At 46.5% G+C, this 142,726-nt stretch overlaps 4 protein-coding genes across 9 annotated transcripts in view; 2 read left to right on the top strand and 2 right to left on the bottom strand.

Annotated features, from left to right (window-relative positions):
- Positions 1–12,012: 12,012 nt before the first annotated feature.
- On the bottom strand, positions 12,013–81,530 carry MAP2K3 (mitogen-activated protein kinase kinase 3). 3 transcript variants are annotated; one of them, XM_083474514.1, is made up of 13 exons: positions 81,315–81,530; positions 29,504–29,536; positions 28,088–28,157; positions 27,163–27,211; positions 26,608–26,721; positions 26,108–26,227; positions 25,593–25,709; positions 23,445–23,496; positions 22,587–22,714; positions 20,398–20,475; positions 19,437–19,576; positions 17,248–17,293; positions 12,013–16,374 (listed from the first exon to the last, which is right to left on the bottom strand). In XM_083474514.1, exons 1-13 carry the CDS (start codon positions 81,328–81,330, stop codon positions 16,291–16,293), a joined length of 1,047 nt encoding a protein of 348 aa, XP_083330640.1. In that variant the 5' UTR covers positions 81,331–81,530; the 3' UTR covers positions 12,013–16,290. The 3 variants fall into 3 exon arrangements, with proteins under 3 accessions (XP_083330640.1, XP_083330639.1, XP_083330638.1); XM_083474513.1 differs by lacking the exon at positions 81,315–81,530 and adding an exon at positions 47,462–47,485; XM_083474512.1 differs by lacking the exon at positions 81,315–81,530 and adding an exon at positions 45,487–46,289.
- An 11,172-nt stretch (positions 81,531–92,702) lies between these two features.
- NATD1 (N-acetyltransferase domain containing 1) lies at positions 92,703–116,897 on the top strand. The gene is made up of 3 exons (XM_083474594.1): positions 92,703–93,270; positions 104,383–104,501; positions 113,527–116,897. Exons 1-3 carry the CDS (start codon positions 93,174–93,176, stop codon positions 113,641–113,643), a joined length of 333 nt encoding a protein of 110 aa, XP_083330720.1. The 5' UTR covers positions 92,703–93,173; the 3' UTR covers positions 113,644–116,897.
- Positions 116,898–121,701: 4,804 nt separating this feature from the next.
- TMEM11 (transmembrane protein 11) lies at positions 121,702–133,016 on the top strand. Of its 2 annotated transcripts, XM_083474548.1 has the most exons (3): positions 121,722–121,852; positions 124,329–124,438; positions 132,099–133,016. In XM_083474548.1, exons 1-3 carry the CDS (start codon positions 121,790–121,792, stop codon positions 132,613–132,615), a joined length of 690 nt encoding a protein of 229 aa, XP_083330674.1. In that variant the 5' UTR covers positions 121,722–121,789; the 3' UTR covers positions 132,616–133,016. The 2 variants fall into 2 exon arrangements, with proteins under 2 accessions (XP_083330673.1, XP_083330674.1); XM_083474547.1 differs by lacking the exon at positions 124,329–124,438 and having other exon boundaries at positions 121,702–121,852.
- A 777-nt stretch (positions 133,017–133,793) lies between these two features.
- DHRS7B (dehydrogenase/reductase 7B) overlaps positions 133,794–142,726 on the bottom strand; it is a 20,368-nt gene continuing 11,435 nt past the window's right edge. For all 3 annotated transcript variants that reach the window (XM_083474516.1, XM_083474517.1, XM_083474515.1), the window contains 5 exons: positions 141,627–141,742; positions 139,234–139,444; positions 137,789–137,881; positions 136,368–136,520; positions 133,794–136,048 (listed from right to left, as the gene is read on the bottom strand). In XM_083474516.1, the coding sequence (XP_083330642.1) occupies positions 135,843–136,048; positions 136,368–136,520; positions 137,789–137,881; positions 139,234–139,444; positions 141,627–141,742 (779 nt within the window). In that variant the 3' untranslated portion in view covers positions 133,794–135,842. The remainder of the gene's footprint in view (positions 136,049–136,367; positions 136,521–137,788; positions 137,882–139,233; positions 139,445–141,626; positions 141,743–142,726) is intronic.

A 142,726-nucleotide genomic window follows, 5' to 3' on the forward strand; every position in this document is an offset into this window, starting at 1 on the left:
AGAGGGCCTTCTCAGCAGCAGCAGCAGAAGAAGAGTTTGGATTTGATATCCCGCTTTATCACTACCCGAAGGAGTCTCAAAGCGGCTCACAATCTCCTTTCCCTTCCCCCCCCCCCACAACAAACACTCTGTGAGGTGAGTGGGGCTGAGAGACTTCAGAGAAGTGTGACTAGCCCAAGGTCACCCAGCAGCTGCATGTGGAGGAGCGGAGACGTGAACCCGGTTCCCCGGATTACGAGTCTACTGCTCTTAACCACTACACCACACAGTAATTATTATTATTATTATTATTATTATTATTATTATTATTAATACCCCGTCCATCTGGCTGAGACTCCCCAGCCACTCTAGGTGGCTCCCAATCGAGTGTTAAAAACAATACAGCATTAAATATTAAAAACTTCCCTAAACAGGGCCGTCTTCAGATGTCTTTTAAAGATAGGATAGCTGCTTATTTCCTTCACATCTGAAGGGAGGGTGTTCCACAGGGTGGGCGCCACTACTGAGAAGGCCCTCTGTCTGGTTCCCTCTAACCTCACTTCTCGCAATGAGGGAACCGCCAGAAGGCCCTTGGCACAGGATCTCAGTGTCCAGGCTGAACGATGGGGGTGGAGACGCTCCTTCAGGTATACAGGACCGAGGCCGTTTAGGGCTTTAAAGGTCAGCACCAACACTTTGACATGTTTCACCTTTCACTTTCACCTGCCGTGTGAAACGCCCTCCAAGCAGATGTCAAGGCAATAAGCAACTATTTTACTTTTAAAAGACATCTGAAGGCAGCCCTGTTTAGGGAAGTTTTTGATGTTTAATGCTGTGTTGTGTTTTTAATATTCGGTTGGGAGCCGTCCAGAGTGGCTGGGGAAACCCAGCAAGATGCGCAGGGTATAAATAATAAATTATTATTACTATTACTATTATTATTGGTGGGTTCCCACGAGGCAAGACACAGTGATAACAGCAAGAACTTTTTTTGAAGTACTGGGAAACGGACAAAGCAACTGCTTATATACATTCCTGAAGCCTGGGCCACTCCCACACCCAACGCGATTGGCTGTCTAAACTCCCAAGCTGCGAATCACGACTCAGAGTTCAAGGGCCAACGGCAGAGGCCAAAATCCTGAAATGTTCTGTGATTGGACATCATGTATCAAATCAGAACACAGGAGTTCAGAATCCTTAGTCCCGACTCAAGCTTAGGCAAACACAGGGCACTGAATACATAACACATGGCCACCCAACCTCTGTTTGAAAACCTCAGAGGAAGGAGAGTCTACCACCTTCCAATAAGTCTGTTCCTCTGTCAAATGTTCTCCTATAAATAAAGAAAACATAAACAAATAACAAACACATTGTTGCTGCTGCTTATTTTGTGGACGTTTGTAAAAACGTAAAAGCAATAAAATTACATTTATTTAAAAAAGATTGGGTGGTAGGTAAGGTGTCCAGGTGGGCAAGGCTCTTGCACGTTTAATGGTTGTACAGAAGAGAGAATTTCAACCACCATCTTAAAAAATAATAATAGTGACTTTATTCCATTACGTTTGGCAATAAAATATTTCGCATTATAACTGTTAAAAAATCTGGAAGGACTGCTCTTCCTTGCAGCAGCTGCAGAACAGGCAGAAACTTCACAGATGAGGCTTATTTGAGCAATCAGAAAGCTTCCTGTGCGGAGTTTGCCTGCCAACCACATGCAGCTGTTAAAGGCAGAGGAGTCCTGCCAAGGTGGGCAGGCCAGGAGAGGTTGGCACCCTTTCTGCTCTCAATTCCAGAAGTGCAGTTTTAGAGGGACAAAGTGGAGGGGAAGGAGAGAGACCTATCCAAACATGAAACACTTTGTCAAGGGAAGGAACAAATAGTTCAGCAGAGGCTCGTGAGTGCGAACTCTGGTTATACGGGTATTATTTTTAGAAAGTTTCCAGAGGGGTAGCGGCATCAGTCTCTTGCTGCAAAAACAAAGAATCCTGTGGCACCTTAAAGACTTGGGTCCCCTGCAGATGATCTTTATTACACATTCATGATTGTGCTCGTGATGTTGTCGGGGAGGTCACACGAGATCCCGATTTCATTACTATTTCCGTTTCAAGATGTCCGGGGGCAGTCATACGTTGTTTCCTTTTAAATAATTTTTATTAAGTTTTACAATTTTATATTCAACACAATCATTATCATCACAAAAAGAATATATAAATCCCATTCTCCTCCACCTTCCCTCCCGTGACTTCCCTCAACTTCCTCTTCTGGTTCTTTAAATATTTACTTCTCCTGCATGTTTTATTCTACCCTAATTTTGTAATCATTTACAGTGGTACCTCGGGTTACAGACGCTTCAGGTTACAGACGCTTCAGGTTACAGACTCTGCTAACCCAGAAATAGTACCTCGAGTTAAGAACTTTGCTTCAGGATGAGAACAGAAATCGCACAGTGGCAGTGGGAAGCCCCATTAGCTAAAGTGGTACCTCAGGTTAAGAACAGTTTCAGGTTAAGAACGGACCTCCAGAACGAATTACCGTATTTTCCCGTCTATAAGATGCCTCCATGTATAAGAGGCCCCCTATTTTGGGGGACTCAGATTTAAGAAAATGGGTGGAGATGTATCCGTGTATAAGGAGGAAAAACTAGTCTTATACACAGAAAAATACGGTAAGTTCTTAACCCGAGGTACCACTGTAGTTTGATATTGGTGTGATCTTAGCATGGTTGTGCCATACCTTTTCGTATTACATCTTACCCTTCGTTATTTTCTCATTATTACATCTTAACTTTTGTGCTTGTTTTCTTAATTGTAAGTGTTTACTCAAACCCTGCTAGTGAGTCCACTTCTTTACAACATTCCTGTAAATACAACATATACTTTTTAAAGTCTCGATTGTCCTTGTCTCTTAGTTTCCCAATTAGTTTTGCCATTTCGGCATACTCCACCAGTTTTTCTTTATATTCTTCTTTCATTGGTATCGTGTCGTCTTTCCAGTCATACTTTGCTTCCAATCAGCCTTCTTGCAGCTGAAGCCCTGCGACTTTCCGTACTACAAATGCTTTTTTTGATTGTGCTACATCTCCTCTGGACGGCAATGATGTTCGTTGCACCGTAGAAGCATTGCAGAAGAAACTAAAGCAGGATAAACCCACCATTAATGCAATATTATTGGGCCTTAAGAACATGCTGGAAAAGTCACCTGCAGCGCGGAACAACAGTCCCAAGGGAACCTAACCGATTTATTATGGGCTCTACGGAAGCTTATGCCCTAATATATTTGTTACTCTTTAAGATGCCGCGGGGACTCTCGCCTTATTTTTAGAAAGGTTATTTCAGGTTATTCTGCCTTGAGATGGTCTAATTGCTTCAACATGCCTTCCTGGTGCTTTTCCAGATCCACAAATAGGCCTCCCACATTGCACTAACCTTTCTTTAAATACCCCACAGTCGATTCCAAAGGAGGTTGCCAACTTCTTCCTTTAATACCGGCCCTGCTGCTGTGCTTGTCAACAGTGCATGTGTATAACAAAATGAAGCACCTGGAACTTTTCCTACTATATAGCAGGAAAGGGGAACCTGTGGCTTTTTGGGTGTTGCAGGACCAACTCCTGCCAGACCAAGCCAACAATCAGCGATGGCAGGAACTGTACTCCAGCAACATCTGAAGAGTTGCATGTTCCCCCATCCTTGTCTATAGAAACAAAGTTAAGAGGCAGAGCCATCTTTCCCATACGGCTTAGGGGTTCGTTGCGCCAGGGTGCCAGCCTCTCAGGGGCGCTCCAGCGAGTGAGGGAGCTGCGTGGCTTTCCCGGCGGCCTCTACTTTCCCTGCACGCACGCCAGCTACTCCCCGTCAAACATATGGCTGGCGGACATGCAGCTTGCCTCCCAAGCCTCCACGGGGATTGCTCTCCCGCAGCGGCTGGGGAGAGTTGCACACACACACACACACACACACCCCATGGCTGGCAGTACACAGCTCCTCCCCCCCACTATCTGTGGTAATTTGGGGGCGCTGAGCAGATTATCTGCACCCTGGTGCCACATCTGCTAAAGACAGCCCTGTTAAGAGGGGTGAGCAACTCACAACTTCCAAGCAGAGTTTGAATAACTGTGGAATTTTGAGGCGTATAATGATGGAATTTTGTTTTTGCTACTTAATTATTAGTAGGGATAATGATGATGATGATGATGATGATGATAATTTATTTATACCCCACCCCGCCCATCTGGCTGAGTTTCCCCAGCCACTCTGGGCGGCTTCCAATCGAGTGTTAAAAACAATACAGCATTAAATATTAAAAACTTCCCTGAACAGGGCTGCCTTCAGATGTCTTTTAAAGATAAGATAGCTGCTTATTTCCTTCACATCTGAAGGGAGGGTGTTCCACAGGGCGGGCACCACTATCGAGAAGGCCCTCTGTCTGGTTCCCTGTAACTTCACTTCTCGCAATGAGGGAACTGCCAGGCCGCCCTCGGTGCTGGATCTCAGTGTCTGGGCTGAATGATGGGAGTGGAGATGCTCCTTTAGGTATAGGGATGAGAGGGGAATTCAACTCAGGATGCATTTAAAGGCAAACCACCATTATTTTCACTTTCTGTGGGATAGCCAGCCTCGTATAAGCAACATGCCTAAGTCTACTGAAGCCCTTTCGCCTCAGCATCCCTTGTTTGCTCTTATTCATGGCAAAACTAGTCCAGACCAATCCTCCGAGTGACGCTTGCAGATGCTCTCCTAATCATGGAAGATCTCCCTTTCTCGTTCCCATGGAAAACTATGTATCCTTGGGGCAGACCTACAGTCATGGTTTTTAACCTTAAGGAAGGGTTAAGGAATGGTTTACATAGTGTATTTGGACACACAAAGTCCCACTTTTAACCTTTGTAACACGTTATTAAAATGCGACCCCTGCAGAGCAACCAGCAAGCAACAGCAGGGAGACAACGTTTTGACCACACACACAAAACAAAGGTAAAAAAAAAAAGCCACTCTAATTTACGAGTATGCCCTGTGATGTTTTAGAACGACATATCTAATATAGGTCAGTGTAGATACACCTCTTACTGCTCTCTAGGAAACACCTATGTTTTGTGAGAGCATCCTTAGAATTCTGCACCATTGAGGAATAGAAAGTTCAATTAAATCAGGCTCCTGTTTTTTGGCACAGCAAGTCTGAAATAATATAGTTCAGCCGGGAACAGCAAATGCATCGGGGGACTTTGGGAAACAGCCGAAACCTTATTTCTTTTCATTTCTTTTTTTTTTCTTTTGGTCAGTGTCTAAAAAAAGAAAGGGGGTAAAATAAAACCCTTTTGAGCTAATAAAGTAATTTTAAAATGATGGATTTCTCTCTCTCTCTTCTGTTCCTTTCCTTACTGGGGACTAATGCATTTTTAATGCTTCTTGATGTAGCTATTAAGTTTGTAATTGAAGGAGAGGGGAAGGAAGACCTCTGTAAATTGGACTGTTCCAGCATGGAGACTTCAGCCGAGGAATGGACAGATCTCCCAATTTCTGGATTTTTCGATCTTAAACTCAGTTCTTCCCAGTTCAACGTCATTTTGCTATTTATTTTTTGTTGTTGTTTGAAAACCTGCAATAAAAATTCACACAGAGTTCAAATCAAATCAATGAGCAGCATTTTTATGCCCAATTTTGTATGCCCGTTGCGCCTCAATTGTCAAACGTTTCAGAAGTCAAATGGTCTTCTGGAACAGATTACATTCGACAACTGAGGTACCCCTGTATTTTTATTATTGTTATCAATTTCTATTGAGTTATTGGTTGGTTTGTTCCTTGCAGAGGATATTTTGTGTTTAATGTTTCATTGTGTTTTTATATATGTTGTAAGCTGCCCAGAGTGGAAGGGGAAACCCAGCCAGATGGATGGGATGTTAAAAAAATAATAATTAAGTGACCTCCCCAGGGTGCAAGCCTGGGTAGTGGGTACAGGGGTCCTGGGCTGCCCAGGCTTGCAGCAGGAGGGAGAGACACCTGTGACTCTTCATTCTTGAAAGACCTACATTGGCTCCCACTATGTTTCCAAGCACAATTCAAAGTGTTGGTGCTGACCTTTAAAGCCCTAAACGGCCTCAGCCCAGGAGACCTGAAGGAGCGTCTCCACCCCCATCGTTCTGCCCGGACACTGAGATCCAGTGCCGAGGGCCTTCTGGCGGTTCCCTCACTGCAAGAAGCAAAGCTACAGGGAACCAAGCAGAAGGCCTTCTCGGTAGTGGCACCCGCCCTGTGGAACGCCCTCCCACCAGGTGTCAAAGAGAAAAACAACTACCAGACTTTTAGAAGACATCCGAAGGCAGCCCTGTTTAGGGAAGCTTTTAATGTTTGATGCATTATTGTATTTTAATATTTTGTTAGAAGCTGCCCAGAGTGGCTGGGGAAGCCCAGCCAGATGGGTGGGGTATAAATAATAAATTATTATTATTATTATTATTAGCTAGACTCATCTCTGACTCTTGGCCCTCCTCCTCTCCTACTTCAACTTCTCCCTCTGCTTCCGGACTCTCCCTGCTCACTAAGTCCTGTTACCTCTTCAGCTTCCAACACCTCTTCCCAATCTTCTCCCTCTTCTGCCTCTGACCACTCATGGTTGTCCCACCACCACTCCCCAGGACCTGAGCCTTCTTCCCTGGATGGTTCCCCAGCTTGTTCCTCCCAGAACGCCTCTGCGTCCAACCGGTCCAGGGCAGCACCCTGTTCCCTGCTAGCGTTGTCTCTCAAGAGCTCTCCCTCCTGCTTTGCAGCTTCTGGAGAACAAGAAAGAGTTGCTCTTCAGTCGCACCATCTGGTGGCTTCTGTTTCTGTGGGTGGAGGCCCCCCCCCTGCTAAGACTTCCATGGCCTCCGGTGACCAATGGCCCCATTGTAAAGGGAGAACAATAGCAATGGTCTCCACCCCTGGTCCCACCCAATCGCGTCTCGTCCCCGCTGCAACAATGACAACAAATGACTTGTGTTAGAGCAACAATGCATATTGTTGTATCCTACACTTCCTTTACGACAGCAAAGGGGGGGATAGAAAGCTGGAATCCGGGCAGTACAGAAGCCTTTGTCCACATCCACTTGATAGGCCAGGGCTGAAAGCGGAGGAGTTGGAGATGGGTCAGGAGCACCAATCACAGGCCTCGTTGTAAACTGGGTGGGTGGTGGCATCCAGTCACAGGTCTTGACACTAATCAGGTGGGTGGTGGCATGTGGCTATTTGCTATAGTTAAAACCTTTGTGGAGCAGTGGTAAAATTCAAATTACAGGGCACTTCCAAGGAGAGTCCCTCGAGAGCCAGTGTGGTGTAGTGGTTAAGAGCAGTTGACTTGTAATCTGGTGAACCGGGTTCGCTTCCCCGCTCCTCCACCTTGGGCCAGTCACACTTCTCTGAAGTCTCTCAGCCCCACTCACCTCACAGAGTGTTTGTTGTGGGGGAGGAAGGGAAAGGAGATTGTGGGCCGCTTTGAAACTCCTTAGGGTAGTGATAAAGCAGGATATCAAATCCAAATTCTTCTTCGTCTTCTTCTGATCCTTTGGTAGGGAACACCTCATTCTCCTTCTGGGGTAGTTTGTCACCTTTGGTCCCCATCCTGCACTCAGTTCTCACCTGTGGTTCCTAGAAGCTGTCAGCATGCAACAGCAGCCACAATCCCAGGAAACAGCTTTGACTGGCTGGCTAAGCCAGGTGAGGGGAACCAATGGGTCTCAAACCCTTGTGAGTTAGGGACTTCCCCTGTGAAATATACTCGGAGTCGAGAGTGGATTTCATGCTCCTTATTCAGCTCATAGTGGTGAGGAGGAATGGAAGTTCCCCCAGAATGTCTGCTTTATAGACATTATTTACACAATGGGCCCCACATGATTGGCTAATTCCAGCATTCACCTGTAGGCCAATCAGGTTGCGGATTCACTTCCACCTGGAGCTGGATTGGGTGGCTTCTGTGGACCAATCAGACTGCTGCATTCTGGATCCTATTGTTCTAGGACCAATCAGACTGCTGCCTTTTGGATCCTATTCAACTCAGTACATAACACCCTGCATGCAAAGACAGGCTGTGGTCAACTGAGCAGACAAGACCAATAGTGGGTCCAGTGGTCCCGAAGGTGGTTTCTGCACGTGCTGTAGAGGGAAATGAGGGGCAGATGGGGCTTGTCCACCTGGGAAGGAGGCCCATCTAGAAGGAAAACGTCAATGGCCTTGAGGCTAAACTCATTTGTGAGAAAGGCTTTGGGAGTAAACCCGAGGAAAAATCTGTACCCTCTGCCTTGTGGGACATCTTCGGGAGAAGAAAAGGCTGAGTAAATGCTACACAAATCCAGAGTGGGGTTCCTAAGACAGTTGGATGGTGCCTTGTACGCCTCCTTGCGGCAACTCCTGCAGCCAAGCTGGGGCCAAACGTCTTGCTCTGCTTTCCTTTGGTCCATATCAGGAATGCCAGGGGGGGTGACTTCTGGGCAGCCCAGGACCCCCAGACACACTGCCTAGGCTTGCACCCCGGGGAGGTCTCTGTGGTGCTGCTAACACAGTGCTTTGACTTCACCCCTGGAGGCTCACTCCATTGTCTCTCGAGACAGACAAATGCCTAAAATTCTATTTTTACCGCCAGGGAAGTGCAGGAGGTAGGTTTTCTTTTTAAAATATTTATTAAAAATTGCATGTTAATATTATCCTCTCTCATATTTTGCATGTAGTTTTGATTAATATACACATTTTTTGCTGTCTGGCATACCTCTCAGGGTTACCGTGAGAATAAAAACGGGATGGTGGCAGGTACAGTGCCATCAGCATCTTGGTGGAAAAGTGGGATCTACTGTTGTGATAGCTAGTTAGCAAATGAAGCCTACAATCCCCAGCTCCACTCACCTGGAAGCCCCGTCAAATTCAATAGGACTTATTTCTGAGCAGACATGGTTAATACTCTTTCACAGTGCAATCTTCTATGGTACAATGTAGAGGAGCAAACATATGTCAACAGCACCCTCTAGTGGTGAATGATGGGAAAGTTTGGATATCACTGTGTATCTGAAGAAGTGTGCATGCACACGAAAGCTCATACCAAGAACTAACTTAGTTGGTCTTTAAGGTGCTACTGGAAGGAATTTTTTTATTTTGACTATGGCAGACCAACACGGCTACCTATCTACTACGGGAAAGTTTGGATATCACTTTCTTATAATGATCAGAAAATTTCCCAGACAATGGCCAACAAGTAAGGGAAACTGTGTTGCAGTGCCTGATGGGATGAATAGCACCTGTGAGTGGAGACACAATGTGCATTTTTGTGTCTACTCAGGTGCAAGAAGTAGTGGCAAATTCAGAAGTACAGGGTCCCTTCACCCTCTGTGGGATAACCAGTCTTGTATAACCAATATGCTTAAATCTAATTAATGCATGAAGGGGTTAAAACCATAAAGTAAGCTGTCCTGCCAGGCCTAGTTATGTTACTTCCCCTCATCTTGGGAGGAAATAGGTAATCAGATCTGTCTACCTGAGAAGCTCAGGATGTGAAGAGCTTTGGGCTGGTTGCTGCAGCTCTGCTGTACGGCTCTCACCAGCCACTTTTGAGTTCATATACCAATAATCTAGGAACCTTTACCACTTTGTAACTAAACTAAGTTCTCCTGCCTCTGCAATTTTTCTGAAGCACATGAACATGGCCTTCGAAGGCTTTGTAAGCAAACCAATTTTTAACTTAACATATATGCCGCATTTTTCCTATGATGAGTGAGGAGGGAAACTCTGGAAAGCAACTGTTTAAGGGGACATTTTGGAACTCACTTGGAGGGTCACATTTTAAAGGACTAACAGCCTATATTTTCACAATTACTTTGCTGCATACTTTGTGACTTTAAATCTCTGCTCGGGTTCTCTCACCAATGACTACTTGCCACAAACTTGGATCTTGGCATCCAGGAATTTATTTATTTTGCACCAATACTCTCACAGCCACATCTGCTCACAGCCACTTCTCCTTCTACAATTATACAACAATCTTATAACTATGCAATAATTATTATAATTGCAATGTATCCCTAATTATAATTATGCAATAGTTATAATTAGGGATACATTGCAATGATCAGTGGAGATCTCTATGTGTTGCTTTTCAGCTTGATGTATTCTTTTCGGTGTACATACATGGGCAAATAATTTGGAGTGCTCCAATATCTTTTTTTTGGGGGGGGGGGGCTTAAGCTGTGTTTCCCTTGAAGATTTAAAACAATGCAAGTAATTCCAGCCTGAACATCTGTGGCACAGAGGTATTGAGGTTACCGGGGGTGGGGAGGGGTTTAAAAATGGATCATTTCACAAAAGCATCAAATGGAATTTCTTGCACTTGCCCCGGTATGCATTTATTACATTCACCAGGAAGACAACTTTGGCATCGTTAAGCCACTTTGAGTAGACAAAAATGCTTAAAAATAAGCACAAAGCCCCTTACTTCTCTTTTGAAGCTGTGCTGCTATGAATAAAAGATTAATAGGGATATGGTACCTAATTCTGAAGGCATTCGTCAAAATGATGTGATAGCACTCTTGAAGTACCTTCTTCAACCCCTCTTCCAACTCTGTGAAAAAGGCAAATGGCACTTAATTCCTTGCTTTAAGGTATAAATTCAGCATGGGTAAGAACTAGCAACCAGGTGAGAATAAACTAGGCCCCACCTGCACTCTGCATTTAATCTGCTGGTTAGCCTGCACTTTCTACTGCAATCCTTCCATCGTTTTTTTAAACTGCACCAAAAAATGTGGGGAAATGATAAAACGATGGCAATAGTGTATGACATTTTAAGTTCCACCAGGAATTTGGGAATAAGTCAGGAGACAGTGGGCCGCTCCTGCTTACCCATTCATGGTGGTTTTCTACTCCTGCTGGTACTGAGGTGGTTATACGTGATTATTCCAATACCTTTTGAACCTGCAAATGTTTTGTGGCACACATACTTGTTTTGTTCCCTATCCTGTGTCTTCCTGCTGAAATCCTGTAGCATTTTATACAAGTGATGCTTCGGTTTAATGTGTTTATTGCCCTTATTTTGTCATGCAGTGGGACCCCTCCAGATAGCAGTAATGTAATTGACACGGGGGAAGTATTGCAGAACTTACAACGCAGAATGATTTGTCAACAGTCCAGTGTAAACCCACCGCTATTGCACTATTATTGCATCCATGTCATGTTGCAAAAATGAACAGCAGCGTAAAAGGCCTTTGTACACTTGCCTTGGTGGAATATACATTTTAAAAACATTTGGATTTAACAGTTTTCTGTAAGTTGGTCTGTAAACATGTAAGGCAGTCTGGAGATACAGTGGTGCCTCGCAAGACGAAAAGAATCCGTTCTGTGATTCTCTTCGTCTAGCGGTTTTTTCGTCTTGCGAAGCAAGCCCATTGACGGATTAGCGCTATTAGTGGCTTTTAGCGGCTTATCTGCTGATCGGATCAGCTGATAAGCGGCTTAGCAGTTTAGAAAAAGGGGGGGAGGAAAAAAACCCCGCAGGAACTCGCAAGACATTTTCGTCTTGCGAAGCAAGCCCATAGGAGATTCGTTTTGCGAAGCACCTCCAAACCGGAAAACTCTTCCGTCTAGCGAGTTTTCCGTCTTGCGAGGCATTCATCTTGCGGGGCACCACTGTACAGCAAATCAGGATCAGCTCTGATCTAGGTGTGCAACTCATCACAGAATAATGACAACACATTATAGCAATAGACAGAACGATTTGGGTCAAACCAAGGATGCATTAAGCAAGCAGTTCTCTTCCCCCAGCTAGGAATTAATGCAAGATTTAAGAGTTGTGATGGCGAGCAGCTTTAGAACATAGTTTCTCCAGCTGTTTTTGGACTACAACTCCCATCATCCCTAGCTAGCAGGAACAGTGGTCGGGAATGATGGAAGTTGTAGTCCAAAAACAGCTGGAGAGGGACCCAAGTTTGAGAAACACTGATTTGCAGTAAGAACACATCATCAAGGAAAGCTTGGCTGTCACTTTTATTTAAAGTGTTTGTAAGGGAAAAAAATCACAGAAGAAACTGGGTTGGGTGGGCTTATTTTATTGAAAACCAATGACCAAGTTCGTTGTTATATACAGTCTTCCAATTCATAAAAGCATCCAGTCCTTTCCTAGATACAAAACCATTTTCCATCCCCACCGGCGAGCCTTTTTTTGGAAAGGACCCAGGCGGGGTAGGGGAAGCGGAGGAGAAAAAGCAAGCAAGCTGCAGTGTAGTTTAGAGAGAGGCATGTGGCTCTCTCTAAACTAAGATCAACCCAGAAGGTTCTCTCTGGCTCCACGTAGTTCCAGCTCATGTAACAAGGGCAGGAAAGCATTTTGAGGCTGAGGGCCACATTCCGTAGTGCGCAACCTTTGGTGGGCCACATTCCGGGAGCGGGCAGGGCCAGAGGCAAATGCTGAATGTGAATTTTACCGACATAAAATAGGCTAACTTCTACACACACACACACACCACTCACCATCCAGGCAAGCAAGAGGCATTATTAGGACACATTCCAGTCAGGCAAAAACCACTCAACAAGTGTGTGAGGTAAGGTCAGTTATGGGCATGGCCAGGACAGAGGGGGCACATGGGCTGCATTTTAGCCCCTTGGCCTGGATTCTCGCTAGTGGGGAAGCGGCCATTTTGTTTATTGGGTGTTCAAAATGGAGTCACTCTCGCTTTCTCAAACCAGGTTTTTATTGGAAAAGTGGGGTGGGGGGGATATAAAAGTGGAGAAAACAAGGCTGAAAATCCAAAACCATGCAGTTAAAAAAAAATTCACCAAAGCTTTGAAGGAAGAGGAGGATGGGGGGATATTTTCCAGAAAAGTACAACCGCAACATTAAAAATAAAGACGAGTGATAAAAATTATACAACACCTGCAATTCAAAAAACCTGCCACACGACACTTGCAGGGCTAACCCATGACAAAAGTGCAGCAGTTTGCCTTAGGAAGAGATGAAGGGAGGGGGAATTCAGGAGAAAAATGGAAAGTGATTCATCATCTTTTTAAAAAAATAAAATAAAACATTAAAAATGCTGAAGGCATGGGTTTTTCAGGACAGACAAAAGAACAACTTGATCAAACGACACCTATTTAATTTAAGGAGGTTGCTAAAGCAATAGCCGCTGGGCTTTGGTGGCTACAAGAAGGGAGGGTTAGGCAAAGTAATAGGAGCCATGATGGCAATATACCACCTCCACTTTCAGTGGTGGCATGGCTACTGAAGCCCAGGTGTGGAAAGACAACCCAGCCAGTGATGGCATTGTGTTGCCCACGTGAAAGCAGGAGGTGGCACCTCTCCTCACCCATTCCATATACCAGGCGTGGGGAACCTTTGCTGAAATGCAACTTCCATCAGCCCCAGCGAGGCCACTGATCCCAGGAGTTGTGGGTCAGCAACAACTGGAAGGCCAAAAGTAACTCCACGCCCATCACATGCAGAAGCTACCATTTTCAGGAGCTGTTTAGCAGCCAATCCCTCTTCCCCAAGGGACTCTGCGAGTTGAATGGGGTTCTCCCAACAGCTCTCAGCGGTTTCTGGCATTGTTTAAAGTAGGAGGCGGCTACTTCAAATGTACAGAGCAAATGGGGTCAAACTTCAGCACTGGTGATGGAACTGCTTCCTCAACTGCCCTCAAAATCAGCTTGCTAGCTTAGGAGGCATGCAGGTACCACTCTGTAGCTGCTCCCAGCCCCTCGGCAGATGTAGTCTGAGGCAGACACTTCACTCTGCCAAATGGCAGGACAGGCCCTAACAGGAGTCGAGGGCCCTTAGCTCCCCACTTGCAGGTTTCCCAGAGGGATGTGGTTGGTCTATGATGGAGCTTTGGCCTGATCCTGCTTGCATTCCTACGGTTCCAGAACCCTGGACCTTATTCCACAGAATTACAAATGTAGTTAAGGCAGAGAACTTTTAGGAACATTATTGGGGTTGGGGGTAGGAGGGGAGAGCAAAGGAGGGAAACCTAACTTCTCCAAAGGAGGTGGCCACTTTTGAAGACCCAAGGCATGCTTTTAAGAATCCAGGGATGCTTCTTAAAAAGGACCCATTAAAAATTAGGTGGCTTGTTTTTCCCCCTTTGAACCACAACGCTTCGCCAACACTCCCTAAGGCTGGTTGGTCTAAGTGAAAATGCTGGTTGTTTTACCAAACCTATTCCCACCTGGGCATAATGCTGAGTTTTCAAAATATAATTTATATGTACAAATATATTAGAAAGAAGGAAGATAATAATGGATATGACTTGCACGTGTGTTTAGGAGAGAGGAGAGAGACGTAATCCACAGAAACCAAGTGGGGCTATATAATATCACAGGTAAATGCTTCCCTTTTGTCGGTCGTGGGCAGGGCATTAGAGTACAACTTAGCAACAGTGTCAACTGTGCTGGTAAGCACCTTTTCCGAGAGGATGAGACAGATGAACAAAAGGAGGCGGTCCCTAGCTCAGCGGTAGAGCACCTGGCTTTCGCATGCAGAAGGTCCCAGGTTCAAATCCCAGCATTTCCAGGTAGGAATGGAAATGGGCACTGCCTGAGAAATCCCAGATAGGGACTGCCATTTAGCACACCCAACACTGGACAACTGACTCACAACTTCCCCATGTGCAGGCATTAGCTGGCATGACAGAAAAAGCAAGTCCGCTTGTCCCCGTGGTGGGGAAACCGACATGGATGCTTCTACCCTGCAATGTGTCGCAGATGAAAAAGTGTCTGTGGGTTTTTAAAAAAGTCTTATTAAGACTACAACTCCCATCGTCACCGACTGGCTGGGTGGTACTGAAGCTGGTTTGTGTATGTGAACTTTGGGGGGGAGAGAGACAGCAGAGGAACTGTCAATATGCCCCACCCCAATACATATAGACACCCCACATTCAACTGCTCTTTTCATTAAAAAGGAAGAAAGATAGATCTGGGGATTTGTTAGATAAATATGGACGTTAGATTCTTCCCTCCACTACGTTAAATATGGCTATGAACTGCCTGTCTGTCCTTGGGACTCTTTCTATAGCAGGGGTGGGAAACACGTGGTGTTCAAAGCGTTGCTTGACTAGCAATCCCATCAACCCCAGCAGACAGCATGGCCAATGGGTAAGGGATGATGGGTATGGCAAGTCCAACAACAGGATGCACCTGTGGTCTTAGGTCAGCAGAGAGGTGGCTGCTCAACTCAATCACAGCTTCCGGAGCAATTTTGGAGAGGGGGACTCTGTGCTTGTGCTTAAAGAGGGGTTTGTGTATATGTGTGTGTACTGATTTTGCCACACAACTGTGACTGGACAGAGCATTTAAAAGAAACTGATAATATATTACAGTTAGCTGTGGAAAACTGAAGGAGACGTCTGTCTAGATCTAAGAAAAACGGCTGTTAGAATTAAATGAGTAAATGTTTGGGGGCGATAACAAAACTAAGAGTCGTGTTAAAAACAGAATTATAGGTGAGAGTCCTTCCCAGACTTCCACAGTGGAGAACATTTAAATAACTCTTCCATTCTGCTCTAAGAGCTAGTTTTCGACATATAGGGAGTAACTGGGGTGTGGGTTCAGTTCATAGATATCAGATCATAGAGTTGGAAGGGACCATCAGGGTCATCTAGTCCAACCCCCCAGCAATGCAGGGATCTTTTGCCCAACATGAGGCTCAAACCCACGACCCTGAGATTAAGAGCCTCGTGATCTACTGAGCTTTTTTATTTTATTTTAATGCGATCTGCCGCTTGCAAGATGAAGTGACACCACCCAAAAGACAACCAGCCCCGCAGGTCTGCTGGTTCACCTGCGACAGGTGACACTTCTGTGGCTGCTGTGATTTTGTATGCAGTTTTAGATGGGCTCAGATCTCTCCAAGCAAAAGTACACATGCTCATAGACACACAAACATACACACACATGTACACACACACACACAGCTGCATTTCAAAAAGGCGCCTGGTTTTAAAAGTAACACAACGTGCTTTTCTCAAAACCCACCCGAGGGAGAGTTGTCTTAAGCGCCCTTCAACCCTTAAGCGGACTGTGCGTGGCTACAGCTGGGATCGAAGACGTCTACGTGTCAAAAACGTGTCATTCATAGAGGCCTCTTGTTAAATAATAATAATAAAATCGCTCTCTAAGTCCAGCATGATGCTGAGAAAAGGGGTGGGAGGAAAAAGAAAAATTATTTTGGGGGGGGGGAGGGGAGGAAGCAGCAAAGACATTCATTCTCTTTTGTGCAAACCACAGTTGGTGCTCTAAAAATCCTTATTCCGTTTTCTCTCCCCGCCAGGAGAAGGCAGGGCTGGTTCTTTTGTTCCGATGGCGAGGTTCCGTGGGACTTTTAGGAGTCCTCTCGCAGGATTTCTGTGACGAAGGAGACCATATCAGTCTCGCTGGTGTCGTGCATAGTGAAGAACGGGTGGGCCTGTTGGGAAAGGAGAACGGCTTCAGTTTGGGACAGGGAGAAGAGGTCTCATCTTGCACAAGGAGCAAAGGAAGAGGCGGTCATAGAATCGTGGACTTGGAAGGCAGCCCCCCAAAGCCCCCTGCAATGCTGGAATCACAACTAAAGAGTCCCTGATAAGATGGCCGTCCAAACTCTGTGTAAAATCCTCCAATGAAGGGCGGTCATTTCCTGGATAGCTCAGTAGGTAGAGCATGAGACTCAGGATCACAGATTTGAAGCCCACATTGGGCAAAAGATTCCTGCATTGCAGGGGGTCGGACCTACGGGATCGCCTCTCCTGGTCTGCCCCGCGGAGGACCTTAAGGCCCACAAATGACAACATTTTGGAGGTCCCAGGTCACAAGGTGGTTAGATTGGTCTCAACTAGGGCCCAGGGCCTTTTCAGTACTGGCCCCAACTTGGTGGAACGAGACCAGGGCCCTGCGGGACTTGACATCTTTCCGCAGGGCCTGCAAAACAGAGCTGTTCCGCCTGGCCTTTGGTTTGGACTCATGTCTGACCCTTATGTTTCCCTCCCCTTATGGTTTTTGCTCTATGGGCTACTTTTAAAATGAGGCGGCATTTTAAATTGCATTTTAACCTGTATTTTAAATTGGTTCCCCTCCCCCCATTATGTTTTTACTGTAATTTTACTGTTGTTGGCTGCTCTGCACCTGGCTCTGGCCAGGGATGGTGGGGTATAAATAAAAGTATTATTATTATTATTATTATTATTATTATTATTATTATTATTGACTCTTGTGGTCCCTTCCAACTCTACAATTCTATTAATTCCTTGCTGGCACCACATAACCCTTAACCAAATTTGGAGAAGGAAGAAGAGACACTCACCATGAGTTCCACATAACTCAATCGTTCGGCAGGATTCTTCCTCAAACTAAGAGAATGAAAAACAAGGAAAGAAAATTCGTGAGAGTTAAGAGGTCGGTTGTACAAAACATTAAGAACTTTAGAGGAAAGCTGGATAGGTATTATGTTGCTATGAAGGAAGTAAACATAAAATGTAACTTTTTCATAGTAATGAAGCCATTGGTTTGGCATTTTAATATAGTCCTGAATACTCATCAGGTTGTTTTATGTAAACAGAGTTTTGTGATATATAGTTATGTGAAACATATGTTTTGGTGATTATGTAGCCTTATTGGAGTTCACCGATTGGGTCTGCGTTGCTCCGTGACAGGAGGAAGGAAGTCAAAATGACACCGAGTTGGTTCAAAGAAAGAGTTTATTCTGCTCTCCGGATAGCAGAAGGCACTTGCGTGGTGAGTCCACAGCAAGTCCAAAGAAATGACAAGTTTCATGCAGTATATATATCCTCCAGGCACCCTCTCCCTCCTTCCAACCACATCAGCTTGTATATGTAGGTTGACATCACATATGTTCCTGCTCTGGTACTCTCAACCATAAAAGGGATTTCCTTCCTGCACTCCTGACCATAAAAGGATATTCCTATTCCTACTCCTATCTTGGAGCAAGAGGTCACTACTTCTGAGAACATGCTCTGGCGTTAGTCCCAGACTTGGGTCTCTGCGTCATTTGTGGTCAGGACATAAGATATGTCTGTGTCTGTTCTACTGGTAAAGTCAAGGCCAGTCTTGCCGTCAAACTGATAAGGGAGAGAGCTGCGTTCTTCTTTTGCATTTGCTCAACAGCTAAAGTTTATGCATTTTAGCTAAGGAGAAATGGGGATTTTGGTACAGTTTAAAAACTGCCTGCACAGTCAGTTTTGGGTTTTGGAAACCCATTCCTTCAATTAAATGCATCCTACCAAGACCCAGAAGAAACTTGAGTGCTGTGTGAAGCTTTCATTCCTCCCAATCTATATTATCTCTGCATAACATTAACAAAGGTTTATGTTTGAAAAAGGAAAAAAACAATAGTTTGCATCATATTTTACTCATACATGGGGAGTTTTTTTGGGGGGGGGATGGGGGTGGGGGCAGGTCCCAGTATTCTGCTCTTGTTGTAGGCAGCTTTTATGTTGCCTTTTAATTACACATTATAATTTCAATTTGCATACATTTCAGCTGCCCAAATTCATCAAGGACAGTCCCTATTTCCTCTCACCTGTTCCTACAAAATTGCTTTCGCTGCTTTTGCCTTCTGCAGAGCTGCAAGAGTGCAAATTTCTGGATTTGCCATACTTAAGGGTATCAGCTTGCTACCGTGTGACTCAGTAATATCAAAAGCAACACGATGGCCTGAAACAATTACAATATAGAAAACTTTACGGAATAACGCAGAACATTAAAATTATCAAACTGAAGTCTCTAGAGGTCCTTGAATAAGTCACGGTGCCAGATTTTACCCGGCAGAGATCAAGCTTGCAAAGCTTTGTATGATCAGCAAATGTCCAAATCTGAACTCTGCTGAACAGTGTTTCCAGATAGCAACTACTGTTTCATTCAGTTCTCCATCAGTTTGATAATTTTGATGTTTTGCATTATTCCATAGTTTTTCACATTGTTATTGTTTCTGGCCATCGTGTTGGTTTTGATATTGCTGAGTCACATTGTGCAACACAGGGGTTGTTTGTTTACTTATTGCTACCATGTGACTACAGGGGTAAATCTGGGCTGGGAGTGGGGGTGGTGAGAGTTGGCAGACGCTCCTCGCTTCCAAGGCACAGGTGTGCCCATGCACCATCCACATGAACCCAGAGATGTTTATCCCAGGAATTTCACATGCTGGTGAAGTTCACTGCAAGCTGCTAATAACAGACGGTGGAAAAATGAGGTTCCTCTACCTACAAATCACTCCAACAGCAAAGCTCAGGTGGTGAAGAAGCTGTATTGCACACGTCCCTAAAACCACCAACAGCCAACGGGGTCCTAAACCAGATTAAAGTGCCCGAGGGTAAAACCTACTTTGATAAAAACCAGCTTGGGAGATGCTGCCAGGGACATTCTGGATGCAAAGCTGGGGGTGTTTTGAAGCACTGTGCTCCAGGGAAATGGATCACCTCCAGTGCAGTGCATTCTGGGAGACAAGATGGCGGCCTGGATGGGAAGGGCACCTACCACTGGGCTGTGAAGTCCACAAAGTTCTGTGAGAAATGCTCCGCAGGCAGCTGAGGCGAGGGCTCTTCCACCACTTGCTTCAGCTGCTGGAAAGGGGTGCCCCAGGATTCGTACGGGAATCGGAGAATGGCCATTTCAATCTGAGAGGGAGAGAGCAGAACAGAACATAAACGGAGAGCCCTTCCTGGTCAAACGGAACTTCTACCTGGGTCCAGTGTTTCTGCCTGCTGCAGTAGCCAACCAGAAAGCCTGAAGGCAAGTTTCATCGTTCTACGTCCCTGACATTTCTTATTTGGAGGTATCCTGTCTTGGAACAAGGAGGCTCCATTAGCCCAGTAGCCACTGATGAAACTCTCCCTGTGATTTTTCTTTTAATCCTCTTTTAAAACTAAGTACACCAATACACAGGGACGCGGGTGGCGCTGTGGGTTAAACCACAGACGCTAGGACTTGCCACTCAGAAGGTCGGCAGTTCAAATCCCCACAACGGGGCGAGCTCGCGTTGCTCGATCCCTGCTCCTGCCAACCTAGCAGTTCAAAAGCACGTCAAAGTGCAAGTAGATAAATAGGTACCGCTCTGGCGGGAAGATAAACGGCGTTTCCATGCGCTGCTCTGGTTTGCCAGAAGTGGCTTCGTCATGCTGGCCACATGACCTGGAAGCTGTACGCCGGCTCCCTCAGCCAATAAAGCGAGATGAGCACCGCAACCCCAGACCTAATGGACCTAATGGTCAGGTGTCCCTTTACCTTTACACTAATATACACCCCTGCATCTGGTAGCAGGGAGTTCCATATGTCTATTCTAGATTGGGGCAAGCCCCACAACAAGGTGACAATATCTCATGCAATATATTTCATAGATCCTCAACAGTGTTCACGTGTTTCCTGACTGTTGAATTATTAAACCCACTCAATTACTGATCCCTTTACACACAGACACACTTCTGCGTAGATTTCTTACCAAGGTGATGCCCAGGCTCCAGACGTCCGATTTCACATTGTACCCCTGCTGGTTCAGCTCAGGGTTTATTCTCTCTGGCTGCAAAGGAAATGTATCGAAAAGGGTTGGCACGGTCTGGTGGTTGAGCTACGGAAAGCTGGATTCAAGTCCCTGCCTAACCACGAAAGCTCACCTTGAGCCAGGCCACCCCTCCTCTCAGCCGCAAACTACCCTGCACGGCTGTTTTAAGGATAGAAAGGGGAGGTGAAGAGCCATTCCCCCAAGTTCCTTGCAGGTAGGGTAAGATATAAATATACTGTTTGCACCTGCAGAAATCTTCAGGGCAGACAGACTGCACATTAAGTACAGTGCTACCTCGGGTTACGAACAGTCCTGCTTACAACTGCTTCGGGTTACGAACTCCACAAACCCGGAAGTAGGTGTCCTGGGTTGTGAACTTTGCCCCGGGATACGAACACAATCCGCTTCTGGGGCCACAGGAGGACTATGTAGGGAACGTCCGCCTTAGGTTAAGAACGGACTTCCAGAACAAATTAAGTTCATAACCTGAGGTACCACTGTAGCTTCCTGCTGAAATCCTGTGGGGTTTTTTTTTAATACAGTCATACCTCCTTCATGTTACGTTTGCTAAATGATACGTTTTTTCAGGTTGGGTCCCGCGGCGACCCGGAAGTACCGGAAAGGGTTACTTCCGGGTTTCACCGCTCACACATGTGCAGAAGCGCTAAATCGCGCTTCACGCATGCGCACCAAATTGCACCGCGCACCTGCGAAGATACGGCGCTTCAGGTTGCGGGCTTTTCATGTTGCGAACGGGCCTCTGGAGCGGATACCGTTCGCAACCAGAGGTACCACTGCACTGAAAAGATCCAGATACGTTTTGCTTTTCCGCACAAGAGTTACCCTCCAGACGGCAATTATGCCCATTCACATCGGGGGAAGCATCACAGAACAACTAACGAAGTGGGATGACGTGTGGACAATCCGTATCACTAAAACACTATTATGGGACCAATAGCAGAATATACCCTCCCACCCATTCACCCCAAAGAGAGCCTGGAAAGGGTCCTCAGCCAAGTGACACTCATTCTGTTGAAATGACCAATGGGGAGGAATTGGGTTCTTTGTGTGCTCTTTGAACATCATGGGGCATTTATTCTGGCACCGTTAAATGCACTTTGGAGGGGAAGTTCAAAGAAGTCCCCTATTGTCAATGTAAACGTTTCTGTGAATCCAGAGAGGCAGACTAATAATAATTATTACTACAGTTATAATTATAATAATTTTTATGCCACCCATCAGACTGGGTTGCCCCAGCTACTCTGGGTGGCTCCCAACAAATTATAAACCACAGTAGAACTTGACAACTCATGCACTTAAGCACCACTTCTCTCGCTGGGATATACGTAAGATCTGTACTTGAACTCACTTTACAGAAATTCCCAGGATGGTCAAATGCATTTTATGCTATTTGGGGGGTCCTTTCAGATAAGAACACATCCATCTCTTCCTTCCAGAGCAGCTAAAAATTGTGCATGTGAAACTCGCCAGAGTTCATTTGAGCAAACTTATAATTTTGTTTTCCATGCCTGCCTGAGACTGTTATTCATAATTTTATCAGTCTGGTTTCCCATTATTGATACAATTTATATGACCACCCTTTATCCAAAGATCCCAGGGCCTGGTATTATTGTATAAACAGCTCAGGATCACAATACCTCAAGGACCGCCTCTCCCTATATGAACCCACCTGGACCCTGCAGTCATCACCTGCAGCCCTTCGTGTGCCTCCTCTGCAAGAGGTTCAGAGGGCGGCAGCATGAGAGCGGGGCCTTTTCTGTGGTGGCTCCCCACTTCCTCTTCCTAGGGAAGCTTGTCTGGTGCCTTCATTTAAACGCCAGTCAAAAGCATTCCTCTTCTCCCAGGCCTTTGGGCTAACTAAACAATCTATAGCCTCTTATACTGGGGAGTGGTTATTGTTTACATTTGTTACCAGGTCACGTATTTTTGTGTTTTTATATTGTACACCACCCTGTGATCCTCGGATATAGGAAACAAACAAACCAACCAATAAATAATTGTGCATGTTTCTTCCTGAAGGCTGATCACTGATCACAAAAAACTGATTGATTGAAGGGGGGTGCGCAAGAGAAGGGCGGTGTGCCCCAAACAACTGATCAAAAACTCACCGCCATATAAGGTTTGCAACCAGCATCCAGGGTCTTCGCCACAGAATCTACTAAGTATCCACTGATCCCGAAGTCACACATTTTGACATGTCCCTGTTTATTGATAAGGACATTGGACGGCTTCACGTCTGTTAAGAGGAAGATGCACAAAGAGAGCAGTTAACGCTTCTTTCTCTGGACCGGCTAGGGGGACTTTCCTCCGTTAAATTTTTTTTTTAATGAAAAACTGAGGTCCAGCTCCGAGGGCCTTCTGGCAGTTCCCTCACTGCGAGAAGTGAAGCTACAGGGAACCAGGCAGAGGGCCTTCTCGGTAGTGGCGCTCACCCTGCGGAATGCTTAAGATGTCAAGGAAATAAACAACTATTTGACTTTTAGAAGACATCTGAAGGCTGTTTAGGTAAGTTTTTAATGTCTGGCGTTTTATCATTTTTTATTGTTGTTATTATCATTAATTCTGTTGGGAGCCACCCAGAGTGGCTGGGGAAACCCAGCCAGACGGGTGGGGTATAAATAATAAACTATTATTATATGCAAGATACAGATGCAAACATGACAAGGTGTGTCCAGTCAGGCAGAATGGAAACTAACTTTAGCAGCTCTGGAATGATTAATGGTGAAGCCACCTTCTATCAGCACAGACTGTTCTCTGCCTCTATCTAGCTCAGTACTGGATATTGACTGGCAACAGCTTGGCAGGGTTCTGGGCAGGCAATCTTTCTATATTGTCTGCAACCAGGATCGTTCCAACAGGAGATGCTGTAGGCTGGCCTTAGGAACTTCCACATCCCAAGAGGTGCTCTGCCTATGAGCTCTACGCCCCCTGCTCAGCCCTCGTAATGCACAAACTCCAATGCCTACCTCTGTGAATCACAGACAGCTTGCTATGCAAATGCTCCAGGGCTCGGACAATCTGGAGAAAGACAAAGAGAGAGAGGGAGGTGTAATTCTAGCTGCAGACCAGCTTTGGCCAACCAGGTGAGCTGCCGTGCTTGGAGCGACCCAGCAGTAAAGCCTCTCCTCCTAACAGAGGGGAGGAGTTGTGAGCAGGTGTGTTACGATATTGAAGCAATGCAGCCGCGAGCTATTGCTAGCTTGAAAGCAAAACATAATGGGAATGTTGGGACTGTTCCGTGGGAAACAGAGGGACAGTCAATTCACAGTGCAGAGGGCACCGGAATTAGCTCACAGTGTAATATGAGCTGTACAGGAAGTACAGGAGGAGTTTGTCTCTCGGCTGTTGGAGTTTGAAGAGAGCAGTCGTGTTTTCTGTAACGCTGCAAAGACAGAAATAAAGGCATGTAAATACGTTTCTGTCTATCTCTTTCCCCTGCCTGGGGGGGCAGGAAAGAGTGGTGTGTTCTTCTCATGCTGAGAAGGATTGCCTATCGCGACTTCTGCCTGGATCTTGCCGGGAAAGCAGACAGGGAGGTCAACAGGAGACCAAGCCGGGTGCCTGGGAGAGTTGCCAGTTTCTCCTGATAAAGGCTTGATTTCCAACAGGTTCCCCTGTCGGCAGGGGGGCGTATTCAGCCCCCTGCGTCAGCTTACCTGGCTGCCGCGCTACGCCTGTAGGCCAGCCAATAGGACTGGCTTGTGGGCAGGGTTTAGCCGCATTCAAGCAGCCGCAGCAGCTCCATCTTCACATTCTGTGCCCCTTTGTCATCAGATCACCCGGCCACCCGCCCTTTAGATCATATTTATGTGTCTGACCTTGCTATGGACTCAGGTGGGTTGCCCTGGTTGCCCAGGGGGCCTGGCAGGAATGTTTATCCATCTGGCAAATTGGAAGCAGCCTCTTGATTTTTCACTTACCTCGTAGCAAACCGTCACAACTTTTTGGGTATTGGCAGTTAGGCATTGGATTATGTGTCGTGTGTTGGAGGGCAGGTGTGGCCATCACCTCCCCTCCCCTTGTGTGGGTATTCCTTTAAAGGAATCCGGCGGTTGTGGATCCTGCCCGATGCCTTGCTGGTGGCTAGGGCCATGGCATGACCCCCAGTGACATCAGGGGAAGCTTCAGTTGTACAGTGGTACCTCGGGTTAAGTACTTAATTCGTTTTGGAGGTCCGTTCTTAACCTGAAACTGTTCTTAACCTGAAGCACCACTTTAGCTAATGGGGCCTCCTGCTGCTGCCGTGCCGCCGCTGCACAATTTCTGTTCTCATCCTGAAGCAAAGTTCTTAACCCAAGGTATTATTTCTGGGTTAGCGGAGTCTGTAACTTCAAGCATATGTAACCTGAAGCGTATGTAACCCGAGGTACCACTGTATTTGCATCAACAAGCTCCTCCCACTGGTTGTTAACCTTCAGATGACTCCCTGCTGAGCGGGGTGGAGTCATGTATAGACTGTTTGATCCAATGCCTAAAGCCAATAGCACTCACATGCTGTAACCGATAAAGTTGTGGCCTTCTTTAGCCCATTAACCTTAAATTCATGTGTCCCTGTGTCTTATTTATCTCTAAGCGGGTGGCGGGCCCTCGACTCACAAATCACGCTATGCAAGCTAGAGTTAACTCTATTAGCAAAAAACACAATCTGCAAAGGAGTATCAGGCCTAATGAGCACAGCAACTCTTCTCCAATAAGTCTTGCCCCCATGAGACTGAAGGTCCCCCATCTCCCCACAGCTGCCTAAGTCCCCTCTTCTCCAAATAATCAGAGACTGCGCCTGCAGGTATCTCCCCTCCGCCCATTTCATGGCTCTTCTGGTTCTGGGAGGCAAGTAGGGAAGGGAGTTTGTTGCAGCAGGAGGGGGAGATTCACACACCTCTTCACCAGCCTGAAATAAGCAGCTTGGGGAGACAGTCCTCGATATGGAAGTTCAATTAATAAAAAGGGTTTTGCACAACCCCACCCTGATTTCAAAGAGAAGCTGGGGTCTCTCCATCTGTGTTGGCTGCTGCATTCTGCGCTTAGCAATCATGCAGACTGCTCTCCCTGGCTCACTTGCTATGGGTGGGTGGGTCCCACAGCAACCTTCCCCAGAGAAAGAAGGTGCCACTCACAGACACGGTTATTTTCCCAAGTATGTCTTCGGGGATCGTCTTCTTCTTTTCCAGGACCCTCTTATAAAATTTATCCAGAGACGTGTCCATTAGCTCCATGCAGATCCACACATCACCCTGAAAAGAAGGGAGGGAGAGAAGGAGGAGAGAGATGAATTGGTTGGCCTTCATCAGAGGACTGAACCTTTGGCAGGTCCTGCCCTGTGGAACTCCTTGCCAATGGAAGGGCGTGGCAGGAGTCATCCCTGCTTTATTTCGAGACCTGCCTTTGGAACTTGATTTTTCAAAAATGCGCTTTATTGAGAACGCTATTTGTTTAACCAATGTTATTACTTAAGTGTTACATTTTTTGTGCTGTATACCTGACATAAATAAATAAATAAATAAGACATCTGGGGGGGGGGGCACCAGGTTGGCTTCCCCCTGCTTTTCAGCAAACGCTTCAGAGGTTGTGCTCGCTGTCTGAGGTGGCCGGCAACAATGAAGAGGCTCTGGCCTCCCTGCTGCTCACCTACCTCTCTGAAAAGGGCTCCATAGAACGTGACAGTGTAAAAGCAGTCCACGGTCCTCATGGAAATGTCCAAGTCCATCACTAGCCTCTTCTGTTCCTGAGAGTTCACAGTGGCTCGGATTCTCTGCAGAGAGTGGGAAAGGAAAAAGGAAATAACCATACAGTCAAGGCTTCAGGAAAACTATTCCTCCCCTGGTTGCTTTAAAATCTGGAACGGATTAATCCATTTTGCATTTCTTTCTACAGGAAAGTGCACCTTGGTTTTGGAATGCTTTGGTTTTGGAACGGACTTCCAGAACGGATTAAGTTTGAGAGCCAAGTTACCACTGTATTATAAAAGATGCAGGAGGAAATGACTAACAACAGGACCCACAAAGGGGAGGAGGGGGGTCCAGGAGATTCATTGGAAATCTTGTTTTTATGATGTATGTTGGCTATGTAATTGTAAAACTTTAATCTGAAAAACCAAACAAATAAATATTTATATAGTACTGCAGCTCTTACCTTCACAGCCATGGTGGTGTCGCTCTGCGCATGATACACTTTCTCCACTACGCCGTAAGCTCCTCTTCCCAACTCTGAAATGCTCACCAAGTCGTCGGCCTCTACTTCGAAATTCTGTTGACCAGGCGAGAGAGAGAGAAAGACGCACAAAAAAATTGACAAAATAATACATTTAGCTTAGGATCAAGCCAATATTCGTATTGCTAACATCAGCCGGCAACCTTCTTTATCTCTCTCACAAACAAAATTTGTTGTTAAAGAAGTTAAAACCTTGATGTGATTTGCCTCTGAGAAACACACATAGTGAGGAATTGTATAAGAATATTGAAAAACAAAAGGACTTTGGGAAAGGACTTTGTAACCTCAGGTGTAACAAAAAAGGAAGGAGCTGTAATCTATATAAAACCGGACCCCAAACAATTATTTAAAGATGAACAAGGAAGAATTCTTGATAATCCAGATAACATCACAGGGAGAAAAAATGTTGTTAATCGGTGTGCATGCGCCAAACAAGTAAAAAAAAACAAAAACAGAACAACATCAGCATCAACATACCTTCTCACCAACAGTAATGAAAGTCCTGGAATCCAAGTTTCTTGGAGGTCTGCAAGGAAATACAAAGGCTCTATTTAAAAGTCCACCACCTGGTGTCGATTTTCTGAAATTTTGCAATTTGGCTGCTGGTGAGTGTCAAACGGGTACACTCAGTAAAGTCACTTGGGCTCCAGCAAAACCGAGGGGCACATAAATGGGGAGGAGAATCTAAAGTGGAAGTGGGCAACTGTGCCCCTAACAAAGGTGATGTTGGACACCAACTCCCATCAGCCCCAAGCCAGCATGCACAATGGTCAGGGCTTTATGAGAGAGATATAGTCCAGCAGAGCCACAGACTCCTCTCTCCTTATGTAGACAAACTATGAGCTGGAGAGCTCCAGCTTTATTTGTTTTTATTTATTTATTCAATTTATAAACCACCCTTTATCAAAAACATCCCAGGGCGGCGTACAACACTAAAAACACATTAAAGGTAAAGGGACCCCTGACCATTAGGGCCAGTCATGGACGACTCTGGGGTTGCGGCGCTCATCTCGCTTTACTGGCCGAGGGAACCGGCGTACAGCTTCCGGGTCATATGGCCAGCATGACTAAGCCACTTTTGGCGAACCAGAGCAGCGCACGGAAACGCCGTTTACCTTCCCGCCGGAGCGGTACCTATTTATCTACTTGCACTTTGACGTGCTTTCGAACTGCTAGGCTGGCAGAAGCAGGGACCGAGCAACGGGAGCTCACCCCGTCGCGGGGATTCGAACCGCCGACCATCTGTTCGGCAAGTCCTAGGCTCTGTGGTTTAACCCACAGCGCCACCCATGTCCCTCTGAAAACACATTACAGAGCACCAATAATTAAAAAAATAAAATAAAAAGCATAACAGCAGACAGCATATTAGGAATTTGCAAGAGAGCAAAGCAGCGGTTCTTACGTTGGTGGGACGGATGACTGCCTGTTTGCTGATGGCATGCTCAAGAGAGGCGGCCGTTTCTTCTTCGGCCCTGGAAAGAAAGAGGACACACACTCTCTTATCATCTTTTTTTGTAGAACTGGAAGGGACCCTAAGGGTCATCTAGTCCAACCCCCTGAAATGCAGGAATCTTTTGCCCAACATGGGCCTCGAACGCAAGACCCTGAGATTAAGAGTCGTATGCTCTACCAACTGAGCTACCCCGGGTATTTTTAATAAAGCAAGAACCAGCAGAGGCATAGCAGTGCTGAAATGAGGTTGGGAAGACTCGGGTTCAAATTCACACTCCAACACAATGTTCCCTGGACTGGGTGACCATGGAAAAGTCACTATCTCACCTGCCTCACAAGGTTGCTTCAAGGGAGTAACTTGAGCTCTTTGGAGGGGAGAGGGAATAAAAAAAAAAATGTACACCCAAAATGTAATCAATTAAATCTTGATGTCCCATGTTCAGAATAGGACCAGGTCCTAAACATCAATTCCAAGGTGATGACCTCTCAAGCAAATATGCAAGACAGGGTCTTTTTAAGAGTGGCACCAAAACAATGGAACACATCTCCATGGAGAACCACCAGGGTGTTTCTCCTTAAGGAATCAGTTGAAAACTTCCCCTATGTCACTATACTTTAGCCTGCAACTTTGTATTAAAGGTAAAGGGACCCCTGATCATTAGGTCCAGTCGTGGCTGACTCTGGGGTTGTGGCGCTCATCTCTCTTTATTGGCTGAGGGAGCCGGCGTACATCTTCTGGGTCATGTGGCCAGCATGACTAAGCCGCTTCTGGCAAACCAGAGCAGCACACGGAAATGCCGTTTACCTTCCCGCCGGAGCGGTACCTATTTATCTACTTGCACTTTGACATGCTTTTGAAACTGCTAGGTTGGCAGGAGCAGGGACCGAGCAACGGGAGCTCACCCCGTCGCGGGGATTCGAACCGCGACCTTTTGATCGGCAAGTCCTAGGCTCTGTGGTTTAACCCACAGCGCTACCCACGTCTCAACTTTGTATTAAAAACCCTTTAATTAGAATCCTTTAATTTAGCCTTTTTCAGCTGTCTGCTTTGATGGCCTCCCTCCTCTCCTGGCTTCAGCTTCTGCCTCTGAATCTGGCCTTCTCTCTGCCACAGACTCTCCCATCTCACTAAGCCCTGTTACCTTTCCAGCTTTCAACACCACCTCTTCCCAGTCTTCTCCCTCTACTTATCATTGTCCCACCACCAATCCCTGGGCTCTGAGCTCTATTCTCTTAAGAATTCCGAAGCTGGTTCCTCCCACCATTCCTCCGCTTCCAACCAGTCCATGACAGTCCATGGGTGGGGAGAAGAAAAAAGCACTGTGGAGACGAAGAAATGTTTCCAAAAGTTCAGGTGATCCCTTACCTCCTTTCCGCTTTTCCGAGGATCCTTTAGGATCTATGAGAAAGAGAAAACAAACTAAGAGCCCAATTCTAGCCAAGCCGCTGTCCAGGTACTAAAGAATTCTAAACCCCCTGCAAGGCAGGAATCTTTTGCCCAACGTGGACCTCGAACCCACAACTCTGAAACTAGGAGTCTCATGCAAGAAGTGAGGTTACAGGGAACCAGGCAGAGGGCCTTCTCGGTAGTGGCCCCTGCCCTGTGGAATACCCTCCCATCAGATGTCTGGGGCAACCCAATTAGGTGGGCAGCATATAGATCAGGCGAACTCGGCCCTCCAGAAGTTTTGGGACTACAACTCCCATGATCCCTACCTAACAGGACCAGTGGTCAGGGATGATGGGAGTTGTAGTCTCAAAAACATCTGGAGGGCCAAGTTTGCCTACGCCTGATACAAATATTGAGTTGTTTTTGTTTTTATTATTTATTTTGTATTTTTTTTCTACTGTGATTTTATGTTGTAACCGCCCTGAGACTTGCAGGTATGGGGCAGTATACAAATTTAATAAAGAATAAATTTATTATTATTATTGGGCTCTACCAACTGAGCTATCCCTCTCTGCTAGATGGACCAATGATCAATCCATCAATCTTTTTATTTGTACAGTGGTGCCCCGCAAGACGAATGCCTCGCAAGACGGAAAACTCGCTAGACGAAAGGGTTTTCCATTTTTTTGAGCTGCTTCGCAAGACGAATTTCCCTATGGGCTTGCTTCGCAAGATGAAAAACGAAAACGTCTTGCAAGTTTGTTTCCTTTTTCTTAACACCGTTAATACAGTTGCGACTTGACTTCGAGGAGCAACTCATAGAACGCGGTGTGGTAGCCTTTTTTGAGGTTTTTGGTGATTTTTGAAGCTTTTCCAAAACTTCTTTTAAACTTTTAAAACTTTTGGGGGGGGGGTGGATTTTGGGTTGGGGTGTTTTGAATTCAAGGACTTGGTGTTGGGGGGGGGGGTTGCAAGAATATGGAAGATTGTGTGGTTTTTTCTGCATTTTTATGATTTTCTGTGACCATTGAGCCACTCTGCTGTTTTTTAAAAAAAATTCTGGATTTGAATTTCTGTGTGGTGGGTGGCTGGGGGAACAGTTGAGGAGGGTTTTGCAAGAATCTGGGAGCTTGTGTGGTTTTGTTTTTTGAATTTTTATGATTTTCTGTGACCATTGGGCCATGTTGTTGTTTTTTTTTAAAAAAAAGCTTTTCTGTCATGTTTAGAAACTTAATTTATTGTTCCTTCAATTTTTGAAATGCTCTTTACAGTATGTGTGACTTTAAAGAGCACTTAATAAACTCTTGTTGTACCAAATTTGGCTTTGTTTGGACTTTTTTTGACCATAGGAACTCATTAATTGAATTTCAATGCATTCCTATGGGATTTCGTGCTTCGCAAGACGAAAAATTCGCTAGACGAAAAAACTCGCGGAACGAATTAATTTCGTCTTGCGAGGCACCACTGTATGCCACCTTTCCAAAGTTAAAACCACGTTCAAGGCACCTTGCAACACATGTACTAAGCATGAACATAAGCAAAAGCAGTCAGAAGCAAAACATCAGAACGTACACAACCAAATTGAACGATTTCCACATAAACCAACGATCTGATTTGGTACAAGGCAAACAATCTGATTTGGTACAAGGCCTGGATTTTGCCATTTAACTCCTAACCAGCACGAACCAGCTCTGGGCTGTGGGATGCACAGCACAGTGCCGAATTTCAATTCCCCAGGGTTCCTATCCTTGGGGAGCCAAGGGCAAAGAAGCCTTTCTTGACCGCTAGAGGTCACTACATCTCCAAGCATCTGGAGGGGGGGAAATGAAGCAACCAGTTTGGGACAACGCCGCCTTTTTCGAGAATCCGTTCAAGCTCTTCATTCAGAATGCGGTGGCGGCAGCAACCGCTCACAGGGGGTTATGATCGTTCAGGTCACCAAGTTTCCGAGGCTGGATCCAGCTGGCCAGGACTGGCGTTAGCAGCAATCGTTGCTATCCTCAGGATAACTCGAGAGACGGTGCAAAATGCCCATCTTTTCCATGGGAAACTTTGATCTTTAACGGCTTGGGCACGAAGTGTGGGGTTCTTAAGGAGAGCTCTTCTGAATTTCCACGTAACAGCACCAGTGTTGCTGCGTGTTGAGTTATTCCTTGTTCGTTTCTTGCAAAGAGGTCAAGATAGCATGCTTGTTTCTTCCTCCCTCCTCAATTAATCGCCACAACAACCCTCTGAAGTAGGCTAGGCTGAGATGCAGTGACTTCCCCTTGTACAATGGTACCTCGGGTTAAGTACTTAATTCGTTCAGGAGGCCCGTACTTAACCTGAAACTGTTCTTAACCTGAAGCACCACTTTAGCTAATGGGGCCTCCTGCTGCCACCGCGCCGCCAGATTTCTGTTCTTATCCTGAAGCAAAGTTTTTAACCTGAAGCACTATTTCTGGGTTAGCAGAGTGTGTAACCTGAAGTGTATGCAATACTTCCACTGTATAGGGAAGTTTTTAATGTTTGGTGTCTTATTGTATTTTTAAAAAATATTTTGCTGGAAGCTGCCCAGAGTGGCGAGCTAGTCAGATGGGTGGCATATAAACAACAACAAAAACATTAAAAACAAAAACTATGACAGCTCCCCCAAAGTCACCCTGTGAGCTTCATGGCCAATATCAGTGGCCGACTCTGGTACTATGGCGCCCTGTGCAAGGTCAAAATTTGGCACACAGACATGCCCAGTCCTTGCTGGGCCTTGGCAAGATCTGTTGATGGCCCTTGACGCTCTGTCTGATTAACGCCTGGGCTCCCCCTGCTAGAAAGCTTTCACCTGACACATTCCAAAATGCACACCCAACGTCAGTTCTGCAGGAGGAGGCTGCATAAAGAATGGAGGGAGGATTTGTAATAATTCTGGTAAAGAGAGGGGGGCTTGAAGCTGCAGGATTGCAACAGCAGCTTCAACACAGATGGTATGAGCTAAAGGGAAAATCTGTAGTCAAGCCGCAGAACATCTGCCTTGCATGTAGAACATGGGTAGGCAAACTAAGGCCTGGGGGCCGGATCCGGCCCAATCACCTTCTAAATCCGACCCACAGATGGTCCAGGAATCAGCATGTTTTTACACGAGTAGAATGTGTCCTTTTATTTAAAATGCATCTCTGGGTTATTTGTGGGGCATAGGAATTCATTCATTATTATGTTTTCAAAATATAGTCCGGCCCCCCACAAGGTCTGAGAGACAGTGGACTGCCCCCTGCTGAAAAAGTTTGCTGACCCCTGATGTAGAAGGTCCCAATTCCATAGCACTTCCCAGCACAGTTAGAAAAGATTCCCCATCTGAAAGCATGGAAAGCCATCCCCAATCAGTAAAAGAGTTAGAAGGATCAGTCATCTCACTTAGTAGAAAACAACTTCCTGCACTGCCAACCACAGTCTAAGCTCCAAACCACAAATTGTGCCCCCAATATTCAGGCAGACCATAGCATCTATTGTTTCCATTCCCCTGTGCCTCAAAAGTCCCCGAATCCTACCCCCAAACCAAAGCCTCTCGAGGCCGAAGCAACATCACAGTTTGTCAGTTCACGTGCAACACCAAACCATGATCCGCCTGAACCATGGTTTGAAAAAAAAAACAGCTTCAACAGCCACTCACAAACCATAGCTCTATCAGGTGGGAGCCGGTGCAGATGCCACAATAAATCAAGCATGCAAAAAAAAATCACAGTTTCAGAGTCGAGTCTGAACCCTCTCAGTCTCAGCCGAGCACCCTGAGCAAATTTGTGGTTCTCCTGGAGACGTGAAGATGTAGAATGGAGCTTGCAAAACTCAAAGAGATCGTGGGAAGGGTTAACTGAGGAGAGAGAAATTGTCCAACACCATCGCAAAAGAGTGCCAGTGATGTCAGACTGGAACAGCAGGCAGCAGGACAATGGCCATTCATTACGGCCTTCATGAAGGAGGCGGCAGCAATGGCGTATCCTCCTATTTTCTGCTAGTGTGAAAGGCCTGAGAGGAGCCATTAACTGCAACGGGCCTCTACTGCTCGGGACAGGTTTACATGGAAAAAATGTTCCGAAACACAAAATGGCCTCCGTGCACTTTTCAAGACAGAGCTTTTTGGGTAGGGGGGAGGAGTGGACGGCCAATATTCAAGTTCTGCTTCTGGCCTCATCTGCACTAAACATCTGAAGCAGTTTCATGCCACTTTAAACCTCCAAGGCTTACCCCAAGAATTATGGGAGCTGTAGTTTCTTAAGGGTACTGAGGGTTCTTAGGAGAACCTCGTTCTCCTCACTGAACAAATTCCCAGAGTTCCCTGGGAAGAGGGATCGACAGTTAAGCCACTCCGGGAACTAGCTCTGGGAGGAGACTAAAGGGGGGGGTCCCTCTCCTAACACCTCACTTAACAAACGGGGGAAGCCATGACTGTTTAAAGTGCTTTTACAGTCATACCTCGGAAGTCGAATGGAATCCGTTCCGGAAGTCCGTTCGACTTCCAAAACGTTCAGAAACCAAAGCGCAGCTTCCAATTGGCTGCAGGAAACTCTTGCAGCCCAGCAGAAGCTCCATCGGACATTTGGGTTCCAAACAACATTCGCAAACCGAAACAGTCACTTCTGGGTTTGCGGCATTCGGGAGCCAAACCAACCGAGTACCAAGGCGTTCAGGATCCAAGGAACGACTGTATAGTGCTTTAAATGTTCAGCAAAGATGGGGCCAAAAAGAGTTGGGAGATAGAGAGAGGTAGGTAGGTAGGTAGGTAGGTAGATAGATAGATAGATAGATAGATAGACAGACAGACAGACAGACAGACAGGTACCTCAGTTTACAAACTTAATCCGTTCCGGAAGTCCATTCTTAAACTGAAACCGTTCTTAAACCGAGGCGCCCTTTCCCTAATGAGGCCTCCCGCCACCGGTGCGCTTCCACTGTTTGGATTCCGTTCTTAGACCGAAGTAAAGTTCTCAAACTGTTTCTGGTTTTGCGGAGTTTGTAAACCAAATTGTTCTTAAATAGGACTGTTCTTAAACTGAGGTACCACTGTACCCTGTTTCCCGTTGCAAACGGACAGCCAGAGCATGCATGGGGAGGCCTGTTCTAGCTGACACCCTTTTCAAAGCTGGGGCTCACTTGCTCCCCAAACCTGGAAAACCTGGAACCAGCTACTTGGTGTGATGAGTCCATTTTGACAACCTGCGGCTCCTGACCTTTCTCCAGCCCCAAGGTTCAGAGGAAGCCTGGGATCTCGCATCTCGAGAGAAGAGGCAGTTAGCTCACAAGACCTGAAAAGCAGAGCTGAAGCATGCAAAGGCCCCGTCTGTCTTTCCCGTTTACCTACCCCATCCCTGAGATCTACCTGCAACCTGGCAAGGAGGGGCAGAGGCTCCATATTCCCCTCCCCACGGTCTTGTGCAAACTTCTCCCCAAGAGATGTGGCTTCATGCAAAAAATAATGGAACACAGAAAATTTTCCTTTGCCCTAAACCGAGTGTGTAACTTGGACCTCGAAAGGCAAACAGAAATGAATTATAATATTTGATGGGTGGTGAGGGAAAACCCTTTAAGCACATTTAATGTTACATTTAAAAAATAAATAAATGCAAAACTTTACCTGGAAATTAATTTTCTCCGAATACCTGGTAGTATAGTATTTGATGCATAATAGCATTGTGTTCTTAAGACATATGAAAACTCAAGTGAATATTATTTACGAATAAATAAATAAATAAGAATACCCGGAAGTATTTCAAGGAATGGCCTGTAATTTCCTTAAATTGTTTAAGGTAAGAAAACTATATAGGACATGCCTTGAAATACTTCCGGGTCTTCTTCTGTTTTTATCTCTAACCTTTCTTGAGTTTTCAGATGTTTTAAGGAGGGAACAAAGGCACGGGGGGGGGGGGGAACATTAGCATTTGTAAATTTTAACACATCCCCAAAGCGGTGCACCCATACACACACACACATTTGAATTAATTGCAACTCTAAAACCGCCTGATGTTTGACTGGTGTTGCAGCTATTAATGTTTTTTAGAAAATGAAAAGCTTTCCAATACTCTGATTTCTCTTCCTCCCCACCATGAAAAGTTCCCCAGCCATGTTACTACCCACCTCCCAAATTCAGGAAGATTTTAAAATGTAGGTTAGTGAGGGGTTGGCTAAGGTGTGGGGGGGGGGAGAGAAAAATGTCAAGGGCTCAGCCGTAGACTGAATTACTGTGTGAACCGTCCCTTCGTCACCCATAAAATGAGTGGCTGCAACAAGGCTTGTCTGCTTAGTGTCAGGCACTGTAAATCTTTTCATAGATGATAGTATGTTCCCCGCTGCTGCATTCCAGCGAGCAGGTAAAAACCCTTAATCTTGCCCTCCGACTAGACGCCAATTTATTATTTTTTTTAAATGCCCATCTTTTAACAGTTTATTAGTGAACTCTGTTCGTAGGGACTTCTGCAGAATTTAGAATGCTGCAGGAGGCAAAGGGGTAGAAATATGGGACAGGCAACAAGAAAGGTCCCGAGAGAGAATTGTTCAACATTTACCAAGCACATTTTGTACCTGGCAATTATCCGCCACTTCCAACCAAGTGAAGATGCCCAGGTGCCATAATGTCACCTGACGTTTGGATCTTGCCTGTTTTCACAAGCAAATCCTGTAGAATTCGACCCATGATATTTTATCTGCACCATCGGAACAAAATTCAGGAACCAAAGAGTAGTGTTATGGGGGAAAATAGAACTTTTGAGCCCTCTGGCCCCCAAACGGCATCTAAGACATTCGGTTTTGGTGACTGTTATGCCGGGTTAAAGGAGCCATTTGGTGCCTAGTTTATATATCCGAGTTTCTAACACTGAGAGACCCCATGCTAATGAGAGAAGGGGGGAAGCGTATTTCTAGGTCAGGCAATCCAAAACCCTGCATGAAGGAAACCCAAAATTCTACAATCAGCATAAAATTAGGCCAATTGGCTTATTTTCCTCGAGGAACTTCTGCAGCAGTCTGCTATTTTTGCTCCTCTGCTTTCCCAAACTGTTAAACGAGAAGCAGCGCCAGCTTCTGAAGTCCTGCCACCCAGAAGTTCTTACTCGGATGCCTCCCTGGGATTCTGGGATTCCCGCAGCCATCGCCCCCATTCACTTTCAAGCCCATCCTCGGATCCTTGAGGCCTAGAGACTTGCTCCCCCCACCCCAAAGTGAAGTCTGGGGTGGATCAGGAAGCTGGAACGCCGTGTCCACAAACTGCAGCCCACAACTTCTACGGAGAGAGTGTGACACACAAGGGAGGGAGTTCTGTTCATCGGTAGACGGGCACAGCTATCAGTGGAGAGGTCTCCCATAGGTGGCCAGATTCTTAGGTCCAAACTTTGCCCCCTTTCCTCCACAATCAGGGGTGCTAGTACGATGTCGCTAGCAAATCCTACTTCTTCAAGGATACAGAGTCTAGTTCCAGATTATTATTATTATTATTATTATTAATTTATTTTGTTAGTTGCATCTTATCTAAGGGACCACTGTAAACAGATGAAAACACTAGAAGGATTGCAGTAACACTTGTAATGTAGCAAATATTACGGACAAAATGGGAGACATATAACATGGAATACGCAATAAAAAGGATGACAATAGGACCCCACGGCTATGTATTTTGTATTGTACTGTTATAATTCTATATTTGTAAAACTAAAGAAAAACTATTTTTTTAAAAAATAAAATTATTAGTTGCATCTTTTGCCACAGCAACTCAAAGCGACTTACAATATTTTAATTTTTAAGCAAAAAACAAGCACATACATACATTAAAACCAGTATTTAAAAAATCTAAAAGACGCATGGGGTTTTTTTGGGGGGTGGGAAGCTATATTTAAATACTATATAAATTTAAATGAGAAATAAAATGATAAAAGATGAAACCAGGGCAGTTATACGCAATTCCTCTTTCAATACTGTTTGTGCCTGCAGTGTTTTGGGATTGAACCTACTGCTTTGTTCCCAACTAATTCATTCCCTGTATCTTCCTACCAAAATACGGCATCCATACGGTTTTTGGAGGGTTGTCCCTCCAGATGGCAATAATGCATTAACACTGGGGAAGCATCACAGAAAAAATAAAGCAGAATGATACTGCATGGACGGTCCAATATATCAGTCCAATATATATCCACCACCAAAGCACTATCATTACATCTCTGAAAAGTTGCAGAAAATGCTTGCAAAAAGATCCCACGCATCTGGAGGGGGCCTACATTAGAATAATCACCGCGTAGGGCAGGGGTCAGCAAACTTTTTCAGCAGGGGGCCAGTCCACTGTCCCTCAGACCTTGGGGGGGGGGCTGGGCTATATTGTGGGGGGGGAGAAAATGAACGAATTCCTATGCCCCACAAGTAACTCAGAGATGCATTTTAAATAAAAGGACACATTCTACTCTTGTAAAAATACACTGGTTCCTGGACCGTCCATGGGCCAAATTTAGAAGGCGATTGGGCCGGATCCGGCCCCCGGGCTTTAGTTTGCCTACCCATGCTGTAGGGTGCAGGTTGGACAACAACCCCACCCCTCCACAGATCTTCAGGCTGCAGTTTACAGCAACGAGAAAAGCATCTTCAAACCCACCCCTCAATGCCTGTGCCCTTGTTAACATTTTTATTTCCTTAGCGACACCATTGCAACACCTCCAAGATTAAAGGATGGGTTGCAACCTCACGTTGCATTGCAATCTCCACCCTTCTGACACACCAGCTTCCTGGAACACCTCAAGCCAGGAGCATGCATGAAAATATGCACATTTGGTGACCTGTTCCTAACCCAACAAGCTCTGCTGGAAATTCCGCCTTTCTGTTTTGGAGGCCTTGTCAACGTTTGCTGCGGCTACAGTTTCAGGGTTGCCTCTTTTGCTAAGGCTGCAGCGCAGTTCCCTCCGCCTCTTGTATACCTCTTCATCACCGCACAAACACACACAGGGCAAAGAAAAGCTATAAATAGCACAAGGAGATTTACACTCAGCTGACACTTCTCCGAATACTTGTCTGAGCAAGCAGGATGACAAACCAAAACGGAGAGACAAGGAAAGAGAATTCCAGCTGGTCTAAAAATCTCCCCCAAAACCAGGAATTGCACATTAACTAAATGCCAGTTTGCAGGGAAGGGTTCTGTGAAGTACGAGGATAACAGGACCGCTCACTCATCTAACCAAGGAGAATGCATACAGCTTAGGAGCCATCTTTCTGCCTAATGTGCTTTCAGGTGCTACAGGCAAGAAGCGGCAAGACTCTGTATACCAGCTGCAAGGGAAGAGACAGCTGTTGCACCCAAGAGTCCTGCTTGCGAGCTTCCCAGAAACATCTGCTTAGCCACTGCGAGAGCTGGATTAGGCGTGGAACACCGGGATAAAATTCACGGCATGTAATGCCTTAAAGGAAAATATTATGAAAATGATCTATAGGTGGTACATGACCCCAGTCAAGCTAGCAAAGATTTACCGTTTGCCTGACAACAAGTGTTGGAAATGTAAAGAATCTGAAGGTACCTTTTACTACCTCTGGTGGACGTGCCCAAAGATTAAGGCCTTCTGGGAAATGATATATAATGAAATGAAAAAGGTACTTAAATGTACTTTCCCTAAGAAACCAGAGGCCTTTCTCTTGGGCATTGTCGACCAATTGGTGTTAAAGAGAGATAGAAACTTTTTTATGTACGCCACTACTGCAGCAAGAATACTCATCGCAAAGTATTGGAAGACACAAGATCTACCCACTCTGGAAGAATGGCAGATGAAAGTGATGGACTACATGACACTGGCTGAGATGACTGGCAGAATCCGCGACCAGGGGAAAGAGACGGCGGAAGAAGAATGGAAGAAATTTAAAATCTATCTTAAGAACTATTATAAAGTTGATGAATGCTAAAATGCCGAGGTTTTGAGAAAGAAAGGGAGATTACAGCGATATAAGATTAGATTGAAGGAAAGACTAGGAAGACATATGTTTGATAGAATTATTTAGAAGTTGCTGAAAAATTTTGGACATTGGGATGCAGAAAGGGGAGGTATGGGGGAGTCTGAGAAACGAGGTTTATGAAAAAAGGTTATGAAACTATACATGTTTGTATGTCTTTTTATATGTTTGTATTGTTTAAAAAATTTTGTAAAACCAGTAAAAAATTTATATAAAAAAAAGAGAGCTGGATTAGGCGAGGCTTCTGCCTGATATGGCAGCCTCTTCTTATACTCTGCTGCTCTTATACGGTATTAGACAAATGGACCAAAGCTAAGGCTCTACATTTTGGAGGGAGTCTGCCTCCGAACTGCAGCTGCTGGAAATCGCCAAGTCCCAGAAGAGCGAAGCTGCAACTCAGATCCCCATTCGTGGATTTTTCATTGGGATATCTTTTTGGCCACTGTGAAAACAGGGCACTGGACCAGAGAGAGCTGTCCTTAAATCCTCAAGGCCCCTATGTGTTTGGTGCTGCTCCACGCATCTTGCAAAGTTCACTCGCACGGGCTTGCATGTTAGTTTGCAAACAGATTCCTAACTTGCAGGCTGCTTTTAACAATGCAGCATGGAAACTAGTTTAAGCACTTCATTACTGGCAATGTGCAGCCCAGACAGAGAGATGCGCAAATTCTGGTGTAGCTTTGTTTATGGGGGGGGTGAGGGTTCTCTAATTTTTTTTGGCTGGCATGGGTAGCCAAAACACATTCCTCCTAATACACGCAGCTAACAGCCAGTAAGAGAACCTGCGCTGTGCTAAACAATGTGGCGCCACACCGGTTGCGGGGAAAGAGAACAAGCAGTCCTCACTCATACTCTTGTCGACCAACTAACCCCGTAAATAAAATCGAAAAGATAAAACTGCTGTTCTGCACAGTGTCATTCTTACCTTTAGGAATTACAGAGAAGCCGATTGTTGACATTTGACCTATTAGTGGACAAGTAAGCAGCACACTCACCTATCCTCAATATCTTGCCAAAACAATCCAGGCAACAATTGTTTTCCAAGGGGCGTGCTTTTAAATTATTTCACTTCCATTGCATTACCTTTTCTTTCACCCTGAGGCCTTCCTCCAATTCCCCTGGTGGAAACCCTTCATAAACACATCCAAAATCACTTGGAGGATTCGGGTTGCTGGGGTTTTTTTAATGGTATGTTTGGGGCATCAACCACCAGCCCTCTCCTAAATCCTTGATTTGTTTGGTACCAAGTGTGGATTTTTGCTAGCCTTCCAGACGATCACTCCAACAATATCAAAGCTCCAGGAAGGAGACTCTTGTTATATTCTGGGTTAGCAATTCTACAGCGGACAACACGTAGCGTTTCACTTGGAATTCTCCCTGCCTTGCAGACCATGCGTCAAGAGAGAATTGCGCATGTGCATTCAGCGCATGAGCAGAGTGAAGCACAAAATGATCAACCAAAGTCATGCACATCCAGGAGAGCTGGGTAGAGATCCCTACTCAGGTACCAAGGTTTCACGGAGGATCTTGGCCCGTTCACACTATACCAGTCTAACCACAATCACAGGATGGGTTTAAGGGATAAAAACCCAGAAGGCTACTCTGAGCTCCTGGAAGACAAGAATAAATACTGTAAAAGTAATGCTGCAAACAGAGACCAATGTGCTGCAGTTTGAAGAACTCCTGTTCCTGGTTTAGAGGTCCGCCCCCCCCCCCTCCAACAATCAAGAGGTATATACATTTTATGGAATAAATAAATACAAAGGCAGCCTGCGTCTCTTCCAGAACACACATTCTAGCCACCCCCCCATCCAAGAGAGCTCAACATTCTATGGTCACTGAGCATCTTCAAGCTTCACTGGACAATACTGTATTGTATGTGTGTGTGGGTTTTTTTTGGGGGGGGGGGTTGCAGAAATACTCCAAACTCTTAAACTACTCCACCCCCATCGTTCTACCCGGACACTGAAATCCAGCGCCAAGGGCCTTCTGGTGGTTCCCTCACTGCGAGAAGCCAAGTTACAGGGAACCAGGCAGAGGGCCTTCTTGGTAGTGGCACTCACCCTGTGGAACGCCCTTCCAGCAGATGTCAAAGAGAGGAACAATTACCAGACTTTTAGAAGATATCTGAAGGAAGCCCTGTTTAGGGAAGCTTTTAATGTTTGATGGATTACTGTATTTTAGTATTTTGTTGGAAGCCGCCCAGAGTGGCTGGGGAAGCCCAGCCAGATGGCTGGGGTATAATTAATTAATTAATTAATATTATTTTTATTATGGGTAACATGTAAGAGTTTGGGGGTACTTCTGCAAAGCTCGAATTTCCTCTGAGCACACAGGTGACCTGTTCCAACTTGGCTACAGTTATGTTGGCACGCACCAGCCGTGTTCACTATTAGATGGAGATACACCTGGCGTCAAATACCGCGCTAAGTGCCAAGCTGACAATGAAGGAATGGGTTTCCAAAACCCAAAACTGACTGTGCAGGCAGTTTTTAAACTGCACCAAAATCCCCATTTCTCCTTAGCTAAAATGCATAAACTTTAGCCGTTGAGCAAATGCAAAACAAGAACACAGCTCTCTCCCTTATCAGTTTGACGGCAAGACTGGCCTTGACTTTACCAGTAGAACAGACAGACATATCTTATGTCCTGACCACAAATGACGCAGAGACCCAAGTCTGGGACTAACGCCAGAGCATGTTCTCGGAAGTAGTGACCTCTTGCTCCAAGATAGGAGTAGGAACAGGAATATCCTTTTATGGTCAGGAGTGCAGGAAGGAAATCCCTTTTATGGTTGAGAGTACCAGAGCAGGAACATATGTGATGTCAACCTACGTATACAAGCTGACGTGGTTGGAAGGAGGGAGAGGGTGCCTGGAGGATATATATACTGCATGAAACTTGTCATTTCTTTGGACTTGCTGTGGACTCACCACGCAAGTGCCTTCTGCTATCCGGAGAGCAGAATAAACTCTTTCTTTGAACCAACTCGGTGTCATTTTGACTTCCTTCCTCCTGTCCCGGAGCAACGCAGACCCAATCGGTGAACTCCAATAAGGCTACAACAAAACTTTTATTTGCCCAGACATTTCGGTATACAATGTCTTCAGCTGTTTGGATGGCTTTATTCCTCCGAGTCACCATCTGCACTATACTTTTAAAGCAGTATCATAGCACTTTCAAGTGTCATGGCTTGCCACCCGAAGAATACTGGGAGCTGTCGTTTGCTAAGTTATCTGGGTGTTGTTAGGAGATTCCCAGTGCCCCTTTGCAAAACTAAAATTCCTGGAGTTCCCTGGGGGGTAAAGGGCCTGAAAAATGATTGGCAAGTAAGTGCAGCTGGGCCAGGATCAGTGCAATATGCTCAAACCATCCTGTCCACTGTGTGAGATAACCACTGGCGTAGTAAGTACACAAGGGATGACCTGGAAAGCCTTAAATCCCACCCTCTGCACAAACTGAATGGGTGGCCTTTGGCAAATCAACAAGCCCTTCCCACGTGTTGACAACAGGGTATATAAAAACCACTGAGGTTGGTGGCTTTGAAAAAAGGAGTGAACCAAGCATGGAGGACAAAGTTAGCAATGGCTACACAAGCCAGAGGGTTATGCACAGCGGGGAATTTTTTTCAGGGGGTGCTTAAGGGCACACAGTACAGCCACCTCTTTTTTATTGTTGTTAAAAAGTGTGGCACTTACTATAACAACTTCATTGCGAGTAACAGCACCTATTTTTCTAGGGGGGGGGGGATCACTGGCTACACCATGGGTAGGCAAACTAAGGCCCGGGGGCCGGATCTGGCCCAATCGCCTTCTAAATCTGGCCAGCGGACGTTCCGGGAATCAGCGTATTATTACAAGAGCAGAATGTGTCCTTTTACAGTGGTGCCTCGCAAGACGAAAAGAATCCGTTCTGTGATTCTCTTCGTCTAGCGGTTTTTTCGTCTTGTGAAGCAAGCCCATTGACGGATTAGCGGATTAGCGCTATTAGCGACTTATCGGATCAGCTGATAAGCGGCTTAGAAAAAGGGGGGAAGGGGGAAAAACCCGCAGGAACTCGCAAGACATTTTCGTCTTGTGAAGCAAGCCCATAGGAGATTCGTTTTGCGAAACACCTCCAAAACGGAAAACTCTTTCGTCTAGCGAGTTTTCCGTATTGCGAGGCATTTGTCTTGCGGGGCACCACTGTATTTAAAATGCATCTCTGGGTTATTTGTGGGGCCTGCCTGGTGTTTTTACATGAGTAGAATATGTCCTTTTATTTAAAATGCATCTCTGGGTTATTTGTGGGGCATAGGAATTCGTTCATTTCCCCCCCACAAAAATAGTCTGCCCCCCCCACAAGGTCTGGGGGACAGTGGACGGGCCCCCTGCTGAAAAGGTTTGCTGACCCCTGGGCTACACACTGTCTCTGGAAGCAGCAGTGGGTCTCGGAAGCAGCAATACTTCTGAATATCAGTTGCCGGAAACTCCGCGAGGGAAGAGCGCTCTGGGGCTCAAATCCTGCCTGTGTTTTTCTGGCCGGCCACTGTGAGAACAGGATGCTGGACTTAGAGGAGCCACTGAAACTGATCCAAGCAAGCTGGTTGCATATTCTTACGTCTGCTTGCAAGGATTCCTGCCTGGTGCGCACTGCACAGATGTTGCCTCAAGAGGAAGGATAATAGGCTGCGAAGCAGGGTGCCTTTCCGCGTCCAGCCGCCTCTTAAGCCCTGCCCCTCCCCGTGCAAGAGATGCGGCAGAAATTCTGTGCATGTCTGCAAACTTTTCCTTTCTACAGCCAAACTTTTCTTTCAGCCAGCCCCGAGAACTGGAAACTTGCTCAACGCGAAGCCACCGCAGACATCAAGAGATGTTCCGAAGGCATGCCTTAATCCGGCAGAGATTGCAAGAAAGTACACGGAGTCCTGAGCGAGCGGGGCAAAAGTTCGAGTTTCTTTCCCACCCCTCTCCAAAGAGGCCTTTCTGCACAATCAGGTCCCCGGGAGCACACAGAGATATATACATGTTCCGAACGCATGCATGGCAAGGCAAAAAAAACAAACCCCTGCTTTTGTGCACGTGCAGAGTGCATCGCCTTATGCCCCAGAATTATAACCCCCCCCATGGTCCACAAACAAGTGGAGACTGCAGAACAAATAAATGGACCGAGCACATCTTGGTCTAGGAACAGAGAGCTTTTAGGTGCGTGCGCGCGCACGTTCTCTGTCATTCACACACACACACACACAAAACAACTATGGACATTGCAAGCTTTGCAAGCGCTTGGGGGGGGGTGAGTCTCTAGCTGCCGCCCATCACCCCGTCGCCGACCCCCGGAGAGCTTTCTCCTGCAAGGGGCAAGTGACCTTTTTGTTTGCAGAAGTTGCAACTGGGCGTGGGGGAGGGGAGGCGGACGAGAGAGGAAAAAGCAGCTCACTAAGAAAAGTCCCCTTTCCAAGTCGCAGAGGCCTGTGCAAAGGAAGGGAAAAGGGGGGGAGAGGTAAAAACTCAGCAGCAGCAGCAGCTGCAGAGGCAACCCCAGAGAGTGTTACCTGTCAACTGCCAAAGCTAAAATCAGAACTTGGAAAAGGGAGCGGGGGGGGGGGAGCTTGCAAGGCAGCATGCAACGTTAAAACACTCTGCAGAACAATAACCCGGCGCTGGGGGGGGGGTAAAGTTGTGCAACCGGGAAGCATTTCCGCGCAGACCCCCCCACACAAAATGCACCACCCAACTCTACCCCCTGCAAAACTTTTTTTTTTGCACGCTCATGATTGAACCAGGCTGACATTACAGCCACCCCAGCCCCCACATTGCAAATCCCTTCCTCCGGCTGTTCCCGGCACCTCCCCGCAAAACCATGCACGTTTCCTGCGACTCTCCGCCGAGCACAGACCATCCTTTGCAAAATAAAAAAATTAAAATTAGCAATTGCACGCAGGGCATTTAAAGGACCCTTGGGAGCAGCACGAGCTGCATTGCAATCGACCTCTCTTAAGCCTTCCGCCACCCTTTTTCCGACAGTTGCAACACATCTACCTTGTTTTCTGTCCATGTTGGTTTCCCAGAAGTGAAAGAACAGCGATCGGCACGCCTCGGAGGGACGACTTTGCGCCCTGCAGAAAAGCAACCCCGGGTCGGCTGCAAGAAGCGGCGGCTAGTCGGAAAAGCACGGGTGCATGCTCCCAAGTTCTTGCGGACTAGAACTTTATCCGCCAATTGCTTGTTTTCGCCTCCTGCTCCCTTAAAAAAAATAAAACACTCTTCCTTCGTGCTCTCGGCGTGCAGAAAACCCGCAGCAAGGAGGCGAGTGGAGGGAGGAAAGGTTTGCACAGAGTCAAAGCAATCCGGATTTTTTTTATTTATTTTTTTCCTTTTCCTCCCGCAGGCTAAAAAAAGAGACCCCGCAAGAGAGGCAGCAGGGAGGAGGGAGAACCAACTCCCAGCGGTAGTAAAGCGCAGCGCGATCTCTCTAGGCGGCAGCTGAGGTTGCCCCGTTCCGGGGGCTTCTCGGATTACAAGCGGAACGCAGCGCAAGTTGCAAAAAAGAGCAGCAGCGGCAGGAGAGAGGAGAGAAAGAGAGAGGCCCGTGACGTCAAACAGGAAACTGGAAGGCCGCCAACTCGGGGAGGCAGCGGCCAGGCTGCCCACGGGGGGCGGGCGAGGAAAAGCCCCGGCTCCCGGGAATCGGGGCGGAAGGGAGACGGCAGCTCTGGGACGGGACACGGAGGCTGCTCATTGCAGCCTCCTCCTGCTGCTGCTGCTACTGCCGCTCGCCCAAAAAGGAGATTGATCCAGCAGCCCAAGCGAGACTTTTTGCATTGGAAAGGCCGGCTCAGGATTCGAACCGGGACCCTTCCTCTGCAAGCGCGGAAAGGGGGGCGAGCGGCACCCATGGGCAGCTGCCGCCCCTCCCTCCCTCCCAATCAAGCAAATAAATAAAAATACTTAATCACAAGTACTGTATACACTGTAGCGGTGCTTTTTTTCTTTCACCTAAACATTTTGTGAATCTAAAGTTTGGCTTCATTGAGGGGCAGTATTTCAATAGGCAGTGGCGTAGCGTGGGGGTGCAGGGGGGGCGGCCGCACCGGGCGCAACATCTGGGGGTTAGGGTTAGGGGGCGCAAATCCACGGGTTAGGGGGCACAAATTACTTGCCTTGCCCCGGGTGCTGACAACCCACGCTACGCCACTGTCAATAGGAATAGGAAAATGAGAGTATGCACCCCTAAACATTTTTTTACGGCAGGCGGAAAGCTCTGCACTGTAGAAAGATGGACAGATTTTTCGAAGCACTTGGGGGTCAAAAGAAAAGTAAAAGAACTGTTGTGGAGACATTCCCTTCCAAATCTGCTGAGTATGATGACAGGTGGGTGTCCTGCCCCTCCCACCCCCAATCCTGGCTACCTGCCCCCCACAAGATAAATCCTGGCTACGCCCATGCCAGCACCCCAATATTTCACTCCCTGTTTGGTGGCTCACGGAAAGCCATGCCCCATTCATGTACAAAATTGTAACTGAATCAAACCAAGTTGCAACCCAAAGTAGGATTAGGAAATCATAAGATCATAGAGTTGGATGGGACCCCGGCGGTCATCTAGCCCAACCCGCTGCAAGGCAGGAATCTTTTTGCCCAAAGTGGGGCTCGAACCCACAACCCTAAAATTAAGAGTCTCGTGCTCTACGGACTGAGCTATCCCATTTACTATTAAAAAAAATTGTTAGTCGCTTTTTCTTGCCCCAAGGCAACTCGGGTTGCACAAAAAGTCCCCAAGCAGTTAATGACATAATAAAAACGCATTGTTGCTAATTATAACATTTTATTATTTAGCTATAATATTGAGTACTGTTTCTAAAAACCTTGCCGTTGTTGAATTCTAGTATTCTAAAAACTGCTTTGAGGCTTCCTTGGTTTTTTTTAACAATCAGGTGGCATATAATTCTTATGAAATAAATGAGTTATGAAGCAGCAGAAGCATCTACTAAGAACTGTAGGCAGACAGAAGAGTTACCTGAAAGTCGACTTCAGGGGAGATAGTTACTTCAGAGGAATAATACTTTAGGGAGATCAGGTTCAGGGTGGGGGCGTTTGTGAGTAATGTGCTGTTGTTTCTCGGCCGGAAAACTGCCCACTTTCCTAGAAATGTTCCTCTCTGTGCACAAAGGCAGAATCTGATTTTTATTTTTAGGTCAGGAGTGACCTCAATGACCCTTGTTTTTAGCTTAAGCCATCAGATAAACGCCAAATTGCTTGTAATATGAATGGAAGGAAAAAAAGTAATAAAAATGTGGATAGCAGATACCTTTATGATAAATAGATTTGAAAGAGTCATTCCTTCCTGAATAAGAGAAAAGGGGATTTCCCCTTCAAAGATGGTGGTCAGCTGCAACACAGGCATACACAAGCCGACAATCACACTTTGTCTCTCTAAAACAGTCCTCCCAAATATTTTGAGTAACAGTAAGGTAAAGGGGAAAGGGACCCCTGACCATTAGGTCCAGTCGTGGACGACTCTGGGGTTGCGGTGCTGATATTGCTTTATTGGCCAAGGGAGCTTCTGGGTCATGTGGCCAGCATGACTAAGCCGCTTCTGGCGAACCAGAGCAGCACACGGAAACGCCATTTACCTTCCCGCCGGAGCGGTACCTATTTATCTACTTGCACTTTTGACGTGCTTTTGAACTGCTAGATGGGCAGGAGCAGGGACCGAGCAACGGGAGCTCACCCTGTCGCGGGGATTCGAACCACCAACCTTCTGATCGGCAAGTCCTAGGCTCTGTGGTTTAACCCACAGCGCCATCCGCGTCCCCAGTAACAGTAGGCGGAGCCTATTGGACATTGGGTAGAGCCAAGAGCGAGAAACTGGTCAACGGAAGGTAGCTAGACACGAATTCTGGCACCTTCCACTCAGATATTCCTTCCTGCCCCGAAACTTCAGATCAAACACAGAGGGTTGCATCTAAGTTTTATTTAGACTGGGCCCACTGAAATCGATAGATCACGTGCATTAATTTCAACGGGTCTTCTTTGGGTAAGACTAACACTGGAGACAACTCCGAGACTTGGCAACCCTTGTGTGATTTCACACATTACACGGACAAACCTGGGTTTCAGAACTCCAGTGGGTACACACCCAAAGCAGGTCTGGCCTACAAGTTTATGTCCATAGGGTGCCATCATCCTTTCAGGGCCTGTGGGTACATTTGCAAACCAGAGGAGTTGCTGCGGGCCGAAACTCCCCTATCTCCCCATCTGTGGCATCACTGAAATTGCCCCTGCACCGTGGTTGGGCTTTTAAAATGAGTCTTTTATTGGCTAAAGGCGGCCTCTTTCAAGCACAATTTCAGCAGGGATGGGGGGGGCGGAGAGAGTGGAACCCTGTGGGCACGAAGGCAAACGTTTGTGTGCCCACAAGTGCCACACTGGCAAGCTACATTTCAGCCCCTTGCAAGGCTCTGTGTGTACGCCCTTGGCAAACGTAGAATCATAGAATTGCAGAATTGGAGGGCTCCCCAAAGATCATCTAGTCCAACGCCGCTGCGATGCAGGAATCTCAACTTACACAGGCCTGCAAACTCCCTACATTTGGCTTAAGAAGAACCATGCATCTCTCCAAGATATCGAAGGGGAAGCCGACGACGGAAACAAAGGCTACCTCGTGTGTGTTTTTAAAATAAACGAAATAATAACAGTAATATAATAATAGCAGCGGTGAAAAGGTTTTGTTTGTGTTCCACTGTAGCTGGGTAGCTATGGAACTTCTTTGGGAGAGGGTGCCTCCTGGTGACAGCTCTCACCTATCCCGGTTGACGCCAAACTGCCAAGCCCGGCCTCCTTCACAGCAACCTGCGTCAGGAGCGAAACAAGAGATCCTCTTTTGGAACATGAGCAAGCCAGCTGTCAGGAGGAGAGTGGAATCGGTAACCCTATGCCAGTGCGCTTGCGGGGGTTTTGATTTTTTTCCGGGGAGGGGGAAGGAGGGCGGCCGGGAGGGAGGCAGAAAGAGAAGAGATTGGATGGACTTGTTTGAAGTTAGGCAGGCGGGCACGTGTGTGAAACACGACTCAGTGCAGGATCTGCTAGGAGGAGAATTTGTGCACTGTTATCAAACTGATGCACCATCCGCCACAAATATACGATTATTTCATCAATGAAATACTGCAAATAAAAAACACTCTGGAGGAGCTCATAATGATTTAATAATGTACCTCTCTGCTCAGTGCGGGGTAGGGTGAGAGAGAGATTTTAATTTAGCGCTACAGCATGGTTGCAAAAGTTTGATCCTTTCCTCTGCACCAAAGTCCCAATCAAAACTGGGACCTCTCTGCAGCTGAGTTTTAGGAAGGGTGAAGGGAGACGTTGTTTGCTCCCAAGACGGATAATCCTCCCTCTTCTGCCGAGCTATTAAAGGTGGCAGAGGTCCAGTCCTGATTATTAACTAAGCTGCTAGACACCATATACTTAGTACGATTCCCAAATGCATCTACTCCTTTAAGGACAGATTCGAACACTCAATCCCTGACATGGTACTAAATAGATTCCCAGCTCGCTTTTGGGGGGTAACTAGCCCCTCGTAAAGCAGATTACAGCATACTTGTAAAAGCAGAATGAATAAACAAACCATAAATAAATAGCTAAGGTGGCGGCAGCAGAGAAAACCTCTGTTGAAAAGCACGGGGCATTGAAACTAACCACATGCAAAAAGGGAGGCCAGACGTTCTTCCAAAGAAAATGTGGAGCCGCCGTAAAAGAGGCTCTGTCCTTGGTACTCACTAATCTCACAGCTTTCACCAGTAGATTACAGAGCCTCAAATGCTGATTAGAAAGCTTGAGCAAGCGCATATGAACTGACGCAGATCCTGCAATCATCACCTGAGGTCCTTCTTCATTTGCCCCATTCATGAGCAGTCCAGATAGCAGCAATACAAGAACAGGGCTTTTCTACTGTGCCTCCCCATTTGTGGAATGTTCTCCCCAGGGAGGCTCTCGCTTGGCCCCTTTCATTACATATCTTTAGGCACCAGGCGAAAACATTCCTCTTTTCCCAGGCCTTTGCTTACTGTATTTTTTGCTCCATAAGACGCACCTGACCATCAGACGCACCTAGTTTTTAAGAGGGGGAATGCAAGAAAAAAAATATTCTTTAAAGGGAGCGCTGAGCAGAGCCTGTTATGCATCCCAGGCTCTGTTCAGCGCTCCCTTTCACAAGCCACGTGGAGCATGTGTGCGGCGCTTGCAGGCTTTTCCCCAGGAGGGAGAAGGGCAGCCCCATCACTGACGGGCTGCCCTTCTCCCTCCTCAGGGGAAAAGCCCCCAAGAGCCACACACGGCTCTTTAAAAGGAGCACGGCTCTTGGGGGGTTTTCCGGGAGGTGGGGGAAGGGACAGAACCACATGCAGTGATCCCTCTTGCTGTTCTGGCTTCTGGGATACCTGCACAGCTTGCATTCGCTCCATAAGACGCACACACATTCCCCCTTATTTTTAAGGAGGGAAAAAGTGTGTCTTATAGAGCGAAAAATGTAGTAATTAAACAATCTATGGCAGGCTTCCTCAACCTCGGCCCTCCAGGTGTTTTTGGCCTACAACTCCCATGATCCCTAGCTAGCAGGAACAGTGGTCAGGGATGCTGGGAATTGTAGTCTCAAAACATCGGGGGGGGCGAGGTTGAAGAAGCCTGATCTATGGCCTTTTAGATTACGGAGGGAGCAGTGTTAGAAACTCAGGTATATAAGCTCATTGCCAAATGGCAGTGAACCCTGCACTCCTTGGAGGAAAAGGTGGGGTATAAATACAATAAGCTCTTCTTGTTTAACTGTGTAAGAAAGCTGGAAACAGCCAGCCAGGCGGAGATGTTGGTCGCCAACGTGGCATCCCCATGAGATCTCCATGTGCTTACAATTGGACCAGCACCAGTCAAAAAACGCACCTGGCGCCTGGCTAATTTCGAACATCGGGAAGGGGTGTTGTTTTGCTTGTTGCTATGTTATGTATTTTTGCATATTTATATTGTACACCACCCTGTGATGTAGAAATTTAATAAATACATACAATATATAAATCCTGCTGACCAAGCTGAGCATTTCTGTTAGCTGCTGGGAACAGAATGCAGTAAACGCAGAATTATTTTTAATTTTTTAATAAATTTTATTGGAAATTTTATTTACAACATAACATAAACCCCCACCCCCAATACATTTCTGTATTGGGGTGGGGGGTACAGTCAACGCAGAATTAAACCGCGTCCTCCCACCCATAGGCTGATGTCACCATGGTTGGGGAATGGCCTGGCAGGCCGAATTGGACCCCATTTTTGACTCACCAGCTGCAAGCTCCATCCACTATATTAAGGGAAATTGCATGCATGCATGCATGTATATTATATATATGACAAGCTTGCATATGTAAATGTATATATCTGGATAAATTTGAGACAAACACTGGTGAATTTTCATTAGGCCTTTTTAAAAAAAAAATCACTTAATGTGGAGAACTGAACTTAGGGAAAACGAGAAACCAAATTTGACAGATTCACCAACCTCACAGGGTTGTTGTGGTGATGAAATTGGCAGAATCAGGCGTGCCACCTTGAGTTCTCTATGGGAAAGACGGAACACAAATGCAATAGTAACAACATAATGGAATAGAAACGCACACTGTCTTATTGCTTCCCAAGGGCTGGTAGGAAAACTGGTCATCGTTACCTGATCAAAGAGAAATCGAAGTTTCAGTGCTGCTGGAGAAACTTGTTCATCTCTCTCTCTCTATCCCCTCCTAACTATCATTCCGAAGTGAGTCAGTCTAGGAAACAATAGGGCACCCAGCTGCTTTACCTTCAAACGAGCAGAGAGTTTCGTCATCACCAAAAAATGCCCCAATTACATTACGTTAAGTTAAACCATATACGTTGAGTGAGACTTGTGGGGAAAGGGGGTGGGCAGGAGGACCGTGGCTGAGTTAACCGCAAAATTCTTGCATTATGAGGCTGTGCCTCTTCAGCCCCTCTATAATGGGACCCAGATGGGCTGCAGCGGCACAGATCTCCATATACAGAGAGGCGCACTGAGGTTTGCTCTGCAGAAAGCCTAAGAAGTGGATGGCTCCCTCGAACCATTTCTGCTGATTGGGTTTTAGAACCGTGATCTCATAAGCCCCTAGAGAAAAGGGGCGGGGGAGACTTTTTTTTTCATCCAACTCAGCAAAAAAAATTCCAGCTCATGCAAGACTCAGGCACATGAGCTGACCTGGCACTAAACCCACGATCCAGCGGGCTTGCAAGGCCGTGGGCACAGCAGATTCACCAGCTAGAGGAAGAGAAACCAGGAAGGGGGTGGGTGGGAAGCAGCAATTGAGCCTTGGAGGTATGGAGAACCAGTAAAGAGGAGGGTTTTTGAGACAGACAGTAGTTGTGTGGAAAGGAATTGCACACTCATGGCATGCTCTCTCAGATACAAGAAAAAGACGCATCACAGGCAGAAGCAGGGGTGTGGCCAAGAGGCAGGCCCAAGACACAAATTTACATATGCTAATGTATACGAATAGATGCTAATTTAAAATCCAATCGCAGCAAATTAAGATGTACAAGCTTTCTGCTTTGCAGCACAGCCACAAACCCCATAAGCAAATAATTATATCTCTTTTGGTTATGTTTTTAAAAGTTGCAGAGGGGAGAGAAGGGGATGGAGATATGGGGCCCAGACTGAAAAAAACCAGGGCTTAAGTCATTCTTGAACACCTGGGAAGGAGGATTCAGATTAGCCTCCTGATCACCAACATGCAGTATTTTTCAGCCTGCAGGGAGAAGGAATGTGAGGAGGCAAGGCTTTCCATCCTCTGCATTTGTCACAATCAGCACTGTTTCCCTTCGGCTGCAGTTCGGCTTCCTCCAAAAGCAACATAATTAACATTGGGTATATGCAGCTTTGCATGCCTTCACTCAGTAGAGGGCAGGGTTGAGCGTAACAGGGTTGAGTGCGCACTCGCTCTCCCCCTCTCCCTCCTGCATGAGACAACCATGAAAAACTAGCTGCACTGTTCCAGTTACAGATAGGTAGCCGTGTTGGTCTGCCATAGTCAAAATAAAAAAGTTCCTTCCAGTAGCACCTTAAAGACCAAGTAAGTTAGTTCTTGGTATGAGCTTTCGTGTGCATGTGTATCTGAAGAAGTGTGCATGCACACGAAAGCTCATACCAAGAACTAACTTAGTTGGTCTTTAAGGTGCTACTGGAAGGAACTTTTTTATTTTAGCTGCACTGTGTAGGTTAGAATCTGATGCCATCCTTGTAAATACAAAGAAACTCAGTATGTTCTTTTTTTTGTTTAATAATTTTTACAGATTTTCTTTTCACATGTCAAATATCCAACATCCTTACTAAACATTCATTTTCCAATTTCCCCCCTCCCTGTTGACGTCCCTCAGCTTCCATTTCTAGTTTGTTACATCAAATGATACATTCTGCTGTTTGTATATAATACTATGTTATACTTCTTGCTCTCTGTAAATCAAATTGTAAATGTTTATTTAAATCCTGCCAACGAGTCCATATTTTTTTGCTGTTTCTGCAAATATACTGTAAAGGGTTCCCATTCTTTTTCAAAAACACCATTGTCCTTTTCACGCATTTTGTCCGTTAAAGTTGCTCACTTGTAAAGAACCTGTTCTTTACCAGTGGGGCCTTGGTGCAATCCATTTACTCTTCTTAAGGAATGGTAGTGAGGCGCGAATGAGACAAAATGGGCAGACCCAGCTTCCAAACTATTAAAACTCTCCTATAAACTAACTGATTTTATTTATTTCTTTAGAAACCCAAGGATTCATTATGCTGTTACATAACTAACTTCAGTCCGTTTTAATGGAAGGGAAACATCAAAAACGAGGCAGAAAGGTCATCAGCAATTTCGAGTGGGAAAATACTAGGAAAGGTAAAGATTAAGCAGCTCCTCTCCCCGTTGCATGACTGCTTTCCAGGACAACCAGTGATGATTGAGAAGGACCAGAGCTCAGAGGTGGAGCATCAGCCTTGCATGCAGAACAATGTCCTAATGTTTGATCCCAGAAGCCTCCAGGCAGGGCAAGGTGAGGCCTCTGTCTGAAACCCTGGAGAGATGCCGTCAGCCAGAGCAGACGCTCTCAAGCCATATGGGCCAATGGCCTGCTACCAGGCAGCTTCCTAAGTTCCTACGAGCAAAATAAATTTGCATCTGCATATCACAAAAGAAATTTGCATCTGCATATCACACAGCAAGATCCCAGCGTACTGTCTTTCCACATGCAAGCAGTGTTCTAAATTAAAGGTAAAGGTAAAGGGACCCCTGACCATTAGGTCCAGTCGTGACTGACTCTGGGGTTGTGGCGCTCGTCTCGCTTTATTGGCCGAGGGAGCCGGCATACAGCTTCCGGGTCATGTGGCCAGCATGACTAAGCCGCTTCTGGCGAACCAGAGCAGCGCACGGAAACGTCGTTTACCTTCCCGCCGCAGCGGTACCTATTTATCTACTTGCACTTTGACGTGCTTTCGAACTGCTAGGTTGGCAGGAGCTGGGACTGAGCAATGGGAGCTGACCCCATTGTGGGGATTCGAACCGCCGACCTTCTGATCAGCAAGTCCTAGGCTCTATGGTTTAACCCACAGCGCCACCTGCGTCCCCTTAACCTAGCTCAAGGTAGTCATCTAGCCAGAGGTTTAACTGAGAATCAATCACAATCAGTCCATCATTTGAAAAATAAAGACTTTGCAGCCGCCTTGCAACTAGACATTCCGTTTTGGCGACTGCAACCTTGGTTTAAGGAGCCTTTTGGCGCCTAGCTTATGTATCTGAGTTTCTAAGACTGCATGGGGGGAGTTTGACAGGGGTGGGAACATTCAGATGTGCAGCTCTCCCCCTTGCAATCTGAAGAGGTTCAGTTCCAGCAACACGGTAGCTCTTGCTTCCCATTGGCTTTTTACATTATTATTTTTTGGAACCGACTGTCCACATTCTTGTGCTCTTGCAGGTCAGCTCTGAAATATGCGGTGCCCCGAGACCCCGTCCGCCAGTAGCAGCGTGGCTGGCCTTGCAGAACGAAAGCGGGCTGCACACTCAACTCTTCCTGCAAGGGAAGCGATTCTCAGAACGAGGAGCGACTGGAAGAGAGGCCAGCATGACTCAGCGCCTTGCCGACAAGCCTGGAGCTCAGCCAGAGCTCACTTCTATCTAGGGCAGGGGGCCTTTGCAAGCTCTGAAGGTAGCACAAGGAGGAAGGCTGGAGGCAGAAAATGAAAATGCACCCCTTCCACACCATCGAACCTCTTGCACAGCTCAGTGCACAACAGACCAGGGGCTCAACCATGGCAGGTGGCCATGCAACCTCTGATTAAAAGCCTCCAGTGAAGGCAAGCCCCTTTGTTTTTGCATGTTCTCCACTAACACTTGCATTCTTGTGCATATATTTTTATGCAAATTTTACACTAATAAGTGCATTCTTGTGCACAGCACGTGGCTGGAACGCTGCATGCATAATTCAGAGACGTGCAAATCTCAAAGAACTACTGTGTTTCAGTTTGTTTCAGGAAGGGCAAATAAGGTAAAGATCACCTTTAAATGCAAACCGATTCCAAATTCTTTCTGCTTCCCAACTGATCACCAACCCCATCTCAAAGATTTCTGCCTAAGACAATCTAGTTTTTAAAAATGGGATAGAAGGAAAGGAGGATTTTTTTAAAAGCATCATTGTAACTGAGATGGTAGTTTCCAAGATTACATGGAAATCTAGCTTTGCAGGTTTTCCCCTTCCACTATCCACAGTTATGACGAAGGAAATAAAAAGTCATTCAGTTCTATGGAAATTGAATTTCCCCACAGCAGGCTAGTCCCAGGCACAAAAGCACCCCATCCCTTGCCAGCTCAAGATCTCAAAGGCTGTGAATCAACCCTCCTGGAACCAGCAGGGCAGGACTTTCAAGGCAGAGGTCTGGGGCCCCACCCAGAAGAATGGAGAGGAAAGCCCCCAAACAGACCAGGGCTGCCTTGCCCCACTTTGAAGTGAGTGAAGGAATATACTATCAGAAGCAGGGGTGTGTGACACATTGCACCCATTCAATGCAGCCTAAAAGTACCTAATAATTGCTGCTTCTTCTTTTGTGATCACTCATAGCCGTGTAAGATTGCCTTCCATGAACACAGTTTTAACAGTGAGTCCATAAGTCACTGGAGGCCAATTCTGGATCCACACATCCTTCCACAGTGGGGACATAGGTTTCCGGGTGGGAGTTGATCATGGTGAGGGTTTGCCAAGCATGCCTTCCTCTTAGCACGTTTCTCCCTTGCGTCCCAAGTACGAGTGTCTTCAAAGCCCATAACAACAACAATAATTTATTATTTATACCCCACCCATCTAGCTAGGTTTCCCCAGCTATTTTGGGCAGCTTCCAACAAAATATTAAAATATAGTGGTACCTCAGGTTTAGAACTTAATTCGTTCCGGAGGTCTGTTCTTTACCTGAATCTGTTCTTAACCCGAGGTACCACTTTAGCTAATGGGGCCTCCTGCTGTCGCCGCACAATTTCTGTTCTCATCCTGAAGCAAAGTTCTTACCCGAGGTACTATTTCTGGGTTAGCAGAGTCTGTAACCTGAAGCATCTGTAACCCGAGGTACCACTGTACAATAGTCTGTTAAACATTAAAAGCTTCCCTAAACAGAGCTGCCTTCAGATGTCTTCTAAAAGTCAGGTAGTTGTATTTCTCTTTGACATCTGGTGGGAGGGTGTTCCACAGGGCGGGTGCCACTACCGAGAAGGCCCTCTGCCTAGTTCCCTGTAACTTGGCTTCTCATAGCGAGGGAACCGACAGAAAGCCCTCGGTGCTGGACCTCAGTGTCCGGGCAGAACGATGAGGGTGGAGACGCTTCTTCAGGTGTCCTTCAGCCCATGACACCTTTGGTAAAGGCTGCTCGACAATTGGAGAACTTTCAGGCCAGTGTGTCCCAGTTGTAATTTTTTTAGATTTGCCTTGAGAGTGTCTTTAAACCTTTTGTTGACCACCAGCATTACGCTTTCAATTTTAAAGTTCGGAATAGAGTAGTTGCTTTGGAAGACGATAATCAGGAATCTGCACAACATGACCAGTCCAACAAAGTTGATGTTGAAGAATCAACCTACAATTTGCACCCAAGTCGTCACTGCCACACTTTTGCCTTCCAGTAACATTCAGAAGAACAGCGTGTCACCTACCTACATGTCTGCCTTTCCTCTAGCTACAGTTGCTGTGATGTCCAAATGTACACTTTTTATTTTTTTTAAATACATTTTCCTCTGTTTTGTTCTATGTTTGTAAAAAAATCAGAGCAGCGTACAAAACAAAGTTCTGTTTATTACATTTATAAACCATCTTTATCTTCCATGGAGCTCAAGGTGGTTGTTTTCTTCCCCATTTTATCCTTACTACTGTATTTTTTGCTCTATAAGACTCACTTTTTCCCTCCTAAAAAGTAAGGGGAAATGTGTGTGCGTCTTATGGAGCGAATGCAGGCTGTGCAGCTACCCCAGAAGCCAGAACAACAAGAGGGATCGCTGCTTTCACTGCGCAGCGATCCCTCTTGCTGTCCTGGCTTCTGGGATTCAGAATATTTTTCTTGTTTTCCTCCTCCAAAAACTAGGTGCATCTTGTGGTCTGGTGCGTCTTATAGTGCGAAAAATATGGTGCCTTGTGAGGTAGGTTAGGCCGAGAGATTGTGACTGGCCCAAGGCCACCCAGTGAATTCCATGGCCAAGTAGGGATTTGAACCCGGCTCTCCCAGGCCCTAGTCCAACAGTTTAACCACTACACCACACTGGCTCTCCCCATACACTCAGATCAACTTTAATATATAAAGCTCTTAACCGCTTAGGACCAGTTTATTGTGGAATTGCCTTTTCCCCTATACGCCCACTTGACAGCTTCAGTAAACAGAAGTCACCCTGTTACACATACAGTCCACATTTGTGAGAAACTGATAGCAGCTACACTTTGGAACTCTCTGCCGATTGAAATCAGGCACCTTTGCTGTGTTCTTTTCAGCACCTGCTTAAAACTATTTTGTTTAGGCAAGCCTAATGCAGACATACAGATGTTGACGTGTTCTTTTTAGATTACAATTACTTAAAGTAATTAAAATCAGCAGCAAACATTTAAACTGTTATTGATAATCTGAATATTTCTTGTAAACTGCCAGGAAGTTTTACTGCAACCATAAATAATGAAATATTGGAGGTCCTGTCCCCCTCTCCTGCCAGATTAAGTATAGCAGGTAGGCAGCGAAGAAGGATGGTGCTGATGCTCTAAATTCTGCAGTCTGTCTTGCCTGTCATCATAAGACATTTTCCCCAGCTAATTAAAACCTGACTTTCCAGATGCCTTTGGGGAGGTTGGTATTGATCTGCTGCAGTGATTTTGCTGCATCATCAAGAATATGGGTAGGCAAACTAAGGCCTGGGGGCCGGATCCAGCCCAATCGCCTTCTAAATCCTGCAGACGGTCTGGGAATTGGCGTGTTTTTACATGAGTAGAATGTGTCCTTTTATTTAAAATGCATATCTGGGTTATTTGTGGGGCCTGCCTGGTGTTTTTATATGAGTAGAATGTGTCCTTTTATTTAAAATGCATCTCTGGGTTATTTGTGGGGCCTGCCTGGTGTTTTTACATAAGTAAAATGTGTCCTTTTATTTAAAATGCATCTCTGGGTTATTTGTGGGGCCTGCCTGGTGTTTTTACATAAGTAGAATGTGTCCTTTTATTTAAAATGCATCTCTGGGGGTATAGGAATTCGTTCATCCCCCCCCCCCAAATATATATAATCTTGCCCCCCCATAAGGTCTGAAGGACAGTGCTGAAAAAGTTTGCTGACCCCTGATCAAGAACATAGGATATTGCTTTCTATACCACAGGGGTGTGGAATCTGTGGCCCCCCAGATATTGCTGACGCACAGGTCCCACCATCCCTGACCACTGGTCTTGCTGGTCAAAGCTAATGTGGAGCTGGAGGGCCACAAGGTCCCTGACCTCACTTATGCCAAGTCAGACTGCTGGTTTATCTTCCTCAGTAGCACTCAAGATTTCTCCAGGGGTCTCAGGCAACTGCCTTTCCCAACCCTGGTCTAGGGACATGTTTTGGATGCGAAGATTGTGCTCTCAACTGACTACCATTAAGCAGCATGCTCAATGTGCAGGCCTGCTAGACCTACAGCTTACACCCACCAGGACTGAAAACTTAACTGCTTCCACATGTGCTACGTCAGGAGCAGGGTGAATAAAAATAAATGATTTTTTAAAAATCGGACCCCCACCCTTTAAATTGGATTTTTTCCCCCTTTAAATTGGATTTTTAAAATAAAATGCTTTAGTAGGAAAAATCTTTCTAAAGATAGTTTTCTATTTAAGTTACATTATAGTCCAAAGGCTATTCATCAGGAAATAAGGATTTGTTTAAAGTTTTTCATGTGTGCTAAAACTCAGTCTAAGGTGTTTTCGTTAAACGAAATTGTTTAACCACATCAGTTAACAAACAGGGATACATATGATATAATGTTATTGTTTTAGTTAAATAAATTGTTTAAATTGTTAAGGAAATGATTATTTTTCTCCTTCCAACAAAGTACAGCAGAAAAGTTGTCCAAATATAAACAGTTAACAATAATTAACCTCACAATAATTTCATAATTATCTGTCTGTTTAATTCTAACAGCATAACCAAATCCGTCATTTTTTATATAACTGTAAAAACTACTCTGAAAAATTTATTATTCCAAAAATGAAACCTTCCTCTGGTTGTAAATATTAAGATTATACCAGCAAGAATGAGTCTTTCTGTTTTAAAAAAATGATTCTAAGCAAGTCTTACTGACTAGTGATTTAAATCGTGATTTAAATCAATTTGATTAAAATCAAATCCACCCCGGCCAGGAGGATTTTGGGCATCACATGGCAGGACAGAGTCTCAAACAAAGATGTGCTCTCGCAAGCCCACGTTCCCAGCATGTTTGCAGTCCCGTCTCCGCAACGTCTGCGTTGGCTTTGTCATACCCACAGAATGGAAGATGGCAGGATTGCCAAGGATGCGCTCTACGGGGAGCTGGTTTCAGACACCGGGGCCCATTGCCAGACCCACTCTATGTGTTACAAAGATGTCTGCAAACATGACACGAAGGCCAGCAAAACCAACCTGGCCATGTGGGAATCCCTCGCGGACGACTGCAGTGCCTGGAGCAGGGGTCTGAAACCTTTAAGACAAAAAGAGCCACTTGGACCCGTTTCCAAAGAAAAAAACTGGGAGCCGCAAAACTCGTCATTATAAAAATAACTTTTTTGTCACTTTTTTATTATTTCTTTGTTTGACCCCTCAGAATTACTCCTCCTCATAGAAATAAACGTTAAATTAACAAGTTACCTTTTTGTGTGTGTGTGTTCTTCACTCCCCTTCAAAACAGTGACCAGCGTACATGCCCCCTTTCAATGCAGTGACTAGCGTACATGCCCCTTACAATGTAGCGGGCAGGCGGGAAGGTGACGTCGGGACGGTGCGTGACTAACACACGCACCCCCCCCCATGCGACGTCACAGCCAGTACAGCGCCTGCCACAGTGGGGAGTGTCGGGGCGCACAATGCGCCTCCTCCCCTCGCTAGTATCCACCCCAGAGCCGCGGCGAAGTTGTAAAAGAGCCACATGCGGCTCCGGAGCCGGGGGTTGCAGACCCCTGGCCTGGAGAGACAAGCAGTCAAGTCGTGTATCCATAGCAGTGACCAGAGGTAACAAAACTGGGCGCCTTCATCTCCCCCAGTTGCAACAAAACATGTCTCTCCTGTATCAGTCTCTACGGCCACAGCAGGCGCTGCGACTCTCCAACAGTTTGACTTTACTCCCAAAAGGCGCAAACCTCCATTGTCTCCCGAGACAGACAGATGCCAGGCAAACCTTGTGCTCTATGCCTAAGCCACCTGTTCGTTTCCCTAAGATTTTTATTTATGGCTGCTGGGTTTAAACATGCTTTGCAGTTAAGTGATTTGGGCTCTTGAATGGAAGAAAAGTAGAATTATTATTTTTTAATTACATTAAGAAATAAAAAAATACAAATGACCCCCCCAAAAACACCTTTAAAAACCCCCACTTTGTCATGAAGCTTCATTTATTTCTGTTCTTGTTTAGTACATTTCTACGCCACCTTTCATCCGAGGATCACAGGGCTGTTTACAACATAAAAACACAAAGATAATGCACGTAGCATAGTAACAAACACTAACAAGGATCATCGGGTGACCTTGAGCTGTCACTTTCAGCCTGAATGACCTTGCAGGGTCCTTGTGAAGATTATGGTGGAGGAAAGGACAGATCACACTGTCCTGAGCAGGTGGCATTTTTAAAAAATGGAATAATTGGAATGACTATTACAGTAGTACCTCAGGTTAAGTACTTAATTCGTTCCGGAGGTCCGTTCTTAACCTGAAACTGTTCTTAACCTGAAGCAACACTTTAGCTAACGGGGCCTCCTGCTGCTGCCGTGCCACTGGAGCACGATTTCTGTTCTCATCCTGAAGCAAAGTTCTTAACCTGAGGTAAGATTTCTGGTTTAGCAGAGTCTGTAACCTGAAGCGCATGTAACCTGAGGTACCACTGTACAGAATACAACAGCAGAAACAGCAGCCAACAAGTCAACTCAAAGGCTATTTGGAAAAGGTCTTGATCGATCTTTGAAAGAACTAAAGGGGATTATTCATACCAACATCCTTAAGGACTAGTACCTTGTTTCCTTGGCTTAACAGCATGCTTCCATAAACCATTATTTTAAACCCACAGGTGTTTTGTGTGGTTTTAAAGCATATTTTGAGCCTGAACCACAATAGAGGATTCAATTCAGGAAATCTTGAACTGCACCAACATTCCTCTGCTTGTGTAAGAGAGACGCAGAATAAATAAAGCGGGGGGGGGTGTCATACAATTCTCCAGGGAGGAACTCAAGAACAGCGCAAACAAGAAGGGTGGCAGTAGTTAGCATCTGAAGATGAAAGAGAGAGAGAAACATTCCTCAGCTTCTTCCCGTGCAATTGTTACCAGCACAATTCAAGGAAAGGACGTTAACAACGAAAACCCAACTTCTAACTAAAGCCTTGTCCATCCCAACCTAAAAGGGCTCCGCGAAATGTTGATTTTCTTGCAGATAAGGTGTTTAGCAGGCCTAGGTTCAAACACACCTGGAAAGTCTGTGGTTCCAGACATTACGGAATGGTTTGGAGACAGGGAGGAGAGGAAGCACATGTCCCCTCGTGCTTCCTGTTCCCTTCATTTCTCAGTACAGTATATCCGACACGGACATTATGCATCTCTCCATGTGTTAGGAACAGGTTTGCACACAAGGAATGGGGAAGCTGCAGCCCTCCAGATGTTGCTACACTGCGGTTCCCATTAGCCCCGTTCAGCGTCACTAATGATCCAGGATGATGGGAGATGTAGTCCACAGGCACCCAACGGAAGCACATGAGACAGGCTCTTGCTGTGTGTTGACCCCACACATTACATCATGTCCGAAACCACTTGTACATTTTAATTTTTAAATCAGGGTCTGTATGGTGCAATATTGGGACGCGGGTGGCGCTGTGGGTTAAACCACAGAGCCTAGGACTTGACGATCAGAAGGTCGGCGGTTTGAATCCCCACGACGGGGTGAGCTCCCATTGCTCGGTCCCTGCTCCTGCCAACCTAGCAGTTCGAAAGCACGTCAAAGTGCAAGTAGATAAATAGGTACCACTCTGGTGGGAAGGTAAACGGCGTTTCCGTGCGCCGCTCTGGTTCGCCAGAAGCGGCTTAGTCATGCTGGCCACATGACCCAGAAGTTGTATGCCGGCTCCCTCGGCCAATAAAGCGAGATGAGCGCCGCAACCCCAGAGTCGTCCACAACTGGACCTAATGGTCAGGGGTCCCTTTACCTTTTTAGGGTGCAGTGGTTAGAGTGTTGCAGGACCTGAGAGACCAGGGTCCAAACCCACACCCAGCTTTGAAAGCTCACTGGGTGACCTTGGGCCCATCACAGTCCCTTAGTCTACCTCGCAGGGCTGTTAAGAGGATGAAAAGAATGGGTGAGAACCATGCACAACCCGGTGAGTCCTTGGAGAAATGGCGGGATATAAATGTAAATAAATGAATACTGTACTCTTGAATTTTCAATGCCTGTGACTGCTTGTATTGAGGATTGTGGTATGTCACACTGACCAACCTTAGCCCTGCCCACAAAAATTTCCAAAGAGTCTAGTTTTCGGGCCTGACCCTTCATAAGGAGAGAGGTTAGGCTGGCCTCGACCAGAGCCAGGGCTTTTTCGGCTGTGGCTCCGATCTGGTGGAACGCTCTGTCACAAGAGACTAGGGCCCTGTGGGACTTGACATCTTTCTGCAGGGCCTGCAAGACAGAGCTGTTCCACCAGGCCTTTGGTCAGGGCGCAGCCTGACCCCCTTGTTTGGCAATCCTCACAGAACTTCTAGCCCAATGGTTGCCATTAACTTGATTGGAATTAATTTCATAATGAAATGATTTTAGAATGTTTTAGCCACTCTGAGCCCGGCATCGGCTGGGGAGGGCGGGATATAAATAAAATTTATTATTATTATTATTATTATTATTATTATTATTATAACAAAAGCACGAATAATCGGAAGCAGTGAAAGAAAATTCAAGAGAATCACACCCGTGAGAAAGTTGCAAGTGCAGTAACTTCCAGCCGAATGCTTGAGGATTTTACAGACTGCAACACAGTTTCAGCCTCGAAAAAGGAAATGAAACAAAAATAACAGTTCCCTGCCCCCCCCCCCTTGTCAATGCTGCCAGGAAGATAAGAGAGCGAGCCGCAGTTATGATCCCATTCACAACTGAGCCACCCACACAAAAAGCTCCTTCCACAGCAGCCGGCCTGACATCCTCTCTTTATATACTGTTGCTTTATTTGGCTTCTGCGAAACACCAGCCAATAAGGGAGGGCGTCAACAGGAAGTGTTGCTAGCTGACAGAGTTTGAATTAAACGGGCAACGACGGGTGGAACGCGAAAAAAATTCACCTAAAGAAAAGGAGAAGGGATACTTGTTTTAAAAAAGAAAAGCAGCGACTCGAGTCAATGCTTTCAACACTGTTTTAAAAATAAACCCAAAGCCACTATGTGGAGCTCTTGTACAAACGCGCTCCAGAAATGCAAGGCTGTAACTAGTCAGCAAGGCAGCCTGGTCTACACAAGAGAGAACTCTACTTGTGCGTCATGTCCAGAAGCTTTCCAGGAATCACAGAGCATTGGGGACATTCATGGGGGATTGAGACAATCAGTGGCTGCTTGGCTAGTCAGCTTGGCTGCTTTGTACGCCCGGGATGAGAGGCAAAAATGCCACCAGATTCTGGGGGGTGACAGCAGGAGACAGTCATTGCACTAGTGACCTGTTTGTGAGTTTCCCACTAGGGTAAACAAAGATGATGGAGTGGGCCAGAGGCGGAGAATCCGTAGCCCTCCAAATGATGGTCGAGTAATACTAACGTATTATATTTGTTTCTCTGCAAGCCAGAACAAAGGGGGAAAGGCATTCAGAGCCGAGTCACGAAGTTGGCCAATGCAAACAGAGAACAAGGCAAGACAACGTTAATTTCTCTTGCGCAGCAGCAAAAAGAAAGCAAACTCCACTGGACGGAGCAAACTTTGCTGAGCGCAACTTCCATCCTCCCAGAGTCCTCTCTTGACCCATGATTAGCTCAAGAGATCTAGGTCTACATCTAAGAACCTCATGATCTAAGACAGTGGTTCTCAAGGGTGTGGCAGGAGACAAGGGCAAGTGTGTTGGTGTTTAAGTGATCAATGTAACATTTAAACATTCCATTGTCGTATATCATGCTGTGGTTGGACTTGACCCACAGAGGCGTACTCCATTGTCTCTTGAGACAGACGGATGCCAACAAAGCACAGTACAGTATAATATAAAAATGATTATTATAATTATTTTACTATTATGCTGTCTATTATGCTTTTATTATTATTTATATGAAGTACACTACACTAGGATCTTTTGATTGGTGAAGATCAGTACTGTATATAAATCAATTTATTATTAAATGTTATTTGCAGACTATGTAACTGCTTTGTTTTATGCTTTCTGGATCACCCAGCTGCAATAGCTACTAGCCACAATGGCTGGATCCTGTCACAGAATTTTGTAGGGACTCTGAGGATCAGTCCAGCTCCCTGCAATGCAGGAATATGCAGTTGTCCCAAACGGGGATCAAACCTGCAGACTTGGCATTATCAGCACCACACTCTAACCCAGTGTTTCCCAACCGGTGTTCCGCGGCACACTAGTGTGCCGCAAGACGTTGCCTGGTGTGCCGTGGGAGGGAGGCGGGCGAGTCGGGCAGCGAGAGGCGGGGCGGCGGCGGTGAGGAGAGGCCGCCCAGCACGGGGCTCTCGCCGTCTGCCTGCCTGGCTGCCTGCGTGGCGCTGACGTCACGGGGCTGTAATGTGCCCCACATAGGCACACGCGGGGCGGCGAGCGAGCTCCCTCCCACATCCCATCGCCGCTCGCTTCGGCCGGCCTACTGGGCTGTCGCAGGCGGAAGGCCTGCGCATGCGCGAGGTTTTCACGCCTTCGGGATTCCCTTCACGCCTTCCTCCTCCCGGGTCCTTGAGAGCGCGGGAAGCGGCAGCGCGAGACCGGCGTTGAGCCTGGTAGGTATTGCGCTTGCCAAGGCAGTCATTTGGGAAATGAAAACTTGCAAAGCAAGCAACCAGTTCAATCTGAAGTACGTGTATGCTTAATATCCTGTATCTGAAACCTGTTCTGCCCCCTCCCCCACACTTGGTGCCATTTTCATCTACACATGCAGCAGAGTAAGTTGACCCAGAATAGTACCAATTAAGATGGCAGATGGGAGAATGACAGTGCTGAATGCTTTCCCATGTAGAACAGTCCCTGCAAATAAAAACCTAGCATATTTGGGATGCTAGCCTAACCATTACCTTCTATGCTATTACTATTTTTTTATTTTTTTTTACATAAGTAAAAAGTGACCTTTCCCCATCTGGCATGGTGGTGTGCCTCGAGATTTTTTTCATGAAACAAGTGTGCCTTTGCCCAAAAAAGGTTGGGAAACACTGCTCTAACCAACTGAGCTATCAGGCAGTCTGCCTTTGGATACCAGCTGCTGGGAATTACAAGTGGGAAAATGCTGTTCCACTCAGGTCTTGCTGGCAAGCATCTGGCTGCACAATGTGATCAAAGATGTTGGACTTGATGGGCCTTTGACCTTTGTCTCCAAGGAGCTCAGGGTGAAATGCACAACCCTCATTTCAACCTCACAACAACCCTGTGAGGTAGGTTAGGCTGAGAGGTCAACCCAGTGAGCTTCATGGCCGAGTGGGGATTGGAACCCTGGTCTCTCGGGTCCAACACTAACCACTACACCACACTGCCTCTCGTGCACAGACCTGGCAGCACAAGATCCAGATCAGCACCTCCCAGAAGCAGCATGATTAGCCTTCAGGGTTCAGAATAACTTCCATTTTCATTGCGCAGAAAGGGGAAGGAAGAGCTGGTGGGTTTCAAGAGCTGTAGGCGTACTTAAGAGGCTCAGGCACCTGATGGCTCTTTCGGCCCGTCCTTCCTGTCTTACTGGATAACCCCAACCCACATTTCCTTCCACTATCTGCAGCCACCACCAGTCAAAAGGAACTTGCCCCATTCCCAGCACAGCCCCTTCAGCTTGCTGCACTATTAATTTCCTGCCTCGCCAAGTTCCAAGGCGGCACTGTTTGTTTCCCCAGAGATAACGTCTCCCACCACACAAACCTTCCCTCTCTTATGCATCACATTCTATTAAAAGAATCACAACATGCTCCTAAGTGCAAGTATAATAAATAAAATTATTATTATTATTATTATTTATACCCCGCCCAGTCTGCGGGCAGGTAGGGTCTCAGCCTGCGTACCAGATGGAGCTGATAAACAGCTGCCCTGGACACAGAATTGACCTGTGCCTCCATGGACAGCTGTGAGTCCAGAATGACTCCCAGACTGCGCACCTGGTCCTTCAGGGGCACAGTTACCCCATTCAGGACCAGGGAGTCCTCCACACCCGCCCGTCTCCTGTCCCCAAAAAACATTACTTCTGTCTTGTCAGGATTCAACCTCAATCTGTTAGCCGCCATCCATTTATAAATGTAAAACGCGACACATTATGTGTATGTGGAATATGTAACCGGAAAACTAATAAATATTATTTGGGGTGGGGAGGAAAGAATCACAACATGACCCACTTTTTTACCTGGAAATGTACCAAATTTGTGGGGTCGCCTAGACCAGATTAAAAACGGCTGCTGTGCTAGGTGCTTGTTTCCACGTTGCACACTCGTTTCGATGTCAGGAATCTCAGCTCTTGTGTTGTAAGTAAACCAGCCCTGATTTTGTACAAGTTCAGGCATGTGAATGCATGCAACCTCCATGCAATGGACACTTGGACACTCTCCCCCTTTATGCTTCAGCAATACACCAGACCAATTTGGGTTAGGCTACCAGGACACAGTGGGACACTTCCACCACGATGGAACTACCGGATTTGGCAGCGTCAACCAATTAATATCACAACATGATAGATGCAACGGAGCCGAGTTTCTCCAAGCTGGGACAATCTCTTGGCCAACTAGCGTTATGCAGTTGATGCCCGTTTCAAGCTGTCTGTTTGTGCATTAAAATATAATAACATTGAAGGAGCATCTCCAACCCCACAGTTCAGCCCGGACACAGAGGTCCAGCCTAGAGGGCCTTCTGGCAGTTCCCTCATGGCAAGAAGTGAAGTTACAAGGAACCTCTCAGCAGACACAAGAGGGCAATTAAAGGCATAATGAAGAGAGACAACTTCAAAGACACAAGGGCCCCCTTCCTTTAACTATGTTAATGACCAAAATCAAGACCTTGTTATACTAACAGATCAATATTCTCAGTGGAGAAGTTCCATTAACTAATCACACCCTCCCTGTGGAACACCTTCTCATCAGATGTCAAAGAAATAAACGCCTGATTTTTAGAAGACATCTGAAGGCAGTCCCTGTAAAGGGTAGTTTTTATTGTGGTTTTATTGAGGTTTTATTGCAGGGGTAGGCAACCTAAGGTCCATGGGCCACAAGCGGCCCTTGGGGGGGTCATTTAACTGGCCCACGAGCTACCCCCAAACTGAGTCGCCCGCTCAACGAGTCCCCGTGCGCTGCACTAAACTGGCACAGCACAGCATGGGGACTCACTTCCACGTTGCCGGAAATCACGTCTGCACAGACGCAGGAGCCGGAAATTGCGGGTAAGCCTTGCCAAGCCCTGTTTTATTGTGTTTTTAATATTTTGTTGCAAGCCACCCAGAGTGGCCAGGGCAACCCAGTCAGATGGGCAGTGTACAAATGAAAATTATTATTAATTATTATTATTATTCTGGCATCAATCAGGTCTTGTTAGTTCCCAATATCTCCTACTGCACCATATTATTCTACTCTCCAGATAGCTCAGCTGTGCAATGCCACATTAAAAAGCTCAAGCTGTTCAGTATTGTTGCTGCTGCTGCTTTTAAACAAAGGAAGAAATCTAATCCCCTCTAGCCAGTTCTACGATTTTCTACACAAGGAATGCATTTTGCCTGTTGGGTTTATAAATGTTGACCCATTCCAGGGAGGGGGGGTAGGAGAGACAGGCCCCTCAAACAACTTGCAGGCACCAGGCTTAGAAATTTGAATTTATTATTAATTGCACTTAGTCCTCTCCTTTTTTTCTCCAAAACGTGAACCGGGGGGGGGGGGGGGGCGGAATGTGAGTATTACCAACGTTCGCCCCTGAACCCAGACCTCCAACACATAAGGGAAACGGAAACTGAACCAGTCGGGATCTATCCTTATTCAGTGGTACCTCAGGTTACATACGCTTCAGGTTACATACACTTCAGGTTACAGACTAACCCAGAAATATTACCTCGGGTTAAGAACTTTGCTTCAGGATGAGAACAGCAATCGGGCTCCGGCGGCACAGCGGCAGTGGGAGGCCCCATTAGCCAAAGTGGTACCTCAGGTTAAGAACAGTTTCAGGTTAAGAACGGACCTCCAGAACGAATTAAGTACTGTATTTTTTGCTCTATAAGACTCACTTTTTCCCTCCTAAAAAGTAAGGGGAAATGTGTGTGCGTCTTATGGAGCGAATGCAGGCTGCGCAGCTATCCCGGAAGCCAGAACAACAAGAGGGATTGCTGCTTTCACTGCGCAGCGATCCCTCTTGCTGTTCTGGCTTCTGAGATTCAGGATATTTTCTTCTTGTTTTCCTCCTCCAAAAACTAGGTGCGTCTTGTGGTCTGGTGCGTCTTATAGAGCGAAAAATACAGTACTTAACCCAAGGTACCCACTGTACTTGTACTGCAAACCCTGTCACAACTCAAGGCCACACCATTTCCCCTTTAAAAGGCAGAGCCGCTTGCTTCAAGGACTAGGAAGCCGGGCCCAGCCTACACACTTCTGCCGGTGAATCAGCTTCTTCATTCAGAAACATGACGGTGCTGACTCATAAGAGGTTTACACGCCAATAGACAGGAAATGCAAATCCAGATTCTCTCTGGTTAAACACACACACACACACACACACACACACACACACACACACACACTCAGCTCAGCTCAACCCACAGGGACGTGTTGTGGCGTCCCTCACTGAAACCCAGCAAGAATCCTGCACACCATCTCACCGGAAGCAAGATCCCCCTCAGTTGTTGAAACCTCGGTGGGATACCTAATGCGGAAAAGACAACTGAGGAGCCCACCTTCGTCCCACCCTCGTCTACACACTATTTGTTTAAAGCGGTATTGTAACACTTTAAACGAGGCATTTCCAAAGTCCGTTTCGGGGGCCTAATCCAGCCCACCAGTCAGTTTAATCCAGCCCCTATGGCAGTCTATCTCCTGCTGTGGTAAAATCCTAAAAAAAGCTCAACAATGTCAATTTTTAAAAATGCTCAACAAGTTCAATCCTTTAAAAAGCTCAGCAATTTTGGTCAGCCCTCACGCATGTTCACTTCATCAAATCTGGCCCTGTTTGAAAAAAGTTTGGGCACCCCAAAAACTGTCATGGCTTCCTGCAAAGAATCCTGGGAGCAGTAGTTTGTTACGTTTAAACCATCCATTCCTCTTCCCAGGGAATTCTGGGAACCTTGTGAGAAGAATAGGGGGCCAGCTAACAATCTTGGCTCTGCCTACTGTGGGCCCCCCGGCCTTCCGCCGTAAAAGCACCTACGGGCGCCAGCCACCACCCAGGGTAGCCCAGTCAGTTTGCTGCAACGAAAACGGCAAAGAATAAAAAAAATTCAGAACAGCAAGCCTTTGGCGACCCCAATCCACCTCTTCAGAATCCATGCAGTGTTGACAAGTGTTACTGGGGAGGAGGGAAATGTGGGAGAGAAAGTTTGGAGGCGGGAAATGGTATGCAAAACCTGCTGACCACAATCCTTCACACATTTCCTTGGGACAAATCCCACTGCAATCCATGGGGCTTCCTTCCAAGCAAAGAAAGATAAGATGTTCAAGGCAAAAAAGGATGGGACAGGTCTGTCAAAGAAACTCCTGCCCTCGTACCAGCCAAGGATTATTATGAACTGTAGACCTGCGAACTTTCCCCACATGCCCAGATTTTAATCTTCCTCACCCTCTTCCCTGACGGTTTATTTAAACATCCAGCCTGAAGAATTCTGCGGGATAAAAAGCAAGATGAACAATGAAATACACAGACACACCTCTGCAACATTTTGGTTGGTCCAAACAAAGGAATTGCCCTAATGTAGTTATTGCACCATTTCCCCCCCTTCAGAACAGAATATCCAGTTCTGGTGTTAACTACACTTTTATCCTGCCGTATCTCCAAGGAGTTCAAGGTAGCACAGACAATTATTTCTCCACAGCCAACCCATTTACACACACACACACACACACACACACACGCACACACACCCCTACCTCACACCCACTTTGTGAAGTAGGTTACGCTACAGAGCCAGGAAACCTATAGCATCTCCAAGCATTGTTGGACTGGACAATTCCCATCACTCCTAAGCCCAAGCCAGACCAGTGCTCTAGCCACTACACCATGCTGCCTCTCACATCCTGTCTTTCTATAATAATAATAATAATAATAATAATAATAATAACCACCAAAGAATTGATGCTTTTGAATTATGGTGCTGGAGGAGACTCTTGAGAGTCCCATGGACTGCAAGAAGACCAAACCTATCCATTCTGAAGGAAAGCAGCCCTGAGTGCTCACTGGAAGGACAGATCCTGAAGCTGAGGCTCCAAGACTTTGGCCACCTCATGAGAAGAGAAGACTCCCTGGAAAAGACCCTGATGTTGGGAAAGATAGAGGGCACAAGGAGAAGGGGACGACAGAGGATGAGATGGTTGGACAGTGTTCTCGAAGCTACCAGCATGAGTTTGACCAAACTGCGGGAGGCATTGGAAGGCAGGAGTGCCTGGCGTGCTCTGGTCTATGGGGTCATGAAGAGTCGGACACGACTAAACGACTCAACAACAACCACCACCAAAGTACACAACGGAAACTTCCATTCTGACTCAAGCTCACTTCCTTTCCTTGAGGGCTTAATAAAGATGCCATGGCCAAATTTATGCATCAGCCTAACCGGATTCAGAAGGAAGCGATTTTTATTCATTTATGGCAGTGATGCCCAATGTGGAGGCCCCTCCATTGGCTATGCTAGTAGTGGGTGATGGGAATTGGAGTCCAACAACTGGAGGGTGTGCAATATTTGCTACGCCTGCTTTAAGACAGCTGTATATTATTATTCTTGCAAATATATACCACAGCAGTTCACATTATAGTCCTAGGTTTTGGTCTGAAGATGCAAGAGGGCCTGCAGAAGCAAAGTAGGTCCGCTTCTGGTCAGTATCTGGGTGGCTGACCATCTCAGAACAGGAGGTATGCCGATTTGAGTTCCAGGATGGAAGAAAGGTGAGACAGAAATTGCTGTTGACATCCTTTTGTCCAGGGCGCAAATCTCAGCAGCGTATGTGGAAATTAGCCCTGTACATATCTGGGAGTTTTAAATGTTTGACGCTTTATTATGTTTTTATATTTTGCTGCAAGCCTCCCAGAGTGGCTGGGGAAAGCCAGTCAGATGGGCAGGGTATAAATAATAAAATTATTGTTATTATTATTAAATTATTATGGAGGTCCTGGGCTGCTCAAACAACAAGACACCCCACTTGGTCTTGCTGATGTGGTCCCAAAGAAAGCAGTGCATTTAAAGGGATATTATAATATGATGAATACGCGAGCAGGATTTGAGTTATGAGCAACGGAAAGATTTAGAAATCATTGTACTGTGATTAGGATACAAAAGAGGGAAGATGGGGTGCAGCAAAGAGGTAGGGGGGATTGGAAAACAGGATAAGAAGTTGATAAAACGAAAGAATGGTAGACGTACCTCGGTGTGACGCTAACATATGAGAGTGCTGGAGGTGAAATAGTTAAACAGGTTACCCAATCAGAACCGAGGGGGGTGGAGTCAGAGGGACTATAAAACCAGCTCTGGGAGGGGGAAACAGGGAGTTCGTTGGGAGTTGGGTGGTTGGTTGGAGTAGGAGTGAATTGGAATAGAGTCTGTGGGTAGGTTAAGTTAGTGTAGCGAAATAAGCTGAGTCAGGAACAGTTAGGGAGCTAGGAAGACAAGTAAATATCTGAGAGGTGGTTTAGTGAGTGAGAGCAGGTAGCGGAAGTTATAGGTCTGGATAGGCAGCCCATGATTGTAATTGACTGAGACCATTTATGAAACCACACACTTGTTAAACTGCAATAAATAAACAGAAGTTTATGTTCCAATTTAACCCTGACTGGGCCTGGGTGGTGGCAGCGAGAAATAAAGTGGTGAAACGTCCAGGGGCCCCGTGTGATCACCACACTCGGTTCCCCAATGCCTTGGGAGTCAAACGTTCCGGCTGCTGAAGGACCAAAAACCGGAAGCGAATGTTCCAGTTTTCAAACGTTCTTTCGGAAGCTGAACATCTGATGGGCCTTCCACGGCTTCCGATTGGCTGCAGGAGCTTCCTACAGCCAATCGGAAGCCGTGCTTTGAAAGTTGAACATTCCAGAAGTCGAACAAACTTCCAGAATGAATTCTGTTCAACTTCTGAGGTACAAATGCATTACATATTGGAATTATATGTGAAATCTGTGAGAAATGAATAAAATTCCACATATTTAAATGAAAAGGAAAGCAGAGCAATACGTTTGGCATCAGCTTGGCTGCAGGAGTTGCCAAAAGGAGGTGAACAAAAATTAAAAATAGTATTTTGTAATATAATGCCGCTACGTATTTAAAATACAGTCATACCTCGGGTTATATTTGCTTCAAGTTGAGCACGTTCGAGTTGCGCTCTGCAACCCAGAAGTAACGGAGCGTGTTACTTCCGGGTTTCGTCGCTTGCGCATGCGCAGACGCTCAAAATGACGTCACGTGCATGCGCAGAAGCGGCGAAAAGCAACGTGCGCGTGCGCAGACGTGCCGTCACTAGATACGTTTACCTCTAGATGCGAATGGGGCTCTGGAATGGATCCCGTTTGTATCTAGAGGTACCACTGTACTCCCCAAAAACACAATTAACTCAAAACCACTTTCCAAATTCACCTCAAAACTTCCAGCAACTGTGTTGAAAATATAATTTCCCTCCATAGGGCTCTGTGCAGGCAGAAGGGGCCCAGGTTCAATCTCTGACATCCCCACATAGGGCTGGGAGAGACTCCTGCCTGAAACACTTGAGGACTCCTGCCAGTCAGTGTAGACAATACTGACCTACATGGACCAACGGTCTGACTCAGGTATAAGGCAGCTTCCTATGTTTTGAAAAGATTATTCAAGTTCCTTGTCATCACACTCAGCTGTAAAGGCACCTGACAAGCCAGTGATGCCTTCCAGGCTCACTCACCTGCACAGGTGATAATTCCCCAGCATCCTTTCCACATGAGGTTAAGCAAACACAAACATGCAAGCAACAGCACAAGATACAGCATTATTTGCAAAGCTAATAGATAATAGCTATTGAAAGGACCATACTTTGATCACATCCAGTTATAATAATATTACTAATAATATTTATTTATACTTTATTTTAAACTTTTATTTTATTTATGTTGCTTCTCCAAGAAAATATTCTGCTGCTTTAAGTTGAAGAAGATTGGATACTTATAATAAAAAGAAGTTTGCTGTATTAATTAATGTATAAATGTATTAAAGGTTTTTATTCATAATAGCCCAAAGTAGTGTTTTCTTATGGGTGAGCATCCAATAAAGTCCACTTTCAGTGCAATCCTATAAAAACTTCCATTAATTCCATTAAACTATTATTCCATTAACCTATTTTTTATTTATAATAATTATACTTATTATATTTATTATCATCATCATTCCATTATTATTCCATTAACCCAATAATAACCCAATCCCATTAATGGGGCTTACTTCTGAGTAGACACATATAGGAATGCTCAGGTAATTGACAACAATTCCCGTCAGCCCCTTGGGCAATGGTCAGAAATATATTGATCCAGCAACAGTGGGAAAGCCACAGGTTCCTCACCCCTGAACTAGGACTGACCATGGATTAGCTCACAGAAAGAGCATACTGGCAGCCATCTTTTCTTTGACAACCTGTTGCATCTTTAGGTGAGAAACAGCCCAGGTCGTTGCATGTCTTTATATGCTCAGTTAACACAAGGTCATGCAGGTGGCATTTGTATGTGATGTTAATACAGTTGTACCTTGGTTTGTGAATGCCTTGCGAGTCAAACGCTTTGGCTCCCAAACACCGCAGACCTGGAAGTGAGTGTTCCTATTTGCAAACGTTCTTTGGAACCCGAATTGGAAGCTGCGCTTTGGTTTCCGAACGTTTTCCCCACTTACATGCATTTTGACTCGCATGCGACCGCATCTATGTGCAGCACTAGGAAATATTTAAACAAATAGAGTTAAATAGCAAAAATGGCGCAAAAAGAGCAGAAACACAGCTTGCAATCCCATGAGCCTTTGCACCAACATTTGAGGAGAGCTAGAGTTTGGAGGGAATTGTTGTGGTGGAGTTTGGTGAGGGGTTTTGTGGATTTTGGACCGAGTTCGGCTTTTTAGATGGTGTTCCCCACTATACACAATTTCACGTATACGTGTGGTACCGGGGAATGTAACCCCCATCAGTTGGGAGACACTTGCATCAGGATTTCTGTCGTTTAATTCTACTTGGGGCTCATCATGCTCTTCCACAACTGCTGATTTATGTATCTTCAATGGGACTGCCAGATCAGGAGCATCCCAGATCCTGAGATTTCAGGGCCCAAGCCTGAGACTTGGTGATGTCACAGGGTCAAGCCCTGGAGATGGAGGTTAATTGGGAGAGGGGAGCAGAGGAGGACAGGTCTCCCAGAGGTTCTATGCTATAATTTGCAGCCAAGTCATGCTGGGCTAACGCTCGCAAACAACATGCATAATCTTCTTAATATTCTTTTACTCTATTAAAGGCATTCTCACCCACCTGAAGATTCAAGCCGTCTACCTGTCAGGGGAAGGCAAACCTGGAGACTGGTCAGAACTGGAGGTCTGGTAACCTGAATGTATAGTTTTTAATATATTGACCAAATATTCTACTGCTCCAAATCACTTTCTGTTCATTTTGCAGTTTGGCAAGTAAGATAAGCAGTTACACACACCTTTTAAAAATAAATGGCACAATGACCCTACAGCTTTCCATTTCCGACTTATTTTAAAACCCACATACAAAGTGGTTTTGGAGTCGTTTAGAGGGTTTGTTTTTTAAAAAATGGTCCAAATAAATTAGCCCACTTCATTAAGTGACTTCCTGTGTCACCTTTGGGTATTATCACCCGCCAAAGAGATTTCTGCAAATTTGCCAAAAGGGAAGTGGGCGATGACAGGCCTCCAAGTATGTGCCGAAAGGATATTAAGGACTGATTTTTACAACACAGCCACTGCTTGCTTTTATCACACCAGCTTTTGAGGCATTTCCAAAAGCTTCTGGCTGTCTCCAGCAAAACTCTATTCCACAAGACTGTAGCTCAGTGGTAGAACATTAGGTCCATTAATACAGGAACTTACGACCCTCCAGATCAGAGCTTTCCAAACTTTTTGTGTTGGTGACACACTTTTTAGACGTGCATCATTTTGCAACACAATAATTCAGTTTTACTAGCAAACTGGAGGTTGAACTAGCCCCTTTCCAGCCCCAGGAGGAGTGCAGGGAGTGTGACACACCTAGAACACACTGACGTCATGACATACAGTTTGGAAAGCTCTGCTCCAGATGTTCCTGGACTCCAATTCCCATCAGCCCCAGGAAAGATGGCCCAATGGTCAGGGATTGTGGGAGCTGTAGTCCATCAACATCTGGCTCCTCACCCTTGGACCAAAGTTACTTAGCCCAACCAGAAAAACATTGCCTGCCTGCCCATACATATTTGTTGACTCATCTGCCTGCCTGCACATACCTATGTTAGTCATTGATGGACAACTGTCCTCCAGTTTTCAAAATTCTCCCAGTTCATTTGCAGGCAAGAGATTCTTACCCACCGCAGGCAAATCGGGCAAGCTGCTATTTACGAGCCTGCCATAAAGCCAGCCTGGCAAATGAGAACACCGAAACACAAAGAACATTTCGGTATCTAGCCGTCTCTCTCTCTCTCTCTTCTTGCCAGTTACGCAAGTAGTAATTACTCTATTATGCCTAACTATGCAAACAACGTGCGGGCCATACCCCAGTAGTCATTAACAGAGTACTTAAAAGGGTTCCCTGGCCTTTGATGTGGGGAATTAACAAATAACGAAGCATTCTTGTTCCAACTGTAATCCCAGAAAGGGACATTCCCTTGTATTTAATTTTTTATTTTTATTTTTATCTTAAGCAGAACACACACAGGCACACACAGCTCAGGTGTGCTGCCCGGCCAAAAGTGTCAAACACAATTCCATTTTCATACGCTTACAATTCCCACTGTGCTCAATGGGGTTTATTCAATGGGCACGGGGTTGCAGGCCAGTATATGTTTTTTGTACAATTAAGTGCAGTGTCGGCACAAACCAAGCTGTTTTCCAAATTTTGAAGCCTTTTCCTCCCCAACTAGGATTAAACCACTTCAGCAGCCTTGGAAATTCTAGGTGCAGGACAAAGATGCTGAACCTCAGTCCCAGGAAATAAATGACGCCCCCCCCCAACCTGTCCCCCAGGCCCTTGGGACCCACCCTCAGGCCATGCTCCAACCTGGACGAAAGGAATGAATAATCTAAATAATCTTATAGCATCTTGAAATGTCTGCCCATTTTATGTCTTCAGGACCAAAGCCCACACTTCCATTAGGACCGCCCACCACCCATCACATAAATGGCTGCTGGATGACAAAAGGCACCTGGCGAATTTTGGGCGCTGGGGCCATCTGAATAAGTCAGTCTCAGCCTGCCAAGGAGGAAGCTAGTCTAACCTCTCCTGGGAGGGATTTCCACCAAGCTGGGGCCACGGGAAAAGGCTCCCTTTCGTGCCACCGCCGACCATGCGCTTCTGATGCTCATGGGACCGACAGAAGGTGGTCGACTGAGGATCCTGGCACCCAGGCAGGTTCATATACAGTGGTATCTCAGGTTACATACGCTTCAGGTTACAGACTCTGCTAACCCAGAAATAGTGCTTCAGGTTAAGAACTTTGCTTCAGGACGAGAACAGAAATTGTGCGGAGACAGCAGGAGGCCCCATTAGCTAAAGTGGTGCTTCAGGTTAAGAACAGACCTCCGGAACGAATTAAGTACTTAACCCAAGGTACCACTGTATAGGGAGGCACATTCTCTCAGAGAGCCTGGGCCCAAGTCATATAGGGCTTCAGAGGTCATAACCAACACTTTGAATTGTGCAGTTGTTTTGATGACCTGGGGTAGCCTAGCTGGTACAGCACGAGACTCTTAATCTCAGGGTTGTGGGTTCAAGCCCCACAGTGGGCAAAAGATTCCAGCATTGCAGGGGGTTGGGCAAGGTTATCTACGTGCGCTCCCTTCCAGCTCTACAATTCTATGCTCTCTGGAACAGGCGCCAGTCAGCAGCCGGGCTGGAGCATTTGGGGGCAGCTGAAGCTTCCAAATAAGAGGGGTTTGATATTTTGTCCAGGACAGGAGGACAAGGGCCTCAGACTCCTCCTCTGCAGAGCCACAGGGGTACTTGCGTTCATGCTGGGGGCTTTTAAAGCATCTCCCCATATCCCTCGTTGCCAATGGCAAGAATTCTTGCCCTCTATCTCTGTACTGCTGCATCCTCCAGCCACTTACTCCTAGCAGGAAAGGAAGCTGCCTAATACCAGATCAGACCATTGGTTTTTATCCAGCTACATCTATCACGTCCTACTCTATAGAGACTGCAATCTACTCCCAGTATAATGTCACTGCCCACAATTGCTGAGCTTTCCTTAGGGGAAGAGACCAGAGTTGAGTTTTTTTGGGGAAAGGTGTCAGACTATCAATCACAACAGTCCGCAGCCCTCACTCCTTCTCCCACCAACTAAGGGAGTTAAAGCTTTCACAGCAGCGCCAGCAGGGGCAGGATGCGTCGCCATTGCTCAGGAACAACCAGCGATCTCTTTTTACTCCTGCAATCGACCTGGATAACCCTGGCAATCTACCTGTCGATCGTGGCCGCCCGGTTGGTCTACAATTACCAGAAGCACCTCTCCAGGGATTCAGGCAAGCAACATTCCCAACCCTACCTGGCGATGCCAGAAATTGAACCCGGGACCTTCTGCATGCAAGGCAGAATCTCTACTGGTGAGCTAGGACCTTTCCCCAGCAGGACTCTTATTCTGCCCTGCATCCTCCGACATGCGGCAAGGACCACAGCAGCTGTGCAATATCTTGCCCCTTGGACAGAGTTCAGGCAGTCGAGAACAAGCAGCCAGATCCCACGCAAAGAGGACTGAGATTTGGAAACAGAAACGTGAGCAAGTGTTCCAAAACAAAAGCATGACACTATCTGCCCATCCCACCAAGGCTGAGTTACAGCTCAGAGCTGCTGCATGACACAGAGCAAAGCTCACGCAGCCTGCGATGATAAGAGCAGAAATATGAAACATCTGTAGAAAGAACTGGCGCAGCACAGGGGAAGAACTGCCTGTGAAGCTCATAAGGGCAAGCAAGGCCTTCTGATTTCTCCATGCGTTTGTACCTTATACAATCATTACGCCACCCAGCCTCTTAAGGAACTCAACTCACCCACTTTATCTTCACAACAACCTTGCAAGGCCAGGCACAAAGAACCTTGCAGTGGGCCAATGCTCTAACCGCTGCACCACACTGCCCCTCATGTTTAAATGCACAGATAAAGACAACAATTTTCTAAGATACACATTACTTATAACACAAAACAGCGTACACCACCTTGAGCTCCTTGAAGGAACTGGGGGAGATAAATGTAATAATTTACATGTTATAGAGAGGATTGTTTGGCTCCCTCTGTAAAGTTTCAGACAAGCTGTTTTTAATTTCACCAGTAATTTAGCAACGTCTGTATTTTTATACTTAACTGGTTTTTCAAACCCTGCTCATAGGTTTAAGCCATGAACTTGTTTCTTAGCCATCCGAGCTGTTTCATTAATTTTATGCCTTTTCCCCTTCTTTTGTAAGCTACATCAAGTCTATTTCTCAAAGAAAGGCAGGACGCAAACTTCCAAATAAATAAATAAATATCGCCCATACAAAATTTTACACAGAAGCACCTTTTCAAATTCCATTCCTTCGCTACGTTGAATGACCCTCGCACACTAGTGTGACCCCAAAATATATAACTCGGGGTAAGTTTGGGGTAGGGAGAAGGAAGGCTATGTGCCACCAATATTCCATGACAAGTCTTTAGCTGAATCAATGCCCTGTTTATTTTCTTTATCCAAAAAGATGTCTAGCATCACTCTGCTTCTGAGTAACTTACCAGAAAAGCGGTATTCCTTGTCCAATGCAACACATTGGACAGAGTGGGGATTATTTCTGCCTCCTACTTTCACACTAGTGCAGTTTACAACACACATGCAAAGCAAAAAATAATCATACACCCATCATAAAATACAATACACACACCTGTTTGCACCCACAGTGGATTACAGAGACCTCGATACAATTTTGGACTGAAAAATACACTCAGATCTGGCACCTAGAAGAGGTGATTCCGATTCCGCACCAATCACGCTCCTGGCAAGCCACCTTCCAGATATTACTGTACCACAAAACCATTAATAATCACCTAATTAATAGTATTGGCAAATTGCCTTTCAACACTGTTCTCAAGACATTGCACTGGCATAATAAGGACGGAAAATAAAACGCATTCAAGAAAGTTCAGGGACAACCGATCTCATTCTCACCAATGAATTCAAAACTCGTTTTAAAAACGGTTAAACAAAACAGTAAGAGATAATAAAAAAAGACAGTGTGACCACCTTTCGGTTTTAAAGAGAAGAGGGCAAAATCAGGAAGATCCCGTTCTCGGAGTGCCAGAGCTATCGTTAGGCCAGATTTATAGTCACACGATTATTCCATTTGACTTGTGCGCTCAAACATTTCGCATTTGGGAGAGATCAGCAAGAGATCTTGCATTGCTTATCGTTGCAAAAAAAAAAAAATACTTTTTTTGGCGGTTTCGAGCGTTGTGCGTTTCCTGCCATCCGTTTCTGAACACCGAAGTTTGCATTGGGGTGGAGCGCAGGGGTGCGAGCAGTTGGCCTTTGCCTGAGTCGCAAAAGAGCCTCTGGCCACTCGCGCAACCCACGCGAGATCCCTCTCTTACCTTTCGGAAGGGACATGGCTCTCTCTCTGGCTGAGTGGATCGGCGGAGGAGAGAGAGCGCTGCTTCCTGGCGGGTTCCGCCCGATGAAGATCCGGCTAGGCGCCCAGGTGAGGCAGCGGGAGACGTCGGGGAAGGGCGCGCGCCGGCAGCACCCAGGACATGTCCAAACAGCCTCGCAGCCTTCGCGGGGATCAAGCGCAACAGCCTCTGCAGGAGGGGCGGCGAGGAGCTGGCATAAAAGGAGTCCCGGCCCCGCCCAGGACCATCCGTTCTGCCCCCCGCATTGGCTGCCTTCTCTGAAGGGGGCGGGGCTGTGCTAGGCCACGCCCCTCCCTGCTCTACCTTTTATACTCAGGTAGCCTTGCAGGGAATCCCAGTCACCGGCTGCGCGGTGGAGAAGTGTTGATCTATGCACAAGGCGGAAGGCGTTCTGGGTGCCCCAGGAATCCTCGTCACCTTCTTCCCCTGCAAGTTTTTTTTTATTATTTTTAATTTCTGTACCGCTTCATATTTTTAAGAAAAATCTCAAACCGGTTTAGGTAAAGGTAAAGGGACCCCTGACCATTAGGTCCAGCCGTGGCCGACTCTGGGGTTGCGGCGCTCATCTCGCTTTATTGGCCAAGGGAGCCGGCGTACAGCTTCTGGGTCATGTGGCCAGCATGACTAAGCCACTTCTGGCGAACCAGAGCAGCGCACGGAAACGCCGTTTACCTTCCCGACGGAGCAGTACCTATTTATCTACTTGCACTTTGATGTGCTTTCGAACTGCTAGGTGGGCAGGAGCAGGGACCGAGCAACAGGAGCTCACCCCGTCGCAGGGATTCGAACCGCCAACCTTCTGATCGGCAAGTCCTAGGCTCTGTGGTTTACAGCAAAGCAGTTTGCAGCATATTAAATCAATAAAACATAAATGAAACAATCTGAAGAAAGTCAAATATAGAGCATACAGTCAAAGCAACATAACAGAAAACTAAAATGTTATCTTAAAATATTTGAAAATAAAAGTTGGTTTCCCTGCATTGGGTTACCACTGGCATGCTGTGTTTCAGCATCCGAGGTCTTGCTTCTTCTGCGCCGTTGCCCTCTGAGGTTTGGCAAGAGGCTGCCAGGAAAACAGGAAGCTAGCTGCTGCTACTAGCCTTCGTTGGCATAAATTAAAACAGTAAAATCATCCAAAATCATCCAAATGCATTGATAATCCAAACACATACAATATATAAAAGACTACATAGCCACCATCGAATAAATCAGGAAATGTTAGATTTAGCTTTAAAGATCTTGGCTAAGTACCCCGAAACAATCTTTGTAGTATCATCCCTCGACAAATATTGGATGACAGACTCTTTGTAAATCAATATTTTGAGCTGCAAGGCAGTCCCTAGGAGATCTCTGCGATGAGTGTCGAGAAGAGGGCAATCCCAAATTATGTGATGGTGTTTTCCTATTACAGGAGCAGAATCTGTTCTGGGAGGGTTTTTTATATATTTTTAAACCTCAGGAAGCTAGTTGTCTTGTTGCACCGAGTCAGAAAAATCCATAATTTTCATGTGGTCCGTGGAGGGGGTGTGGGTGGGGAAGTTTGGGAATTTAAGGAAATTTGTATTTAGGGAAAATGTGTTATCTCCAGATGTATCACCATGGGGCACCATAAAAGCTAACTGCTGCAGAACTCAGTCACATTACAATCATGTGTATCCCATCCCATCCGTCTACAGCAGAAAAATCCCACAGTGCATTAAAACAGCCCATTAAGAGTTTCACCCAAATGTTCGTACGGTGCATCGTGCATCGTGCAGGATAGAAGTGCTACATTGCTGTCGTCAGGAAGCTGCCCCATGTGGTGAACCAGGGAACTACAAGTGGCAGCATTATCTGCGGAGAACCACCCAAGCTTGGAATCTGGAACTTCCAGAGCAGGATGAGTTATCAAAAGGGATTCTTGTTCCAGCTTAACATTGTGTGGCGGGCAAGAGTCACATCCATGCCACATGTTCCTTAGCACTTTTATGCCACATTAGCAGTCACAGGGAATCCTGGGAACTGTAGTTTGTTCAGGGTGCTGGGAATTGTAGGTCTGTGTTTTATTATTTATGAAAACGGTGTCCATAGATCTAAGGGCAGTTCGCAGAGAGGGCACAACCAGGAGCAGGTCACGCAGGTGCCTGCTTCCATGGGGATCCCCGCCCCATTCTGGAAAAGGCAGCAGAGCAAGTCAGGTTCATGATGAACAGGTGTGGACCCCAGAATGTGGCGGGCGAGGGGACCCAGCATAGCTCAGCCCAATGCTCCTCTCTGAGGATGTTGGAGGGATTCCCTGCCAAAGGTTGCACTGGCTGGTTGGGCTCTGCCCTGTGCAGGCTCCAGTGGCGGTGAGCTCAGGTGGCGGTTGCAACTTGCCCACCCTGGGTCCCGGCAACCCACGCTATGCTGTTGCATCACCAGAGGCCACCCCTAGCTCTCAGTGTGGTGTAGTGGTTAAGAGCGGTGGACTTGTAATCTGGTGAACCGGGTTCGCTTCCTCGCTCCCCCACATGCAGCTGCTGGGTGACCTTGGGCCAGTCACACTTCTTTGAAGTCTCTCAGCCCCACTCACCTCACAGAGGGTTTGTTGTGGGGGAGGAAGGGAAAGGAGAATGTTAGCCACTTTGAGACTCCTTAAAGGGAGTGAAAGGCGGGATACAGTGGCGTAGCGTGGGGGGTGCAGGGGGGGCCGGCCGCACCGGGCGCAACATCTGGGGGTTAGGGTTAGGGGGCGCAAATCCACAGGTTAGGGGGCGCAAATCCACGGGTTAGGGGGCGCAAATTACTTGCCTTGCCCCGGGTGCTGACAACCCACGCTATGCCACTGGCGGGATATCAAATCCAAACTCCTCTTCTTCTTCTTCTTCTTCTTCTTCTTCTTCCTCCTCCTCCTCCTCCTCCTCCTCCTCCTCCTCCTCCTCCTGAGCTGGCAACACCCTATACCAGGCATGGCCAAACTTGGCCCTCTAGCTGTTTTTCGGACTACAACTCCCATCATCCCTAGCTGACAGGGCCAGTGGTCAGGGATGATGGGAACTGTAGTCCCAAAACAGCTGGAGGGCCAAGTTTGGCCATGCCTGGCCTACACACACTGGGGTGAAAAATAGGGATCCAAATGCAATCTGGCCTCTCTGTGTGTCTTAACTCCCTCTTATCTCGAAGGGTAGAATTGGGTAAGAGGGTGGACAGGAAAAGAGAAGCCTTATGAGAAGAATGAAAGGGCGGGGAGACGTTAGGACAGCATGCGTGGGCGGAGAAGTTATTCATTTCAGTAGGAAAGGAAGCTGTGGAAAGGAAGCTGTTAGGCTGCTAATCTGTGCCATGGATTAAAGGAGTACCCACCACCTGGGAGGAAACAATGAGAGATAGCAGGCCGCTCCCACCAATGTTAAATGTGTCTTTTGCACCTAACAGACAAATACACTAATAAATAATTATAATAAGCCTCTGCTGCAGGGAAGGTTTGACAGGTATCTGGACTGCAGCAAGTAAGCAGGTAGCAGGGGAGTTTAACCCTTTTGCACCCTGCTGTGGTCCTGAGGTAGGTCCCTTCTCTGAAACTAAAGTATCTGTGCTGGGAGGAATCCCCCACTTTGGTTTACTCCTGAGAGTCCCACCAGAACTTCCTGCAGCGAAAGGCTAAGCATATAATCCAGGGTATAGATAACATGGTAAAAGAGATGCCTCTTTTATTTGCTTTATTGTTCATTTGTTGCATTTCCATCCCACCCTTTTCCTCAAGAACCACTGTACATTTAAAGCAGGCTTCCTCAAACTCGGCCCTCCAGATGTTTTTTGGGTAAAGGTAAAGGGACCCCTGACCATTAGGTCCAGTCGTGACCGACTCTGGGGTTGTGGTGCTCATCTCGCTTTACTGGCCGAGGGAGCCAGCGTACAGCTTCCAGGTCATGTGGCCAGCATGACTAAGCCAATTCTGGCGAACCAGAGCACCGCACAGAAACGCCGTTTACCTTCCCGCCGGAACGGTACCTATTTATCTACTTGCACTTTGGCGTGCTTTCAAACTGCTAGGTTGGCAGGAGCAGGGACAGAGCAACGGGAGCTCACCCCGTCACGGGGATTTGAACCGCCAACCTTCGGATCGGCAAGTCCTAGGCTCTGTGGTTTAACCCACAGCACCACCCGCGTCCCTCCATGGCAACCCTAGGAGACCCCTATTCCCCTCCCAGAGCTACAAGTCCCTGAGTTCCCTGGCAAGAGGGATTGATCATTAAACCATTCTGGGAAGGGGAGTTAGGGGGTCTCCTAATGGCTCTCAGCACCCCTTAACAAAACAGGGGCGGCCCACCAATTAGGCAAGGTGAGGTGACTGCCTTGGGCGGCAGGATCCACAGGGGCGGCAGAGCCAGCCTCCAAGGAACACATTGCCAGCTGCCGCCACCACTGCTGTGGTAGCAGCGTGGCAACTGCCCTTCACTCTTTGGGGGCTCCTCAGCAGCACCCGCCATTCCGCCTCTACAGCAGCCTCTTGGCAAATAGGTGCTGCTGTTCTCCTCCTGCCATGGGGAGTACCGTATTTTTCGCTCTATAAGATGCACCAGACCATAAGACGCACCTAGTTTTTGGAAGAGGAAAACAAGAAAAAAAATACTCTGAATCCCAGACGCCAGGTCAGCAAGTGGGATAGCTGCACAGCGATCCCACTTGCTGTCCTGGCTTATGGGATAGTCGTGCACAGCCTCTCCCAGGCAAGGGGAGCCTTCATCCCCCTGCCCGGGAGAGGCTGCGTGCGGCTAAGGCTCCCCCAAGAGCCGCGCTCCCTTTAAAGAGCGCGCGGAGTGTGTGTGCAGCTCTTGGGGGCTTTTCCCCGAGGAGGGAGAAGGGCAGCGCTGAGCAGAGCCTCCCACCTGCATTCGCTCCATAAGACGCACACACATTTCCCCTTACTTTTTAGGAGGGGAAAGGTGCGTCTTATAGAGCGGAAAATACAGTAAATGGCAGGGGCTGCCCTCTGGGGGCTGCTGGCATGATTATGAGCAGGCCCCTTCCTCACCACCCACAACGCTTTTGATTCCCACTTCAGCCATTGGGTAAGGCTGATTTTATTCTCACCCTTGTTCCCCGTGTAGATCTTCGTTCACCCCTTGTTCCCTGGTGGGTGCTATGCAGACAACTCTGTTTTGGGGCCGAAAAACAGTGCACATGTTGGCAATTGTGTACATGTCAAATGTGCACAAAGGGGGAGTTGCCTGTACTGTGGTTCATTTCAGGCGCCAAAGTACCCTGGGCCAGCCCTGTTAACAAACTACATCTCCCAGGATTCTTTGAGGGAAGTCATGACTGTTTAAAGTGGAATGTCACTGTTTTGAAAGTATAGTTTGATGGAGGTCTTCATTATGTTTTGGGCATGAGCCTGAGGGCAAGAATGTTCACCACCTATGATGGATCCTAAGCTTATCTCACCACGGCATAGAAGTCTTGGGTGTTGCACAGAGAGTGCCGTTTGATGGTTTAATCACAAGGTGGCATGGGACTTGTTTGAGCTGTGAGTTTCAAGACAGCCAAGGTGCTTCCAGGTGAGGCATTAGGTCAGCCTTCCTCAAACTTGGGTTCCCAGGTGTTTGCTGGACTACAACAGCCATCATTCCTAGCCAGCATGGCCAGCGGTCAAGAATGATGGGAGTTGTGGTTTCAAGAACATCTGCAAACCCAGACTCAGAGGCAGAAGAGGAGGGCTGGAGAGGGGGCAAGAGGCAGTGATGGGGCAGGATTCTCCCTGAATAATTCAGGGCGTTCCAAGCAGGGAGACTGCTTGGGAAAGACCCTGGAGGGGAGGAGTCTTGCAGAGTGGGGGAAAGGCAGGGACCTTCAGTCCTTGCAACTGCTTCACTGGAGCAAGACCTACTGGGAAGAGTTGCTAGGATCACTAGGCTTGCTCTGTGAAGAGTGAAGAGCACTGACACCATGTTTTTTATTGCTGTTCATGTGACATCCGGTCAGCTGCTCAAGGAGGGCAGGTGCTGGCACCAGCCCAGGTTGCATTTGGACTTCTACTTAGCAAGCTGCCTTATACCAGGTCAACCAACTGGTTCCTCTAAGCTCAGTATTTTCTGCAATGGCTCTCCAGGGTTTCAAACTGGGAGTATTTCCCAGTCCTACCTGGAGATGCCAGGGACGAAACCATGGACCTTCTGCATGCAAAGCAGCTGTTCCAACATCATACTATGACCATCCCCAGAAAGGCTTTGATATGAGGCTCAGGTTACAAATAAGCTCTACGTTCCTACAATGCCAGCCTTTGAGTGTTTATGTGTGATGACTTGGGAGAAGACAAAATTGCTCCTCCGTCTCCCCCTCCACCCTGAGCTTGAAAAACATGCCCACACGTCATTCATGCTTCCTTGAGATTCAGCCAACAGAACCTTCCCTTGTTTGTGATTTAACAGGAGCAGGGAGAAGGTCAGGTGGCCTTGCAGGAAAAGGACTCGTAAATGAGCTGCATGAGTAAATAGCACGGCACATACTGGGTGGTTTTCATATTCCCCACCCACTTCCATTCCAGAAATTCTTTGCTGTCAAGGGCCCTCTCCAAAGAATGCACACAACAGACACACAATGAGAGGCAAGAGGCTGGCCGAGTGCCTCTTTAGGAAAGCGAGGCAGCAAGTGACTTGGCATGTGTACACATTAGCAGCTTAAAACACAGTGAGGTCGTCTGTCTGCTGTCCCCACCCCTGCATTTCAAGTTACATTTGCACTTGCTGTACCTAGGGCTGCCAGCCCTCCAGGACTGAGCTGAACTTCCTGACAGTAAGAGCTGTTTGACAGTGGAATTTGCTGCCAAGGAGTGTGGTGGAGTCTCCTTCTTTGGAGGTCTTTAAGCAGAGGCTTGACAACCATATGTCAGGAGTGCTCTGATGGTGTTTCCTGCTTGGCAGGGGGGTGGACTCGATGGCCCTTGTGGTCTCTTCCAACTCTATGATTCTATGATTCTATGAAGTCTTCAGGTCCGCCTGGCCCCCTCCAGGTGGCAGGTGAAGGGCTTGAATATCCAAGATTGACTTTATTAGGAAAGCGGTACATGCAGCTTGCAAGCTTCAGCCCAGAAGATGGCTACAAATTATAGCATGTACACGCTGGGGGATATGCCTTCCTCTGCTCCCCTCTCCCAATTAACCTCCGTCTCCAGGGCCCATCCCTATGACATCACCAGGAGCTGCCTTTAGGACTGAGGTTTGGACCCTGACCTGGGTGCATTACCTGATTTGTTTCCTTGTACCTGCAACTCCTCTGAAATCCTATTCTAGGAAGCTGTTGTCTGCACATGTGCAATGGGAGTCCAAACTGTACACACTTCAGCTTATCTGTGGCTTGCATTTTCAACTTGCGTTTAAGCTGGTTTGTGGGAAATTTCAACAAACCTGATCACTTCTCAGGAAATACAGGGTGCATATGGATTGTGTGGCTCACTTCATGTGCACTCAGCTACAAACACCAGTTGTGGGAGCATGCTGGAGTCAGAGTAAACAACAACAACAACAACAATTTATTATTTATACCCCGCCCATCTGGCTGGGTTTCCCTGCCACTCTGGGTGGCTTCCAACAAAATATTAAAATACAATGGTCTGTTAAACATTAAAAGCTTCCCTAAACAGGGCTGCCTTCAGATGTCTTCTAAAAATCTGGTAGTTGTTTTTCTCTTTGACATCTGGTGGGAGGGCGTTCCACAGGGCGGGTGCCACTACCGAGAAGGCCCTCTGCCTGGTTCCCTGTAACTTGGCTTCTTGCAACGAGGGAACCACTTGCAACGAGGGACATGGATATGAGTGGACATCCTACCTTTCTGTCGAAAACAAACCAAAGCTGATTAAAAGAGCCAGTGTGGTGTAGTGGTTAAGAGCGGTAGTCTCGTAATCTGGTGAACTGGGTTCGCGTCTCCGCTCCTCCACATGCAGCTGCTGGGTGACCTTGGGCCAGTCACACTTCTTTGAAGTCTCTCAGCCCCACTCACCTCACAGAGTGTTTGTTGTGGGGGAGGAAGGGAAAGGAGAATGTTAGCCGCTTTGAGACTCCTTCGGGTAGTGATAAAGCGGGATATCAAACCCAAAACTCTAAAAGAGGAGAGAACCAAAATGGAAAAGATTAGATCTTATGGACATTTTCACTGTAAAGTCAGCAACAGCTAAAGCTTCATGAAAGATCATACAAAGATAAAAATTCACTAGCAACACATTTAAATAATATGAAATAGCTGTTCATAAACTATAAGTCAGCTGGATGTTGGTTGTTGTTTTTTTAAAGAAGTCCCCTACAGTGGTACCTCGGGTTACATACGCTTCAGGCTGCATATGCTTCAGGTTACAGACTCTGCTAACCCAGAAATAGTGCTTCAGGTTAAGAACTTTGCTTCAGGATGAGAACAGAAATTGTGCTCCGGCGGCGTGGCAGCAGCAGGAGGCCCCATTAGCTAAAGTGGTGCTTCAGGTTAAGAACAGTTTCAGGTTAAGTACGAACCTCCGTAACAAATTAAGTACTTAACCCGAGGTACCACTGTACTATCTAAAAACAAAGAGAGGGGGAGACAAACTAGGATGGCCGCTCATGCATCATCCAAGAAGAAGACAAGAGACAACACCAATTTGCATTAAAAATACCTTTGTTAATTTGTGTACCACTTAATGGGAATCACAAGCGGGGAAAGCATTGTCACACTCAGATCCTGTTTGTGGGCTTCCTATCTGCATTCCCATCTTGTAGGCAGCTGAGAACTAGGTTGGCCTGGGGTGGGGAATATTTTTTTGGCTCTACAAGCTGAACCTGGCCTACCTGCTCTCTCCAGTTAACCTAAGAGGCTGTTTTCTGAAAACACACCTGGCTGTCCCATATGCAACATCAGATGCAAGACAGGCCGTCCTGCAGCTGCGGAAAACTGGAATGATTTTGAAGCAGATGCACGGGGAATTCCTGTGTTGTGTACACACTATGTATTTAAAGCACATTCAAGGCATGTTTCTTTCCCTTAAAGGATTCTGGGAACCTTGGTTTGTTAAGTTAGGTTGCTGGGAGTTGTAGCTCTATGATGGGTAAACTACAGATCCCAGAATTCTTTGAGGGAAAGAATGTGCTTTGCATGTGATTTAAAGGTATAGTGTACACAGCCAAGTTTGGGCGCACCAGCCAGTTCCCAGACTTTAAACTCAAATATAACTGTGAGAAGGATTTTAGCCCACTCTCTTAAAAAAAGAAAAATACATTTATATTTAACTTCAAAGGGGGACATTGCAAATAAGAGGCTTAATTAAAAAGTGAGAAGTGAATAAATTCAGTCAGGATAGTTTCCTTCATTTCCCAGTTAGTTATTATGACTCATGCCATTCAGTTTAAACCTAGGCGGAATCCACACAATGGGGCAAATTCAGAGGAAGTTTCGTGCCAGTTCCATAAATGCCCTAAGCACTGAAATTTAATCTCTCTAACGGCAGCCTTCCCTAAATTGGTGCCAGCCATGTTTCCTGAGGGTTTGATGGGAGTTGTAGTCCAAAAGATACAGCAGGCACCAAGTTTGACAAGATTGCGCTGTGGTCCGGTTCCTATTGTTATCTGAACCCAACAAAAATGGAATGTTGCCCCCACCCAACCCAAAAGAAAGAAACACAATCCAACTGAGATCTGAATAACAAAATTCCACAAGGTATATTCCACAGTATAAGCTGGTTATAGAAGGCAACTTTATAGTATGAATAAAAGGTAAAGGTACCCCTGCCCGTACGGGCCAGTCTTGTTTGACTCTAGGGTTGTGCGCTCATCTCACTCAAGAGGCCGGGAGCCAGCGCTGTCCGAAGACACTTCCGGGTCACGTGGCCAGCGTGACGAAGCTGCTCTGGCAAGCCAGCACCAGCGCAGCACATGGAAACGCCGTTTACCTTCCCGCTATAAAGCGGTACCTATTTATCTACTTGCACTTAAGGGTGCTTTCAAACTGCTAGGTGGGCAGGAGCTGGGACCGAAAGACGGGAGCTCACCCCGTCACGGGGATTCGAACCACCGACCATATGATTGGCAAGTCCTAGGCACTGGGGTTTTACCCACAGCGCCACCCGCGTCCCTTATAGTATGAATATGAACAGCTTAAAACTTGACATGACTTTTAAATGCTTGCTTAGAGAGAGAAAACCCAGATCAACCTAAACATAATTAAACCAAATGCTTTCTTCTGTGATCTACAAACATATAAAATAGGATTAGGCAAATTCCTGGAGAACAGGGCTATCAGTGGAACGGGCTCCACCGAATGCAGTGGGTTCTCCTTCCTTAGAAGTTTTCAAACAGAGGCTGGGCCACCTCCCTGCCAGGGGTTCTTTAGCAACGGTTCCTGCCTTGCAGGAAGGTAGGCCTTGGGGGAATTCCTTCCAGCTGCATAATTATTTAACTTAAATGACCAACACAAGCCCTATGGAAGCACATAGAAGACATTAGGCAGCCCAAGTTGGAAAGGGTGAGTTAGGGATTCTTCTCCCTCTTTTAAGGTAACCTATACAGTGGTACCTTGTTTCTCAAACTCCTTGGTACTCAAACAACTTGGAACCCAAACACTGCAAACCCAGAAGTAAGTGTTCTGGTTTGCGAACTTTTAGAAGCCGAACGTGCTCTGTTTTGTGTGTGACGCTTCCGATTCGAGTGTTACACTAAGGTCTGTCTATTTTTTGCTATTTACAGTGGTACCTTGGGTTACAGACTCCGCTAGCCCAGAAATAGTACCTCAGGTTAAGAGCTTTGCTTCAGGATGAGAACAGAAATCGCATGGTGGCAGCTGGAGGCCCCATTAGCTGAAGTGGTAACTCAGGTTAAGAACAGACCTCCAGAACATATTAAGTTCTTAACCCGAGGTACCACTGTATTTTGCGTTTCTGTTTACGCGGCTCTTTTTGTTTTGTTTTTGTGACTGTGTGGAACCCAGTTCGGCTACCAATTGATTGTGTGACTGCAGCACATTTATTGCTTTCATTTTATGGATCAGTGGTCTCATTAGATAGCAAAATTCATCTTCAAATGTTGTTTCAGGGGTTGATTTTAAAAGTCTGGAACGGATTAATCCATTTTGCATTATTTTCTATGGGAAAGCACGCCTTAGTTTGGGAACACTTTGGTTTTGGAACGGACTTCCGGAACAGAGAACCAAGGTACCACTGTAGTTGCAGACAGGAAGAACTCATCCCCTTTAAACATAAACACACACAAACACGAGACAACCACGGAGAAGATCTGGAGGGGGGGGCGCGCGCGCCGCTGAACAAGGGTCCGCGGTCCCTTTAAGAGTCGAATGGAATGTATCAAAACAAAAAAGGCCGAGCACCCATTGGACGGTCAGCTGGCACGTGAGTCCACAGCTGATTTCCTGGCTTTTTTTGTGTGGTTTTTATTTTTTTTGTTGCTGCTGCTGCTGCTGTGTGTCAGTTTCAGAAGGAGATTATGATGTCTCTCCCTGGTCACTGCCCTGCACTCTTTCTCCGCTGAAGTTGGCTGGGGGGGGGGGGGAGAGGCGGTGAAGGGGGAGGAAGACGCAGAACAAGAGGTGGAGGGGGCGGCGGCAGCAGCAGCAGATCCTGCCTAACTATTAATTGCTCCCCGCCGAACATTTCCCCTTTTCCTTTCTTTCTTTCTTTTGGACACATCTGGCTGGTTTGGCAGGAGCGCGCGGGGAGGGAGGGGGGCAAGGGAGAAGCAGCAGCAGGGGCGGCCCTTCTTCGCAAGGCGCCCCCCGCGCGCTCACAAAAGAACCGAGCCCACGAAGAGCACGCCGAAGCGGGGCGCCGGAGGGAGGAGGCAGCCAAGCAGCCAGCCCGCGCCCGGGTCGGCCTGCTGTGCCCGCGCCACCATGGCCCAGGCAGGGCAGCTCAACATCCTGGAGCCCGGCTGCCCGATCCAGGTGGAACACGACCGCAAGAGGAGGCAGTTCACCGTCAGGCTGAACGGTAAAGGCGAGACCAGGTGGAGGTGGCGGAAGAAGAAGGGGGCAGACAAGGAGAGGGTGAGGGGTGGAGGTTGGCTCGTGCATGGCTCCCCTCCCTCCTTTTATTTGGCCCTATCGGATTTGCTGTGTGTGTCCCCCCACCCCCAAAAAAATATACCCCCCAAAAAATATACCCCCCGCGCAATCTTTTGTTTGGAATGTAGGGAGGCGATGGATGCGCTTGCAAAAAAACAAAAACAGCCTTCCCCGCAACGCTGGTGCTGTTTCCTTGGAGAATTCAAAGCAAATCTCTGTGGTTTTTGTTCTTGCGAGGCTTAATTTTTTTTATATTAGGCTCATCTAAGCCCTTATCTTTTTATTTAAAAAAAAAACTATTGCTGCAGTGGGAGGCTGGTTATGCAACAGATTAGTTATGGTGTCAACCTCTTAGCAACTGGATACAGGGAGATTGTGGGAAGGAGGAGGAGGTGGGGGAGAAGGGGCGACCCAGAAATTTTATTCCTGCTTTCTCTTCTCTTTCTCTCCCCCCCCCCCCCGCCTGCCTTCTTCCCCTGTGTGAGCTGCGCTCTTTTGCTCCGCGTAAGCTGCTGATACTGCTGTCTTGGTTACTCTCTGGTTGGTAGGGGAACACCTGTCCTCGCAGGATCTATTTTTAAATAAGCTGTGGAGGTTGATACCAGAAGCCCCCACGCCCTCCCCCTTCCACCCCGCTCTGTGGTACAAACTTGCTTAATTTTTAGTTTGATTGCTGCCGCCTTCTCCCCCCTCCCTTTTCTCTCAATCTGCTAATTTTGAGTAAATCATGTGATGGGCAAGATTACTTTTATAAATCCGGTTCCCTACTTATTTTTGCTGCAGGAACAGTACTTAGATTTTAAGCTGCATCTTACCAGCATGTGGGGCCTGATCCTATGCGTAACTTATACCCTGCAGACTTTCCAAAGGGAGTTGCTTTCGAGTAATTTGCTGTGGTTGTCAGAGATTGGCTACGGCTGCAGTCCTGTTTTCTGCGGCGTGGCTTGAGAGTCCTAAAACACATGTAGTAAAAAAAAGCACCACCCATGACCATATGCAGAGGGCCTCGCCTTGTTTCCTAGCATCACGGCTGAGGCCCAGGGCTAGTTCAAGGCATGTTGCCGTCTGAAGCAAAGCGGCAAATGGTAACACCAACACTAACCCTTCCCGAGTCTGGGGCTGCTCACACAGCATTCGCGTATAGCACATGACTTCCCTCAATGAGTCCCGGAAACTGTAGTTTGTTAGTGGTGCCAGCCCGTAATGGTGCCCACCTGAGAGGTGCTGGAACTGTGCTCCAGCTGAAAAAAAGCACTGCCTATTACTAAGGGTAAACTGTATGAAAAGAATGAAGCTTTGTGTGTGTGTGTGTGTGTGTGTGTGTGTGAGTGTGTGTGTGAGAGAGAGAGAGAGAGAGAGACCCCCTTTTAACATTACTTTTTGCAAGGTCCATGTTGGGATCCTCAAATGGCTTAAGCGCGCTTCATAGCTTTCCTGTTTGACCACTGAAGGGATAGTTTACGCAGGGTTCCCCAAACCTAGGTCCCCAGCTGGTTTTGGACTACAACTCCCATCATCCCTAGCTAGCAGGACCAGCAGTGAGGGATAATGGGAATTGTAGTCCAAAACCATCTGGAGACCCTGGATTAAGGGGTAGGCAACGGGCAAGGCAAGGGTACCAGACTTGGGCTGGGAGACCCCCCTGCCATAAACCTTGGAAAGAAGCTTCCAATCAGAACAGAAAACACCGAGCTTAGATGAGCCAATATTCTGACTCTGCAGAAAGCAGTTTCCCATGTTTTCATGAGAATTGCTGTTGCATTCAGGCTTGTTATGGGTGTCTGTATGAACATGACACCAGATTAGAAATGCCTTTGGCCTGATCCTGCAGGGCTGTTAGGTAGGCTCCTGTCTACCCATTTAATGGATCAGCAACATAAAGGAATGCATATTTGCTCCCAAAGCCGGTCGCACTGACTTGCATCTTCAGCAATATGCTGGTGTTAGACATTATCAATGCTATTTTGAAAAGTTGCGTGGAAAGGTACAACACCATTGCCCATTCAGCAGACGGGTTGTGTGAGCAATGCAAAAAAATAAGTTCATTAAATATTAAGGGGTGGGGAGTCGAAAATGATGAAGTAACTCCTCAGAGTACCATTTGGTTTCAAGATGGTTCTGTGTCAGATTATAAGAGTGGATAAAAGTGCATTGCTGATGAATACATAAAACTTAACACCCTGCCCAGTCAGAGATGTGCCTCTATTAGTCGTTTATGACCCACAAATGACCTGAAAGGAACACGGAAAATCTCTGCTCCTGTTTGTATAGGAGAATCTCCTGCAACAGATTCCTGCTCCCTGCAGGCGACCAGGCAGGTGGCTATTTCTGTTAACCTCAGCTGGGATATATACTGTATTGCATAGATAACTTTCTCTCAATGAAAATGCTTGTCTTTTCTAAATATATCAAGATATGTTCCATTTTTCCTCTTCTGCTTTTATTTTTAAGCTAAGAACCACCATTTTTGGGTTAAGGAAAAAAGAATCTAAGCGCTTGCTCCTAGTCAAATTGCAGGTTATATTAAAACGGGTAAACAATTTCAAAAATGATATACCCAATAGGAGACATTGTTCATAAGCTACTAAGAATAGTAACACAGAGATTTTGTTTTTCGCTAAGTACCACCACATGCTGTTTTTTCAGGCCTAACAATGGGTGAAAGCAAACCATCAAATGAATATTGCTGGGACAACTGAAGGGCTGCAAAGAAAACAGTGAAGCCAAACAGTCTCTTTAAATAGCACATGGTTAAAATAGTTTCATACTGATGGATTCCCGTAGGAAATCTGCCGAGCCGTAAATCAGTTCAGTTGCTCTTGTTGTTTTTAAAAAGTTGTGTGAGTGAAAAGGTATTGTTGCAGTAGGCTTTAATTTTCTTTAGCTCCGAAAAGAGATCTCGAAAGGGTGTGCGGAACATGATAGGGAAATATTTATACAAGGGTGGAGAGTTTGGGGGGGGGGGAAATGAGCAAGGAACAGATGTTAGTGTTCACTCTTTATAATGAAGGCAGGGTGTATAGGGAACACTGTTGAAAAAGCTTGCAGCTGGTTTCAATAACATTTTCCACCAAGCACCTGAATGAAATGTGGAACTCTCTGCCACATGATGGCCAAAGGAACAGCTGCATCCCCAGAAGGGCTATACAGGAGATCATGGTGCATTTTAAATATTCAGGGTTTCATTGAACAAGTGGTTCCTTTTAGGGAATAGTATGTTCTATTGTTGGATTCTTTCACCTTTTAAAAGAATTATATTTCCTTTCTTCCCAAGAGCTCAAAGTAGTGGTACAGCCCTGTGAAGTAGGCTAGTCTGGAAGAGGGACTGGAAGAGGGTACAAAGGGTGCTACCTAGCTATAAAACCAGTTTACTGGCCTTGCAGTGAGGGCAGACATCTGCACCCTAGACTTGCTCTAATGATCAGATGTAACGCTAAACCTTGGCTTGCCAACATCTCCTCTGGCACAGCTACAAGGAAATGATCAGAAACTTTTCATTTCCGCTTTAGATGAACTGCAGTTTAGTATGTCATTGATCCCTAAACTTGATTAATTCTGACTGTAGTTAGTTGAAACAAGCCACTTTCACAAACTATGGCTTAAATCGTCTTCTTTCAACAATCTGCCATTCAGGGTTTGTACGACACACTAAACCACACTTAATCTGAAATGGAAGTGGAAGCTTAAGGTTACATCAGAAAAGGAGAGGGAAGAAAGACAAACCCAGAGCTCACTGCAGATTGTCCACGGTTTAGTACTGCATCCAAACAAAGCCACTATTTATCCCCATTGTAACCTGGGAACTGTAGGGATCAGCAGGACTGCAATAACACATGCATAAGAGTAAAGTCCACTGAAGTCAGTGGCGACTGCAGAGGTTCAGCTTGTAAGCACGCTAAGCTTTACCAAATGATCTTCACCAGCCAAAATGCAACCTGTAGTGTTTACTTGGAAATGCAGATGATCTTGGAAAGAAGTTCTAGGCTTTAAACCCTGGTATGAAGTGGGACTTTCATTCTCTGACTTTCTCCATTGCCAGCCTTCCCCAGCTTGGTGCCTTCCAAGTGGCCCCCAGCCAATAATAGGCTGCTCTGTGCTAACCCATCACAAACTTGAAAGCCTCATTACCACCGCCTTCCCTTGCCACAGCGCTACAAATGGTCATAATTGCTCCTGCCCTGAAAAAAAGTATTGGAGCTGCACTCACAGTCCACGGCACAGCTGAACAGTAGTTTGCGAGGAGAAGGTAGGAATCTCTCTAGCTTAGCCTTTTTCCTGATATGTAAGCTTTGTAGTTTTAGGAGACATTTTTCTGGGGATATATGCCATTGTGAGAGTTTCCTCCTTCCATCCAGATTCAGATCTACCACCTTATCTATGTGAGACTTTGCCTGCACCAGTAGCAGAATCAGCTGGTGGGAGTTCTGAGAAGATAGAATGGGCTGGACTATGTCAAGTGAGCTTGTGTGTGTGTTAATTACACTTTTGATGCTCACCTACGTTTTTAAAAAAACACCTCTCCCTGCAACTGGGTAACAAACAAAACAGAACCTTTCCCTGTGATGAGCTCTTTCTTTTTTAGTTGCGGAGCTTCTGCTTCTTTTTATTTATGGGCGGGGAGAGTGCTCACATCACCCCAACCTGCAAGTTGGTCCACTCCACCACTTGATCATCTGAGGCCCTTTTTTGTGTGCCTCCTCCACAAGAGGCCCGGAAGCCAACAACACAAGAACAGGCCTTTTCTGTGGTGGCTCCCTGTATGTGGAATGCTCTCCTCAGAGAGGCCCGCCCTGTGCCTTCATTACATATCTTCAGCCACAAGGCGAAAACATTTATATATAACCAGGCCTTTTGTTGATTAGCATTCTATGGCCTTTTAAAGGTGTTTGTTTTTATTTGATTATGTTTATTTTGTGTTCTCATTTTGTATTTTTATATGTGAACCGCCCTGTGATCTTCAGATGGAAGGCGGTACAGTCATACCTTGGGTTGAAGTAGCTCTAGGTTGAGCATTTTCGGGTTGTGCTCCGCGCCGACCCAGAAGTAACGGAGTGCATTACTTCCAGGTTTCGCCGCTCGCGCATTCACAGATGCTCAAAATGACGTCACGGGCATGCGCAGAAGCGGCAAATTGCGACTGGTACATGCGCAGACGCAGGTTGCGTTCGCTTCAGGATGTGAACGGGGCTCTGGAACGGATCCTGTTCGCATCCAGAGGTACCACTGTACGTTAGAAGCTTCCCAGAGTGGCTGGGGCAACCCAGTCACATGGGTGCAGGGTATAAATAAATTATTATTATTATTATTATTATTATTATTATTATTATTATTATTATTTATTTATTTATTTTATTGAATAGGATGTCCCTATTTTCATCAGAAATGGGTATGAATAACATGCTGCTTGTATTTCAGAGGGGCTGTAGAGGACGTGCTCCATTTACCTTTTTTGCTGGTCTCCTTCGTGAGTGTATTTTAGAAGGCTATTGGGTGTGTGTGAAATAATATGTCTAAAATTAAGGAAAGTGATAGATAGAGCTTGCAGATTTTAATAGGAATCCTGCAACGTTCCCCCCCCCCCCATGATTCTTTGTGTTTGCTTTGTCATTGTGGCCTCTTCCAAACTTCCCCAGAAGATCTGAACACATTTAATACTTGGCACCAAAAACAAAAGCCTTCCCAGTAACTTTTCTTACTTACGTGCAATAATTGTTGCTGCTGTTTTAAATTGCCCTGCCCAGTTTGCCTTCTCTGATTTGAATTGAAGGTGAATCCCAAAGAGGAAGAAGCTTTGCATTGTCAAACATGAGCTGGCCTGTTTGCCAAGCGAGTTCTCTGGCACTCCTGTGGCTTAAGCCCTCTCTCTGTGGTCTGTTTGACTCTCTCTTTCTCTCTAGTAACATGCCAGTTGCTCGAGTTTGAGGGAAAACAACCCCCTTCTAAACAAGAGTTTTGTCCTGAATCACAAGAAAGCAGTGGCGCTCTCGGAACAAACTGTTCCTTTTAATTCTGCAACCTGCCTGGCCTCTCTGTCTCTCTCTCTTTTCTTTCTCTTTCTCTTTCTGTGGGCGCTTGTTCAAACAGCATTCATAGCCGTTTCCTGTTGCCTAGTCCGAAGGCCAAGAAGGAGTCTCCTTATCTGCATTACCTCGTTTGCCTGTTTAAAAAGTGTGAGAGACAGGAAGGGGTGGTATGAACACACCAGAGTGTTAGTGCGCGGGTGGGTTGCACAGATCCAACTTTCCCCATGTGCGTTTAATTTTTGCGTGTTCCTTTGCGCACAATCACATGCAATTGAACTCTTACCTCCATGTTTCCCGTCCACACTAGTTATTTCGGACCGCGACTAGGGGGTGAGGGGACTGGCTGGGCCAGGCCAGCGGAGAGGCTCCTACATTTTGCTTATCATGTGCAGGCATTTGCACAAGGGCCCTTCCAAGCTGCCCTAGCCATCTGCCTGATTCTAAGAACGAAGGAGTGGGGGGGGGCATTTATTTGCCCTGCACCAGAACTAGGGGCAACCCTCTCCCCCAGCCAGCTTGCTGTAGTTTTTAGCACCTCCACGGGCAGCGAATGCTGCTGTTGCCAAACCAGCAACTGTTCAGGGCTGCCCCGGGTCACCCAGCAACTTTCTGTAACAACTTCATGGTGAGTTCTCTGAAACTTACAGTGGTACCTCTGGATGCGAACGGGATCCGTTCCGGAGCCCCGTTCGCATCCTGAGTAGAACGCAACCCGTGACTGCGCGGGTCGCAGTTCGCTGCTTCCACGCATGCACGTGGTGTCATTTTGAGCGTCTGCGCATGCGCGAGCGGCGAAAGCCAGAAGTAACGCACTCCGTTACTTCTGGGTCACCGCGGAGCGTAACTTGAAAACACTCAACCTGAAGCACATTTAACCCGAGGTATGACTGCATTTTTCTTGGGGAAAAGCACTGGTCAGACCATTGGGCCGCACTGCCTGGCAGTGGCTCTGCGGGATTGCAAACAGGGAGACTTCCCCAGCCCTACCGAGAGATGCTGGGGATTGAACCTGTGACCTTGTGCGTGCAAAACAGACGCTCTGGCCCTGAGCTCCATCTCTTTCCTCTTCCATATTGATTTGCCGCGAGCGCAGATTCCTAAAGCACAGCAGAGCTTAGCTAACTCACATAAGTGATATTTGGAAATGCCGTGTGCCCAAAGAAATTTCGCTGTGTGGCAGCTCCTTCGCCATTGCAGTGGTTTCAGCCTGGCGACACTGAGCTGAATTGTGTGTCTGACACACTTGGCCTGTTGAGGCTGGAAAAGGCCTAGCTGACGTCCGTCATCCCTTGTTTGGGGTTGTACCAGCCTCTTCCACCTCCTAAGGACCCCCCCTCCTGCCCAGCATCTTCCCAAGACTCAAAGCTGTGCCTGGGTGCTATTCAGCGCATGTATGAATTGGGGGCTTTTTATTCTGCCTGGGATGATTGACAACTCTATGCGGGAGCGCATGCAGTCTGCGCACAGAGCCCTGCAACCCCTCCCCTCTGGCCTGACATGCTCCCATGCCTACAAGATTATGAGTCAATGCAAACCTTTCTTTCCTTTTTAATTGGAGTTTAGTCAGTCTTTACCCTGCCTCATGCGTCCTGTGCGTGAAATTTAAACCGCACAATCTCTGTGGTCTTTGCTCCAGCTGAAAGAAAACTCAGAAAAATCTGAAACTGTGTCCTACCACTTTGAACAGTCATAGCTTCCACCCAAAGCATCCTGGGAGCTGCGGCTTGCGAGGGGTGCTGAGAGTTGAAAGGAAACTCCTATTCCTCTCACAGAGCTACGGTTCCCAGAGGGGGTTGCAATCAATTCCACCAGTGTGGTGTAGTGGTTAAGAGCAGTGGACTCATAATCTGGGGAACTGGGTTCGCATCTCCGCTCCTCCACATGCAGCTGCTGGGTGACCTTGGGCCAGTCACACTTCTTTGAAGTCTCTCAGCCCCACTCACCTCACAGAGTGTTTGTTGTGGGGGAGGAAGGGAAAGGAGATTGTTAGCCGCTTTGAGACTCCTTCAGGTAGTGATAAAGCGGGATATCAAATCCAAACTACTCTTCTTCTACTTCTTCTTCTTCTTCTTCTTCTTCTTCTTCTTCTTCTTCTTCTTCTTCTTCTTCTTCTTCTCTTCCCAAGAAGCTGTGAGAATTGTAGCTCTTACAGAGCCACAGCTGCTCAATTTAGACCAGGTGAGTGGAACCTTTTGGCCCTCCAGATGTTGCCTCGCCGAGCATGGCCAGGGATGATGGGACTTGTAGTTTAGCAAAACCCAGAGGGCCAGATGTTCCCTGCACCTGGTCTGGACATGACTGAGCTGGATAAGTGAATGGCCTGACTCAGTGGCTTCCTCTCTGCAGATAGCAGGCTTAGGATGTAGAATCATAGTAGAGTTGGAAGGGTCATATAGCCCAACTCCTTGCAATGCAGGAATCTCAGAAATCTGTTGTCTTTTTCTGCAGTAGTGTTAGAAGAGCACTCCGTTTTCGCAGTGGCCAACCAGTTGCCTATGTGAGGTGTGCGGTAAGACCCGAGTGCGAAAGCACCCTACCCACTTGAGACAGCAGACCTACTTGTGGGAGCCTGCCCCAGTTAAGACAGAAAGCATCTTTGTTCAAACATGCTTATAAGTTGCCTTGATGTTGGCCTTCTTATTTTTTAAAAATATATTTTTAAAGGAATTTTACCTTGCCTTTGCGGCTCAAGAGCTTAAGCTACACACGGTGGCTAATGCAGGAAGTGAAAAATGCCTTCGTTACACGTGTACTTAACAACTAAGCAGGTGGATTGCAGAGAAAGTTTTTAGCAGAAGAAGAGAGACAGCAAAATAAATCCAACGAGGCTGGGGGGGGGGTCTCCTTGTCTGGGCAGCCCAGGACTTTACCATGTACACTGCCCAGTCTTGCGCCCCAGAGAAGTGCTGCTAACCTCAGTGGTGTAGCGGCGTTTGCTGGCGCCCAGGGTGTGCGCAGCTCCGGAGGGTGAATGGATCCCGTTGCGCTAGCCCAGCCCTTGTCCCTGGAGCCAAGCAGGCCTGTGCTATGCCGTCTGTCCATCCACATACGGGGGAGCCTGGCTGGCCAACATGGCCCTTGGTGGGTGAATCTTCCCATGGAGAGGAATGCCAGACCGGGCTATGCTGGGGTCACCCCTTGCCTGCCTCCGTCTGTGCCCACTCACTGTCTGAGTGAGGAGTGAGTGAGCGCTAGCTGGGCAGCCATTTAGCGAGGGGGCCAGGGATGCTGCAAATGGGGCCAGGCCAGGCTCCGGGCCCAGAGACCCCTGGCAGCAGGCAGGGCAAGACAGGGATCCCTGTGTGGGGAAGCCTGGTTTGCGCCCCTCCAAATTGTGTGCCTGGGGTCCTGGCCCTGCACTCCATTGTCCCTCAAAACAGAGGCTAACAACAACAGTCCAACACTCGGACCAGAACACTGCACTCCTTCTCCCTCTCTCCAGATGTTCAGCATCAACCCTCATCACTCCTTGCCAGCTTGGCCAATAGTTAGTGCTGATGGGAGTTGTAGTTGAACAACAACTGGAGAGGTATGGGTTCCCCATCCTTGTTTTCCACAAATACTAATCAGCACACTCCCCAGGGACTGTTAAAATACGCAAGCCCCCCCCACCTGCAGCCTATCCTCTGTCCATTATGAAGACTGATTCTTTGCTAATGGGTAATACAATTCTGCTGCCTTAGAGAATTATTGAGAAAATATAGTGGTAGTAATGTAATATGGATGTACTGAAGTGCAGTATAAATAGTGTTTAGTACTCTATAAAGCTGACCCTAAGATAATGGAAGAAGAAAGAGGCAATCGTAGAATTGTGGAGTTGGAAAGGACCCTGAGGGTCATCTTAGTCCAGAGCTTTCCCAACTTTTCATGTTGGTGACACACTTTTTAGACATGCATCATTTCACGACACAGTAATTAAATTTCACTAGCAGGAGGCTAAATGGATCCCTTTCTAGCCCCGGGAGGAGCGCGAGGAGTGTTTGTGCGACACCAACACACTGCAGCCAAACACACTAACGTGTCGCGACACACAGTTTGGAAAGCTCTGACCTCGTCCAACCCCCTGCGAGGCAGGAATACGCGGCTGTTCCATACGGGGATCAAACCTGCAACCTTGGCATTATCAGCACTATGCTCTAACTGACTGAGCTATATAGGCATCCTGTAGAGGTCTATCCCGTACGATGTAGGAATAGAGCCATTAGTGTTTAGTTGAGAGTGTATTAACTTATGGTCTGTGTGTGTGGTTTGGGAGCTGCACGGTCAGGGAAAAAACAAATGTTGTCCAGGGTTGTAAAGACTGCGGAGAGAATAATTGGGTGCACTCTTCCCACCTTGGATCAAATCTATGCTTCCAGGTGCCATAAGCAAGCTGCAGAGATGGTGCGCACCCCAGAAATGATCTCTTTCAGCTTCTGCCTTCTGGAAGAAGGTACAGGGTTATAACGATTAGGACTAGCCGCCTGACAAACAGTTTCTACCCAAAAGCGATTTTGGTTTTAAACGCAGTGTAAGGTAGTCTCTATGGGAGTATACTGTATTTAATTATGGGGTATCAGAGTTTTTAGGGGGCTACACAGGCTGGGATAGCTGGAATAGCAGGCTTGTTGATTTTTGAATGTCTGGTGTAGATTTTCAATTTCGTTGTTCTGTATGGGACAATGACAATAAAGAGTATCGTATCGTAGTGTGGTGGCACTTGCCCTTTTGGAATATTAGACAGGCACTACCTCTGTTGTCCTTTTGGGGCCTACCAAAGACCTTCCTCTTGCAACAAGGCGTTGAAGTTGAGATCTTTCCCAGCCTGCACCTGTGTTGGAATTGTTGTAAAGTTCTTTAAAATCTATTTCTATTGTTGTTTTATCCATTGTTCTTTACCACCCTGGGCTCTTTTGGGAGGAAGGGCGGGGTATAAATTTAAAATAACAACAACAACAACAAGTCCAGGAGATTTTGATTCTTGGTTTTGTTCCATATTTGTTGTAAGTGTGTGGATGCCATCTTTTCTCCCGCAGGTTGTCATGACAAAGCGGTCCTGTTGTACGAGTACGTGGGGAAAAGGATAGTGGACCTGCAACACACGGAAGTACCAGATGCCTACAGAGGAAGAGGAATAGCCAAACATCTGGCAAAGGTACGGGTTGCAAATGGTGCTTCTACTTGTAGCTCCTCTACTTGTAGAATATTAAAATACTATAATACATCAAACATTAAAAGCTTCCCTAAACAGGGCTGCCTTTAGATGTCTTCTAAAAGTCAGATAGTTGTTTATTTCCTTGACATTTGATGGGAGGGCATTCCACAGGGCAGGCGCCACCACCGAGAAGGCCCTCTGCCTGGTTCCCTGTAACCTCACTTCTTGAAGTGAGGGAACCACCAGAAGGCCCTCGGAGCTGGACCTCAGCGTCCGGGCTGAACAATGCGGGTGGAGATGTTCCTTCAGGTATACTGGGCTTGCCGATTAATTTTGATAGGTCAAACTCCGAGTAGGACTAGCATTGGGTACAATCCAGAGTTTGTGGCGAGGAACCTGCAGCCATCCAGATATTGATAGACTCCAACTCCCATCAGCCTCAGCTAGCATAGCCAGTGGTCAGGGATGGTGGAAACTGTAGTTCTACAGCATCTGGAGGGCTACAGGCTTGCCATCCCTGTAAGAGATGCAAGTCTGGAAATAAATTGTCATAATTTAGGGGAAGCTTTAGGGGAAGACTGTGCTATCAGGTGAGTATGCAACTTCGGGTGGGCCAGCCTTTTGGGGGGTTCTTTAGTTTGTACTTGGACTAAACTACCACTGATGTTAAAGATACAGTTGTATTGCAGGATACACAGGGATTTGGTTCCAAGGGTGGTGTGCACATGCGAAAATTGCGCATAGCCAAAATTACTTTTCCCATGGCTGGCTAGCAAGGGGAGGAAGCCTTGTGGGGAGGCCTCCCCAATGTATCTGCTGCATCCCCTCCTGGCAGAGAGCAGGAAGAGGGGTGTAAGCAGAGACAGATGAAGGTAGAAGGGAGGAGCAGAGAGAGAGAGATGCAGGCAAAAGAAAAAGGCTGGAATGAAGCTGCAGCCGAGCATGTGTGGTTGAAATTGTGCATGTGAAATGCATGTCGGCTGTGGCTCAAACAGAGGACCATCCTCTGTAAAACAGGACTTGCGGCCACCCTGAGTACCGTATTTTTCACTCTATTGGACGCAGTTTTCCCCCTCCAAAAATTGAGGGGAAATGTGTGTGCGTCCTATGGAGCGAATGCAGGCTTGTGCCATAGCTGCGTGCAACCCCTCCGCAAGGAGAGGCTGCATGGGGCTATGGATTCTTTAGCCCTGCGCAGCGTCTCCCGGCAAGGAGAGGCTGCATGGGGCTAAAGGGGAAGCCAAAACAGCGAGCGGGATCCATCCCGCTCGCTGCCTTGCCTTCTTCCATAGCTGCGCGCAACCCCTCTGGCAGGGAGAGGTTGTGCGCACCCTGTACGCTGCTCTTTGGGGCTGGGGGGGGGGAAATATTTTTTTCTTGATTTCCCCCCCTAAAAACTGGGTGCGCCCTATGGTCCGGTGCGCCCTATGGTGCGAAAAATACGGTACCTTTGTGTGTGTCAGTGGCTTTTCCTCCTGGCAAACTTAATTCTGGGTTTGAAATTATTCAGAAAAGCACTAGAGCAGGCTTCCTCAACCTTGGCCCCCCAGATATTTTGAGACTACAGTTCCCATCATCCCAGACCACTGGTCCTGCTAGCTAGGGATCATGGGAGTTGTAGACCAAAAACATCTGGAGGGCTGAGGTTGAGGAAGCCTGGAGGTTTCCTCAGCCAGATCTGGAGATCTGGCATGGTGACAGGGTAGGTGGGGAGACACCGTAATTCGGGGGTCGGACGCATGCTTTGACTTGGAAAATTGGTGGTGGGAAAAGGCACAGAAGGGTCAACGTTTTAGGTAGAGAGCTCAGACCCATATCTTAATATTCATGAATGACGAAAATATTAGGGGTCTGGGCGGCAGGGGGCGAGCTACTTGTTGAGGTGTGGCTCCCCTTGCCCTTGCAACTCTGGTATGATTTGTGCTCACAGAAGATCCCAGAATCAACCCCTGTGGTGGTATTTCCAGGTAGGCTTCCTTTTTCAGACCCTGGAGAATTGTTATCTGTCTGTATAGGCAATAGTTAGCTAGACCCAATAATCTGGTTCTCTATACAGTGGTACTTTGGGTTACAGACGCTTCAGGTTACAGACTCCGCTAACCCAAAAATACAGTCATACCTCAGGTTAAAGTAGCTTCAAGTCAAGTATTTTTGGGTTGCGCTCCGTGGCAACCTGGAAGTAACGGAGCACGTTATTTCTGGGTTTCGCCACTCGCGCATGTGCAGACACTCAAAATTACGTCACTCGCATGCGAGGAAGTGGTGAGACGCGACCCGCAGTCGCGTGTTACGTTTACTTCAGGATGCGAATGGGGCTCTGGAACGGATCCCATTCGTATCCAGAGGTACCACTGTAGTACCTCGGGTTAAGAACTTTGCTTCAGGATGAGAACAGAAATCGTGCAGTGGCAGCGGGAGGCCCCATTAGCTAAAGTGGTACGTCAGGTTAAGAACAGTTTCATGTTAAGAACGGACCTCCAGAACAAATTAAGTTCTTAACCTGAAGTACCACTGTAATGGGCTGGGGAAGGCTGCATTAGGTGGATGTGATTTGGGGAAAACGCGCTTACAGGCCAAATTGGGATTTAGGCCAGGTCAAATTTAGCTCACAGGTCAAAGGTTCTCTGCCCCTATAACCAGGGTGGGGAACCGTTTTTCAGCTTGAGCACCACATTCTCTTCTGCAGAACCTTTGTGGGGGAGGGGGACACATGCCAGGGGTGGGCGGGGCCAGAGGCAAAAGTAGGTGGAGCAATTTATACAAATTTATTCTGTACAGTAGTCTTGGTTCTTCACATACTTTCTCTCGCAAGAGACATTATCAGAGTTGAAGGACACATTCCAGCTAGGTAGAAATGCTCAAGGAGGGTGTGGAGTGTGGTTGTGTGAAGGGGTGTGGCTTGAGGAGAGTCCTGAGGGCCTGGCAGAGAGGCTTAGAGGGGCCATATTTGCCCCTCCCCTAGGGGCCTGGGGTTTCCCCTCGCTCCTGGGCAAGAAGGCAGCTTTGTGTGCTCAAGCCAGGTGAAAATGTGCAAGAGCTGTTATCTGGGGAGCTAGTTGGAGGGGAACCAAAATACGGCAAGGGAAGGCTCAATTGAATACCGAGCTTGGAGGGTTGGGGGTCGGGGGGACAGGAGAAAGCCATATGCCCAATTACAGCCTGCTCTAATAAACCCTGACGAATGTCTGCATTATCCTTCTGCACTGCTGCCTCCTCCTCTGTCCCCTCTTTAAGCCCTGCTTCTCTCGACTCTTGCCTGCTATTTTTAGCCCTCCTGTTTTCCAGAAGCGGAACCTGGTCTCTTTGGGAGTAGTAGCACCAGGGTGGGCAAGGCGTGGAGATGGAGAAGGCTCATTTTTGCATATTTGATTGCCTGTGATTTGCCTCATTTCCATAACGAGGGTTGGCAGGCAGCAGATGTGACGTGCTCTCTCTTCCTGATGTCCTCTCTTGATCTTCAGCGTGAGAACAAGAGATACTCTCCCGAGGGATGGATGGAAAAGAGGCTGCCCACGTCTGTTGACTGGCTCCTCTCTGTTCAGTGGTAGCCTGATGTTGACAAATGTGAGGAGGTGAAAAAGCTGGTCGGAGAAGCTTTATCTGCCACATTTCTGCCTGTCAGATTGCAGTTTAAATGGTTTGGTGGTTTGTTTATTTTATTGCTTGCCCTGCTTGTCTGCAGCACCCTGGTAGGGAATTGCACTTGCATGAATGCACCGTGCTGGCAGTGCATAGTCTACCACCTTTCTAGGTATAAGGGCGAAATTTTATTTAGCTTGCATTTAAAGGCGAACCTACCTAATTCACACTTTGCAAAACAATACAGGCACAAACCCCTAACCCTCAAAATCTCTGTTTCTTCCAATTTTGCAATGCAGTATTCCAGCCAATAAATATGAACAACTTTTTCATTTCGTTTTATTTATGGTTTTGGATATTATAACTTAAACTTTCTCTACCACACACACATGCGTACGTACACACACACACACACACACACACACACACACGTAAAATGTTCATGAAAATGCTTGTATCGATGAAACTTAACACCCAGAAATGCATTATACTGGGAAACTTTCTTTTTGCAAAAATGTGTATATTTGGCAAAATTGCATACAAAACTTTGTGCGTAAGAAAACCTTACCAAAAGGTTGGTGAATTTTCATAAGGATCTTTTGTTAGAAAGAGGGGAGGGGAATTGCAAAGTGATACAGAAGTACAGTTGTACCTTGGTTTTTGAACAGCTTAGTTCCCGAATGTTTTGACTCCTGAATGTTGCAAACCTAGAAGTGACTGTTCGGTTTGCAAACTATTTTTGGAAGCTGAACGTCTGATAGGGCTTAGCCATGATTTGGTTTTTCAACGTTTTGGAAGTAGAATGGACTTCCGGAACGGATTCCATTCAACTCCCAAGGTATGACTGTATTGAGAGAAATTTGTTTCAATTCATATTTTAAAGGTGAATCTAACTAATTCACCCTTTGGAATTCTGAATTATGTAGTGCGGTTCTCCAGCCCAAGTAATGTGTACAAAAATATACATGGTAGAGTAGAACATGCACATATTGCTGAAAATAACATACAAAAATGCATTATGTAAGGAAATGTGTTTTGCAAAAGAAAAATGTCTGCATTTGGTTACATTAGAACTAAAAGGCTGATGAATTTTCGTGAGGCTTATTCTTTTTTTAAAATAATCACAAATTGGTATGGAAATGAATTTAGGATTGGAAAAATGAAAAATGGAGCGAAACCAAAACTGACAAATTTCCCTGCTGGGTTCCCTTTCTACATAGAACTTGGTTGAAAGCAACCTAACTTTAAAATGGGTCTGGAAACAAATCAGAAGAGAGTGAAAGCTAGAGGGGACCAGCATAATACGTTCGTAATGCCCGGTTCTGATTCTGTAGATTCTGTAGAAGAGGACATTTCTAGACTATTTTCAAAGGTAGCTCCTTGTACAACAGTATTGCAGTACAGTCATACCTCAGGTTAAATGTGCTTCAGGTTGAGCGCTTTCAGGTTACGCTCTGCGGCAACCCGGAAGTAACGGAGCGCGTTACTTCTGGGTTTCACCACTTTCGCATGCGCAGACGCTCAAAATGACATCACGCACATGCACGGAAGCGACGAATCACGACCTGTGCAGACATGGGTTGTGTTCGCTTCAAGATGCGAACAGGGCTCCGGAACAGATCCCGTTCGCATCCATAGGTACCACTGTAATGCAGACAGAATGCTTAGCAGAGCATGAACTGCTGACCTTCAAGTAATCTGTACCCCAAGAGGTTGATATCTTAGGTGACCCTAAGTTTGTAAAAGGCTCTGAGTGCCACTTAAGCCCCTTGTGTCTCTTGTTACAGTGATGGATCCAAGTGATGAACATGAGCTTTTCTGAAAGAGCATCCTTTTTGGCCCCAAGGTCTGAATGTGACAGTGGTTTGAGGGCTGGGTTTCTCCTCACCTGGTCTTCTCCACCCTCTCACCGGCTTATACACACAATCTTGCACACACCTTTCACATGGGGAGGTTCAACTCTCCTTATTCCTCAGCTGATTGGTGCCAATGTCTTCCTCGAGATGTTTCCAATGACTATCAGCTGGGCAGTGATGGGGAGGGAGGAGGTGCAGCAATCTGGGGAGGCAGTCTTTGGACCACATGGAAGTCGGCCTGTAGGCCATGGATTGGCGACATGCCCTTCACAGCAAGGGCAGCTTCCTCCCAAACAAGGTAAATTGCCACTTATCTCGGCTACCTTTGGAGGTGACTCGGAAACTACCACTAATCCAGAATGCGGCAGCCAGACTGGGGACTGGGAACAATCGCCGGGACCATATAACAACCAGTCCTGAACAACTGGCTCCCAGTACGTTTCCTAGCACAATTCAAAGTGTTGGTGTTAACTTTAAAACCCTAAACGCCCTGTATACCTGAAGGAGCATCTCCACTCCCATCGTTCAGCCCAGACACTGAGATCCAGCACCAAGGGCCTTCTGGCAGTTCCCTCATTGCGAGAAGTGAGGTTACAGGGAACCAGGCAGAGGGCCTTCTCGGTAGCGGCACCCACCCTGTGGAACGCCCTCCCATCAGATGTCAAGGAGATAAACAACTGTTCGACTTTTAGAAGACATCTAAAAGCAGCCCTGTTTAGGGAAGTTTTTAATGTTTGATGTTTTATCGTGCTTTTAATATTTCACTGGGAGCCTACGGGGTATCTGGGGCAACCCAGTCAGATTGGCGGCATATAAATAATAAAAAATATTATTAATTATTATTATCAACCACTTCCTAATAGTGCCCCTGTCTTGTTGGCTTCATCCAGGCCAAACTACTGCAGCCAGGCATGGAGATCTAACCAGGCACCAGTTGTTTCCCTGCAATCTGAAGCGTGTGTGTGTGTGTGTGTGTGTGTATGCACATACATACATACAGCGGAATCCCAGAGTTCTTGATTCTCTCTTAGCTGCTCATTCCTGATTCCAGAGCTCTCCATTCTCTTGGATCCGCTGCCTTTGAGCCTCCTTCCCTTCTGCCTCCCTTCTCCCCCTGCTCCAGCATCCGTTCGCTAAATTAGCTAATGATCCAGGAGAACTGTGCAGCGCTTATTACATCTGAGCGTTGGAAAAAAAGAGGGAAAGGAAAGCTGCAATTTCTGGTAGAAGTGGCATGGGTTTGCAATTTTGATCCATGAAGCTCCCAGTAGGGGTTTTCTTATTTCTGCCCACCCCTGACCGATTTGTGGGGGTTGGGGAGGGGAGTCCTGCTGTTCCTGCATGTGTGGCTTTTCTTCCTCTCCAGTGGTAATCCTGCTCCCTCCCTCCCTCCCCTTTGCAACAGACATAGGGGAGATGAGGACAATTTACAGCTTCCTTTGTCTGCATGAGGCCGTGATAAAGGGGGCCCAGTCTCTGCCAGGAGGAATTCCTGCCACATCTTAAAGAGATAGCTATTTCACGAACATCAAATCAGAGGTGGCACTCGGAGGCTTCCTTAACATCCAGACAATGGCATTGTGTATCCCTGAGCAACTTTCTTAGCCAAGCTGCTTTTGTCTTTTTTGTTTGTTTTTAAATTCCCATGCACAAGATTGATAACATCCTCCCAGCATTTATCATCGTTATTACACTGGTACCTCGGGTTAAGTACTTACCGTATTTTTTGCACCATAATACTCACTTTTTTCCTCCTAGAAAGTAAGGGGAAATGTCTGTGCGTGTTATGGAGCAAATGCCTGCGGGTGGCGGGGGGGGGGATCTGCTGCAGTCATGAGCAGAGGATCCATGGTTCCCCTTCCTTCCCTCCTCCGTGGTTACAAAGCATGGATCCACATGGATCCTCAGGATTTCTGCATTGGGCTACTCCAAACTCACTGTCAGATCACATGTCTGTGGCTACAGCATGAACCACAAAAATCATATATCCACTATTTCGTTTAGAATATTTTGTTTCTTGTTTTCCTCCTCTAAAAACTACGTGTGTGTTATTGTTTGGTGCGTGTTATAGAGCGAAAAATACGGTAATTCTTTCTGGAGGTCCGTTCTTAACCTGAAACTGTTCTTAACCTGAAGCACCACTTTAGCTATTGGGGCCTCCTGCTGCTGCCGTGCCGCCGGAGCACGATTTCTGTTCTCATCCTGAAGCAAAGTTCTTAACCTGAAGCACTATTTCTGCCTGTGAACGGTCCAGGAATCAACGTGTTTTTACATGAGTAGAATGCATGCTTTTATTTAAAATGCATCTCTGGGTTATTTGTGGGGCATAGGAATTCGTTCATTTCCCCCCAAAAATATAGTCCGGCCTCCCACAAGGTCTGAAGGACAGTGGACCCCTGCTGAAAAAGTTTGCTGACCCCTGAGCTAGATGGACTAATGGTCTGACTCAGCATAAAGCATTTTCCTAGGTTCCTGACATTAACATGTTAAAATCTGCTGTCTGAATGAATCAACTAAAAATGTGCTCCTGATTAACGTTTTTTATAATAATAATAATAATAATAATAATAATAATAATAATAATAATAATAATAATACTACAGTGGTACCTCGGGTTAAGTACTTAATTCGTCCTGGAGGTCCGTTCTTAATCTGAAACTGTTCTTAACCTGAAGCACCACTTTAGCTAATGGGGCCTCCCGCTGCCGCTGTGGCGCTGCTGCATGATTTCTGTTCTTATCCTGAAGCAAAGTTCTTAACCCAAGGTTAGTGGAGTCTGTGACCTGAAGCATATGTAACCTGAAGCGTCTGTAACCCGAGGTACCACTGTAGTAATAATAATAATTCCATTTAACATTGCAGCCCTGGTTGAGACAATCAAAGTCATGAACATCAACAAAAAAATAAAAATAAGGATGGGGCAAACCAGCTTGTAATTTATATTACTGAAAATCAGTATGCACAGTAGGTCGGCACCTGTACGGACCAGATATTCAACATGCACCTGCAACCTCTATGTAGCTTACTTGTTGCACTTTTAAGGTCACATCCTTACCATACGTTGAAAGCACAGGGCTTCTCCCAAAGAATCCTGGGAACTGTGGTTTAAGGGTGGTGGGAGCCGCTGCTCTGGGGGGTAAACTACAGTACCAAGGATTCTTTGGGATGGGAGCCATGTGCTTTAAATGTGTAGGGCAGGCATGGGCAAACTCAGCCCTCCAGATGTTTTGGGACTACAACTCCCATCATCCCTAGCTAACAGGACCAGTGGTCAGGGATGATGGGAGTTGTAGTCCCAAAACATCTGGAGGGCTGAGTTTGCCTATGCCTGGTGTAGGGTATGAATGTGACCTCACTCTTTCTCCAAAAAGATGTTTGCTTGCTTGCGAAGCATTTGCAGTGGCACATCCAGACAGCCAAACCCTATTTAACCAGAAATTAGTCAGAAATTTGGAACCTTACCCTGCAAACAGCCAGTGTCTTATTCAAAGCAGAAAACTCAGCTGCTACATTTGGGTCTTGACAGCGCTTACGAGAGCTTGACGTTGCAAGATGTTGATGGTGGTTCTTTCGCTTTCCTGTGTTTTCAGGCAGCCTTGGATTTTGTGGTCGAAGAGGACTTGAAAGCCCACCTGACGTGTTGGTACATCCAGAAATACGTCAAGGAGAACCCACTGCCTCAGTATCTGGAACGTTTACAGTCTTAACGCAGGAAGGCTGAAGAGCCTACACTCCTTAAGACATGAGCGAGCCTGGCCTCTCTAGACGGCCCAGTGCAGCTTTTGTTTGTGGGCTGACTTGGGACCCCTGAACTGCCCCCTGCACATGCTCAAGAGTTCTTATTTTTGTAAAGACAAACGTGCAACTCCTCAACAATGCTTCCACCTGGCTCTTGCGATAGCTGGTCTCACCTGGATGTTTGTTGTTTACATCGGCCTCCTATCTTAAGGAAACCATCAGGTGTCAAACTAGGCCTTCGTTAGCGTTGTGGCAATAGAGGGGTGGGCAAGTGGGGGTCACCTCCTAATTTTGGTTCTTCCTCCCGAAATAATAAGCATCAAGCAGAATGATCTGAGATCAGGCACCGCTTTCCTTCCCAACGCAGGGTTGGGAAAAGCTGGAAATCTACAACCCTGCAGAGGCGACGGTCTTTTTTAAACATCCACTTAGGCCCTTAAGCACATTTTGCTACGTCAGGATGCCAACTCACAATGCAAAATAAACCGTGGCTGTCGCAGGGGTTGGACTTGGAAAGGAAGCAGGTTTTCGGTGCTAACTGCAATAAACACGATGCTTTAGAGACGAGAAAACTGTGTCACTCCGATGTGCTTCTGCAGACGTGAGCAATATGGACTGAGTGAGACAGTTAGCAAGTGTACATGATGAATTTCGTTCCCCACAACAAGGGAACGGCCTACCTGGGTGGCCACCCAGAGGCGAAAGGTGTAATTAAGCGATCCAGTTCGTTTGGGGTGGAAGGCTGAAAAACTTGACTGCACATTGGAGAAGGAAAGGGCCTGTTTTGTTTTCGTTTTGGGTTTTGGTGGGATTCTTCTTCTTCCTCGCCCCCTTCCAGAACTCTCCTCAAGTGGCAGGCGTTTCCTCTCACACAGGAGAAGCAATAACAAGACTGAGAGTTTAACGGGTAGCAGGAGGAAGGAAGGAAATGGTAGGGCAGAGGCAAACGAATCCTGGGCATTTTAACAACAGGAAAGCCAGTCGCGATTGGCAGCCACTTTTTAGGGTCTCAAATGGAGACGAGCCAAGGAAAAAGCTGCGGCAACTAAACCTCAGCTGACTTACTGACAGAAATGGACAGTGCAAAAAAAAAAAAATACAACAGGATTTGCTTGGCTGCCTTGGACATAAGCATGTGAAAGCTGTCAGAAAGAAAAGAGGAGGACTTGGCTTGTTCTCTGGCTTGCTCTAAGCAGCGTTTGTGTGGATGGAGGAGTAATTAACACTTGAACCTCATCTCCGCCTGCCTGTGGGTCACATGATCAAAAATGGCAATACCATTTTTTTCTCTAGTTTTTCAACACTTTATTTTGGCTTCCGCTTTCCATCATGTTGCCCAAACCCTGTCCCTCTGCTCCGAAGTCCTTGTGTGGAGACTTATACTCGACTTAAGAGCTATTGTAGCTTTCTCAGCAAGGCGGGCTAGGCCAGGCTGCCATGGCGACGGCAGGCCGCAGGGGCTTCTCTGTTTGTTCCAGGCCTTTATCGCTTTGAAATGTCCCCCTCTCTTGCCCGGCTTGGTTCTTCAACAATATAGCTGGTGGGTTTGGCTGAAATAAGACCATGGGTCCCTGTGGTAACATTACAACAGGAAGCTAGGTTGATTGGTGCTTATCTGTTTTGTATTTAAAACAGCAGAGAATCAGTTCTGGCATTTGTGGAGGGATATCTGATATATTTCCACTCTCCTGACAACTTTCTCCCCCGCTTTTTGACGCACACCCCTGCCAACCCCTGCTGGCATTTTTGGGTTGGAAAATGGGTAGACCTCTGCCCATTTAAGGGCCGAAGGGAGCTAAAGCAGATGGGCAGAGAAAGCCACCAGTTTCTTACCGTTCTGTAACTACTGTCGCGTCCGCACCATATTTTTAAAGCACTTTTGTACTGCTTTCACAGTCACGTAGAATTCAGAAGATTCTCTAGGGGAAGCCGTGGCTGTTAAAAGCGGCATAAGAGTGCTTGAAATGTCTGGTGTGGATGTTGACCTTATCATAATTGCCAATCCCCTCTCCTGTTGTCTTGATAAGATCAACATTTCAATGCAGCACTCGTGCTAGGTATGCTGTCGGGTGTCATGTGGAAAGAACCAAGCAGTGAATGCAATCCTAGTCCCACTACTTTTTTTGTACTCTCTCTCTCTCTCTCTCTCTCTCTCTCTCTCTCTCTCTCTGTGTGTGTGTGTGTGTGTGTGTGTGTGTGTGTAGGCAGGCATTTATGGCTGTCAGAAACACGGACTTGCCTCTCCTGCTCATGTATACCACTGTTCAACGCAGGTAGAGTTTCTGCCTAGGATGGCTGCAGTGGGAGGGTCCTTCGATTTGATTTCTTGAGAGAGCTTAGTGAGATCAAGGCCGGCCAACCCTGCCTTAAAAACAAGCTCAGTATTTTGATAGTGCTGCAGCTTCATCCTGAAGGTGCTACAACCATCATTTCAGTCTCTGATCCACCTGAGATTTTGATAGTATTTTATTACAACACCAAGGGTTTACTGCTGGGTCCACCCCCTTCTCTGTTCTCTGTGTTTTGATATTATGTTGAATAGCAGTGTTTGCCAGTTCCAAGCTGGAGTTTCCAGTTACTCATCCCTTGCCACCAAGAGATTTGCAGAAGCAACTGTGGTGGGGTGGAAACGACTTCTCTCCCTGTCTAGATCAGGGATTGAGAACCCATGACTCTCTGGATGTTGTTGGACTCCCAACTGCCATCATCTCCAGCTGGCATGGCCAATGATCAGGAGTGGTGGAAGTGGTGGACGAGTCCAGCCACACCTGGACAGCCACAGGTTCCCCAGTTTGACTCTAGTTTATTTCAATGATAGGGCATCTCCCTTGCAGCTTGCTAAGACAATTGCTACGGCTTGCTGCTGGAGAACAGAACAGAAAATGGAGACATCTCCCTTACTCATGTGTTGAAGGCACAAGCTATAAAGCTAATTGGGGAAACAAAGATAATTGAATAACTCCCAAAACCACCAAATGGAATATCTATTTATGACTTGTCCTCCAGTGTTGTTTTCCACTCAGTGTGGATATATTTTCATTGACCCCAACCCCTTACTATTCAATTAAAAGTGGTAAATAATGTGCCTTTCCTACTCAGGACCTCTTAAAATGATCTTTCTGTTGTTGTTTGTGTCTAACATTATCCTTCCCCCATTTGTCATATTATTAAGGAAACCTGACCCTTTTGCATGGTATACAATAAAAATGTGTGGCTAAACCAATTGGCATCGACTTGTCTTGCTGGTATTTGATGGGGAAGGACATGTAACTTAAGAGAAGAGGTAACTCGCGTGGATTAAATTGTGGGCATTAAAAAATGTAAAGGCAGTGTCTCTAGGAATACATTTCAAAACTCTAAAGTAGAGAAAGCCACTGCGATGCTCTCCTGGTGGTTTGACTCCAGCTCTCAGCCCCAGGCAGCATGGCCAATGTTCTTGGAGGTTTAGACATATTCATGGAAGATAAGGCTATGCACTATGTCCGGTATCAAAGGTGTATGCTTCTGAATACCAGTAGGGAGAGGACTGTTGTGGTCAGATCCTGTTGGTGGGCTTCCCATTGGCATCTGGTTTGCCACTGTTAAAACAAGATGCTGGACTCGATCTACCTTGGGCCTGATCCTGCAGGGCTTTAGTTATGGGTGCTTCTAGATTGACTCCTATTCCTGCCATAGAGCTGCAGTTCCTGGAGTGGCTTAACAGTCAATCCCAGGGAATTCTGGGAGTTGTAGTCCTGTGAGGGGAATAGGTCTCCTAACAACTCTCGGCACCCTTAACAAACTACAGTTCCCATGATTCTTTCAGGGAAGTCGTGATAATTTAAAGTAGCATGATACTGCTTTAAAAGTATAGTGCAGATGGAGGCTTAGTCACTCGTGGTGAGTGAAGGTTATTTCTTGGCTTCACCTTGCCCTTAGAGATTACATACATGTTCTCAATACTGTGGAATGACTAGATACCAATATTTATCCTGGCAGATGTCCAGTTCTTGAGGGCCATTTCATATAAACCTTGCACAAGAGCCCAAAGCAATCCTGGTTCAGCAGCCATGTAATGCTGGCTGTTGCGGTATGGAAAATGTTGGGAGAGGAAATGTAATGGGGTGTCCTGGAAGAAGACATGCCCTTCCAAGCAAGAGCATTCTGTGCTGCAACTTTTTGTTGCAGATCCCACTTGTACATTCCAGAAAAACAAACAAGGATCAGTGAGGGCAGAGGCCAAAGAAGGAACAGACCGTTTATGACATTATCTTAATTTGCAAGAGATAACTTAGGTTGTTGATGGCTCATTTGTACACACAATCACAAAAGATCCATCATATTGTATCATTAGATTGTCACCTCAACTTTGAGGAGAGTCCATTTGCACATTATGCTCTGGTTATCAAGTGGATGAGCCCAAAGCACCCCTGGAATGACATGAACTTCTGTTCAGAGATGAACATGTGTTCCTGCTATGTCACTGCTTGTTTTCATGAATTTTATCGAGACTGGGCCTAGCTATGCACCCACTTTGGTCCAATTCTCACAGCTGTTCGGAAGAAGGGATACTGCTCAGAACCGTTCCACACACCAGTCATAGCACCTCATGGTGACCATAACACATAAGATCTCAGGCAATATCTAAAAGCCATTTTCCAAATGCAGCTATGTGAAGGTCTGATTCAGATGCTCTAAAATGCCTTATGCAGCTGAATGGAGGAAGTAATGTTTACCCCAGTGTGACCACACTGGTCAGGCCACTTCCTGGTACTGATTTCTCCAAGTGTTTTTATTATTTAAATTAAAAATACAGGGTCTGCTGCAATCATGTGAATTGCTACCAAGAAGCAGCAGCAGTTAACCTGGCTGCTCAAAGTAAGACAATATGTTCTCAGTAGGGCAGCATCCATAAGTTCATTTATATGTAGGTTTTAGAGTAGGAAAGGGGAAACGCCAGATGCTGCTGAACTACAACTCCCATCATTCCTGACCATTGACCATGCTACCTGGAGCTGATGGAAGTTGGAGTCTGACAACATCTAGAGGGCCAGAGGTTCCTCATTTCTGTTTCAGAGCATCTGATCTGGGTCAACATTGTCACCTTTCACTGTTATGGGTGACTGTTTTTTAATGTTGTATGGGATGTTAATACTTTATATGAATTTTTCTCTTGGTATCACGCATTTACGTAAATGTTTTTCACAGCAAGTCACTTGGAGATCTTTTTAGGTAACGAGCAACTAGCAAGTTTAATAAATAAAAGAATGGTGCCTAATAATTACACAGCATAGACCCACTGAAATTAATGGGCATGGCTATTTGGCTTAGGTCTATTCATTTCCATGGATCTATGCTGGGTAAAAGCTAGCTGAATGCAACCCAATATATAATTAAAACTAAAATGCAACCTGAAACCAGCAATAACCGCAGGATGAAAATGCATAAAAGCAAATAAAACAGAAATTCAAAGGATCCAAACATATAATAATAATAATAAAAATAAATTTTTATTTATATCCCGCCCTCGCCAACCGAAGCCGGGCTCAGAGCGGCTAACAACAGTAAAATGATACAACATTCTAAAATCATTTCATTATAAAATTAATTCAAATCAGATTAATGGCAACCATTGGGCTAGAGTTCTGTGAGGATTGCCAAAGGAGGGAGTCAGGCTGTGCCCTGGCCAAAGGCCTGGTGGAACAGCTCTGTCTTGCAGGCCCTGCAGAAAGATGTCAAGTCCCGCAGGGCCCTAGTCTCTTGTGACAGAGCATTCCACCAAATCGGAGCCACAGCTGAAAAAGCCCTGGCTCTGGTTGAGGCCAGCCTAACCTCTCTGTGGCCCAGGACCTCCAAGATGTTTTTGTTTGAAGACCGTAAGTTCCTCTGTGGGACATACCAGGAGAGGCGGTCCCATAGGTACGAGGGTCCTAGGCCATATAGGGCTTTAAAGGTTAAAACCAGCACCTTAAACCTGATCCTGTACTCCACCGGGAACCAGTGCAGCTGGTATAGCACTGGGTGAATGTGATCTCGCAGCGAGGACCGGGTAAGGAGTCTCGCTGCGGCATTCTGCACCCACTGGAGTTTCTGGGTCAGTCTCAAGGGCAGCCCCACGTAGAGCGAGTTACAATAATCCAGTCTGGAAGTGACCGTCGCACAGATCACAGTGGCTAGGTCAGGGCGAGAGAGGTAAGGAGCCATCTGCTTAGCTTGGCAGAGATGAAAAAATGCTGCCTATAAAACCCTATAAAACAGGGTCCAGTCCGATAGGTCAAAAAGATGAGCCATGTAGCAGCAAGGGTTCAGTTGTAAGAACCCATTTTGCATGCAGAGGTTCCCTTCCTCTTCATTTAAGAAGCCTCACATGCCAGGTGAAGTGAAAGATCTTTGTATGAGACCCTGGACAGCTCCTGCCAGTCAAAGGTCAGAGCAGACAATACTATCTAGTGATACACAGATGGACAAATTAGAATGTAAGAAGAGCCCCATTGGATCAGGCCAAAGGCTGTCTAGTCCAGCACCCTGTTTTCACAATGGCCAACTAGATAATATATAATGATCACTATATGTTTATTTAAGCCTCAACTTTTTCCCCTGACAGGGACTCGAGGCAGCTTACAGCCAAAATAAAGAACAGCTGAAAACTGGGGGATGAGGAATGACAATTATTTAAAACCAATTCACACACGTATGAATGAGATTTATTCAAAACATACAACCACAACAAAATCAGCATTGCTAGATGCCTCAATGAATGAGAAGCCCAAAAGCAGAACCTTGAGCCCAGCAGTGCTATTATCCACACTGGTGATTCCCAGTACAGACCTCGTTCCGGAGGTCTGTTCTTAACCTGAAACTGTTCTTAACCTGAAGCACCACTTTAGCTAATGGGGCCTCCTGCTGCTGCCGCGCTGCCGGAGCACGATTTCTGTTCTCATCCTGAAGCAAAGTTCTTAACCTGAGGTACTATTTCTGGGTTAGCGGAGTCTGTAACCTGAAGTGTATGTAACCTGAGGTACCACTGTAGCTGGCTTTCAGAAGCATGCTGCCCGCCAATTTTAAATCCTGTAGTTTTGAGTACATAATCTTAAGGAAGCTTCTAGCATGGTGTCGGGTTGGAGTGTCAGACTAGGCCCTGAGAGACCGGGGTTCAAATCCCCAGTCGGCCACGTAACTCACTGGGTGACCTTGGGCCAGTCTCAACCCACCTCACAGGGTTGTTGTGGATTTAAATGAGGAGGGGAGGGGACCGTGTGTGCCGATTTTCTGCTGCTTGGAGGAAAAGGTGGAATATAACTGCAATCAACAAATAAATGTGTTCCTTTGTGTGACCCAAGTGACCTTAACTATGGGACGCTGTAATCCCAGGATGTAAAACTCCTCTAAAAAATAAACAGAAATGGCTGCATTAAACACAATGGGATCGGGGCAGCAAGGCCGCAAACTAAGCAGCTACTTGGATGTAAATCCTATTACAATAAGTGGCAGCTGCTTTCAAATAAACTCCTTGCAAAAAGAAGGCTTCTTGGCGCAACTGCAGGACACGAGCGTTCTGAAAGGCACCGGTTGTGATTGGCCGTGTTCATAAAAGGGGGCGGAGCACGCTCAGGAGCCTCCTCCTCCCTCCCTGCTCTCCTGTGTTGGTAAACGTTCTCCCTCAGACCCACGTGGCTTTGCGAGAGGCGACCGCATGGCTCTCGCGTCCCGCGGCTTCCTGGGAGCTGTAGTTCCTCTTCCCTCCCCCTTTCCTATAAGCTCCGTCCCAACTCGTTCACATCGTGACTACATTTCCCATGCATAGCCGCGCTGGATGGGGAGTCCGACCTCTCCCGCTAAACGCCGCCGCGCGAAGCATTCTGGGGCTTGTGGTTCGAGCACGGAGCGGGAACCTTTCCCGCTTTTTTTTTTTAATCCTCCCTTTCCCTGCCCCGCCTCTCTCCTCCGAATGGGAGCAAGCTCACCTCTCCACCCCGCCGCCACACTAAAGAGGACTACGTTTCCCGGCAGGCCTCGGGACCCTTTCCCCCTCCCTCCCTCCCCCCTTCGCCTCACGGCGCGCGCCCTTCCCTCCCCCGCCCCCGCCTTCACTTTTGGCGGAGACATTTCCGAAGCGAGTCTCTCCAAGATGGCGGCATGGGGAAGGAGGCGCGCGGGCCCCGGCAGCTCCAGCGGAGGCGGCGCCGGCGCGAGGGAGAGGTGAGCGGCGGAGGCCCGGCTAGCTGCCCGGCGGCCTCCTCCCCGCCCCGGCTCCCGGCCTTCACGCCCTGGGCCTAGGGGAGCCGAGGGCTGCTTCTCCCCTCACGCCCCCCTTAGGCCCCTCAGCTTCTTTGAGGCCTCCTCTTGGCCTTGCAGGGGACGAAGCGGGGGCCAGGCCTCGAGACTCGCCAACGGCGGCGAAGGCAGCTTCCGGGGCGCCTCTGTGGGACGGGAGAGCCGGGAAGGAGGGTGCGGGTTGGCCTTTGGGATAAGGGAGGGGATGGCCGGCTGGGAAGGAAGAGTGCTGCTAAAGGATTGCCCGAAGAAGCGGGGGTGCCGAGGTCATTGGGTTTAGGAGGCAGGAGGGGTCGCTCCGGGGTTGGAGGGGAAACGAGGCTTCGGCCTGTGCGGCACAAGGCCTTGGCATAAGTAGGGCGAGGGGGCCATCCTCGAGAGAAGCCAGGTCCAGGAGGAGTTGGGGGCTGCAGGAGTTCATCCTTGGGGGAAAGGGGAGGGGAAGAATGGGGGGCGCAGGGAGTGGGGCGAGAGGGTGGGCACGGGATGGATTAGGGGTTGCAGGGCTCCTGGAGGAGGTGCTGCCGAAAGAGAGGTCAAACGAATGTGTGTGTGTGATATGGGGGGGGGGCGCTGGAGGCATCAACGTGTGAAGCTTCTGTGAGCACAGAGGAGTCCAGTTGCCTTACAAGGTCTGGGTTCGGGGTGGGGGAAAGGTGGCTCCATCAGGCTGTGGGGAAAGTAGGTATCCCCTCACCGCAGCTTGGAGAGGGAGGGGCATCAGGCCTGTGGCAAGGGAAGGTCAGTACACAAAGTCCCTTAACTTAACTCCGGGCGTGTTTCACCCATCCCAGATGTTAGACCCGGAGGTGATAAGAGTAGCTTCTGCTTAGACTAAGAATATTCTTGGATGCTCTTAAAATCTATTTTTGAAGGCCGCAAATGCTCCCCCAAAGTCCTCTGAGAGTGACCTCTTGGTGCACAGCTGTTCCTGTTGGTTGAGTGATTTATGTTTTTAGGTGTTGCATTGTTATGGATTCGGAAGGTTAGGGAGCTGGTGGGGTGGAATTAAGCTGGTGGCTCCTGGCTGTGGCAGTTTCACCCCCTTTGGCCATCAGCTCTCACTTTACTTCTATGTAGATAATGGTAGGAGGTGAAACAAATAATATTTACATAGTTTTCTTGTGGGGTTTCTCCCATTGCTCGAATTAACCCCAAAAGTTTTAACATATTGTATTTTTAGTTTTGAAGTTCAGTCTTTCGTTGTAAATATTCTCACTTTTAAGGGTAAGCTTCTAAAAGATGGGTATTTGCAGCTCTCAGTTGAAACTATTGCTGTGTAACTCCTAATTATAATTTTGCATCCGGGTTTCAATGGTTTCAGCAAACTTCCCTAACGTCAGTTGTTGCTTGTTGTATTCTCTCCCATGAAGGCAGGATGAGGATTTTTTAGTAATGGTTAGGGCATTTTAGACTACAGTGGAGAAAGGCATCATTCTTCTGAAGTATCAATGAAAAGATAAATACTTTCAGCTTTATGTTAAAATGGTTGAAACCAATAAGGAATAGATGAAATGAGCTCTTCCTTTGAAAAAGAGTTTAAGACTTCTAAGTCAATGTAATAAGAAAGTTATCGATATTGAGCGGAGTGTTTGTGAATATGCTAGAGCAGTTAGAACCTGGACCATTCATGTTTAAGGCAGATAAGGCAACTGGGGTAAAGAAATGCTCTGTGTTGCATGTGAAGTCTGCAGAAGTGTTTTTCTGAGAGTCTGTTGCTTGGGAAGCTAATGTAGTCCAAAACATCTGGAAGGAATCAAGTTGGGGAATGCTGACTTAAACAATGGTTATGCATTGGCTGCAAACAAGTGTGTGAAACTATGGTTTGAATAGCAAATCTTGGGATTGCGCTAACCAAGGTTAAGTTTTAATCTGCAGTGACAAACTGGTAAAAGCAGGTTCTTTGTGCCTTTGCTTGGAGGATTAGAAGCTGGGCTTATTGACACCTATACCTGCTCTCCAAATACTGGGTTTAGCCCAACCAGCATCATTGTATGACTGAGTTCTCGATCAGAGTGAAGTCAACAAATCCCAGCGGGAACTAACCATAGCTAAGTGTTATGTCTGCAATAGGTAATTGGAAAACAGTGTATGCTAGTTGGTAATGTGGCTCGTAACAGGAGTTGAGTAATATTCCTGTTTTTGTAAACAAGTAGATCATACCCAGAGTAGACCCATTTAAAAATGGTCATAACTAACTATTACTTACTTTGATGCAACCCATGGTAGGGATGATGGGCATAGTTTTAACCCCAGTTTACATGCAGCTGACTCAAGAAATGTTCCAGTTCTTTGTTTCTGGCTGAAATAATTATTAACCCCCTTGTATTATGGCTTCTACCCTTCTCTCCATTGAGAAGTTGGAAATGTATATGTCTGTTTTCTGCCCATCTTTTTTCAGTGTCCCCTTCTGAGTAACATCTGTGTGACTTTGGCTGCCAGGAATGTGTTTTGGACGCAGAACAGATCTAGTGTTCATCAAGTAACCACAGAATTCATGCAGCTTTCATGGTAGATGTATTTCCCTTCATTTGTCAGTAGGTTATACCTGCTTCCTGCTTCTTGGATTTCCCATCAATGAGCTTTTTAAAAAATATGCTTTCAGGCTATATTGATGCTAGGCAGTTAGCTTAAAAGGGAGTCTTGTTGACATGAGAGGGTTAATGTTGGGTGAATAACTAATGAATAAAATATTGTCTGGCATGATGGAATATGGTCAAATTTAATAATATAGCAGATACCTCAAACCAGTCAGAAGCATCTCTTTGAGTTAGAATTCCAGTAAATTGTCTGTTCAGATGCTGCTCTTTGACAAGCTGCCTCTTATATTATGTTTGACTATGGTTGAAATACTAATGAAGGCATGGGGCCTACTTTTTAGCTACATCACACTGTCAGCTTGTTGGGGCTTCTCCCCTTCCCAGCTTTACAGGGGTAGTAGAGCACTTACTGCGCATGCAGAAGATCCCAGAATCAATACCCAGCATCTCCAGGTACGAGTTTGGGAAGTCTCTTGTCTGTAATCCTGGTGAGATGCTGCCAGTTAAGACAGTACTGAACTAGATTGATAAACGGACTGACTTTGTTTACAGCTGATTGCTCGTTAGGGGTAGGTAACCACTGACAACTTCAACCAGCTGCTGTTTCTCCATCTCATCCCTCACCCTCATCATGATCTGGGGATAATAGACTACATCAGTTAGAGTAGTAATGGTTTCTTTAGATCAGGCATTGGTCCACATTCCCTCAATGGGCACCTTTCCAGGGATCACATGCCACAGGAAGAGGCAAAAGTCGGCTGAGGATGGATGGAACTTTCTCCATTGTATAGCAGGCTTCATTCCAGTCAGGTTTCTACATACACTTCCCTCTCCATTCAGGGAAGCAAGGGCATTAGCACAGTTCAAGGGCGCATTCCAACCAAGCAGGAGCATTCAAGAAAGTGCTGAGCAAGACCAGGGAGGGGACGCAGCCTGGAAGAACCAATACAGGGGCCTGAGGTTCCTCACCTTTGGATTACGTAGTGTCATTGGCATATCTGGTACAGTATTCAGCCAAAATATATAAGTGCATTTGGGACAGATACCTACCGTCAAAGAGGAAGGAGGGAGGAATGTTGGCAAATGCAGTTGAATGTCTTAAACCTTTGTTATAGTTGGGAATGAGGATTAAGGGAGTAATCCAAATACTATGCTGAAGATATGGGTTTTGCAGAGGAGAGTGGAGGCACCACATACGTTTGGGGTGGGAATTCCATGCCAAGGATGGCGTAAAGAAAAATGACCAGTCTTGGAAGGACTTGGAATGTTGAAAAGTGCTTATAAGCATTTATTTTTAAGCTTGTGTACTAATAGTGAACTTAATTCTCCGAGCAATGATCCTTATGAAACCAAAATGGCATCATTCACACACAAGATGGAGGTATTGGCAGCCGTTTATTAGATTTATACAATGCAACTTCCCCCAAAGGAACACATGACAGCAAACATATCAATACTAAATACAAATAAAACTTGTAGAAACAGTTTGGAACAACCTTCTGAAAACCAGTTTAAAATGCCTAAAAGCAATTGTCTGCTCTCAAACTAACAATTTCAGGATTGCCAGGGACATGACTTTCAGTCATCAAAGGCCTGACTAATGTTTCTCTTAAAAATTAATAGTGAGGGAGACAGATGTGCCTCATTAGGGGGGTATTCCACAAACATGGGACACGCCACTGGCCAGGCACCTCCAAGTAGCTGCAACCCCAGCAGGTTCTCCCCTGGTGATTGTACAGACTGAGCACTGTTCAAAATTCACCAGGTACATTATGCGGGGTCCAATTGCCACCACGTGGAGATCTTTGGCTGTTGGCGACTGACATCTCTATCTGGCTGGTCCCTCCAGCTTTCTTAAGCAGGTGAACAGAAGAGCTTGCTTATTGCATTTATCTCCCACTTTTTTCTGAAAGGAGTACATGGTTTATCTCCCTTCTCAGTTAATCCCTACAACCACCCCATGAGGTAGGTTAGGAGGCTGTGACTGGCCCAAGGTCACTCAGGGAGCATCATGACCGAGTGGGGATTTGAACCCTGATCTCCTAGGTTCTAGGTCCGACACTCTAACCACTGCACCACACTGGCTTCCTAAAGTACTTCTGCTCTAAGGCAGCTCTACAGATTATATAGGTAAACATGGCGAAAGCCAAATTCATTTAAGAGAAGGATCTGTAATATTTTCCTTGAAGCTTGAATTTGTTGTGTTCTGGATTGTTTTATTTGATGTTTTAATGTGCTGTAAACTGCTTTGGCATTTTTTACTTTAAAATATAAAGTGGTATAGAAATGAAATTAATAACAATTAATCCCATTGCAAAAAAGGGCACCTAGACACTCCATTGTGACACCATAACCTAGGTTTAAGGTGCTATTTGGCAATTAGCTTGTGTATCACTGAGTTTCTAACGCTGGGCCTGAGATGGCTGATACTGTTTTAAAAAACCGTAAAGACAGAGTGGGGAGTCTGCAAGGTGGGTCCCGTGAGGACTGGACATGTGTAGTGGCCATAGAGCACTGATTAATATCAGAGGGGTGGAGGTGAAAACTGGGTGGGAAGAATAAGGATGGAGGAATACTCCACTGCAGCATTTTGTTGCAACCTCCACTTGTTCATCTGTTTCAGATATTCAGGCAGTGAGAGTGCCATCGCATATATAGCCAGAGCGGTACCATCCACAAGGCAGAGGGAGGTGTCAGCAGGCTCGGAGGAACCTTGAGGTTTGCAGAAGTACAATAAACATTTAGAGAAACTAGCAATTTACTGTGATTATATGATCCTGTGATTATTTTCTTGTGTGAAACACTAGGCGCACATTCAGCTGTGCGAGTCTTCAAGTTGAGCAAACACAGTGGACAACCTACTTTTATTCAGCTCTGAAGTTTTGGCTTTTCCATTCTGAGTGAAAATCTGCTGGGCCACTTCACATGCGTTGCTGTCCTTTCTTTTGTTTCACGCGCCCCTTTTCAACGCTCTCTTGAGCATGGCTTTGCATCAGGGGGCTGATATTAATGGCAATACCTAGACTACACTACTAGGCGTTCTGGGGTGGGCATCCTCCCCATTCAGCTCTGATCTGCAGTTACTGCCCTGTTGTTGCAGCTCTGATGTTTCCCCAGCAATCTTGTCAAACCATGTACAGCTTTGGTGATACTGAATTCTTTAACCATGGTTAGCATTGAAAGAGTTTGATACACATAACACATGCTTGTCTTCGGCTGTGCCAGAAAGTGCTGACCCTAGCGATTAGACTTGGGACAAAGTGATCCAAGACCCCTACGGTGTGTGGCTCTTGGAATTTAATGGCATTTGAAAGCTCATGCAATTATTCGGATGTACCCTTCTATACTTGACACACCATGTGACGTAAACTTTGCCAGTCGGCAGTGCAAGAATTCCTCTCCTTCCAAGAACCACTTCTTTGTCCTAGTTTGTTCCTGATTTAAATAACATTTTATTTCATTTCTTAATAACTGACACTGAGAGAATTTGATATAAAAAATTGTCCAAAAGGCATTCAGAAATGCTTGTACTCTACAATGTTTATGCTAGTACTTTGGTTTTGGTATTCCCTTCCAAGGCATCTCTTGAACCTAGGTTTCTATCATTTAGGTGCTGGGTTAAAACTGTGTTTTTACTTTGGCTTCTAATTGAATTATGACCTGCCTTTTTTTAACAGGCTGCTGGTTTTCATTGGCACAACTTTTATTATTTTTATGACCTGTGTTTCAACTTTATGTTGTAAGCTGCTTTGAGCATATTTGATGGAAAGGTGAGATAGAATGTGAATTTTCAACTGATTGTTTAGTTGGTCTGCTGTGCAAATCACCAGTTGATTATTAAATGGGGATGTTACAGGTACCTCATATATGTGCCTTTTGTGACACAGAAGGTGTAAAAGTGTAAAGCTGCAAAGCAATAGTTTAAAAACTGCTGCTCATGGTTAGGACGGAAGGTCATCTTAGTATTTCCGTTCATTGCCTATTACAGGAAGGCACAAAAATGACATCAGAGAACAAACATGTGCCTTTAGCTTGCATTGCAGTGGATTAAAATCCCCCCCCCCCCATTATCTAAAGGATTAGTTGAGTGATCAACCAATTACAGCTTGCAGCAGTACTATGTATGCGTGTGAATGTGAGGTTTTCAAATTCCTATGCAGCTGAATGCAGGAATTTCTCCCGCTGTGGGTGTGTATACACTAAAGCTTGCAGTCTTGAAACATACATTTTTGCTATTGCTAGATCCTCCCTCTCCTGCCCCTGCCCCCACCCCCTGCTGGGCTGTCTCAAATGTATGAAGAGGCAGTAAAGCTAACTCCCAAAGCCCAAAATCCTGTCCCAGCTGTAGGTTTATTTGTGCTGTACTTTATATGCAGGGTTCAGACTTAATCTTGGGGTTCTTCGGTGACAAGTGTACAGACTTTCATCTTCAATGTATTGAAGCCCATGGGTTGCCGCAACTGGTGAATGCAGTGTTGTTGTTTTAAAAGGAATTCCTAATGAGGCTGTCACATGACGGATAGCCTCTATGGATTTCTCTACACGCTTCTCGAGATTCTAATCCTTGTTCTGATTTAGAGAGAGAACTGGGTGTGCTGAGCTTTTTTGCAACAGTGCTAAAATTTGCACCCCCTCCCAGTGTCATCGGTGGGAACGTTATTCCAGGCAGACGCTAAACAAACTCCACACCACACAAAGCTTCCCTTTGTTTTGGATGAGAGGGTCTAGAAAAAGAATGTGTAGAGTACACAGCTGCTCCAAAGCTTTGTTCCATCCCATTTTGAACAAAGGTGTCCTTTGGCTATGTGGTCTGGAAAAAGCTTTCCCCTGCCGTGGTGGCTTTAAAATGGGCTAAGTTGATCTGCGTCTCAAGCACAATACTAGCAGGGTGCTTCAATCCCTGCTTGTTATAGAAAGAGGAGAGTACATTTTAAAGTCCCTCTTCAAGAGATTGCTATTTACTGGCTTTTTGTTCAGAATAAATCCTAAAGAGGAGATGGGGAATGTGGCAGTCATATTCTTGGTCTTCAAAACTGAGGTACCTTTTAAAAGAGTCTACCCCCGTCCAAGTCAAGTAAACAAGATTGCTCCTTGAATCTTGTTTTGCATGGTGTACCTCACCGCAGCATCAAAAGTTTTAAAATTTCAAAGCAGCTTGAAATGTTTTGTCCGAATTCACTGATAGCCATTTTGCAGTGGGGTTTTCTTGGCTTCACAGGAGGGAATGTGGAAACTATTTCAATAGCACCCCCCCCCCCACCACACACAAGTGTGTATTGATCTGCCCTGCTGATGTTCTCAGACATGCTTTCAGTAGCATCCAATACCTTAATCCTTGCTCATAGTCTGCTAATGAATTGTTCTGGTTGATGACTTCTTAACATTGCCTCTCTTGCTGCTTGTGTTTCTGGAGTTCTGTTTTTACACTTGCTTTGGACCTTGCATATTGTGATTGGGAACTGGTTTTGCGAATACACATTAGGAAGGCCATCAAGGTGTATCAGTTGTGGCTGTTCCTTTGAAACATGTGGGAGCAACAACAGGGAAATGACTAGATCTCCTTACCATGTATCTTGAAGGGGGAGGAGCTGTAGCCTTGTACATCTGGGGCAGAAGAATCTAACCATAGGAGGCCAGTGTCTTTTATGCAAGGGTAAATTATGCTGGTGTAACTGACCCCTATTGCAAACTGTTCAGGGGTGGGGCTGAGCCTAGCAGAGGGAAAGGAAGAATTTAGAAATGGAGTTTGAGTTAAACCACTGTTTTCATCAGTGTAATTTGTGCTGGGTTGCTAGGTAATGTGACTAAGCTGAACAGAGTCTGGAATAGAGGTAAATCTGCCCGAATGCTCCTTTTTTGAGTCTAGTTCCAGCTGAGCTGGGTTGGAGGATGGACTGGTGTATCTCTGACTGAGCTGGAATGAGGGGCTTTACCTAGCTGAGCCCTGACTCAACTGGAGATCCACCTATTCCAAACTCCTGGCAGATCAGATCTTGGCTTTGGATTGCTCCTGAAGTGTATCTTGATGTGAGGAATCACTTTCCTAATGCAAAATATATGTATGTTCAAGTCATTACACTAGTTCAATTCAACAGGACCTGCAGAAGAGCTGGCAGTGGCCACCCACCCACAGTGAGACAAGTAGAATAAAACAGCAAAACATTCATAGTAGAACACTGAAAAGGGAGCAGGGAATGTGGTGCAATATGGCATTGGTAGCACTGTTCTGTGTGTTGGGAGTGAACCAGAGAGGATCTCCCCTTCATTTATTTGTCTTCCTCTAGTCACAGACCCGTGAAGGATCCATAAGCAAAACTGCAAAGTACTGCTGGTTCAGAAAATGTTCTGAATTTCTAAACTTGAAAGAGGTAGGATCTGTTTCCCCTCCCAGGCCCATTAATTTCTAGCGTGAGTGTGGATTGGTTAATTTCCAAGCTCCATGTAGCTAAATGGTCCTACTCTCCAGGTTGTTTTGGAAACCTTCCTCAGGAAAGCTTTTTGCCTTCAGAAACTGGCCTCTGAAAAAGTAGATATACTTTGCTTGCAGGAACAGTCCTGTGATGTTAATTCTTAATGTCAGCGGCCACCTTCAGACTTTGGCCAGGTATACTGTTAACACACACACTGCTTTATATCACTGGAAAACGTGGTCAGTTTTGAGGAAAAGAGATGAAAGGATGAAGCTGATGTCTAGGAAGGGAAAGACAGTGAAAGTCAAGATCAGGTTGCCACTACTTGAGGGTTTAAAAGTATTGTTTTGTGTAGACTGTGTCCAGTAGCAATCCCTAGATCTTTATCATCACCAAAAGCAACACCAAAATTTTGTGAGAGATTTCTAAACTGCCCTTCATCAAGGGGATCCCAGGAACTCAATATGGAAAATTGTCTAGAAAGGAGCTCAGCCAGACCCTGATATGGTGACCTGCCATCATTTTTGAAGCACTTGGTGCAGAAGTTCCTATCTAGCCCATGTGATTAAGGAACAAAGTTTGAAAACGTGTGGCTAGTGCCTGCTGTGAAGGCTTAGTTACCAAAGGGAGTTTTGGACAAGTCTTCCCATCGTAACAGGTTTCTGTACCATGTACTATGACAAGTCTCCCAAATCAGTTGATAATTTTCATGCACTCATGTTACCTGGCCCTCTAATGCCTAAGTTCATGTTGGAACAAGGCTAGGAATACCGTGACTCAAATTTTGTATGGGTGTCCTTAAATTTGGAGCACAAGATGTTGATGTCCTCAGTGCACTGTAACAGTAAAATAAGAAGTGCAAAACAGGTTTATGACCACCAAGTAAATAAGACCTGAACTGCTACTAGGCTAGTAAAAAAAGTGTGTGTGTGTGGTTTCTATGAAGGTGGGGGTCAGTTCCCTCTCTGCTGGACCACTGTGGGCCGTCGTCGCCCCCCCCCCCATGCTAGTTGTAGAGCCTTTTCATCCGCTGCAGTTAGTACAGAAACCACGCAGAGGAGGATCAGTCATCCTTCCTTCTACTGCCAGGCTTGCTTGCCTAGAATTCTTAATTTGGCTACAGCCCCTAGGCAAGCTTATAGGTTGTACTGATGGGGGGAAGGCAGGGAGCAAGGCCAGTTCACAACCCTCAAGTAACTCACTTGCCTTTTCTTCCGACAGGGTCACCTTGTCTGCCACGGACTGTTACATTGTTCACGAAATCTACAACGGCGAGAATGCTCAGGACCAGTTTGAATACGAGCTGGAACAGGCCTTAGAGGCTCAGTACAAATACATTGTGATTGAGCCCACGCGCATTGGGGACGAGACGGCCCGCTGGATCACTGTTGGGAACTGCCTGCACAAGACGGCCGTGCTAGCGGGCACAGCCTGCCTCTTCACCCCCCTGGCTGTTCCCGTAGATTATTCCCATTACATCTCTTTGCCTGCTGGCGTCCTCAGCATAGCTTGCTGCACCCTCTATGGGATCTCTTGGCAATTCGACCCCTGCTGCAAGTACCAAGTGGAGTATAATGCCTATAAACTCTCTCGCCTGCCCCTGCATACACTCACCTCCTCCACTCCCGTGGTTCTGGTGAGGAAGGACGACCTGCACAGAAAGAGACTGCATAACACGATAGCACTCGCTGCCCTGGTGTACTGTGTAAAGAAGATTTATGAACTTTACGCCGTATGATTGCGGCAGAGGAAGGAGAAATCCGCAAAGACAAAAAAAAAAAATGTATTAAGACTCCCACAGTGACATTCAACTTTTCTTCTTGAAGTGGTGCCTGGGAAGCAGTTTGGTTTATCCATATATTATTTTTTTTTGTTATTTTTAGAACAAAAATAACATGTCACTGGGTGCATCAAGGGAATTTTCAGTTTTCTTACACCTCAGACATGGATCTGCCGTGAAAAGGAACACTGTGGGAGCTGAAGTCAATAATGGAATGTCAATGAACGGAAAGATACCTAAGAGGGAGTGTGGGTTTTTTGTTTTCCCCCCAAGAAACCTTTAAGTATATTGTTTAATTGTATTCTACAGAACCAGCTCAAAGTTATCACTGACCATTCATTAAAGGATGAGAATTTCAAGTGGTTTGCTTTCTTTTGGTGCCAAAGTTGTTTCTAGAGGAATAACTCTTAAGGAAGGCTATAATCATACTAACTCGTGAGTTTGAAGTGCAGCTTTTGGTTATGAGTAGATGGCCTCCTTGAGGAGGGTTCACTGTTTACGGCAACAAGAGGAGGCTTGCTGGGTGCTTGATGTTAACTTTCCCAGTATTTGTACTGTTGGAACACAGAAACATAAGCCATGCCCTTTTGTGTGGGGCTTACCTGCCCTCAAAGCTTAGTAAGCCTTGCAGTGCAGGAAAGTCGCAGCAAAACTTAAAATGCTAACTAAGACAAGGCTGAATTTGCAAATTCTGCTGGATTTTACCTGGTGTTAAGATTATACTGTTAGCATGCAAAGAACAATTCTTCCCTTCATTTAATTGTACAGGGATTAAATAACCTTTATAATGGACTTCAGCCCTGTAAAAAGTAGCACTTCAATGGCAAATTTAAATATCCTCCATAGCAGATTATAGTGTAACTGCCCTATTGTAAGCACTTCTCCAGAATTTGTTTTTTATTCTGAATACTAATGCCCAAATGAAGCACGTGGTGTTTGAATGTCTCAGTACACTGTTAAAGAACAGGTCTGTTAAGTATCTCTTTCCCCCCTTTCTGTGTTTTATAACACTAAAACTTGCTTCTGTAAGCAAATGATCTTCCGTAAACTGCCAGCCCCTATGACACTCTCACAAAAACTCAATTGGCGCATGCAATACCCCCCCCCCCAAGTGAAATTGTAGGCAGACCACTTGCTCTTCTATAACAGGACTTTATTTCAATCATTATCGCATGCACCCTCTTTAAACTTTGTTATCTGGCAGAAAAAAATCCATGTTATGTTCTTCCCTCCCTAGCATCTAGTTCAACCTATCTTGGATCCTGCCCCTGCTACCCAGTGATGGGGAACTCAGGGATGAAGCCATTGCTAGCCACACTTAAGAGTGAACCCATTGAAATGAATAGGCGTCCTCTGAATAAACTTGGTGACATAAGAGTGTAATGATAGTTGGGCATGAGGTACATTCTACTTGCCAATATGGATGGGGAACTTGAGGCAGAGCTGCCCTTCTTGCAGTATTTAGTCAAGTCCCCTGCTCCTTTTAACTTTTCAGTGAACTGTGGATTGTGTATAAGTCTTCATTTCCTAGTTGGAAACAAGAAGTCTTCCCTCTGATCACATTTTAACTGATAAATCCTAAAAGAATCCCTGGGTATTTTCACAAGGCTCTGGGAAAGAGTAAGACTATTTGTGACTTCCAGTACAAGCTTTGAACTTGCGAATGGAACCATGTGAGCATGCTCAGATCACATACAGGTATATTCTCTTGCTTAGCGTGATAGCTGCAACATGACCTTTGTGCAATGTTTAGTGACCTTGGAATGGCATCCCACAAGGGCAAAGCCAGAACTCAGTGCTATGTTTAGCCCTTGGAATCCAGTACAGCAAGCAGAGAGCTTGCTGCTGCTTCTGTTCAGTAGGTCAGTTTGGCCAAGGGTTGAAATCCTGCAGCCTTGTGGCCACAGTATCTGTTGAGTGTGCCAAGCAGATTCCTGTAGCTGTATTTGCTTGCTGGAGACCAGGATTATAACAGGCATTCTGCAAGTAACTAATGCAGTAATTCCCTCAAATTATAAACCAGAAGGGTGAAAAAAGCACAAATATTATGTAAAATGTTTTAGCTTCTGTACAAGCAATCACTAATGTTCATTTATTTAATCTCAAAGTTAAGAATTCTGAGAACCATCTTCTTAGTTCTACGGAGTTGTGTGATTGCTGCAAGGAATCTTTGTGTTACCTACCTTATCAGAAGCATGGAACCTGTGTCTGTCTACGAACAATTCTGCTTTCAGGAATCAGGCTTTTGAATTTGCCATTAGAGAATCAGTAAGACTGAATGGGGATGGAGGCTGGTACTACTATCAGGCAAGGATGTTCTTTGCGCACTAGATACTACATTCAGATGAGCTGCAGGGCAAACAGTATATGTAGTTCCTCTTTCATGTCTATTTTAATAGCAGTTAGCAACTCGGATCTGCCTAAAGAAGGTAAGCTGCAGCATCCCACCCCCCATATAATGGGAGGGGGGGACAACAGCTTTCTGATACTTGGATGTGCTAGTGGAGTTACCTGTAGTTCCTACCCAGGACCTACTCTGAGCTTAACAGGTGAGAATACCAAGCTAAGCTACTAGGAATAAGGGTGGTGGAGGTGGTAGCTTTTGAGCCCTGGCCAAAATGCAGTAAGTGCAGTTGGGCAATGCATGTGCAGCACAAGCTTATTTAATTTCAGCTGCCTGCATCCCTTCTCCCCACCCTGGCAAAAAGAAGCAGGCTGCAATCACTTAAGGTTTTTTAAGAGAATGATATTGGAGGCAATGGTTTTCTTTCGTTCTCCCCCAATAAGTATTTTACATTCAGCTGATGAGAGCCCAGGCCAGAGGAAAGTAAACATAGTAAGCTGCCAGTAGCCTGTTGTCTTGTGGACAAGCCCAAATAAGACGAATGGGAGCTGTGGAGGTGTGCAGTTCCTGCTCATTTCAACACGCAGGAGAATTCCCATGGCCTAACTCTTTGCAGATGAAGCCCTTTGTCCCAGGGAGCCAACAAAGCTGTAAGTGGTGAAAGCAGCTTTTCGGATGCCATCAGTGATGTGCAAGCAGCACAAGCCTGGCTCCGACTCTTCACCGCAAGCGAGAGATGCAACTTAAACAATCCTGAAGTTCATGCTTCCCACAGACCCTGGACACATCAGCTGGTAGCTTCTGGTTTTAAACCAGTGGTTTAAAATGAACTCCCAATTGGTTAAGAATCCTTGGCTTTCCTTTCTTTCCGGGCTCTAGATGCCATAAAGTGGAAGAAGAGGCTGGGACAGAGCGTTCGCACGTACACGGCCAGAGAAGGCATGAAGCCAGCAACCAGCACTTCCTTCTTCTTCTCCCCAACAGCACTCAGAACCACCTGAGCCACCTCTGCAGCTGCCTTGCCTTCAGAAGTTGACTTGTCCATTACTGAAAAGAACAACAAATTACTACCTCCCTCTAGAGATTATTTTCTGTTGGTGGATCCAGGAGGCTCAAGATTACAAATTAAGCCCATAGATCAAGAGATGTGCAGAGGTGAGACTCTGCAAACAAGTCTGTGACCATTGAACATGGGCCACTAAAGCCATTGAAGATTATCCAACTTTGTTAAATGTGCTAGTTTTTATATTCGGCCTTTTCAGTCAATGCCAAACTTTGAGAAACCGGGTTTTCCCCTTTCCCTCCACTGGCACTCCCTGTACGCCAACAGATACATATAATTTACACAAGCAAAGCTAGTCCTCACCTCCATACTGGGATCCATCTGCCATTACGGCATTAAGTGAGAGATTTGTCTGAATGTAGCCGGGGCTCACAACTGTGACGTCGATGTCGTACTGCTCCACTTCTGCTCGTAGGCAGTCAAAGAAGGCTTGGGTGGCATGCTTAGAGGCAGCATCTAAAACCCCCGAAGGTGACACAATTTCAGTTGACTTCCGATCTACAGCTTCCCAATCAAAATGCATAGCTGCCTTTTGCATGAGGCATGTAACAGTGTAAATAGCTATTAGCTACCAGAACTGAATGCAGCCTATTCCAAGGCAGTAGGCTTTTGCTGGGGCAAGCAACAAGGGTGCTTATGTCTGATTCTGCTCTGCTTACAAGCTTTCCAATGACATCTTGCCAGTGCTGGAGCACACAGGCCCTTGGTCCAGCCCAAGATGGGTAGACTTTAATAGTATGCCAGCTGCTAAACAGCTTCTTGTTAAAAGGAAATTTGGGAGGATCTTAAAGGGATTTTAAGCATTCAAAACCAAGTTGTAAACTGGCATGGGTCTCTGCAAGCATCTTCATAATCACGTGAAATACTTAATTTCTGTTTTAGAGAGGGGAAACGGGGTGATTTGCCCAGCTCAGCTCCAATGTGCTCTTTGCTGAATCACACAGGTTTATGCCAAACAAATGAAGCAGGAGCTTTTGAGCATGGTGTCTTTTTACAGGCTACGAACAATGGCACTACCCTGTTCCTTTTCCAATTTCTTATTTTAGTACTGGAGGGTTAGATTTCAATATATGCGGAGAAGTTCCAAGTCTGTTAGGTTAGCATGAATGCTATAATCAGATTCAGCACAACTACTTAGGCAGATTTTGATGGCAAAGTTTGCATTCTTAACGTAAATGTGATGTAGCGGGAGGATTACCTGGGTAAGGGCAGTAATTATCCAGAATGAAGTTGGGCATTTTGGACTACACAACGCAAGATGTATGCTACCTTCCAGTGAGCAGAAGATACCAAAGCACCCCTCTAAAATGGGACCCTGCATTGTTGGCACCCATAGAAATTGAGTTCTTTGTGCAGTAGGACTGGCCCTGTGGAAGTCACACCCAGCTCTCTGAAGACAAGCAAAGATGAAGATTGGGAGAGCAGAAACTATTCTTCCCAATGTTTGAGGTTCACCTAAGCCAGTGTTTCTGAAACTTGGGTCACCTGCTTTTGCTGGACTACGACTCCCATCATCCCTGACCACTGGTCCTGCTTGCTAGGGATGATGGGAGTTGTAGTCCAACAAAAGCAGGAGACCCACGTTTGAAAAGCACTGGCCTGAGGCTCCCCTCCCTTGAGCTCTATATGTGCTGCATCTACCATAACATGCTGGCTGCCCTTTTCTGGTGAGCTGGTGGTTCCAGAGCAGCCAACCCCTCCCAAACCTTGTGAAGAATACTTACAAGCCGAGCGGTAAGGAATGCCAATTTTGCCTTGAACGCTGCTGATGGCGATGATGTGGCCTTTTCTCCTCTTGATCATGGAAGGCAGAATCGCTAGAGGGAGGAGGGACAGAGAGAGAATGAGAATGCAACTCCACAATCTTGCCATGAGAAATAATGTGCTTCGATCCTGGGAGACCAGGGTTTCTTCCTTATGCTGCTACCTAGAATCGTGTGTGTGTGTGTGTGTAACTGTCTTACGCAAATGTATTTCAACTGCCTAATTTATCCTCGTCACAATTTCTTGGGGATTCCTAGCAGACCTTGAAGTTGCAATATTTGTAGAAATGCTTCCTGAAGGGAGAGGCAAAATAATCACACTGGGGTCCGAAAGATGACCTTGCAGTTACTTCTTATCCAAGGCAGGAATTGTTCCTACCCTGATGCTGAAAAACTCTATTTGGAACAAAGTTCCACTGATTTCAGTGAAAGAAACGAGTCCTTTTTTCTTAAGAAATCTCCTTGAACATAAAATAGGATGCACACTGGAGAAGGGTCAGCTGGCACAGGTGGGTCCCATTTTTACTTGCCCAGAAGCTCAGTAAGGAAGGTGCAAACAAAATTATTGTATCCCTGTATTATATAGACAAGCCTTTCTCAACGTTTGGTCCCCAGATGCTCTCAAAACTACAACTCACATCATTCCTGTCCACTGGCCATGGTGGCTAAGTGATGAGAGTTGTAGTCCAAAAACATCTAGGGACCCAGGGCTGAGAAAGGCAGACACAGACTATAAGCAAGGAATGTAAGACTCAGTGGAGCTAGTGGGCCAACATTTCCACCAAGCAACTGCTGAGGGGCTGCATCTACATTTTCCCCACCAGTGTAGTGTGTAACAGCCAGTTCCCCAGACCTCTTTCAGTTTCCTGCTGCCCTCCAGGATTTTCTCCATGTAGAGAGAAATGCTACAAGGGCAGGGAGAGTTGCTTTGAAAGAGGGATCAGCAGCCAAAAGTCGACTGCCTGATGCCTGCCCACTTCACTTTTCTACAAGCTCTCCTCCAGCTCAGGAAGATATTAAAATGGCAAGCAAGGACCATTTTAGCTTGAAAGTAAGGCTATGGTTTGTGTCACCATGGTCGTTTTCAAGACTGTTACATGAAGCACGTCCCATAGGCCTTATGAAGAACTCCAGGGTGGAGAGAGAGCCAGACAAATGTAACTCCTTGTGCCCTTAGCAGCCTAGCTGTAAGCCTTCTGAATGGCACTTAAGTGGTCTACATGGAATCATAGGATTGTAGAGTTGGAAGGGATCCGGAGGGTCATCTAGTCCAACCCCCTACAATGCAGGAAGCAAATGTATAATACTGCAGAGGTGTAACTGCTAAAGAAGTGGGGCACAGAAACCACCGCAGGAAACGTTAGGATGTGTGCAGAAAGACACAGGAGGAGGCTGTTACAGTGTACCTTTTGTCAAAGCAATTGGGCCAAAGTAATTGGTTTCCATCACTTTCCTGTCCACTTCCATTAGGGTGTCCACAATTGTGCCGCGATAGCTGATTCCAGCATTGTTAATCAAGATGTCCACATGGCCTACACACTTCAAAATCTCCGCGGCAGCGCCAACGACTGCTTTGATGTCAGCGAGGTCAAAGACCACAGTGTGGTGTTTATGGGGCTGTTGAAAAAGAAAAGAAAAAAGCAGATAATAGTATCTGAACCTACTCAGCTGCAAGGTTCACCAGGTAGCCTTGGTGAAACCACTCTCTTAGCCTATCCTCTCTCACAGTGTGATACTGGGAAGATAAAATGGCATTATATACATGCCACAGGGATCTAGGGAAATGTTTATAAATCAATGCATGCTCTGGACATTTGGGGGCAACGCTCTCCCCAAAAAAATATTGGGGAGGGGGCAAAGGGCTTGGCACCCCTGCTACCAGAACGTTTGGAAGGAGCAACTGGCTTATATGGCTTAAAACAGGGCTGCTTCCAGGTTTCTGTTTGGGGTGGGGAGGGGATGGACCTTGGGCAAGGTGCTTTCAGGCCTAGTTAGCTTATCTCATTAACACACAATACAGAGATATCAAGGACCAGGCTTGCAGAAGACATCTGAAGGCAGCCCTGTTCAGGGAAGTTTTTAATGTGTGACATTTTAATGTATTTTTAATCTTTGTTGGAAGCTGCCCAGAGTGGCTGGGGAAACCCAGCCAGATAGGCGGGGTACAAATAAATTGTTGTTGTTGTTGTTGTTGCAGAGATTGCTGCTCCTCTTGCTGCTTGCTTGCTTGTTCAAAGAACAGATCAGGCAGCAGCAGCAGCAAGGATGGGAGGGATTGGCAGTGGGACACAAGCTTCAGTGAGCATTCAATGATGCTGAGCCCTGACGCCGACCCTGGCTTTAAAAGGGGGTTAATTTGACCCAGCAGCACACAGAAACAAAACACATTGCAACCAACCATGCCCTGCACCCTCTGGACTCTTGCACTGCCAGCAAAACAAAATCCCTGTGTACGTGATGCGGACACAAAAGCTCTGCAAATGTACCATGTAAAACAGGGGTGTCAAACTCAAATTCATCGGGGGCCGCACCAGCAGTTTGGTCACCCTCAAAGGGCCGGTTGTATCTGTGGACTATGTGTCCACTCTTTATTATCACTTTCCCATCTCTCCTGAAATTGCCTTTGCCTTCCCTCTGCATCAGCTCCGCCTCCGTCACTTCCACTGCCCCCCCCCCCAAGGCCTGGTCGCTCTTCTTGCGCTTGTACTTGTCCTTGTACATCTTGTTGCGGTGCCTCTTGCACATCCAGGGCTTGCGCTGCTTGGCCACTTGCGTGGTGGTCTCGCTGCAGCCTTTGTAGGTGCAGCACTTGCAGCCGCCGCCTCCTCCCCCTCCCCCCGACTGGGCGCCGCCCTCCTCCTTGTAGTCCAGATCCTCCAGGTCTCCGCCGGGGCTGCCGGCACTGTTGCCTCCGCCCCCGTCGCCGTCCGCGTTGCCCACCACCACCGGGCCCAGCTCGTAGAAGACCATGAGGCCCGAGGGCGCCTCCGAGGCCCCCCGCGACGGTGGCTGCGGCTGCTGCACCACCTGGGGCTGCAGCAAGGCGCCCACCGCCTCCCCGCCCCCGCCGCAGGGCTGCATCACCAGCAGCGTGAGCGGCTGCGGCGGGGAGGGGGAAGGCGACGATGAGGAGAAAGCGGTCGAGCTGCCACTCGTGTTCCCGGAAGGCTCTGTCCTCCGGCAGGCCTCGCAGCCAGGGGCTCTCACAGGGCCCCTCGGCTTCCACAGCAATGGCAAACGGGCGCCACGGGCCGGGCGCTGACAGGTTGCCAGCTATTATGCACGTGCGGGGAAGGCGGCATGCACGCGACCTCCGCCTCCTTTCCCCGGAAGCTCACTTAAGCGCGCAAGCGCAGAGGCGGCGACGGCGGGGCTTTCCCCCCAATCCTTCCCCGCATGCGCATGCGCGTTGCACGCCCGACGTCGCGCATGTTCAAAAAAGGCCGCTAGGGTAAGCAATCTCCTTTATGATATTGCCGTTAGCGGGAGGATTTGTCGCGCGCATGCGCCGTCGCGTTAGCAGCCTGCTCGATGGGCGGGTGGGAAGCGACTGGACTTCTAATAGCGGGCTGGGGCTACACGGGCCACATGATGAGGTCTGGCGGGCCGGATTCGGCCCGCGGGCCTTGTGTTTGACACCCGTGATGTAAAAGAATGACATTTTACTGTCTTCCCCTTTCCACCTCTCTCCCTCTCCACCTCTCCTCTTCCCACAACCCCATAAACCTGTGACCTGCATGAACAGCATCACTGACCTACAGTCTCTCCTCCTCCTCCTCCCCCCTCCCCCCTTGCTTACGTTCTTTGGGTGGCCAGCAGCAGTGGAGAGCTCCTGCAGAAGGTCTTGAAGTCTCTCTCTGCTCCTACCACACAGCACCAGTTCTGACCCAGCGGCATGGAAAGCTTTGGCACATTCTGGGCAGAGAGAGAGAGAGAGAGAGAGAGAGAGAGAGAGAGAGAGAGAGAGAGACAGGGGAAAAAATGCCTTTACACAACTCTTGTATGACCACACTTGGAATGCTCTTTTAGGTGAATGCACTTCAGAAAGGATACTGGTAGATCTAGAATCAGTGGAGAAAATGGCCAAATGATCAGGATTAAGTTAGAGACTACTTTGGTTAGGAAAAGAAGAACTCAAGTGGGTGGCGGGGGATGGACAACATGATTGCGATTTACAAAATTATGCATGCTGTATTGTGGGGAAATGGATTACAGCCGCCCTTCCCAATCATTGTAAAACCCAGGCTCAGCCAATGAAGCTGACTTTGGATCAGTTATGGGTTGGGCGACCTGTAGCACAATAACATCTGAATAGCCACAGGTCCCATAATTCTTTTCTTCATAGACACGTGTTTTGGTATGTATCTGACACTTTGTTTGGCCTCAGCCCAATTTTATATTTAATTTCTTCATTCAAAGGTTCTGCTGGTAAATGAAAGGGGGAGGTGGTGAATAAAGCAGAACACTGAGGGAAGCATACATGGATCTATGATCACATTTTCGATTCAGCATTTCAGTGAGATAGAATTGCCGTGAAAGAGAGACTGGTTTGTCAGAGGGCACCCAGTAAAATTTATGGCCAAGCAGGGATTTGAACACTGATCCCCTCGGCAGAAGACCTTTATCCAGAGTACTGCACTGCATCGCTGCTACTGCAGAACATAATTCCCCTTTATGTGCATGTGATGGTGAGGGAGCCTTCTTCGTACAACTCCCATCTTCCCTGACCACTGGCTGCCTAGAGCTGATTGAGAATTGCAGTCCCAAAACATTGAGGGGAGGGACCAAGCTGGGGAAGGCTCTTTGAACCTGTGGGACTATTGAACGGCCTCAAAAACAGTCAGTGCTCCAACACTCTTGAAACTACTTGGGCATGAGCATCACAAGACTGGTCTGGTG

This window comes from Podarcis liolepis (assembly GCF_965112155.1).
Source record: "Podarcis liolepis genome assembly, chromosome: 14".
NCBI classification, from domain to species: Eukaryota; Metazoa; Chordata; class Lepidosauria; order Squamata; family Lacertidae; genus Podarcis; species Podarcis liolepis.

What these genes read in the sequence shown, in the direction of transcription:
- TMEM11 (XM_083474548.1), top strand. Translation starts at nt 121,790, where the DNA reads ATGGGGAAGGAGGCGCGCGGGCCCCGGCAGCTCCAGCGGAGGCGGCGC. An exon ending in GGCGCCGGCGCGAGGGAGAG is followed by an intron (nt 121,853 to 124,328) that starts GTGAGCGGCGGA and finishes ATCTTTTTTCAG; the next exon opens with TGTCCCCTTCTGAGTAACAT. An exon ending in GAATTCATGCAGCTTTCATG is followed by an intron (nt 124,439 to 132,098) that starts GTAGATGTATTT and finishes TTCTTCCGACAG; the next exon opens with GGTCACCTTGTCTGCCACGG.
- NATD1 (XM_083474594.1), top strand. Translation starts at nt 93,174, where the DNA reads ATGGCCCAGGCAGGGCAGCTCAACATCCTGGAGCCCGGCTGCCCGATC. An exon ending in GTTCACCGTCAGGCTGAACG is followed by an intron (nt 93,271 to 104,382) that starts GTAAAGGCGAGA and finishes TTTCTCCCGCAG; the next exon opens with GTTGTCATGACAAAGCGGTC. An exon ending in TAGCCAAACATCTGGCAAAG is followed by an intron (nt 104,502 to 113,526) that starts GTACGGGTTGCA and finishes CTGTGTTTTCAG; the next exon opens with GCAGCCTTGGATTTTGTGGT.
- MAP2K3 (XM_083474514.1), bottom strand. An exon ending in ACACCACCATGGCTGTGAAG is followed by an intron (nt 26,228 to 26,607) that starts GTAAGAGCTGCA and finishes CACTCTCTGCAG; the next exon opens with AGAATCCGAGCCACTGTGAA. An exon ending in GTTGCAAACCTTATATGGCG is followed by an intron (nt 20,476 to 22,586) that starts GTGAGTTTTTGA and finishes TTTCCTTTGCAG; the next exon opens with CCAGAGAGAATAAACCCTGA.